This window comes from Vanellus vanellus (assembly GCF_965231255.1).
Source record: "Vanellus vanellus genome assembly, chromosome: 22".
NCBI classification, from domain to species: Eukaryota; Metazoa; Chordata; class Aves; order Charadriiformes; family Charadriidae; genus Vanellus; species Vanellus vanellus.
Genome location: NC_138927.1, coordinates 2,637,650 through 2,781,828, shown reverse-complemented (window position 1 = coordinate 2,781,828; position 144,179 = coordinate 2,637,650).

The following is a 144,179-nucleotide window of genomic DNA, read 5'->3' as shown; positions in this document are numbered from 1 at the left end:
TTCATCCAGGGGGTATTTTGCACCACTCCTTCCCTATTCTTCATGTTCCATAGAGCAACTGTGCGCGTCCGTTTGGGTCATCCTTTTATTCCAGTGAGAACGTCACAAGCTTATAGTTTGGGAATTAAGTTTCCTGATTCTGCTTCACTTCTTATCCTCAAAGACCTTCCATGCAAAAACCAGCACCCAGTTTGCAGTGATTCACCTTTTTGTGTGTTGATTGATTTCAGTTTTTTGGAGGAAAAGGGGAATTAAAAGGGTATGAGGGGGGTGACCTTCCCAAACTTGGCATAAATTCCTGATTGTTGACTCAACAGATTTTCAGCCATGAGCTTTCAGGACACCAAGTTGTCTCCCAGGGGCGACACTTTCGAAAGCTCTCGGTAATTCAACAGGAAATTTAATGATGGCATCAACCAGAGTCAAATAAAACCCATATTGCACACGGCTGAAAACGAACTCCAGACTGGAGCCAAGAACAAGGATGATGTGTAAAGAGGAGCAAGTTTCAGCAAATACTTTAAACCCATCTAGGTCAGTCTACTGACATGACAGGACAAAATTATTCACCTGGAGAAGGTGTTCCCGTCAAATAAATCATTAACTGAAAGAGCAGAATAATTTTTCCCACACCTGCCTCACAAGGAGAATTATTATATTATTCTTTGCCTGTTTTCTGTCAAATTGCACAATATGGCTAAGGGGAATTTTGTTCCCTTTGTTTACCAGCTGTGCTGAGTTCAAAACTGCTGCAGTTGAAAAGCTCAACCAGAAACTAGAAAATTGGGGTTATGTCCTTGCAAGTAAAATTTTCAAGTTCCCACTTTATTTCACCTCTCAATAGCTAAGATAGCCAATCTTCTCCATTTACAGGACTACAGACTTCTCCAAACGTCACCCAGCAGCACTGAAGGCCCAGTTCAGGGATCTAATATTCCAGCTGTCGGAGTTGTGCTTAAAGATGTCATTGCCATACTAAAGACTCTGGAATCAGAACTTAATTAGCTGTTTTGTTTGCCATGAATGAAGAAGAACAGATGATGGATTGTTTGGGGTGGTTTTCTCTCAAATTTCCATAAAAAAAAAAAAAAAAGGGCAGACAGAAAGATCTATTTATGACTACAAATTAAGTAGTGTTAACTCTGGAGACACATGGGAAAAGAGCAGAAAATAGCATCCATGATGCTATTTTTACTATCGTGGTTTCATTGAAATAAGCATGCTTTGGAAATATACTGAAAATTACTTTACCGAATGTCCCGACCAACTAGGACTAACTTGAAATATTCAACTCGGTAAGGGGGGAGGTTCTACTAAGACCCCAACTTTGAAAATATTTTAAAGAATAAGGTCCGGAGGCTTCAAAGACAGCACCTCTCTGCCGGGAGCCAGCCGCGCGCTTTCAGCCTGATGGGGATATCCTCCTGCGGTGTCCACAGGGAGCCCGGCTGTTAACCACAGCCCTTCCCTACGGCGTGACTTGGGGCACTTTCCATCCTTGCATGGGGAACCGGGAGTTCAGCAGCTGGCCTATAACACAGAGATATAACATCTTCCCGGAGAAATGAAAACCTCATCTTCATCACGTATTGTTTTTTTTGCTGTTTCAAGGAACTGTGCAGAAATGTGTGTGAAATAATAATGAATCAAATGCCCTATGGATTTAGACTTGCAGATGCTCAGGCACGTGAGGAACTTTCTCCCCGGGAGACAAGAAAATACAGAAATTGCTCAGGAGCCTAAATATTTGCAATTCTGGGTCTTCTTTCCTTGCCAACGGCACTGGCATCCCCAGCTCTTATACTTGCCTCCGCTCATCTGCTTTTGCTGTCGCCCTGAGGGCTGCATGGCCCTCTGCCTCCCCACGTCAGGGCTGTCACAGGTATCTGACATGCTGCGGCACAGAATTGCTTTGAGTAACCCGACGGGTCATTCTTTTTAGCTTGATGTCTCCCGAATAAGAGGATTATTTCATCTCTTCCCTGCTGCCTCCAGCAAGAGACTGAAACAGTGGAACTGTAAGACAGGCAGCAGCTTCCCAGCTCTCAGCATCCTGACTCCAGCGTGGGGGCCTTGCAGTATTACTGGTTTTCCTCTCTGCTTTGCTCTTGCACCAAGATATAATTTAGCTTATTAAGTTGTATCGTAGAATCACAGAATGGTTTGGGTTGGAAGGGACATTAAAGATCATCTTGTTCCACCCCCCTGCCCTGGGCAGGGACACCTCCCCCCAGCCCAGGTTGCTCCAAGCCCCGTCCAACCTGGCCTTGAACACCTCCAGGGATGGGGCAGCCACAGCTTCTCAGGGCACCCTGCACCAGGGGCTCACCGCCCGCACAGGGAAACATTTCTTCCTAATATCTAATCTAAATCTCCCCTCTTCCAGTTTGAAGCCATTCCCCCTCGTCCCATCACTCCATGCCCTTGTAAGAAGTCCCTCCCCAGCTCTGCTGGAGCCTCTTTAGGCACTGGAAGGGGCTCTAAGGTCTCCCCGGAGCCTTCTCTTCTCCAGGCTGAACCCCCCCGAACTCTCCCAGCCTGTCCTCCCAGCAGAGGGCCTCCCAGCATCTCCGGGGCATCCTCTGGCCCCGCTCCAACAGCTCTGTGTCTTTCCTATGTTGTGCACTCCAGAGCTGGACACAGCACTCCAGGTGGGGACTCCCCAGAGCGGAGCAGAGGGGCAGAATCCCCCCCTCGCCCTGCTGGCCACACTCCTTCTGATTGAGCCCAGGATGCGGTCGGCCTTCTGGGCTGCGATGGCGCATGGCCGGCTCATGGTGAGCTTCTGGTCCATCAGCACCCCCAGGGCCTTCCCCTCAGGGTTGCTCTCCATCCAGTCTCCGCCCAGCCTGTATCATGTCTTTGGCTCCCATCAACCTTGATTCAGCAGGATTGAGTTGGGAAGGCATGATGGAAGCAGGGACAAGGCAGGGATTGGATGGAGCCCATGGGCTTGGCCCCAGTGCGATTGGCACAGAGCTTCCTCAGGCTATTTGGGGTTTGGGAAAGTCGGTCAGCTGAGTTCCTGATAAAATCCCATCCCTACCGGCACAGCAATTCTGTTCTCTGGCAGGCAGGATTCGCTGCCTTCATCTGCTGAGCTGCTGCTCTTTGGGATGGCTGAGCAGGGAAGAGAAGGCAGCACGCAACAACCTCCTCGAGAAAAGCAGGGAAAGAAGGGAGGTCATTCAGATCCTTAGCCAGAGGCCGTCTGTGCTTGTAGGGCTTCTACCAAGGCACAAGCTAAGCTAAAAAGCACAGGAAGCCCTGCCACCTCGGGGGAACTGGAGACATGGTGGTAACACGGTGGAGAGGCACCAAACGGATAGCTGATAGCCAAACGTACTGTGCATCGTCAAGATTCAAGCAGATTACCAGCTTTAACAATTCTACTTTCTAACCTGAAACCCCAATGAAAGCATAATCATGAGATTTCTTCAATTCACAAAAATCTCATGATGTATAACAAGTAAGGAAAATACTGGAGCTGGAAAGTCAGGAAAGCCAGGAAAGCCAGCAGAGTCATGCTGCTAAACAGGGAGCTCAGTCAGTCATCTCAAATACCATGGTTGAAGAAGCACCCATAGGCAGAAAGACTGGGTTTGAAAGGAACTCTCCACTTTCTTTTTCCCCTGCATAATGGAATCAAGATGGGTTTTGTTATAATTATTATTATTTTTTTTCAGACAGGATGCAAATGGTTATAGAGCTCCTCCACAGTTGCCTGCAAAAATAATATATATGTATTTAACTGCCAGAACAAGCTATTCTTGAATATAAACTGATGCTTGGGGAGACTTTTCAGCTTATCCCAAGGGAAAATATGTCTAAACTAAATGCATTTCTCACATCCAGCATCATTACATCTTAATAGTATTTTGCATTTAAATCCATTCAAGGTGGCACCTAGGTCATCAGATCCCGTATTGACCTTGAAGAGGCAGAACGTGTCAATCCTGGCTCAGTAGGGTGCTTTCAGACGGCTGTCGGCTGCTTATTACAAATACAGTATGTATCACATTATGGCCCCTGGCATGAATAATGTGGAGCTACCAAAAATACAGTCGCCATGGTAACAGCTTCATGATGATCACAAGGCTGGATGGAAAAGACTGGCCTGGGAAGGGGTCAGCTCCATGTAGGTGGTGTTTTGGAGGGGAATGGAGCATGACGGATTGGCCAACCATCACACAAAATGCAATGTTGCTACAAGGTGATGACTGAACCTCACGGCTAAGGGCAGCTCTTCCCTACGGTTCGTGGTGCAGAACAAGCAACTGTGGCTATCCAGCAGTTCTGACAGTCAGACACTCCAGTTCCAACCCTTCCAGAAACACCTCTGGTTTCCTCCGTGCAACTCCTGCTCTTGGGCACTCTTGCATTGGCAGGGCTTGGCATCAGCACTGCGGGGTTCCAGCTAACTCTCCTGATGTCTCGGCATTTACAAAAGTTCACCAGTTGTTGTTTCTCCCATTTTTGTATTGCCCTCTCAACTTAGCGTAAATGACAGAGCATCGCACCGTTGGCCCATCTTTAGGCTTTTTCCAAGGACCAGCATCTTCCAGGTATCCATCTGGCATTGCCTGAAGTTCTCCCCAGTCCACTGTGGGATTCCTTTTGCAGCTAATTCATCCTTTGTGATTTCACCACAGAGGTTGTCTTCAAGGATATTTATGATCTGAAACTATTTCACACAATTCTTAGGAAAGGCAATTTTTCAGGCTGAAGGTTGTTAATGAACGGCTTACATTGATTGTATGCTATTTGTGACATGCCTTTGATTGCCTGAATCACTGGGCATTGTTTCTGGTCTTCAGCCGATGAGCTGAAACAATTATGCTCCTCCTGACAGGAATTAAAATAAACGTACAAGTCATTTGTGATAGAATTCTGAAACCACTTGAATTTCTACTTGGGTTTCTGAATTCCGCGTGCCTTTTTGTATTCTCAAGATAATTTCCTATCATCAATTGCAGCAAATCACATTGCACATTTAAGGCATTCCTGAATGATTTTGAAGAGTATTTGCTAGTTATGTTTCCTTTAGGGTTAAAGCCCCACATTGCCTCTGCTCCCATCAACCCATAATCACTCCAGTGCAGAATAGCAACAGGAATTGAGCAATAAACACTGCTTCAGAGAGCAGTTTATCTAAAGATGAGCCTCCATCAGTTTATATTAGGAGAAGCTAGCCAGAAGAGCACTGTGGCACTGTCTTTAAGGGGTAAAAATCCCATTTCATTTTGGCAACAATGCTTTTCTACCTTAAACAAGCTGTTTGGAGTCAGTTTCTCCAGCTTTTTCAAGGTTCTCGCCTATGACCTGTTTCCATTTGTGTACAATGCTGACCAAGAAAGGGTATTTGCAATCTATTTGAGCATTAGAAAGCTCCTGAAGCTGCTGTTGAACTACATCCACAAAAGGACCACTGCCATAGAGGACAGGGGTCTGCTGAGCTAAATGAAGTGCTTGTTTCCCATGTAGAATCCATCCCCTTTTCTGGAAGGAAACCTTCAATCACACTATCATTAGCTGGGTTTCTCTTTAATTTCTGGGTTATTTTAGGGAAGGTTGGGCTGTACAGAGTGGAAGACATGGAAGTTTACGATAACGAGAAGTTTAGGCTGGGATTTTCAGAAGAGCCTAAGGTTCTATCTCCGCTGCAGTCACAGAGCAGTAGCTGTGTAGTACAGAAATATTTGACATACTCAGAAATGTTTCATGTCTGTTGGAAGGGTAATTTAGTCCAGGCTGAGCTCTAGACTTGTGAAAATAAACTATTATCAGTAATGAACTTAAGATGTACTCATGCCTTTGGCTGTCTAGAGTGGGTAGAGATGTAGCTACACAGAACATTTCTATTTCCATGCCTTTCAGGTCTAGCATGTCCTTAAGAGAGCTTTGCACCTAGAGACTATTGTAAAGGCTCTGTTAATCCATTCTAGTGTCCACATATCTTAGCTACCTTTGAAATTCCCAATCTGCAAGTAACCATAACTAAGCAGCTAGAAGAATAGCTTTGGGGTTAATAAAGGTCCTGCATGTGGGTCAGGGCAATCCCAAGCACAACGCCAGGCTGGGCGGGGGATGGCTGGAGAGCAGCCCTGAGGAGAAGGACCAGGGGGTGCTGATTGATGAGAAGCTCACCATGAGCCGGCCATGCGCCATCGCAGCCCAGAAGGCCAACCGCATCCCGGGCCGCATCAGAAGGAGTGTGGCCAGCAGGGCGAGGGGGGGATTCTGCCCCTCTGCTCCACTCTGGGGAGACCCCACCTGGAGTACTGAATCCAGCTCTGGAGTGCACAAAATAGGAAAGACATGGATCTGTTGGAGTGGGGCCAGAGGAGGCCCCGGAGATGCTGGGAGGGCTGGAGCCCCTCTGCTGGGAGGACAGACTGGGAGAGTTGGGGGGGTTCAGCCTGGAGAAGAGAATGCTCCGGGGAGACTTCAGAGCCCCTTCCAGTGCCTAAAGGGCTCCAGCAGAGCTGGGGAGGGACTTTTTACAAGGGCATGGAGTGATGGGATGAGGGGGAATGGCTTCAAACTGGAAGAGGGGAGATTTAGATGAGACATCAGGAAGAAAGTTTTCACTCTGAGGGTGGTGAGCCCCTGGCGCAGGTTGCCCCGAGAAGCTGTGGCTGCCCCATCCCTGGAGGTGTTCAAGGCCAGGTTGGACAGGGCTTGGAGCAACCTGGGCTGGGGGGAGGTGTCCCTGGCCAGGGCAGGGGGGTGGAACTAGATGATCTTTAATGTCCCTTCCAACCTAAACCATTCTATGATTGGTCAATTCTATGAAAACACGCGGCCTGCTGGGTTGTGTGCCTTCCACCCAGTTTTTAATCGCGCGCTCAATCTCTCTGTCTTGCTTCTCATCTATTGGACAAGATAGCTTCAACTCCATTTTTACAGGTTTATTGCAGTGATTAATGCTTATGGAGGCAGAACATCGCTAGGATCATCTAGCTGGGCACCGCATAAACACATATTCTAAAGTCAAGCATTGTGGGATCACTATTGAAACTGAACGGAGAGAGATGTAAGGGGAGAGTGGGGTTTAGAATTGCACTTCTCACACCTACAACCTGCAGACGTGCCGGTGGGTAACGGTGAGATGAGGTGGGGCACACAGACATAGAGGAAGCAATGCCGGCACTTCAATCGTGCTGTTTGCACACAGGCAGCAGGAGAGACAGCTGCTGCGCTGGGAATTTTTTTTTGTTCTCATATAAAGGCTTTTATGTGTCCATTTCAACTTTATACCGGTGCCACAATTCTGGGTGGTATTTAGTGGAGCTGACTCAAACAACCTTCCTTGGAATTTAGCCAGCTCACTCCTGTTCCCGTTGCTCCCCAGAAGAGCTTCCCTTCACACCGCCGCTCCTGGCTGCCGGTAGGTGTCCTGGCCTTGCGTAAGCACACAGACTGCTTGCAGAGGAATCTGGAACTGTACTTCTTTGGGACCTATGTTGAAAAATGCAGTTCAACACTTGGGAAACCTCATTACTGACAAAGAAGGTAACAAATACAAGATGATCTACGAACAGCCCCAGGGCTGTTCAGCCTGGAGAAGAGAAGGCTGAGAGGGGATCTCATCAAAGCTCATCAATATCTACAGGGTGGGTGTCAAGAGGATGGGGCCAGACTCTCTTCAGCGGTGCCCAGTGACAGGACAAGGGGCAACGGGCACAAACTGGAACATGAGAAATTCCATCTCTACATGGGGAAGAACTTCTTTCCTTTGAAGGCAGAGCACTGGCACAGCTGCCCAGAAAGGTGGGGGAGTCTCCCCCTCTGGAGCCATTCCAAACCCGCCTGGACGCCATCCTGTGCAACCTGCTCTGGGTGACCCTGGTCTGGCGGGGGGTTGGACAAGATGAGCTCCGAAGGTCCCTTCCAACCCCTACCAGTCTGGGATTCTGTGTAATATTGAACATATTTAGGATGACATTAGGCTTTTCCTGTTATCAATGAAATTGTAACTGGATTAGAAAGGAAACTCACGTTGCGGTCTATAATGTCTTCAAGTGAAAGAGAGTCTACAACCTAAACCTACAGTGCTTGACACAGATACCTTTTTTCGAACACATGAATCCCCCTCCCGGTACCTCAGTTCCTGGTACTGCACCGTGGCCACCAGCTCAGCCCTGTTCTGAAGGCCTGTGCTATATTGTCTCAGAGGTGTCACCCACCCAGACAAGAACCCCCCAGCCGTGCCAGTAAAGGATGTCCTAATACAAGCTGCCAGGCAGTGTTTGCGTGCGCTTAACCAAGCAAAGTAATAGTGCCTCTTTGTACCACATTCAGGTAAGTCTATTTTCCTTGAAACAACTCTACCGCTGCCCTCCCATGGCTGTGAGTGACGAGCCCACGGAAGCCCAGATCCATCACTCCAAGCATTAGTCCCAGCATGGCTGGGTAGGACGATTCATCACTGGGAGTTCAACATTCTGGAGTAAGCATCCCTCGGCTTTTAGCGGTTGTCATTCTTTCATTACTCACTGCAAATGGGAGAACAACAAATGAACGGCTCTCTTCCTCTTCTTGCAGCGTTTCAGTCGACGGGCAGAGATAGCCAAGGCAATACATTGCGGCATACACTGCTTAACTTAGAGGTCTCCGTGCTGTAGCTCCTTATAACTTATTCATGATTCATTACTCTTTCTGGCTTGAAAATTGAGAGAAGGCCATTAAGTAACTGGAATGCATATTTATTCAAGGCTAAACAGATGTTGTGGAAACGAAGCTGCAGATAACAAGTCAGCAAGAGATGCCAGATTTTTAAAGGCAAAACAGCAAATAGCACAGAGAGAGACTTCAGCGCCAACTGAGGAGCTCCTAAGCATGTAAAAAGTCTCCCAGCCTTGCCAGCATAGCAAAGGCGACCGGGCCAGACGGATTTCCAGCACTACCCTCTGCATCAGGAGCCAAACCGACCGCAATGGGCCTCGCATTACACGCTTGCTTGTGCGCCAAGAGCTAGGGAGGCGGAGGGCTGATCCTGCACGGCTGTGAACTGGTGCCACTCAGCAGAAGCTATCATAATTTATACCCGGCTGAGGATTCAACTCTTCATGTTTTGTTAAATTCAAATCTTTCCATCCACCATTTCTGATGAACATTACGAGACTTTCTATTTTTTTTTCATTTCTCAAATGTCAAGTAGATCTTTTACAGCAGCTCTTAAGAAGATAAAGGGGATTAAAGGATCATTTTATCCTATTTAAAGTTAGCTCTGAGACGATAGGAGTAAACAGGCACATTTTAGAGGATGTTAATCTCTCCTCTTTCTTATCCCCCCTTCTCCTTTTCTTTTTCTTCTTCGCTAGCAAAATTTCACTTTACTAGCAAAATATTCACTTTTGTGGGTGAAATGACTGCACGAAGGCAAATTCTGCTGCCCTTTCTGCTCCCTTCAAAAAGCAAACACAAAATATCACTCTTGATTGCAATATTAAACTTAAGTTTAAATTGGGCTGTCAGTCATTGGATTAGATTTTAGGGTAAAAAATGGAGGGAATCAGAGGGAAACAAAAAGTTCTTTGGCAAATGGAGGAAGCCTGTCCCTGCCACTGGCACCCAGAAAGGAAGGAAACGGCTTGTTAGCAGCAGAATAACGGAAATAACATTGTTTAAAAAAAACCTGAGTAGCAGAAATGAGAGCTTTGGACTATCTGGGGGGATTTCAAAATAAGCTGTCAGGAGACTGAGAGACAGAGAGAGACTTGTTAACCTCTAATAGGGATGGTTAGCTCACACTTACTACTCACAAACTAAACCCCTGCTGTTAGCATTTTTAACCTGAGCTGAATTATTGGTACTAAAAGGTACCAGATGGGCATCTCATTGCCCCCAGTGAGCCTTAGAGCAGGGTTGGGAAAGGAAACCGCATACTCCCCATAGACAGACATGTCAAACCGGGCCCTCAAAACGATTTTTCGGGCAGGATCAAAAGGCACCTGTGACCCTGTCTGAGTCCCTGCACTCCCCACTGCCGGTTACTGCCTGTCAGCTGCTGGATGGTGCCTCCGGCCTGGAAACTGCACCAAGCGGAAGAGCGTGTGCCTCCGGACAAAGCCAATTTGTATCCTGTTTGCTCTACATCGCAACAGCCCTGGAATGGTCTTGGGGGTGAACGTGGCAGTGGAGGGTGGTGGCAGAGCTGCCGCACTCCTCTGAGTGCCTGCAGAGAACAAGAGCAGAGCTGCCCCGGGCTGAGATCAGGGGGAGCAGCACAGGACAGAGGGACAGGGTGCTCCTCCGCCTGGCTTTGATCCTGTACAGTTCACAAAGGCGTGCTTAATTTTCACAGAGGAACCAGTGCCTTTGATACCGAATCTTGTCAACTTTTCTAAATTCAGGATCAGGGTACTGAGGTGCTCCAGAGGCAGCCAAGGACACAGCCTGCCTGCAAGCTCAGCCTTCACTGGACCAGCAAGGGCTCCTGGCTGGCAGGAGTGACACCTCTCAGATCAGACCACCAGTTTGGTCATTCTTGGTCCAGAATGTATCTGATCTAGCAGGTAACTGCTGATTTGCAGAAGAGCTCAAGCATCATCTAGCACAAAGAAAGTCTCCTTTTTTTGGCCATATTATAGACCCCCAATGAATCCAGGACACATCAGGAATCAGACAGCTAAAGACCCGCCTAAGCCTCATGTGCAAATGGCAAAAATATGCGAAGTTTCTTGAGGTGTCTTTCCAAGCCACAGCTTGCCAGGACTCCTAGAACAGAAGCCCGTGGTTTGCTGCACATCTGGACCACCCTGTGAAATCCCCGCCAGCACCAGCGGAGATGCTGGTGATGCCTATCACTCATGAGGAGGGCGCTGGGTAGGGAGGAACAGAGAGGTGAGATGACAGCAAGCGAGTCTCGTTTGGGTCTCAGCGGACTCTGGATAATCAGGTCTATTATTCTCCTTGATAAGAATAAAGAAACGTTTGCAGTGCAGGGGAATTTCTCCTGCACTGAATTATGTGCTTTAATTGCTGGTTCTGTGAACACCACCCTAAGGTTTGATGAGCCAGTGCCATTCACTCCTTCTCACACATCATCCCCGGGAAGCCAAACCCAGTGTGAGCTGTATCATACAGATGCAGTTTGCAGAAGGAGGTGTCATTACAAGGCAGAAGGAGGGAGATGACTTCCAGAGCATTGCCAGTAGCTCTGCTGTGAAGCTGCCTACAACATCATTTTAACAAACGGAGCATCCGATGGCTGGAGGCGGAGTCAGACCCACTAGCGATGCGACCGTTCCTTCGTGTTCTGACACAGATGAAAATACCTTCCCATCCCACGTGCTGGGGGAGTCATCAAGTCCCAAGCCGACCTCTCTCTCTGAGGCTGCTCACACTGCCTTGTAACATCCCTTCTTACATCTCTACAAGAACAGGAGGCACTTCATCGGTACAGGACATACTAGTTTCTCTTCTCTTTTGAATGAGACCTCACGGACAGGTCCCAGGCACCACTATCCTGCCCGCTCCACCTGCAGTCCTTCCTCCCGCTGCCTCTCCGCTCTGAGCCTGGATGCTGTAGGTTCCCACCTCCTCGACCACAGTGCCTCTGGCACATAGCATCACGGAGCCACCCAAGAGAGGCAGGAGATGGGGGGCTGCCAGACCTTTCAGGGAGAGTGCAGCAGGAGTTCAGTTATGGTGTGTTTCATTTTGGGGCGTTCAGTGAGGGCAGATCTGACTGCAGCATGGTCAGCACCAGCTCTTGTTGGGGCAGCTCTTGGCTGGCATCAGGTATTGCTGTTCCCAAACCAGGAGAGTGCAGCTTGAGCAGATGTGGTTGCACTCTCTCCCAGAGAGTTTAAGATTTGTTCATTCTTTGTTTATTTCCCTTAATCTAAAATAAAAGTCATGGAGACTGAAAGTGCATGTTTTACTCTTTGTCTGAGAAACATAACAAAGAAAAACAATTGCCAAGGAAGGCAGTACATTTCACTTCCAAGCTTTCAAGGGATTATTACCAATGACGGGAGAGAAAAAATAACAGCTTTTGAAACTTGGGGAAAAATACTTTGACAGCATCCCCATTAAACAGCTTCCCTCGTCTTTAAGCTGCAGTAATTACATTCACTTAATACCAGACAGTAAAATATTTACAAACAACACAAGGAATTAACTGAAGTTTCCAGCCATGGTATAGCTATACCTCCGGCTCTGCCTCTGGTGGAGCCTCTTGGAAGGGGGATGAGGCACTGGAGTTTGGCTGGGATATCCTGCCCTCAAGGTCCATGCACTAAAGGCAAAAACCTATTACCACTGCCATCTAAAGAGCAGTTACTCCTGTGATGGACCAACCAGGGCAGATCATCAGCTGGGGGTTAGGTAGAGAGGTACCTACACTGTGAGCCTGCCACCTCTCAGCAACGGCCAAGCCTTCATCCTCATGCAGTGCAAGACCTCCCTGCCCACCATCTCCTTCCCCACCACAGCTGAGCTCCTGCTCTGCTCCTCTGCAGGGCTCCAGGCGGTATCTTCTTGAGCTTTAAGGCAGGTGGGCTGAGTCTCTCGTGAGCAGCGCTTCCTCTCTGCCAGGGCTGGGCAAAATGGGGTCTCTCTCTACAGTCTTTCTAGTTATTTTTCCCCCTCTTTGCTCCGTTCCTTTTTCTCCTTGCTGTATCGCTCCTGTCAATCTCCCAGGCAGTGAGGGAACACTTTGTGGCAAGCTCCACTAGACTGAAGCCCCACCAGTCCCCAAGTAGCTCAAATCACACAAATCCACGAGAATCCAATGCTCAAGAGACCCGATTCTCCTGTGTCAGAGGAAGATTAATCAAATCCACCTTTAGTAATTGGTTCATTCAAAAGTAACGGTCTAGATTGCTGCCAGCTGCAGGGCCATTAATACTGATCATCATCTGGATGAAAAAGACCCTCAACTAATATGAAAATATCCTTTTTTTTTTTTTTTTTTCGAACGAGGGAGTCCAAACTTTGATACCCATAAATATTGCACAGGACATTCTGGAAAAACGATTGACAAAGGAAACGGTAACCTGGCTTATCAGGGACTGTCACAAGCCAAGCTCCAACACAGCCTTTCTTGGAGAAAAGCTGCAGAGACGGAAAGCGAATGAGTACACAGTAGCACATCGATCCCACAGCCTGGAGCCTGGCAGATAAAGACTTTAGGAAAAGGTTCCAAAAAAATAATTTGGACATATATTATCTCAGACAATACAACAGTGCACACAGCCACAGCTTTTCACTAGACCCCAGCCGGTGGTTTCAGAGGGGGGTTCATGGCCCGAGCGGCACCACTGCACACCACAGATACGTGGCTAGGGAAGAAATAAAACATTGTACAGAATGGAGAAGAATCAGCCTGTGGCTATAGTGTGTTTGCTTCAAGTATGTGACACAAACTGGTTCTCCCCCTTTTCTTCTGCACCGTGTTGCTGGTCCCCTGTTTCTCGATACACAAGCTCTCCTCTGGCTCCTCTGCAAAAAGGAACAAGTTGGGATTTTTCAGAAAAAAAACCTGGGCATGGACTAGAGGATAAGTCATGTCAGTGCCCACGTGCTACACACCACGTGCACAGGAGCCAGGCTGCACCACTCAGGCCCACAGGACCCTCTCGGCGCTGTGCTGGGTAGCAGCATCACAGCAGGCAGCACTGGTCCCTCCCCTGGAGACTTCGTCCAAGTCACCAGACGCCGAACTCTGAATGAGCATGTCCACAGAGGTGGCTAATATGGTTTAACTGACCCACTTGAGAAGTTAATTTGGACTAATTTTCCTGAATTTATTTTGGTGCATGCCTGCTACAGCTCAGCTCTGAGGACATAGATCCCTTTTTCCAGGCAAGCACAGTATTTCCCCCACCTACACGGCCAAAGGCTTTTCAGAAAAATTGGCTCAAATGAGGTTTTACCGCCTGTCTGAGACGGGGGAGGTGGGGGCGTTGTTGGCCACCCCTGCTGCACAGAGGGAGAGGCAGACAGACGGACAAAGCAGCGACGGAGGGATTGAGGAAAGGGTATTGGAGCTATTGGACAGATTTTCCTGTTCCCGCAGCTGCCGGCTGCCTCCCCCCTCTCTGGGGTGACCAGCTACTCCCCTTGCAGCGCCCTGGCGGGGGGCACCAAGGCCGGGGGTCCTCCACAGCCCCTCACAGCCCGCTGTCCTGACGGCCTCGCCGCCTGCTCCCGCACCACACCCGGCCTGGCCCTCACAAGTCTATTTGTGAAGGAACAGGTAAGGATGATCATGAGGAACTGAAACGCACACATAGGAAGGGCCGTGGAAGTACCACCCTGAGAAGCCGCGTGCATTCAAAAATGCGTTACAGCCGCGACTCAGACTGGCTGGGAGAGGAGCGTCACTGCGCTGCGTGCTCTCAGCTGTGGATGAAGGCAAGACCCTGCCCCAAAGACTTGCAACTGAAATAGTAAAGACTGGAAAATGAGGCTCAGAGCCGTCGTTGAACCGTCTACCTGTCGCCTCACCGCCGTGGGGTTGTTCAAATCCAGCTCTAATCAAAACAGCTCCGTAGACTGTGTGTCTCAGCCATGGTCCAGAGACGTAAGCAAATGCTCAAATGCTCTGATGAACCGGAGCTTAAACTGAACAAAGCTAAATTGAATAAAGCCCATTTGAACTCTGAATGAGCATGTCCGCATAGGTGGCTAATATGGTTTAACCGACCCACTTGAGAAGTTAATTTGGATTAATTTTCCTGAAAACTCTCAAGTAGGGGAGCCCTGCATCACCAGTGGCCCGGAGAGTGTTAGGAGAATGACCTCTCCATTAACCTGCTGTCACTAGTTTCCTTCGCAGCAGTTGTGCACTACTTCTTTTTTAGCAGTTTACCATTATGTTGGACAATATAACACCACAAGCATTAAATTACTCTGCCACTTGCCAGAGAACTTGAGCCATGTAGATGGATTTTAAATCACCACACTGGGCTAAAGAGGTCTTCTGCAACAAGTACCTTACCCATAATTGGAAATTTCTTTAATACCTTATTGATTGATTTCTTTATTACCCATTGACGAAGTTTAACACAGTAAACAGAATCGATTCCAGAGGCCAAGGGCTGGGGCCGGCCGCTTTGTGCCTGCTGAGAGTAGGTTGGATTCCCAAATTGAATTATAGTTATTGTTCTGCTTGTAGCATTTTTTATGTCTCATCATGACAGATGGCTCTCTAAATGATAGCAGATTTGTATTTCATTAGGACACTTAGTCAAAAGATCAATACCACTTCCATGCACCTTTCTGAGAATACATATACAGACCATACAGGCTGCTGGGGGCTTAATGCGATTTAGACAGCATTAGCTACAAAGCAGACATATGTTTTATTTGTAATAATGCCTCATTGATTCCAAAAAAAGCAATCCTGGAAACCCAAGCGCTCTTATTGTCACACTTCATCTTTTTCTCTGCCTGTCGGAGAATGGCATTTTTTGGGTGCTGTGAAGGAAGGTGGGCACGGCAAGGAGGCAACAGGCGTGCTCTGCAGAGCCTGGGCATGGCTCTGTCTCCAATCTCCATTGCCCTCTTGTGGTCCCTGAGCAATAGCTCATCTGAAAAGAGACCTCTACAGACCCGGAACATTCTTTCTTTCTAAATTACAGCCCAACACACGAAAGGAGGCTGTTTCTGTCTTAGAAGAAGGCAAAATAGTTAAAAAAGGCTTTCTTTTGTTTAACACCTTCCTACTACCTCTCATTGTTCTGTCCTTCCACCCACCCCATCTTCATCAGCATCATTGATTCAATCCAGGAGTTACTTTAGAGTTACAGCCTGTATTGATTGATTTTGGTTGTAATGAGTCTTTTCAACGTAAGCAGCGGTGCATAAAAAATTGGTTTTAAACCTCCCCCTTCTGGTGCATTGATTTAGTGTGATTAAAAGTGGATATACGGTTTTAGCTATTCGTTGCTTGGTGCACAGATATCGCCACAGAAAACATTTGAAATGAGGTTGCCAAAAATACTGATAGCACTTTAAGGTATAATGAGCAAAGGGTACATGCCATCCTCCAGGTTAATGAAGTTGGCAGTGAGAGGAAGACTCCTTCATCTCTGGGGAGGGAGGAGAGGAACACCAAGGAGTTCCCACCCCAGCTCTGCCGGAGACACGCTCTCCAGGACACGAAGAACACATTTCTCTTCAGGCGGAATGTGTACCAAGTCCATCCTGTGGCTGTGGCCTGGCTGCCATTCAAGACACCTTCAGACCAAGGAAAGAACACAAAATCACCAGCTGCCAGGACAGCCGCCAGGATGGAGGCGACAGCCCCTGCGCGCAAGCAGCAGACAGGCTCAGCACCACGTGCAGCAGAGAGCTGAAGCCGACCCTCCCTTAGCCCCAGCTGATCCTTTGATCGTTTGGAGACACTGGGAAGAAGTCTCTCTTCGAGGCTTTCGCTACACGTAATGCCTTACCCACGTAGAATCAATCCAATAGGAAAGAGAGAGGGATTTGAGCCCCGGTGTCCCACTGACTGAGCGAGCCGCAGTGCAGCCAGGTTCATGCTGCTGTGCCTGGTGCTGTGATACCAAGGTGAAAAGGCTGCAGGGGAAAGAAATCCAACAACTGCTGGATGTGAGGCTGCAGGGGTGTTCCTGGGAGGGTTAATGCAGCAACCTTCACCCCCAGGCTTCACCCCAAACATCCTGATAGTTCTTTCTACGGTACTCTGTCCAGCTCCCCCCGATTCCGCCCCTGGAGCAGAATCTAACCCCTCTCCCTCTGTCGGCTCGGAGGAGGTCTCACTTACACGACTCGCATTCCAAACCCAGCACAGATCCCTAGCTGCCAATACCCCATAGCATCAATGGAGCATCCTGCCTGCTCTCACACCCGCCAGCAGCGGGAGAAGCACTTTCTAATCAGGACTTTGGTTTCCACCTCCACACCTCACCCAGGTACATCCCAGAGTACTCCTATAGCGTGGACACGCTGCTGCTGAGGTGAGTCTTGCTGGGGGGGGGGATGGCCACAGGCACTGCCCCATGCACTCCCATCACCCAGCGCCACTAGCACCAACCTGAGCCCTCCACCAATGTCACATCACTGACTTCTTTGCTGTCACTTCTGATTTATGTCAGGACCACTGAGATCAGTCCCAGGCCTTCCCTGCTCTGTGCAGGTTCAGTTCCAGGAGCCTTTGACACTTTGAGAGAGAGAGGGGAAAAAAATCTCCTAGTCTTATAAAACACGTTTTATGTTGAGCAGTGCTTACAGCTTCATGAATTGCAAAACCATTTTAAAATCTTGGTATTACAGGAAAATCCGTTCTGGTTCACTGCCTCTGTCACTAAAACTCATCGCATGCACCTTGCCAAACCAATTAAAGCCCACCGTTAAGACTGGGATCCTGAATCATAATTTCTGGGCCAGTCCCCACTCCTCTAAACAAATATTTCATCTTCCCCTACAATTGAAGGAGCATGGAAGGAGAGTCAGAAGCAGAGGGAGCATGTTTATCAGAGAAAAGCCAGAAGAAACCCAAGAAGTATATTCTTTGTAATATAATATCTCTTCAGTTTCATTTCCTCTCTTTTGTGTATGGAGTGGCAGGAATAGCAGCATCAAAAGCCTTGAGGGCAGAGAACTTTTGACCCATCCCTGACTTGTCATCATAAAGTCTCCTGGCCCCAAAGTCCCCATTATAGTTCGGACTTTGAAGAGCAATAAAGAATGTCAGGCTGACAAATATATGTTATCAGAAGAGATTTCTTCTTCAGTTTACAAGATGATTCCACAGTTTTATTGCACCTCTCTGGAGGTCCCAGACTATGCGCTGTTATTTTTCTGCTCCCACCCTGAGAGATGAACAAACAGATCATATTAGGTTTGTGCCCACAGTAGCTGTCACTCCAGGATTAAAAATTTTAATGGATAAATCTTAAAAGGTCAATGACTGCCAAATCAAAGCAGATAGCAAGGAAGGAAGGAAAATATAGATGGCAACATTGACTCAGGCTAATAGGGTTACATACTTTTTGGACATCAAACTCCAAATTCTGCCACAAACTGACTTCAAGGTGTGGAGCTGTGTAATGATTGCTCCAAACACCACTCTGAACTGTGACAAATTAACATCTCCACCAGCAAAAGGACATATATATTTGCTATAATCGCTCCACATTTCAGATGCTTCTAGAAATCTGGAATTTTGCAGAAAAATCCTTACTATACTTCATGGTGAGAATTATCACATCATTATCACTCTTTCTTGTTTCTCAGTTGCTCTTGAAGTCCCCAAACAATAAGCAGGAAAACCCAATGCAGACTAACTTTCAGCGCCTGCCTCAAAGAACTGGTGATTAAATAGAAAATTAAAGGCAAGGGTTTGGCTAAGAAAACTTCTCTTTTCCAGTACGCCCTGGATTTCCCTTTCTTGGTACCCTAACGTTAGGCTGACACAAATGAAGGGATCACTTCGTTGACTGTCCATCTTACCTCCAACGCTGCAGGGAGGGGAGAGGGGAGAGGCAGCGAGAGGCAGCTACGGGCAGTGGTTATAGCCCTGGGAACGTGCTGCTGCCCAAGGAGAAATCCTGGCTGCATGGAAAGTAATAGCAGAATTCTCATTCCTGTCGTTGGGACTAGGATTCCTTCCGTAGCCTTCCTCCTCTCCTTTCTCTTCCATAAAACAGGCACTTGAAAAGGGATGCATTAACATGTGAGGAGGAGTGAGATTTAAGCTCTGTCCTGCTGAGTGGCGCCATTAGCTGAAACAGGGCTGCCCTGACATAATTCCCTGCTCTACTCAAATGTATGGGAAAGTGGCCTTAAAATGTATATAAAATGGCCGGAAAATGCTCACTGCTTGTCCTTATTAGGCCGCTTTCAGCTCTCACCATATCAGGAGCTATCTTTACAGACCCTGCAAACGGTGTGGCTTTGACTAACAAGAACACGGCGTACCCATGCTGGTGCCCAGACCCAACGGCGTCTGCCCGTGCCAGGCTGGAAACACAGCCTCAGCTGGACTGCGGGCAATGTCTGCCTACATCCTTATTAGGTAAATCATCAGCTTAGCCCAGCTAGGCATCTGGGTCGTAAGGCCTTTCTTCTTCCCGTGCTTTTTCTGCAGTGTCACTATCCCCGTTAAACAGCTGCTACACTCCATTCCAGATGTGCGTAAGCGGTGGGTGAACGTGTCTCTGTGCAGAGAGGGGCCATAGAACCATAGAATTGCTGAGGTTGGAAGGGGCCTTTAAGATCGTCAAGTCCAACCCTTACCCTAACCTGACAAAACCACTTCTAAACTGTGTACCTAAGTACCACCTCTATCCTTTTTTTAACTATCTCCAGAGATGGCGAATCCACCCCCTCCCTGGGCAGCCTCTTCCAATGTTTAATAACCCTTTCAGTGAAGAAATGTTTCCTGATATCTAATCTAAACCTCCCCTGGCATAACTTGAACCCATTTCCTCTCGTCCTTGTCACTGGGGAGTAGAGGTCAGCCCCCACCTCTCTACAACCTCCTTTCAGGAGAGCGAGAAGGTCTCCCCTCAGCCTCCTCTTCTCCAGGCTGAACACCCCCAGGTCCCTCAGTCGTTCCTCATAAGACTTGTCCTCCAGACCCCTCACCGGCTTCATTGCCAGAGCAGGCACTGGCCCTTCGCGTGCTCTGCTGGCACTTTTCTGAATGCAATTGCAATATAGTAATTACTTTGTCAAAAGGACATCTACAGGCTTTGTACCAGAACATCCACACTTTTGCTCCACCACCTGTGCCTATCTACGTTTGTGAACGCATTTGCATTTTATATGTTATATATTTATATGATGAACTATGTTTCTTAAGTATACCTTTAATGTATTATACTTCATAAGTATAGTATGTACTATAAAAATAGGTCTTGTAGAGATTTAAAAAAAGCATTTCCAGGGATAGTAAAGTAGCTAATAGCTCTGCTTCTACTACCTGAAGAACCCCACGAAAGAAGAGGTTTCAGGAAAACGCATATTGGCACTAACTTGAAGGAAAGGGCTGGATTATGGGATCTGTTCGCCACACGAGCGCAGAGTCCATCGCCGTGCGCTCTGGAGGTACAATTAGGTGAGTTAAATACAATAACAATGATATGCTGCATACTTTCCATTGCAATAAAAATGATAATGATTCTGCTGAAAAATATCATTACTTCACACTCATTTAATTCTGGAAATCTAAATTCACAAAGGCAACAAGAAGCCCTTTAATCTCCTGGTAGATAAATAGCCCAATTTTATTTCTACTATTATTTTTTATCCTTTTCCAAGACATTTTATAAGACTTCAGAACATGAGAGCACAGTTTAATTAACATTATCGCGTTAAAAAGCACAGCCAAAATTTTCATGGAGTTTTAATTGAAATATAATAGTGTCTCAACTTTTTTCTTTTTCTTTTTTTTTTTTTTTTTTGCATCAAGCATAATGATGAAAAACACGGCCTACACCGATTGCTGGATTGTATGCGGTATATTAGCAAAGAGGCCTTATCAAAAGTAGCCATTTGGATAGCTTAGGACGATCTTTCCTTGCAGAGATGCTCCCGGTTGCTTTGTGAGCAGAAAGGCACACTCTCTATTTCCTTTGTTCCCACCTCCAAAATGATTGCTTTGTCTCCACAGGTGACGCCAATTACATGCAAACATTTTTTGGATGGAGGTTTGTGCACCTGCTTCTCAGCCGCGCAGAGGATAATAAGGCAGCTTTAGACTCAAATAATATCTTCCATCAGAGGAGCTCTGAGCTCTTTGAAAACGTTGCATTCTGTCACAGTATCACAGTATCACAGTATGCTAGGGATTGGAAGGGACCTCAAAAGATCATCTAGTCCAATCCCCCTGTCGGAGCAGGAACACCTAGACGAGGTTGCACAGGAAGGCGTCCAGGCGAGTTTTGAATGTCTCCAGAGAAGGAGACTCCACAACCTCCCTGGGCAGCCTGTTCCAGTGCTCTGTCACCCTCACTGAGAAGAAGTTTCTTCTCAAATTTAAGTGGAACCTCTTGTGTTCCAGCTTGAATCCATTACCCCTTGTCCTATCATTGGTTGCTACTGAGAAGAGCCTGGCTCCATCCTCATGACATTCCCCCTTTATATATTTATAAACGCTAATAAGATCACCCCTCAGTCTCCTCTTCTCCAAACTAAGGAGACCCAGCTCCCTCAGTCAGATGCTCCACTCCCTTAATCATCTTAGTTGCCCTACGCTGGACTCTCTCCAGCAGCTCTCTGTCCTTCTTGAACTGAGGGGCCCAGAACTGCTCCCTCAGCAGCAACAGGAATCAAACCCGGGACCTCGGACAAAAAAAAAATGCAAGTATTCCCCTCTGGTCACAGCTGTAGCAACATTCTCGGCATCTCATTACAACTGAGCCAACACAGAAGGTCACCAGTAACACACAGAGGGTTGCCAGTCCCCAGGGATTTATCGTGCCCGTGAAGGTGGGTCGGAGGTTGCTTTGCCCACAGAAACTGGTGAGGACAAAGCACCATCACTCGGCAGCTCAGTGGCACAGTCACTGGACCCAGATGTTCCCTTGGCTGTGCCAGACCAGGAAATAATAGCTGACATTTTCCTTTGCAAAGCCTTCTAAAGGAGCAGGTGGGCTGCCTGGGAGTCTGGGACATCCCTAGCTTCTCCGGGTGAAGAGGAGCTGCGTGTCCATCACCCTCAAGGCAGTAAAAACGTGAGCTGCCCCTTTGGGTTTTCGCTCGGTCCCAACCTGAGACCTGGAGACCTCATCCAAGGACGGCAAAGCCCTGTGTTCAGGGCAAACGTGCCGTTAGTGAAAGTAGAAACCCTGTGTAGAAACCCAGGATGAGGGTTTCACAGGGCAACCTGGTCTAGTGGGAGGTGTCCCTGCCCAGGGCAGGGGGTTGGAACTCGATGATCTTCAAGGTCCCTTCCAACCTAAACCATTCTATGGTTCTGTGATTAGTGATAGCTAGCTTTGGGAAACTGTTTTGTCCTCGTTGCTAAAGTGACAGGATACAGGACAGCCCATGTGTACCCGAGCCAGCCCTGCACACCAACCGCCTTCTTTCTCATCTCCAGCATCCGACGGGCGGCTGCAGCTTTCCTCCACGCCCCGTCATAACTACTGCTGCTTTTGACAGAATCGGAGCTCGGACTCGCTCGGAAAAGCCTGCTCCGGGCGACTGAGGAGCTGCCGGGCTGACGCAGACAGTCGCGGGGGATGTTCTCTCTCTCGTTAGCCAGCAGGCCAGATGTGACAACTCCAGTCGTTTCCTCCAGGCTTTGACTCCCCCATCTCTGCACCACACGCCTACGTGTTCTGTTCCATGAAGGCATTACTTTTTTTTAAAGAGTTTATTTTCCAGCTGATGACTGGTAACTTTAGTTCACTATTTACTCAGGGAAGCAAAGGCCAAAACCGAGTGTTTCACTCGGTCACTAGCCGCAAAATTCTTGCATTCACTTTCGCTGAGGCTGTCTACATTATTTTGAAGTTGCAGCAGGAAGCCCACTGGTCAGACCATTTCCGCTGCAAGGTACTGTCATCACAACATGCTGTGCTGCTGTAGCCAACTTCTCCTAGAGAATTATACTGGTTTTGAGGATGGGTTCTGACGGGAAGTTTTCTGGAGCTTGCCATTTCTCACCAAAGAGGGAGAAAGTGCTAGAAAGAGAGAGAGATATGGCATAAAGAAAAATTTGCAAAATTGTGTGTCAAGAAAATCTTCTGGATTTGTTCCTCACTGCAAAGAAAAGAACATGTGAAACCTCAAAAGGTCTTTGTGAAACAAAAGTAAGGTTAATTTCTTTTGTCTGGGCAGGAGCGCTAGAACCTGAAGCAGCCAATCTGAGTCCACTGAAGGCAGTTTCCAGTTGGATGTTTTAGTCCATTCTTACCCAAGACACAGCTTTCTTTTTCCAGCCATCTACCGCAGAAATCATACAGCAAGTAAAATTGTCTATAGTGCATGAATACATCGGCTTACGTGCATCGATCTGAATAAATAAACTACCTTCCCAGGAGCACCATGACTTTGATTAGGATCTAATTAGAAGACTTTTGTACTATGTGTGAATATATATTACAAGTCCATATTCTTCTGTGTTTCTGAGTGGCCATATTCCTAGAAAACTGAGGACTCTCAAGAAGCAGGTTGGGGGAGGCCTACGCTGCTCTCTAGATCTGTAAAAGCAGGTAGCGGGACCTTAACTAAATGTCTGGTTGGCAAAGGGATATTACGTGCTGCCTTCCTGAGTACGGACAAAACATGTTTAATGAATTGCTTGGGAACATTTTCCACCGTACATTAGGAATGATACCCAAATAACTACGGTTATGAATTTATATTCTTTCTCAAAGCTCTCAGGTTCTTGGCAAACACAACAAAGGACAGATCTGAAGACCAAACTTCAATTCTCCTTTTTGTTTCCCCCATCCTAAATCAATAGATATATAAAAGTTAGAGATGAAAACAAATCATGATCATGCTGCAGCTTTCAGGGGAAAATACCATCTACAAGAAAACAAATCAATAAAACTTCGTATTCTTGGACATGGTCTTCTGTTCTGGTCAATAAATGCACTGTGTAATGCAGTATATCACTGCAGCCTGCAGCACTTTGCCAAGGACTGAGCACGTACTTTTGGGGTGGAGGGATGAAATGGTAACTCCAGTTGTTAAGCAACTGTATTTCTCAAATGTAATGTGTTTTTTTGTTTTTGACTTGAGAATGATTTGCCCTGCCCACAGGTGGGGGCAGACAGAACTGAATGACGGCACAATCTTCTGGTGCTTTCTTTGTATAGGTTGCGCCTCTAAAATAGAAAGTACTTCTTTAGTATTTCCTGCATTGTGTCAATCGGGAAGGTCCATTGATTTTAACAGGCAAACTGACAAAAAAAGCAAGTTTGAAGGAAGAAATGTAGGCAGATAGATTAGATTAGATTAGACTGAATCATCTCTTTAATGTTCAAACAGGGCTGCCTCGGCAGAGAAAAGCAAATTTTTATAAATACCCAGCAAAACCTCACCTCGGAATTTAGATCAAGAACCGAAGAGGCTGCTTTATTCTCTGCAAGAAGGAGGCAGAACCTAATTACGCTGGTTAGAATTCAGGCACGACTCAGATGGAATTTTCTCAATGAATAATAATAGGAAATAATACAGGAGGGGCTGCAGAAAGTGGAAGTGGTTTAAGAAGTTGCTGTGCAGTGATGTTGGAAATGCAGAGGCCAGTACATTGCTCAGTTTTCAAATTTATGTTAAAAGAAGCAATGCTTTGCACCTCACCCCCGTCTTTTTACAAGGTTCACTCGTAGTGCTGTGTACAGACAGAGCAGCGGAAGGACTGACGGCGGGGCCAGAGAAGGATGCTGGGCCTCTGTTTCATTAAAGAACGGACAGCTCAGGTCATTCATTAAACCAAAACCAATATGCTGCACTCTGAGAGTATGGACGGTGGCAGGCAATCAAGTCAGCACAGTTTAATGAGCAATGGGTTAAATCAATGGATTTCACTTTGGAGCTGCAAGGGCCAGAGTACAAACGCAGTCGCTCACTGTGCTCTGCCGGAGGAGCGGCAGCTCATCAAGCTACAGTAACTGAATTGGATTTCATCAACTACTGCTATTGCCAACATGACCACCGTTCGCGGGCACCTGGAGCACGAGCACAGAGCTGCTGAGCAAATGAATAGCCACAAGCTGCCACAGCTTGTAATGGCAAGAAGGTGGTGCTGCAAATGCCGCATCTCCTTGTTGGAGGCCTCTCCTAAAACTGCTGCCCTCATGAAATCTGTCATGACTTCTCCCAATAAAGATCTTAATTTTGTTGGATGGGCCCCCTCCGAACAGCACAAAGTAACCATCTGTCACAACAAAGCGTCATAAGGCAAATGAATCCTTCTTGGCTGCCACAAACAACACGCAGAGCTTTCCGGTCTATTGATTTTCTTTCTGTCTTTCCAAGTAGAATATTAATACACGTCTCTGAAGGGTGAAGTCAGAGATTATCTCGGAGTTAATAAAGGAAGGTGTCTCGCTTTGACACAATATATCCAGCTGCCGTTGCAAACTGTATTGTTCCGGAGCGTGGGTTAACCTGAACAATAAGCAATTCCATGGGAGAGGCTGAATGACAGGAGATTAATCCCCCACCCCAAGTTGCTCTACCATTGTTGTGGCGGCGGATTGCTTTACAGACCCGAGCCAGCCGGGCACCTCAATGCTACGCCACAGAGGGTGGTGAGAAGAACCCTTAAGCTGCCAGCTCAGCTGGTATCGATGCCAGGTCGACGCGATGCTAAGACCGGCCATGGCCCCAAACCCCTGCAGTCGGGGTGTTTCAGGCCCGAGCAGGGCGCCGGCGCATCACAGAACTGGTGAGCGGCGCATCCCCGCAGAGCCTGCACTGCCTGGACGCGGTGGGCGCCACGCTGAGAGAACGGGCTGGGTACAGAATTACTGGGGTGGGCTCAGTGTCCTGCGTGTTTCGCATGCGTCCCCGTATTTACGGCCACACGTTTCACGTTTCAGTGCCCCACCTGGAAATGGGCAATGACACACGCTCCCGCTCTTGGCTCTCCTGTCTGAAGCCTGTCTCCAGGACAGGCGCTGCCTCTCGCTGTGGCTCATGTCAATCCCACCCCATCCCTCCCTCTGGAGATCCCTCCCTTCTCTTCCCACTGAGCACGGTGAGCGCGACTTAGGCAACGACTAAGCTTTTAGCTTAGGTAAGAGCGAAGCTGATACAAGACAGCTCAGGACCTTTATGCATATGAAGTTCATGACTCCAAAGGGCTTTCACTGACATAAATACAAATAAAAGCCAACTCTTCCCACTTGTCAGCTGCACTAAGTATTTTGACCCATTCCGCCTGCAAACCATCTGCCAGTGAAGTATTCTCCCTCTTTGGGGCACGATATAAATCCTATTGTTTTGTGTCGTTTCCCGGCCAGACAGCCTGAAGAGGCAGAAGAGAGAGCAAGGAGCGCGGGACGCCTGGGCAAACTCGACCCAGTGCACAATGATTTCAGTCTTTTTTTTTCATTGATTTCTCACACGACCTCAGGTAAACAGCTTGGGTTTTCCCCATCTCTGCAAACCTTTCTTTACCAGGCTGTGCCTCAAGTCCCACAGTTAGTGCCCAGCAAGCGCTCACTGCTTGAGCGCATCCGAGATCCTCAAATAAAGCGCGCGGGAGAAACACAGCCCTTCGTCACTGCTACTGTCCCCTCGGCCATATTGATTACGCTCACTGCATGTTTCCAGAGTTGTTAATAATTATTATGATCTGCAAATTTGCAGCTGATCACTCAACTGGTCAAATAACATTAGTCAGATAAATGCTTTAGATTTATTTTGCAGCATATTTTCAAATGATTATTTGATTAATATTTTACCCTTATGTTTTCAAAGCTTAATTTTTTTCAAATTAATGAGAACTGACGTGAATCACATCACACTGTGCTGTAACCACAGTGACAGATGTGTTTGTTGAAGGCCCAGCACTTTCATGTGTCTTTAAAAATTCAGGAGCCCACACGGCAACAGTTGAATCGGCTCCTGGGACAGTCACTGCTGAAAGGCCAGGCTGGATATCCGAATCCACCGACGAAAGATAAGGAATATCAGCTTCCAAGGACTAACCCAGACTAACCCAAGGCACAGCAGCATCTAAGTATCATTTACCCTTTATTAATTGGGAAGCAAAAGTAGGCAGCTGGCAACCTCCTTCCAGTGCTGCCTTCAAGTGAGTACGGACTGTGCACTGGCGGTAATTAAATCATTACTCACCCACCCTTTTAGCAGGTGTAGCGCTCCTTGGGTGGATTTTCATTCTCCTTGAAAAACTCTGGTAGAAAATTACAAGTGAAGTCCAACCAAAGCATTCAGAAAATAATCAGAATTAATCTCCTCTCATTTCAGATGTCTAACAGGGACACGTCTGTGGATGTCTAGCTACTCCAGGCTTCCTCTGAAGTCAGTGGTATCTTCAAAAGGAAATTACTTTGACCCGGCTGAGGTGCCTGTCCGACTATGGGAACAACTCCCCACTGCAGGAGCCTATTTCTTCCCACTGACTCTACAACAAGTTTGCAGTGATTAGCTCATATGTACACACCTAAAGCAGACAAATCTCCCCCTCAAAAGGACACATTTTTATATATAGGCAGATAAATTGTCCACCTTACAGTACAGGAAGACATAATGCGTTAGCTGATGGGAGACATGGCAAAAAGGGAATGTGACAGTTGCTAAGTTCTTAGATAAACCCACCGTGCACATACCTACTGCTCTGAGGCTTTCCAGTGTCTTCACTTCCCTCCTATAAAGTCCCCAGAACACTATAAACTGTAATTGTCCTTCTCCCTGGAGTTGAGCTGCAACTGTTAAGCCCTCCACGCCTACAATAAACGCTCGGTGTGTGCATGAGGGGTGGGAAAAGCGTGCACGAGGTACAGGAGGGAGGATGCAGCTGGTTGCTCCGAGCAGACTGTTAATGCTGATCTTGGTGGTGGATGCGCCCTGAGCGGCCAGGAATGACTTTGAACGCTGAAGCAGCATGTCCCATTGAAGGGCTACAGTGATTTATGTGCTGAAGAGCAGAGGAGATGAGATGGATCACCATGCAATAAATCAATTTGGAGCTTTTCATCATACCATCGGCAGCGAGAGCACAGCTCTGGTGATTTGTAGCAATATTAGCCTGCCGTGATTCATCTGCACCACCTGGCCCTTCCCCTGCCCTCCAAACGCCGGAGCAAAGCATGGGCAGCGTTCGACTGCTGGCACCGGGACACCCAAGACTCTCCCCTCGCTTTGTTTTCCTCGGGTTCTGCTTCCTCACTCCACCTCTCCCACGTACACTTCATTGCCAAGCATGAGGATCACGAACGACCAAATCAAATTCCCTTTGAGGAACTCCACGAGGTGTCCCTCTGCCCATTTCTCCGGCCTGTCGCGGTCCCTCTGAACTGCAACACAACCTTCTGGTGCATCAACCGCTCCTCCCAGTTTCCTATCATTTGTATTCAGATACCCAAACGCTGTTAAAGAGCTGCCCATACACTTTAAGAAGGTAATAAGTGTGAGAAGAAATGAGTTAATTTGAATAAAAATCACTCAACAGTAATTTCAGAACTGGGAATACAGTCTAGACCACTGACGAATGTCCTATCATCTAGGCTGTACTGCTTGCCTTGGCCAAAAATGAATGTGGAGTTATACCAAGGCTATTATTAGCACCCCCATTACTACACTACAGCCAGACGCTGCAGCAGCATGGTCACGAGCGGCTGTGCTTGGCACTGCATGTGCACAGACCAGAGAAACAACCTTTACGCCAGGGAGCTCGTACCTACACCTGCGAGGACACGGCGGGGAGCGGAGCCAGCAAATTACTGTCTCTAATACTTGAGGGAGGAGGGATTAAGAGCAAAATACAGGCTCTGCTGCCCCCTAAAACCAAGGACGATGCCCCCACCCTACGCGTGCAGCCACGTATCTACCGAGGCAGCTCTCGGTTTTGCTCAGACTGTGCTCTGTGTGTGGATGGACCGCGTGGAAGAGTCTTTCCTGACATATACTCGTGTGTAAGAGCACACTCCCACCAGCAAACATTTCCTACTGCTGAAAGGAAGCAATGCTTGCGGCGGTGCAAAAGCTCCCATGGAAAGCTGTGGTTTCAGTGAAAGGCATATATTAAAGCATGGTTTAATTTTTCTGTTATCGGAAGATAGAATTTCTAATTAAACATTTCAGTCCTCTCAGAGTAATGCTAGACACAAGATATCTATTTTCAGTATAATTTTGAAATTATGAGCTGAAATTACTATTTCCATTTTGAATTTATTGTTTAAATTTGGTTTCATTTTTTTAACTAAATAAAATTTGAAAAATCAAATTACATGGCTTATGAAAATAATGATGTAAATTAGATCTCACGAAGCTTCTCCTCCAGTTAGTTTCTCTCTTGTTTTATGGGAAAAAAAAAAAAACAAAAAACAAAAACCCACAAAATGACATTTTAAGTCTCAACTAAATGAAAATTGGCACTTTGTTTTGAAATATTGATTGAAATATTTCCTCCAAGCCCTGAATTACAGTGTTTTTCATTGCTCACTCTCAAAGGAGACTAAGCAGCACTAAACCATGTACATGCGCAAGAAAACAAAGTACAATAACGTCGAATTGCTGAAGCTGCAGAGCACTTCCACAAGGCTGACAGAAATCCTGCCTATGAACTCCCCCATCCCAGACTTTCCCCACTGGACCACAACTCTCCAGTACAGTGTACTTAAAAACACATCATGTAGCGTATCGGATTTTATGAACCTGTTACAGAGTCCTTCCACGTCTCCTTTCTGCCCGTTCTGCAGGCTGCAGCAGCAGCAGCATTCACACCTCTTGTTTTTTCCCATGTTCAGCCGCTTTATTGTCTGGTGTAAAGTACAGCAGAAGAGCATTGTAAAGCACGACGGTAAGCGGCAGGCCGCTGTTTTATACCGTGTTTGCAGGAGAGACAGAGCTTTTTTCGTATAGAAAAATAAATCCTCTTTAGACAGCCAGTAGTAACTTGGGTGAGTCTTTCTTATGAATATTGCAAGGATGAACACCCAAGGATTTCTAGCTTAAAAGTGGGCTCTCTAGGCACACTAACTGCTTTCTAATCCACCTCCAGACGGCCTGTCCATAGGCAACTAACTGACATAGCAAACGGAGCACAAGAACAAATAGATTTGCTTTCCTGGGAGTTTTGTGGTTGGTCAGAGTCTTGGTGGGTACGACAGCCAGAGGGCCCGGCCGGTGGCGAGCGTATTTGCAGATCCTTCCTTCCACCTGGAGAAGAGGCGGCCAGCGCTCTTTGCTCTGACACTAAATTAACCGCTTGACCTCGTCTTTCTGGGGCTGGGCGTCTTGCACATGCCGAGTTAATGAAAAAAAGAAGAGGATGAGGGAGGGGGGATTGTGAAATTCCATAAACTGTCGTGAAAAATAAAAGTTCCAACATTTGCACAATTTCACAAATATTTTCCATTTCATTTCTCTGCTTTTTAATTGCTAATTGTTTTCTTTTTCACTTTTTTCCCATTAAAAATGGACAGAAAGTGATAGAGAGAGGCTGCAGAGGAGTGAAAACAGAAAGCAAAATAAAACCTTGACCTTTATTCCCCCTCTGCCCTAGCTTTTGGTTGCCATGATATTTTTTTTTAAAGAAAAGGTAATTTTATACTAAAAAAAAAAGTCAGGAAAAAAGCATTGTGTCAAACTTCAAAGCAAATTTATAACACTGTGTTACTTTGGAAAACAATTTGAATACCAGTGGGCTCACTCAGCTTCAAGTACCTCCATGTACACTGGCAGCACAAGGGCTGGGATCAAATAATTGAGGCTGTTCACAAAAAGAAATAATGCCATCAGCTGTATCCCACCCAGAATTTTTGGTCTAATTACTTCCCTGGGGTGCCCTTACAGACAATACTTTCCCATTTGCAACTCTCTTTGACCCTCTTTGATTTCCTGTTTGCTCAGTTCAATTTTACTCTCTAACCACTTCTGAGTTCACAGTAAGTTGTGGTTACTCATAAAATGTCACTCGAGCAATCTTGGGTGGAAAGGTTAATGCAAATAAGGCTCTCACTGTTCCTATACGCTCTCTCCTTCACCAGCAGACAGAGATTTCCTCTCCCTCTGGAGCACTTCTCTGCAAAATAATTACCTCATGCAGATGAAACATGCTGAGACCGAGTTATTCCTCAGTTTCATCAGTGGCTGACAGGGGAATCACTGATGCTCGGGTGTTTCCTGCCACGATCTGAACTGACAGGAGCTCCCCGCTGCTCCCCAGCGACACTGCTGGACGCAGCGCACACGCTCGGTGTCCCACGGTCGTATACTCTGAATGGGTGCTGACGGCGCGTGGGATGGACTCCCAGCACACGGGTTTGCGCAGCCTTGCTTTTTGCTGTTCACACCAGTGCAAGCGGGAAGGTGCTCTCATTTGGGCAGGTTCGGTCCCCATTTTGCATCTGGTGTGGCGGCCCTGAAAGCCTTGCAGCTCAGAGCTCGGAGGAGCAGAGCTCGGGAGCGCAAAGCTCGTGGTGGTTTCTCCACTGTCACAGCTCTGCCACCCTCCGCGCACGGGGCAGCTTTCTGCCTCACCACCCACCTTCCAGCTCTGCCGCTGGAACAGCCTGCCGGACTGGAGGACGCTCGTGAATTTACTTTTCTGAGTTCAGATATTCTGAGTTTGAGGCACATCATCGCAAAGTATATGAGAGGGGTGTGAGTGAATGTGAGAGGCTGTTCTTTTCCTTTCCTGACATCCTACAGAGTTTCTCCCTGCTGCCCAGAGCTCCTCCCATATGCTGGGATTTTGTAGAAAGCGGCTCCCTAGACATTTGGTAAGAGGTACAGAGATTGTGCAGACTGATACTAAGACAGACAAAGGGTGGATGAGGGTGTTTCCGTAGGGCAGGCTGGAAAGGGAGTGCTGGCCAAAGGGCTGCACAATCCCCTCCCAGGCTCCAGAACGTGCCACTCTCCCACTGCGCACCCCGGGGCTGTCCCCGCGGGCACTGCTGCCCCGCCGCTGGCACAGCATCTCTCCTGGGCTGCTGGGCCATCCCTCTCCAAGGGAGGCCCTAAAGCTCACCCAGGACTTCGTTCATATCACAAACTCAAGTGAAATCCCACCTGGGACATCCAAATTCCTTCAGAGGTCACACACTCCTTCCTCCCTGCTGGAGCAATTTTTTTCCCTTCCGTCTTCTTTCTTTCCCTGTTGGCTTTAAGTAAAAGCCATCTGGGGCAATAAAGCCGTTGTGCTCTTCGCAGCTCTAGCATTGGCACCCAGTCTGCAAAGCACAGGAAAAACATTCAACACATCCAGATGCCCGAACTCCGTTACTAATAGGACGCATTCTGCTTTTTCTCCAGTCTTACTCACTGGAAGGAGGCAAGCCTGGATGGAGGAAATCTGCTGTTTATTCAGGAAATAATAATAATCTACATTATCTCTAAACCAAGGCTTTCTCCCTAAAGGATTCTAAAGTACCTAGCTAACTACATAGCATATACTTCGTTTATCTGCCTGGTACAGGACCATCATGGCACACTAACGTGTTCACATACCCAAAGTACGGTAGTTTTGCACTTGAAAATGCCAACAAAACCCCTGCATATAAATCTGTGAACTAAATATATAAATTTTCAGTCATGCAAAAGCACATTCCGTAATTCCTATATAAAAAGCAGTGCATTGTAACAGTTTTATTATAATGGTAACTTGAGGATGCTTCTTGTTTATGGGATGCAATAACCATATCATAGAGAAAATAAATTCTAAAAGGCAGTGTTGGAATATTCAGCACCGAAGTTTATTAGCTGAGGATAGAGTTATTACCATGTCAGCTGGAAACACCCCCAGCTTGCAGTTGTTATTACGATGATGCTTTTAATTAAATATTAAAATACCAAAGGAAAAATATTCAGGAAAACCTTTCAAAACAGAAGCGTAGAAAGGTGCCTTAAGAAAGTCAGTATTTTGGTCCTTCCTTTTCTTTTGCCACCAACTATCCCTATTTCACCCATGCTGTAAGTGAATCGCATTCCACACATCCTCCTCTCCTTCCTTCTTTGTTTCCTTCCTTCCAAGGAACAAATCCAGGTCTGGAAGGTAACAGTCCCTCTCAGCGGACTGCGTTGCTCCTCAGAAACCGAAACGGGTGTGAGACTGTCTCCCAGCACAAACGTCCACCTAACACTGACAGCAATTCTGTCTGAAGTAGCTAATAACTTGCTGACTGTAAAACTATGTGTTAGAGAGACATTGGGATTGTTATTAGAAAGAGATATTTCCCTTTGATTTGCATACAAATCTCTCCCTCTCAATCTCCATAAACATGAGAGTTTATAAGATATAGCACAGAGTCACATTTATTTATCAGCAGTGGAAATGGGGCAGCATACAGCCGTACACCACACTAACAGTTCTCAGAATATCAGCTATATATCTACCGAGGCTGCAAGACAGAAACATTTCAGCCCAGCAGTTAAATATGAAACTGCAAAAGGGCCCTGAACTAATTTAAGCGCTCAGCTCAGAATGCGGTGGAGTAATACGGCTTTTCAGCGTGGGGTCATTCCGTGGTGTCTGGCAAGCGCGGCCTCTGGGGTGTTCCAGGCTGGGCTCACTATGAGCTGGAGCCATGGAGAAAATATTCAGTCATTTATTTTTATTGCAGAATAATGCTGCCGTTCTGCTTTGACTCGGGCCAGCCTGGCTGCACGACGCACACACTCTCAGGAGATATTTTCCCCTCGGCTCATTCCCCAGGTTCTTGCTTTGACTTTCACAATAATCTCATCCTGGTTTTTACTAAGCTGCCTCAGAATTTGTCGGCTGCGTTCCAGTTCAGAAATTTTACAGGAAAAGGAGACTGTTACAGACATTTTGTTCAAGCCCTGTTTCATACGATCGAGAGAGCGCTTTCTCCAACAAGCCAAATAACTCACATAGGAGTGAAACCATCCAACCCCCACAGCTAAAAATGAAAGCTGTAACTTCGGATTTTTTAACCCCTTTATAACCAACCATTGCTGGTTCCATTCCCTACTCTAAATTGGACATGCTGAATTTGCTTTGCCTTTTATACTGTCTTTCCCCATAATAATGGCATTCAGAAATTCTGGATCTCATTCTCATATTCTGAGTTTTAGAGGTGGTACATTGTAGTTTGAAGAGTCACGCTAATACAACGTAATAAAACACAACATGATTAAGTCTGACAGCAAACACTGTTGGAGATGAGACTGGGAAATGTGGTTTGATTGCTCTGAATTATTATACTCTCATTGCAGTATTATTTTATGAAAATGAAGGAGCATTGCTCTTACTGAAACAAAGTGCTTTGATAATGCTTCATCCAAACCTTCCATATGCCCATTTTCCTATGATACATCATTTCCCTATCACTGAATGCGAAGACCTCAGCAGGATGCAGCCTCCGTGCTGATGCGCAAAAAGACAGCCGGTCGCTTACCAAGTCAGCCCTGCTACTTCCCTCAAAGCCCAGAGATTGCTCAGAAGCCTCCCCCTCAGCTAGTTATCAGGGCCGCCTACTTCTACCTCCGAAAGATCAAAGCCCGAATTGCGCCTGCAAGGGCACAATGTGTGGAGAAAAGGAAGAGCTCCTTCCGCTTTGAGGCCTGCCAGTCAGGGAGATTTATCTTCCACCTGATACGTCCCCATCAGTCTGTCATCTCAGATCGATTCACGGCTTCATCAAACATCACAGCTCATCATTAAGCAAGGCTATAAAATCAGGTAGATGAATGGCACTGAGGCCATAGTCTGCCAGGCAATGCTGCTCCAGTTTTCTCGAAATGCCTTGGCTTCCTTTCTCCCTTTTCCTTGCTTAACCATTTCTGAAAGATGTTCGCATGGCTCTTAAGCAGTGATGGCTGTGAGCTAAGGACCCTCTGTTCCCTACGGGAATATTAGCAAGAAACTAATTTCATTAGGTAGATATCCAGGTACAACGTGGTTGCTTTGAAAGACTGAGTCTGAAAGTTTAAGAAATTGCCTGTGTTTCCTCTAGGGAGTGAGTGATTTCAGCCTGTAAAAATGTGGACAGTTTGATTTCCTTACCCTTTCCCATCTCTCCTCTCCCCCAGTGAAAAGCTGTGGGAACGGCATACCTGTGTGCCTGTTGAGGCCTTTCACGCTATCCCTCCCTCCGCGGCTGCCGACACAGCGAGCCACGCCAGAGACGACAGAGGTTGGTCAGTCCTGGGGCCAGCCGGAAACCCCTACAGTAAGTCATGCTGGGCAGTTCCACAGGATCATAGAATCACAGAATCGTCTCGGTTGGAAGGGACCTTTAAGATCATTGAGTCCAACCATCAACCCACCACTGCCAAACCCACCACTAAACCATGTCCCTCAGCACCAAGCCTACACGCCTTTTAAATACCTCCAGGGATGGTGATTCCATATGAAGTTAAACTTTTTTGCCACGATTTTCCTACATGAGCAATAAGGCTGATAGTATTTTATGTCCCAGTGAAGAAGTGAGGATTAATTAATATTTGTAACATGTCTGAAGACAGAATAGGTTCAGATATTGTGGCTACCTGGGCACAAGATCAACTTGCATTTTTCTTTATTCTCTTTACTATCCAACTCCAAAACTTGGTCTTAAGAGTAATGTAACACACAACTCAACACACAAGGCAAATCTAAACAAGCCGGAGAATTCTGAGGATATCCCATGAACCTGAAGTAACTGAAAGGAGTTGCCAGAAATTATTTATGATGGTTATACTTTGATTCCTTTCACACATTTTTTTAATGCAGGCCTACAATGAGTGGGGAAAAAACCATCACGAACTGGAAAGTTCTGCTATGCCCCTCTCTGCATACCCCTGAAAGAGCCCACAGAGAAATTCTCTTTGAAGCCCAAGGTCAGCATGCCCTGCTGACTCTGCCAGGCTGGTTTCCTCGGGTTTCAAGGCTTTTTAGCAAAAACAGAAAAAAAAGCCTGAGGTTTTGCTCCTTCCACGAGCAGTTTCTTGCTCAGGCTAACCCTGTGAGGTTGAAAAGTGTGATCATGAAATCTCAGAAGGTTTTTAATCCCCAAGTGGTCAAGTTAATGAAAAGGGGCTGAAGGCAGAGAATGGGATGGAACAGAATGATCCCCAGGCTCCAGTGGCTGAGGGACCAGAGCAAAACAGTGCCACATAAAGTAGGTACAGTACATACAAATAACACATTTGCTATGTTAAAACTACACATTTAAGCATACCCATTGCTCCAGCAAGTATAGACTTGGCTTCATCAAAATGTAGAAGCAATAAGTAAACTAGAAGTTTCTGCACCACTTGAACAATCCTTAGCTTCATTGCCTACTCACACAATGGAAATAATTTCATTTAGGTGACAGTTTTTTGGGAGGACAAGAGGGGTTTGCAGGCAAAGTAAGGATGATTCAGAAATTTTGAGGTCTTGAGAAATCAGTCCTACGTTAGCATTGAACAGCAGCAAGGAAAGGAATTTGTACAAGGAGGATGACAGGTCACTGACTTTCGCTTCAAAGATTTCAGAAGCAGCAACAACAACGACGATAAAAAATAGCCTGAGGTTCTCATCTTTCTGAAACAGAGAATTCAGTTCTGGCTCATGCCGAGCTGAGATTTCATTTTGTCATACAACTGTGATTTAATAAAACATTGGCTTGAGCACAGATCTAGGACTTACTTGACCGATTAGCAGAGAGTTTTGGTTGTAAGCACAAAGTGCCGAGCAGGACAGCGGAGCGCCACTGTCCCTTTTCCGCATTACCTGGGCTGTGCGTGGCTAGTCACCAATGTAGCAGCAGGAATTGGGCTTGTAGCTCAACACTCCTGGCTGTCTTCTTCACCTGCCTCTACCCCACCCTTCCCTCCACCTTCAGAATCAGCAACGGGAGCAAGAGACTAATACCAATGTTTCTCTTGGCTTGGAAACGCAGGAAAGAGCAGCCCTGCTCCCCAAGGCATCTGCTGAGCTAAGCCTCACACCCAGTGCAGACAAGTAGCCACAAGTACATGAAACTGGGAGCTGACATAAAGCGTGTCATCTCCTGGGTGGGAAAATATATCTGTTCTTATTTCTAAGTCAGTGGATCTAATAAAGTTGTTGCTGTTATTTATCTTGTAAACATCTTGAATCTACCACTGTCAGCTCCCATTATTTTCTTACAAGTCTCCTGATAATGATATATATCATCATTCCTCAGTTCCTCATTTCTCTCTGTACATGGAAGCCTCAGCTTTCCTTTATAACTGAGAAGCTTCTCACAGCCCACCCAGATCGGAGAAAAAATTTACACAGGTGACCAGACACCAGAAGGAGAAGGTGAAGAAGAAAAATGTTGAACTACCACTGAAAAATCAAATAAAAGAAAAATTAAACTCATGATTTGTTAAAGCCAATTCTAGGATTTTCAAGTCATGAATTTTGGATGCATTCAGCTGGCAGAGCTGCACATCCAGCTTATTACATCTCTTCCCAGCAAGGGGTGGGGAGGCCACTGCAGCACTGGGCTGAAGGTTGTTTCTCTCACACTACTGCCCAAAGTTGGGTCCCCCTACTGCTGCGTGCTGTCAGGGGGCTGAACCAGCAGTCCAAAATAACACCATTAGCAGAGAGGGCCGATTCACAGCTCGTGAGTGCTGTTTTCTCAGTGCTTTTGAACATTACATCCTGCTGATGAACAAACTCTCTTGAGTTTTAAACACCATTTTGCTCAAGTTAGAGGGCTTTTTGTGCAGAGCGGTCCAAAACTAGAGCTACGAATTAAGCTTTAAAACCAGCAGTGAATGCAACAGCGATGCCAACTATCCTAATCCCCAAGGATATCGTTTGAAGAACACCATCCAGAGCAGTGGCAGAAGGTCTGAATAATCAGAGGCAACCGCTCCTCTACCATTTAATCACCTAAAATTATCTTGCAGAGAACCATAGTCAAGCACCAGAAAGTTTCTCTACTAATTCTTGAACAAGCCAGGGTGAAAGACAGCAGAAAGGAATTTATCACCCTGTGAGCCAAGAAGTATGTTAGGAATGAATGGCAGGCTGTCCAGAGCTCAACCAGTCGTCTCCAGCAAAGAGGAAGAAACAGAGCAAGAAGCTTTTGTTAATCTATATATTAGCTACTGAGCCACATGCTTCAGCCAACGTGGCACTGGCACTTGGCTGGCCATCAAATAAATTCAACTTTTAGAAAGGATTTTTTTCCTGATGGATATGTTCCTGAGAAGGGATAGCCATAAAAGAGAAAAATAGACTGGCTATGCCCTGGTAGCAACAACCTGTGAAGTCATTATATCAGCTCCCCCTTGTGAATTAGGATTCTCTGTCTGTGCAATGCACTTTCTGAGTAATTTATCAGTGTGTAGATTTATGGACTCCACAAAAGCTGTCTTGGTCATTGTTTTCTCCTCCAGTTTACTAGAAATACCCCTATTTAGATTTTGTCAAGATTACTGCTCCTCTGTGTCATTGGTAGGTGGGAAGAGTGGTCTGGCCTCCCAGCAGTGCAATTGAATACTGATTGCAAGAGGATGAAATCCAAACAGACAGTGGCTTTTAGAGAGTCTTGCTGCTTGCCTTGTCTTAAAGGTGCCCCGAAGAACCCATTCCCACCACTGTTCTAATTTCCAAGATGGGGAAGTTCTTGTAGGCTACACACCTCCTCACAATGTTCACCCTCAGATTGCCCGGTATTTCCACAGCACCTGTTCTAAATGCCTGAAACGGTTTAAGGTTGGAGTGTAGTCACCATGAACCACAAACTTCACAATCGATGCATTCCTGGATGAACAGCAGTTCCTTCTGAAACACACGGTCATTTCAATTTTACATCTGGACCGAGAGTCTCTGGGGTCTTTTGAATTCCTTAGAAGAGCGGGTAACACAAGCCTGACAAAGCCAGACCGTCTGCACCAGGCTCTCCACTGGCACACATCCACAGGCTGGCTCTGCTCTGATTTACATCAGCAGAGTCTGCCCTGATGTTCGCTCCCAAATTGGTTTTATCTTTATTTGACCAGCTCTATTGACAACACCGGTTCCAGCAAGGACGTAAATGGTGTGAATCAGGATAGAAGCAATGGGGAACATAAGGGTGATGAAAAACAATGTTTATGAATCAGAAGTGCAGAAAAACAACAGGGAAAGGAACATTATTTTTGAAACTCCGGCGAGAATGTACTATAGAAAGCCGTTTTTTTCCCTGAATATAGAAGGGAAGGAGCTGATATAACTGGAAATAATCCAGCTCCCCCTGACAGCATGAATAAAAATCCCATATGTACAATGTGTGCTTTCTACAGATGGCAGCATGTGGAAAGATCAGAGAGTTAATGAACAAAAATATCACCGTAAAATAACCTGATGCTGTGTGTACTTCCCAGCTCCGTGTACCTCTCAGCTCTTTTTTGCTCACGTGCGCTTGTTTTCGCTCCTGAACTCTAGTGCGGGCCACAGCATGAGGTTAGTGTACCTCTTACAGGTTTCATGTTCCCTCTGTGGGCGTATACTCTCTCTCAAGTTTAGGTTCAGCTCTGCTCTGAAGTTCAGGCTGCACATCATCATAAGACAGACTCCCAGGTATGTATGAATTGGCTTAGCACAAGCTCCAAAGCCATCTGACGCAGGAGGAGGAGAACGTGGCCAGTATCTTCCCAGGAACACAAGCTGTCATTGCTGTGACTGGAGTGGTTTTATTCTGGATGAAGCCCACAGCCCCTTCCACCAACAGATACCCTGAACAGTTCAGCTGCGAATAGCCTGACCTAACAGAGCTGGCTAAAATGAAGGCGTTTATAACTGAGCTAGTGTCCCTAGCTTCTCCCTGTAGTCAGTGGAGGGACATGGACATATCCAGCAGGACATTCGCCTCATCCTATGACGGGTATCTAAGGCAGGTTGGCTGAATTACCCCCGGAGATACCTGTTTCTCCCCACTGGCAGCAATGCAGCGGTGCCCAGCTCAGAATCAGGCTACCAGCTCTTTGTCATCTAAAATTTCATTAGAAAAATCTCATCCTTTGAGTCCAAGTTGCAGTTAATAGCTGGCAAGGGGGAGGGTAAATTACTAAAGAGGCTGACTAAGCCTGTTCTTTACTCTCATCGCCGACAAAGCTCTGTTGGCTCCTTTCAGCATCTCATCACCGGCTTCCCTGGGATTAAGGCAGGCTCGGCTTTGTGCCGGAGAAATGGTCCCTTCACTGAACAGGAATTGGTTGGATGTGAGAGACATGGTCAAACAGAGGGGCTGGGGGGAAATTATTAGATCAAAAGAAAAGCTGGCAAAAAATTCACAGCAAAGGCTGAATTTGAACTAAATCTCCTTTATGGAGATTGGAACCATCTTGATTTGTGCAGCCAAGGAGCAGACCTTTACGGCAGGCATGGGTCCTACTGCTGAATTTCCCTTTCTGTGCTATTTTTCTGTCAGAAGACGGGGATACAACTCAGCCCGTTCTTGCAGTCTTTCCTAGGAGTCTACTACCACTCCGTTTCATGATCCTACATATTAACTCATGAATCTACAGGGCTGTTGAAATAGTGCCTGAGCTACTCTTTTCCCTCAGTTCATGAACAGCAGTCCAAGAGAATTGCAGAGTCAACAGTTTTATGCTACTGACAGGTATTTGCTTTGGCTTGCCAATTTTATCTGTAAGGCTATAAAGCTGGCACTAGAAATGGATCACGCTGCTTGTAGGGCTCTCTTGCTGGCAACTAACAGGTGGAGTACCTGGAAATAAAATGGTGCAATTCATTAAAAGGTAGAGGTGCTCTGGCATGGCTTAGGGCATAAAAAGGATCAAAGACAGTTTGTTTCCAGGAGGCAAAAAGAGGCCCCTTGCGATTCCCAGGTCCAGATTGCACTGCTGGGTTTTCCTCCAAGCCTCGGCGTACCACAGCTTGCGTGTCCCGGGGGACAGGGGGAAGCCGGGACCCACGGCAGCCAGTGGCTCCTGCCTGCGTGTTCTGAACCCGGCCTCTGCCCCAGCACATCTCCTTTGAAGTCTCACGTCACGTCCATTTGAAAGTTAAGCTCTCGGCCAGGTGGCAATTGCCTTTTTTTTAACCTCCTCCAGTCATGCCTACCCAGCATCTGCATGAACTCAGCTGGGAAGGCTTGTGTAGGCAGCTGAAATGAATTTCTTTCTTTGCAATTCCAAGAGCATGCTTCATCTCAAAGTTAATAATGACTGCATTTTGAATAAATGCTGAAGGTATATTAGGTACAAAATTAAAGTTTAGCAGCTCTGCAGAAAAGACATTTACATTCAGCAGTGGTAAAACTGGACAAATATATTTTAAAAATTAATTGTACCATAACTGAATAAGTTAATTAATAACCATGCTTAGCATTCTGCTTTTAATACATATGTGGTTATGGAGCATTTTTTACAAAAAACTTTAATAACAATCTTTGTCTGCCTGAACAGTTGTGATGAGTGACAAATAGCTCAGGTTGCAACTAAAACATGGACAAATCCTATAGTCCTCAAGCAACTGGTTTTTTTTCATAGGTTGCGGCAAAAAGATTAGTTACACAAACGAGATGATCATGGTATAATTATCAGTAGGGTTAACAAGACTGGTTACAGATAAAGGATCATGCTCCACCCTTTAAAATCTCAGAAAATGCACTCTCTGCTATTAGCTTGCATTCCAGTATTATACAACTGTCTTATGAAATTTTAATCAACCCTTATTGGAGATGAATAATTTAATGGCAGACAGTAACAGACGGTCATGCAGCCTATGGCCCTCAAAAGAAAAGAGGGATGTCAGACCATGACAGTCTTCAGCTGATGTAAATCAGCATCACTCAATCAACTCCCATGTGTCTGCACCAATTTACTGTGGCTGCCAGACGCGTCTGCATGTGCAAGGAAGATACTGCTCTAGGAGCAAGAGCACTGGCAATTTGCGTTTTACCAATGAGATGATCTGACCATTAATTACTTGGGAATCAGCAGATGGGTTTTTTTTTTTGACCCAAAACACAGTGGAGATCAGACATAGCTACTGCTTACACATCAGCAAAGATTTCCCTTTTTCGGGGAATTGCCTGAAAGGTATGTGATTAGCAGCCTATGAAAAGGGGCAGCTTGACCAGCACAGAAAAAGCCTCTCCGTCTCCTACAGCTTTTCCCCCAGCTGAGTTCCCAATCCCAGCTCTTAGCTTGAGCGAGACCCTGGTGTGAATCAGCAGAGATCTTCTCAGGGGACATCTCTGACTTGTACCAATGATGCAAGATGGATTTCAAAAAATGATTCCCAATTTACCCCAGCCTAAACAAGAGGTGACTCAGCGCTACACATGTTTGTCTGTTTTCTGAAAAGCTGTTTGAGTCAACGTTTCCACCAGGCTGGATTTTCATTTTGCCATAGAAATTGTTGTGCAGAAAGCCAGCCCACGGCTCCACACCACAGAGTCCTATTGAAGCCCTCATGATTTGAACACCATTCACTCTTCACCTCTAGATTTGCAGAAAAAGAGGGATAACATGGGAAAGAAGAGCAGTTGCTATTCACTCTATGGAGTAGCTGTTCCTAATTTATCACTCTCTCATTTCACAATTCAAATTCTCTGGGTATGAAGCAGAAGCCATATGGTTAAAGCTGAGCAAAATATGGGATTTCTATTCTGTGGCAAATCCCCATGTTTCAATACTTTGTTTTCATCCCAAACTGTGATGGAAAGCGAATGTTTGTTATTGAACTTAAACTCCAGAAGCTTTTCAATGAGACATTTTTAAATGAAGAGAAACAGGTTGACATATTTCAAGCTGAAAGATTTCACTGCTTTTTGTTGAACTGATCTAAAACATTTCCTTTTCAGTGATCTCAGTGGTAGACTGGAGACTGGTAGACTTTTCCCCTTTGTGGTGTACTGCCACATCACAGCTGAAGATTTGCCACTATTTCTCGATGAATCCTGCAGAAAATATAGCATGTATCAGAACTGACTGAACAAGGAAATATTTCATGGTCATTTTCCAACAGAACTCTCATTTAAAGGAGCAAAGTTGAAATTTTCCCTATTTTAATGAAACAGTTGCACATTCATGAAGCAATCATACACCAAGAGACAAATGAACTCCTTCCCATCACTGCTGCTCTTATCAGGTGATGTACTTAGTACTTTACAAAATAAAACTCCAGCACATTGACCCTAAACCCCAGGTCTCTGTTCTGCATGGAACGTATTTGCAATTCAGTGGTTAATGTGAACCAAGGACCTTCAGAAAGAAACGTGTGCATTGTTATAGAGGGTCAGATTTCTTCAAACAGGAGCAATGCAAGAAATCCAAAGTTAGTTAGCCTTACAAAACGTGGGAATCTGGGCTCAATCCTGCTAAACTACTGATCTAATGGGGCTGGAAAAGGCCCCTCTTCAAACTGGGAATCTTCCCAGTCACCAGCTTTTACAGAGAGAACTGACCAAGTTGCAAAGGAGTTAAGCCCAAAAATCTAAAACATGCTCAGTTAGAGGGGAGCTGTAGCTTGTAAGAACAGGTCCTGTGCCCAGGTGACTTTCCCAAGGTCAGAACAGTAGTCAGTATCGGAGGATCCCCTCGTGCCCTCCTTTAATCAAAGTCATTAATTTAAAGTATGAATTCTAACACCCCTTTAATCCTTCTTAACAATAAGAAGCACTATTAAATCCTTAATGTGCCTACTTTAATTATAACCTATCAAACATGGAATCAATTCTAAGCGGTAAACACGAAAAGCAGTATTCTGAAAGTGGATGAGATCACGCCTTTTAAAATGCAAATTGAGACTGAAGCATTAAACCTATAATAAAGCTCAATTAATCTTTCCCCCTAAAACACACACAAAATATTTAATCTCAGTCTAATCTCAGAGGCTGATTGAGTCAGAGCCAAAGGCGGCAGCTTTGGTCACATGTAAACAGGCGGGAGTTGGAACGTCGTATCCTTGGAGTCACACAAATCTAGGGAGCTGGGTGGGCATGTGGGGAGGTACAGGAGCAGACCCATTAAAGTTTAGAATGAAGGTGATTATTTTTGGAGGATTATGTAAATTATAAATTTCCCATTACCTCACAAACCTTTCAAAATTGCCTACCTGAAGACACAACCACAGGGACCTTCGCAGTTACCTAAGTAAGGGTGCAAGAGCAAACCCTGTCTAGGGCTGGGAGAGTGGCATCCTTGGCCTTAACCGATTTACAGCTCTTTTCTGCTTGCCAGTGCTGAGAAGGAGCACAGGAAGCAGAGCTGTAAATTAGAGGGGTAAATTACAGTAGAAACCCGAGAGGTTTCTGTATAGTGTCATGGTCCAGCAAACCGCAAAGGATGCTGCTGCAATGTCTCGTGCCTTTCTCATCTCTGTCTCAGTGCAGGACCAGAGCAGTCAAGGTGGTTTCTGCGATGCACTGGCCAAGCCTGTGGTCAGCCCCTCTCCTCCTCCTGGAGTACCGGTCTGCTACAAGGCAACAACGCAACCTGTTACTCCTCTTAGTCCAGGGAGGAAAAGCACTGGCAGGTCGCTGTGTTAACAATCTGCTCGTGTTTGCTACAGCTTTTTCTGCAGGCGGTTCCCAAGAGCTACAAGAAACGGGGAGGAATCATGTATTCCACTTCTTAGCAAGTTTGTCTTCTGCTACCAAACAGCGTAATAAGTGCCAGTTCTGCGAGTGTTAAAAAACAGGCATTTGAGGATAATGAAGATATTTTGTTTTATGAAAGAGGAATGTTCCAAGCTGGTTACATATTTTTAAAGGAATATTTATGTTGTAAAACAAAGATACTTCTAAACAAAACATCACTTGAAATACAAATAAAAATGTTTTGTTTTGACACTCTGGGAACAGGATATTGATGTATTATTGAAACAGCCCTAGTGTTTCTTTTCCCCTCCTGAAATATGAATTCAGCATGCTGTTGTGAAACATTTTGCTTTTAAAAAACTGGCTGGGTTCTGTTGAAAAAATGTTCAATTGGAAGATTATAGAGCAGGTCTCCATCTGAACAAAGTGGGTGTGGAGGGTTATTAAATCAACACAGAAGGGGTTTGATATTGCTTAGGTGCATGTGTTGACACTAGATGCACTGTAGTGGAGAGATATCCCTTTTATTCTCAGTGTTATTTAGCTCTGATAATGGGTTCAGTCCTGCGGAGAATATAAATGTAGCTGCACAGCTGGACAAATAATGACAGTATTTGTCTTCATGTCATTTTTGATGAAAAATATTGGCAAAAAGCCCAATGAAATTTATTTGTAATGAATTACTGGATAATTCAACAAATGAAGTCAGAACAGCTAGAAAACACATGGAGGACACCTCTCTACCACCTTGCAAGCTTTCGTTAGCAGCAGAGAACACCAGGGGTATGATGTTACCACGTCAGCTGGACAAAACTGGATGACTCCCAGCCACTCATCTTGCGTTTATGTAAACAACTGCCAAAGGCACTGGTTTGTAGGAATCCTGGAACAGTAAGGTGCTAAATTCTACCTTAGATCCCAATCTTTACAGAATTTTTTTTTTAAATAATAATAAAAGAAAAATCTGTGGAAAAATAACGTCAACTGATTTATTCACTTTTTAAATGGAATGGAAATGGGGATGAGCAGGCAAAGATGAAAGAGATCTTCACAGACTGCAAATTTAGAGAAGTCACGATTGAAATGAAAACACAATTTAATTAAGTCCAATCCAGATGAAGAAAACTTTGCACTGAGAGTTAGATTAGAAAGATAATACTGCATAGAGTTAATCTCAGCTATTGTCTGGAAGGGAAAGCCATGTGCTCAGAGACAAAGGAAGGGGCACAATAGAAAGTTGAGTTTCTGGTGATTCTCTCATGGTTTTTACTGTTGTACAGCCTTGCCAAAAAATCAATTCTTTGCACAGCCACTCTACTAACACATGGTGTTAATACGAGGCAGGAGACAGGCAGGGTACTGGCGAGGCTTGACGCTGCCAGGTCCTTAGGCTGGAGTGAGCAGCCCTACTCCAGGGAGCCGATTTGGTACTGATGAAGATCTGTCCTTGAGTTCCCATATCCAGATGAACTGTCACTGATTTTCTCAGACCCAGTCTGTAAAGGATTGAGTCTCCCTTTTCTTCTACTACAGGAATAATCTCTTGCAAAATGAATTAGGTCATATAAAGTAGAACTGTCTTATGAAGAATCAGCTGCTTATCTATGCAGGTTTCACCTGGAATAGGACTTAAAGTACTTCTTTTGGAGCAGAACTGCTACCTTATTGTGACTAATGTGTTTTCAGCATGGTTGAGATAAAATAGAACAAAATTTAGGCTTCAGTGTGACCAGTTTAAGACATGGTGCTGGATAATGCAGTTTATCTAAAAAGTGTTACATCAGTCTGCCTTGCAATAATTATATTATTTCAGCAAATCCCAGAAATGCATTCCTGAGTCAAGATCCTTTCATGCTCACAACTGTAAAAATCACAGAAAACATCAACTATTAGAACGCTTTAAACCCTGCTACGGACAAATTGCTAATGGGAGGGAACCATCTATACAATGGGAATGTACATTCCTTTCCTAACAAAAACTGTCCCCTGGTTTGATTTCGCTTGTATTTGACGGAGAAGTCTAAATTGCCTGAAATGCTCCAGAAAGGCATGTGATTGGTGAAAACTATTTTACTATTATTATTGTGACAGCTTATTATCTTTGCAAATATAATTACCTGGGGAGAAGACATGCGAGATGCAATATGCCTATCTTGCTCGCATGAGAGAGAGTGATGAAAATAGAATTAAGTTGTGTCACCTCCAGTGTGTCATTTTTCCAAAAGCAAGCCTGAACAGATTGATTTCTAGGTCTCCTTCAGCGTAACTTAATCAACTCTGAGTAGATTTAGCTGGGCATATGGATGATCATGTGTCTGGCACCCGCTTCCTCCCCTAATATGGTTACAGGAATTTCAATCAGCACCACCAGTGGCTCCCACCGTACAATCGCTTGGAACGTAAAAGGCTTAATGCATTTTGAGCAGTAATTCATCCTGTCTGGCGCCTCGGATCGTGTGAGAACATGGGCCATGTTTCCAGCGGGTGCCTGAGAACCTCTGCGTCCATTTCGGTTGTCTCTGAATTTCCTTTAGAGGAAATGCTCCAAATTCATTCAAGAGGAAAGTCCTCAGATGGGCCTTCAAAAAGGTCATTTTGAGTCTGGGTTCTAGAAGATGAGTGAGAGAGGTTGCCTGAAGGATGAAGATGTGTTCAATTCCCTAACTTCCCACTTCAAGAAGCAACAGGGAATGGAGAAAAATGGGGCTTGATTCATTTCCCTAAATTTGGGCATCCAATTCTGGTTGAGATGCCTTTGGCTATCCTGGACACTGCAAGGACCTGGCAGATCTTACTGCAGAGTCTGTAAGAGACCAGAGACCATTGGGACCCACAGCTTGAGGCCAGCAGGATTTGCCAGAGTGTGTCAAATCGGAGAAACTCCCGTTTAGACAGCTGAATTAAGACCACAGAAACAACATAAATGGGAGCTAACTCCTTCCAGACAACTGTTGAAGGAGGAGCAGAAGTAAAGACAAGCGTGGACATAGGGTGGGGGATGGCCATCCTTAGACATATTGCTGGAGAAAGAACAGAATTTATAGAAAACAGGTCTTAAAAGACAGAATAGATACCGAGAAACTAGTACTGCAGTATGTCTTTGAGAATTAAATCACAGCTTTTCCTTGCCTGTTGGTGGTCTGTAAACAAGAGCATGGTGAGGATGGAACCTTTGCTTCAGTCCCTCATGCTCCTAGCTCTGGTGGTCCATGGGTCGGTCATACTAACCACGGGAATGACCCCGAGCAGCCGGCTAGTGAGCATGCTGGCAGACAGGCTATGGGGCTTGCAAACTTTGCACATGGCCACAATGAAGCAACTGAGGGAGTGATTAGGTCTGTCTGCAATTATAATGACTTCATTTAGCCCTGAAGCTTTTAAAAGTCTTTTGGATTTTTTCATGATTAACTGAAGGCACTTTGCAGCTCTGCACTTGCAAAAATGGCGACATAATGAGATAATCAGAAGCTGAAATACTAGTTGTGCTTATTGATTTTTTTTAACAAGTAGTGCCTCTGTTTCCAAAAATATGGGAAAAATATTGATTTTTTTTTATGGCTGTTACATTTTTTGTATTTTTTTCTTGCAGTTATTACTTAGAATCCTATTGACATTTTTCATTTGCTCATAACTAAGTTTTCATTAAATGTAAAAATTTCAGTGATTATTTCAGTGTCTTCATACAATTGTCAATGAAAATGTTCACAAACATTTTGAAAGAAGTGAAAAAATGTCCCCACTTCAAAAGATGCCAAATAGAAAGAACTTGAAAACTATTTGTTCAATTATTTGCTGTCTCTCTTTTGGAAAAAAACACCCAACTTCTGAGTAATGCTGGAGTCAGCAAATGGGTTTTAAAAAACATCTTCCGAATTTCCCAGATTTATTAGTTTATCACTACAATGGATAGGAATATGGAAATGAGTGAGAAATACATTATGCAAAGCAATAAGTGACACGCAGCAGAACAGAAAGGCAACGTTTATGTTGTTGAGCAGTTGGGTATAATTTACTGCCTGCAGAATATAAATGGAGAAATGACTATTTTAGGGCAAGACTCAACACTCCAGTCTGTCTGCCAGTTGCCACCAGTTGTGTGGCTGCAGCAGGGAAATGGAGGTGCAGGTGATATCCCGGGATAACGCCCCTCTGACCTCACCCTACCTGCACAAATCTGCGCATAGACTCCGACGTGTGTCGTGGACATGAGGCTGCAGTTGGGAGATGAAGGTGTGCTCTCCTCCACAGGAGAGCAGGCGGTGGTACCACAGCACACAGCCCTACCAGCAGCACTCTTTCTCTCTCTAGCTCTTCCATTCTTGCTATTTTCCAGTCTCTCTCTGAAGACTCAATTGATTTGGGCATTTCCTGGTGTCCATTTCTGGGGTCATACATCCATTACACCCTATAAATGCAATTCGCAACATCTGTTACTGTCCCAACCTTTGGAACCCTCAGAGAGAGAAAATACCGGTTACTGGGAAGTGCACGGGTTGTTTGCGGTGTAGGATATATCTAAATAGAATTACCTACAAAGACCTATGGGACACTTTATATATATAATGGCTAAGCAATCAATTTCAGCTTAAGCTGTAATGGCTACATCTGACACCATCACCAAGAAATATTCTGACCACCTTTTTCTACAGAATTACACTTTCTATTTGCAGAAGTGATGTCATTCTCAGCTTTTTCCAGATCTTTGGACTGAAAACTGAAAATGAGACAGAACTGCTTCATGTTGGTTACATGAAATACAAAAAGAAATGAAATAGGAAAGCAAACCACCAATGTCTATCTGGAGACAAGCATTAAACCCCACCACGTCGTTTCCTATACTGTTAATTAAAATATGAACTCCAGTCCAAACCTGAGGACTAGCATATCCCTTCTGGTAAATTCTCATTACACACTTTTGAAAGGGAAAGCGTATTACTTTCAGAAGCACCAAAGGGTGTTGATGGATGCACTATCAGCTTCGGACGTGTCCACAACCCTGTTCCCTTCTCACAGCAGTCAGTGCAACGAAAGGCTTGTGCCCCCCCAGGCGAGGTCAGTGTCTGTGCTGGTCTCACCTCTCACTGCAGGTGGGACAAGGTGCACAGGAGGTACCTGTACACGCTCCTTTCCATCACCTTGAGGAGAGAGATGGGACCTGTAATCTACTGAAGAGCTGAGAAGTGCCAAGCAGCTGTGAATATTAAGCTTTTCCACTGCTGCAGGCTGTGTGCCAGTGTCCTGCAGCAGAAGCAGGCACGCCTGGCTATCGGAAGCCCATCAGCCTTCTGAAAGCGGTGCTGGGCTGGGTCTCTGCTGGCAGCATGGCTGGATTAGCTTGTTAGTGTTTGGGAATTTTATTCATGCCTTCCGGCATGAGCCAAATCACAGAACAGAGCATGGTGCAAAAAGCCCTGAGTCAGCCTCAACATCTTCAGTGTCTAATTCCTTGTCAGCTCCAGTCTCTAAAGGCAGAATTGCAAAACCAGACCTAGGCAGTAGGTTGAATTTCACACTGACATTCATTAACAATATCTCGATGACACTTAGATCTTGGAGAGTTAATAAATGCTGGTAAACATCCTTCTCCCCAGCTCAGAGGTACCACCCTGAGGACTAACCCAAGGTCATGTATCACAAAATTAAGAGAGAACAAACAAAAACCACTCCTCAAGTCTGCCAGACTAATGCCTTCTCCACTGGACCATCTGCAGCAGATGTGCCAAAATAGATTGTTTTAAATGGCCTAAATATGTCCAACTCCTGAAGTGCTGAATGCCCTTAGCAGTGTTTCCTTGCTGCCTAAAGGCATCTGTCAGGAATGCTATTAATAACATTAGCAGATAATGGGCTTACAGCTTTTTAAAATCTCCCCCTGTGCCCTCCGTTTATTTATTGTGCATGTGAGTAAAGCCGAGGCAGCCATTCCTCGTTTCTGGGAGATCTGTTCTGATTTCCCTGACATGCAATTTCCCTGCACAGCAGTCCCTGTGGTGTGCCCATATCCCGTGGTTTTTCCTTGGAGCAGAGCTATTCACTGGATTTGCATTGCAATCATACACAGAATCTTTGTATGTGCCTATATCCATCCCTGCGATAACGTGCTGGGCTGGTTTGCAAACTCCTCCACTTGTGTGTGAGTCTAAGGGGTCTTGTGTTGAGAGGTTTCATTAATAATCCCAGATGCCTCGAAACCCCACTTTTTTATTACAGCAGTAAAGCTCTTCAGAACTACAGCTGACCGTGGAGTCCCAAGTACGCAATGCATTCACGTTCCATTTGGTGCATCCTGGAATTTGACATTTAGATTCCAGTTGCAGCTGTTAAAATTTCATTAGCAGATGTCTCGTGGTGCACCAGCAGTTGCCATTCGAGAGCACTGGAGCTCTTCAGTTCATTACAGCTACCTCAGAGAAGGCTTGGCTCTGACTGATCTCATCACCGCTCCTCAGTTATGTGCTATATATTTACACAGAATAAGGCAGCTGGGTACCAAACACCCAAAGCGTGCGCATTAGTTTATGGGGGGAGAACACCTCAAAACTCCAAGTGGTAAATACCATTTATACCCAACTGGGCAGCATCAATGGATGACATGCTGTACTGACTCCATCTTAGTAAGGGTTAATGCTTTTTGTTCCCTGCTAGGACTCTCTGGGCCATTGAGATGGTTGACTTCAGGAGCAGACAACTGTAAACCTGATGATTTGTCCCCTCCACGCATCTCAGACACCGAAGAGTGATCTTCACTGTACGGGAGGCGCTGCCACCAAGTTCAGGAGGATCTCAGTTCTCTAACTGGTTGCTTTAAAATCTTCATGCAACCAGCTGCCATCATTGCCTGATGTGTGTGCCCTGGAGAGGAGTCCCCTTCACGTTTGGATGAGGAACTCCTCCTGCAGTGGGCACAAAGGTCTCACAGACTGCAAGTCTTGCAGTCTGGTCCACGCAAGGACATTTCTGCAGTGTCAAAAGGAAGATGGAGCACAATACCAGAGGGCTCACATCGATTGCACCTATCGTGTCTTTCTGATATAAGAGACTTGGCCATGAGAGCGGCTGGAGTGCGCAGTCTTTGGCACATGCTTCTCTGGAGCCTTTTAAAAATCCAGTGATAAGGTTTGTTACATGCAGGGCTAAAAGCCAAGCCAACACTGCAGTTTGCAGCATTGTTTTTAAACACAGCAGCAGTTTGCAAATGTATTTGCAGATTTTCTGCAGTACTGAAAAAGAACAAAACAAGCACTCAAACCAAAAACAAAGCTGGAAAAAAAAACCCTCTAAACAAACAAGGAAAGCTTTAATTTTTATAGCAGCATGTTTAATTAGTTTCATTTATCTGTGAATTTAGTTTGCTTGTTCTCGGCATAATAAACACTGCAAGTTATTGTTAATTCAAGATGTACCGCCTGTTCGCAATGATGCTTGGATAGGCTTACTGCCGTCTATCCTTCCTGTTTTCTGCCTGTATAGCAAAACCTGTGTAACGTGCTGTGATTCTGCCATCCTGAAAACTCAGCAAGGAAACGGTTTATACCTTCCACTCTGGGTCACAAAGAGCTTTGCAGTTCTTCTCTGGATAGAGAATAATTTTTTAAAAAATAATAATTTTAAATAATAATTTTTTAAAAAAGAGAAATTTGAAAAAGGGTCAGAAATGGCAAGAAACGCAGCACGTGCAGGGACTGCAAGAGAAGGCAGCTCGGTGGGAGCTTTATGAGCTGAACTGGTCCGGGGCAGAGCATGAATGGATCAGCAGCTGCCACATACCTGCAGGGTGTCACATACCTGCCGGGTGTCGGTATTTGCAGGGTGCCACAAACCCGCAGGGTGCTGCATACCAGGCAGCAGCAGTGCACCGGGCAGGCAGCAGCAGGCGAGTTCCCTCTGGGAGCACACGGACACTGGGCTCAGGGGGGTTTGTTAGCCCTCAGGTTTGGGGAAGGGCTTTGCCACTGCTGCTGCCCTGGCTGGCGAGGCAAGGCAGATCTTTGCCCAGCCCTGAGTCATTAACTGGACTAACTTTCACTCTCTATTTGCTCTAAGGAGAGTTGTTCCACTGATTCAACCTGACAGTACTCAATAGCTCCATTGCAAAGGATAAAAGATTGTCCTTAGTAGGAAAGAGAGAGGAAGAGACAGAAACTACAGTCTTTAATCAGAAACCTGAATTAACATTCCCAGAAGGGAATCCATGTGGACGGTGGCTTTTATTCACAAACCCATTCCTTCCTTCAGGCTTTCTTTATTTACAAGGAGAAGCTGAAGCATGGAGAAAGGCGGTATTTTGAGAGTATCTTGGCAGAAGGTATGTACATAGCTGTGCTGGAAAGTCCAAATAATGAGAATTAATTTAAACCCCAAGCACAATTCAGCGAATACAACTGTTCTCCCACAAAACAAAGAAGAAATCTCATCAACATCTGTGGAAGGTGGCCCTGCTGAGTTCCAAGTGAACCCTCTTCTCAGGACTTTTGCAAATAGAGGGATTATTTCCCTTTTATTATATTAAAAGGCGGGTGGAAGGGTGAACAATTGAGAAACTTCATTATATATTGAAAAAGGGAATGATTCCAAGAAAAATGTATTTTTCCATATGGATAAAGCAGAGCTATTTGAGACTCATACTGTGTTCTTCTTCCACTGCAACTTGCAAAAGCTTTTCATTCCGCTTGTATTTCATGTTTCAAGTGGATTATTTCCCTTCAGTTGATAAGAGTGTAATTCAGTTAGGCCTTGGAGATAGTTATTTCATTTCTCAAAAGGATATTTTGCATGGAAGGATCAATTTATTTTTTTTTCTTTTTTTAAAAACATCACCTAGAGCCTGTGGAAATTAGATATATTAGCAAGTACTAAATGGCTAATCACATAGAGAGCGAGGGGCAAATTAAACCATGGTGGGATGAAAGCAATACTTTGCCTAACTACGAAGAGTTGTGTAACTCAATGTGTAATAAAGTCATGTTCTGCCACTTTAGGCAGCTCCACTGGGTCCCTCTATCAGCTCAGCAGCTCAGGTGAATGTCTTTCTGCAACCAAGGAAACACTTCAGCAAAGTGGCAGCAGAGACAGCAAGAAACCTCCTGCTCTTCCCTCCTGCCAGCACCTCTGGCTGCTGGACTGGCTGCTCTCGGCCTTCTGGCAACAGGAGGTACCTCCAGTGGGAGGAACATGTGTGCACTCACCCAGAGACTGAGGCCAACAGGGCTCCTGTCACCCAGGTGGCTATTCCATGGATAAGGAGCTGGAGCGTGAAGGCCCACTTCTCTTGGTTTAGCTCCCTAGAAAGGTGGAGTGAAATGCTGGCATCAGATGGCACCTCAACACCAGTCAAAGAGTATCAGGGTGTGGGTCTGGACCACTGAAACTGCAGTCATATCGTCCCACTGCAATTTCGCTCTCCTGCAACCTGGCATAGTTAAGGATCACCCAATGTCAGGCCCCTTTCCCTAACAGCAGTTTAGATACAGCCACCAGTTTGGAGACTCACCAGTTTAACCTCATGGACATTGCAGTTGGGATCAAGGCCACAGAACAGCCCCTGGCCCTTTCTGGGTAATCAGCATAGAATATGACATCTATGTGGTGATATATGGAGATATATATGTGTAACAACTGCCCTGTGCTAGGAGACAGTGCTCAAATTTGGCACGCTGGTTGGCATAAACCAGTTACATTGCCACTGCCCCTAGAGATGGGTCAGTCTGAGCGCCACCATCTGCTCCAAACTCTCACAGCCGTTGTGGTCAGCCCACTCCACGTATGGTCCAGGGGGAAAAACACTACGGAAGAGGTCAGGCTTGGGTTCTGGCATGCTGGTCAGAGATTCATCTCATAAAATCAACAGCAATTTGTCCTTGACTCCAGGCCAGGTTTTCACAGCTCTGTGGCTTGCTTATAGCTCCCGCTGCCTGAATGACACCGAAGCAAAAAGAGGGAAAGTGCCGAGGGGTGTAGGAGAGACAGCAGGCGTGAAGCTGAGCTGAGCTGTGCATGTATGGCACCACCACTATCCAATTACCCAGATTTTTATGAAACACAAGCCAGACGCTTGAAGCTTGTTCAGACAAGTGGCTCTGTCGATTTGCTTCTGTGGGGACTTAGAAGAGCAAAGCATATTAATGACTCCTTCCCTTTACAGGAGCTCTGCTGAGGCAGAGGACTGATCAGAGACAACCACTTGGAAGAAGCAGAGTGCCTTGTGGCTACTTGCTTATTTTTAGACCTTGAAAACATCGTGTCAGAGCCCACTTCGCTGTTAATTTATAGGGTCATACCCTCTGACATGAAGGGAAAGTGAAGATTGTCATTCACACCTTTCAGGGGAAGGATCACAGCCAGTCTGTCTCCCTATTAAAATGTTATATATCCTTTTACCAACTCACAGCTTTGCATTTTTCCTACATGAAGCTTGTTAATGCATTGTTTCAAGCATATTTTCTAAAAGCCTTCAACTAAATAACTCTAAGGACAATACCTCATTAGTATGAGATTGTTGCTGTCATTCTCTCCAACCCCTCCTGGCTACTTCTATCTTGATTTGGGTGAATTACACAAGACTTCTCTAAGCTGCATTCAAATCAGATCTTCGGTTAAGAAAGGCACTCAGTGTTAGGGAGGGAAGATGGGCCGGGGGAGCTGTGGCCGGGAATATCAATGTGTTACATCAGCTCCTGAGAAGGTAAGGCTAATTGTGTGTGTACCGACTAACCCAGAGCTCGTATTCTGGCTCTTTTCCCTCCTCTGAAACTGTCTTCCTAACATCATCCAGCAAGTAGTTCAGGACTGCAGCCAAGGATATACGCGATGTCCCTGACCTCTGGAAAACACAAGTGAATTTGTCTTCACTCCTCAAACTCTTAAAAAATGTGACTGGCTATGTCTGTAAGGTGCTTAGCTCCCATAGGTGGGAGCAAATCCATGTGAAGACAGATTGCCCCAGCTGTACAGAAGCAGGGAAAAAAACAGTCATCAGTAAGCCTTTTAAATGGTAAACCTGAGATGTTTTCAGTGAGATCCCAGTCTCTCTACTGGGTGGTTTACAGATTTAGTCCCATTCTGAGCACCTTAACCAAACAACGTGGGAAACTGTGGGTTGAAGGAGGATGGAGCCAGGCTCTTTTCATTGGTTCCCAGTGACAGGACGAGGGGCAATGGGCACAAGTTAGAACACAGGAAGTTCCGTTCAAATACACGGAAACAGTTCTTTACGGTGAGGGTGACAGAGCACTGGCACAGGCTGCCCAGGGAGGTTGTGGAGTCCCCTTCCCTGGAGATTTTCAAGACCCGCCTGGATGCATTCCTGAGTAATGTGCTCTGGGCAATCCTGCTTTAGCAGGAGAGTTGGACTAGATGATCTCTAGAGGTCCCTTCCAACTCTGATAATTCTGTGATTCTGTGATTCTGTGAACTGAGAGACAGACAAACTCTTTGAAAAGCAAGTGTCACGGGCAGGAACCGTGCTGCACTTTTCTGCTCTCTACTGCCAACATCTTGAGGACAGGACGCCCCACACCACACTGCCACGCTCCAGATAGTACAGGCGCTGCAGAACTACTCTGGCTGAGCTTTGGATTTCTCTCCTGTATTTCCTTGCATAAAGGCAGCTTAAATGCAGCCTGTGCATTTTCTGCATGATTGCAGGACCACGCTTCTAGAGCAGGTGGTAACAGCATTTGCGCTTGGATGTTTGAATGCATGGCTGGGAGGGGGTTGGGCTTGGAAGTATTATGCAAGGATATGTGTTAGTGAGAAACATCCTTTTCAATGAACGCTTATACACTTCAGGAAGGGCGAAACAAGCGAAACTGCTTTTACAAATGACAAGCTGACTCTCCCCTGCCACACAAAAGAGATGGGGCAAATTTGTGTAGCTACCAGCCTCTGGAGGAAGCTAACCTAGCACGCAAAGTACCTGTGCTGCCTAAATACTCTCTCAGCTAAGAGTTGCATAGCATCTGACATGCCATGCGAAATAACTGTATCCAAAGAAAGCACAGTTCAGAGTCTTGCTCTCCCCTTCCTCACCTCTCACAGCGTGTGGGCGTGTGGGTGTGTGGGTGTTATGAAGGGTACCAAACCACCACCTGAGCTCCTGCAGGTTCCATTGTGTGTTTCCCATAATGGCATTCATTAGTCTATTTGACATAAATACTGTTTTCAGGTTAATATGTTTAACTTAATGAGGCATTTATTTTCAACCTGAAAACTCTTTAAGAAGGCATGTTTTCTTCCAGTGAGTTGAACTGACGAGGGGATTAATAACAGGCTTGAACAAGCACGCTAAGAAAATAAATCTAACAAACTCCTCTGCGCAGGTTATGAAGTATGCTTGGATTGATCCAAGTAAAAGCAATCATTTCTGACAGTATGGAGAAAAATAAAACACATTCTCCTTGCCTGCACATCTCACTTATTTCTGTCAGTGGCTACCTTCTTCCTCTAACGCTTCTGTCTCAACCTCATGAAATGTCTGGCCTAAGTAAAACTAGCAACACTACAAGATTTCTCAGAAGTCAGAGGGATTCAGATGACATATTGAATGGATCCTGTGTACACAGACCTGTGTATTAGCAACAGAAGGTTTTTCTTCAATGCTTCCCCAACCCAAGAAAGTGGCATATCACTAATGTACAAAACATACCCCTGAATTTCTTCCCATCACAAGAGAGGGCTTTGCACTGTGTTCCCTTCCCTTCCTGGCTAGATGCATCTGCCCCGATCTAGGCACTAAACCAGAGGTGTCAAACTCTGTACTAGCTCCCTTTGATTTTCATTATAGGCAACAGGTGGAAAAGGGTGTTCCCTTAAGATTAATTCTTAACATTATAAAGAGATTAGATTATAAAATCTGAGGTATTAATAGGGCATATTTAAGGTGTCCCATTCCAGCTCCATTTGCAGCAATCCTCTATCTGGGCCAAAGGAATACCCCAGAAAATTAACAGGTAGGTGCTGCTACTGTGATTCCTCCATCCTCTCCTGGTTGCACGTTTTCCTCAATGTATCTCATAACCCAGCAAAAAAGCACATTCTGTGCAGAGCAGGCCTTAATGGATAGAGGCATGCCTGTCACAAGACAGAGGAAGGCTGGGATGGCATGAAACCACCAGAAGAACCTATCTGGTCATAAATCTGCTCCCCACTTGATTCTGGAAGGAGGGTCACCAGTAGCAGGTCCAAGGCTGAATTAATAGTCCTGACATACAACAAATACCTGCACTAGCTGGCCATTTATTGACTGTCACCAGCTGATACAAAGATGTTTCTGACGTCTTACAACCCCATGGCTCAGCCTTGCTTCTGGATGTTCCAGACTCTGGTATCTGCACTGCACTCATGGTGAGTACACACCTTACTCCTACAGTGCTCAGGTTGTAAATCTGAGCAATTTTCAGTGTACAGCAGATGTTGCAGGTGGTCTAAATTTCCATTGATATCATAAAGTTATTTCAGTAGTTGGTCTGGAATATTACATGTTGTTCCGGGATCCCTGTAGAGGGATAGTGAGTGGCTCTGGGCTTCACTAGGTATTTATAGCTCCTGCTTGGGAAGACAGACACCCCCCCCATGAAAAGCATCTATTGTCTCTCATTTCCCATTAAAGGGCCTGGGATACGTTTAGATGTAGCTGTCTCACTAGTCAGTAGACAAAGTTGGACCCAAAATGGGATTCATCTCAGTCAAAGAGGCACATCTCAAACAGGGGAATCCTATCTTGGGTCTTTGTGCTCTACTAAAATAGTTAACTCAGACGTAGACATTAGGATTTATTTCAATGCCAGAGCTACAGGCATTGACCACCAAGACCTACCTCTGCTACTGTAATAATGCAATGATGGGTAAATGCCCTGTATTAGCTTTCTGTACTAACTGATATCTCAGACTCAGAGAGACATAATTGTGTACTTGATTCACTCTCCATTTCTCGACCAAACAACACTATGAAGCTATAGGAGTTCACCCTCACTGCAGAAGCAATGTAACAGTTATCATTTTTATATCAATACTTACAAGGATTTCTGTTTACTCTGCTCAATACCTTCTCATTCCTAGTAAGCTATGACTTATTATTTTCAATTAATTTCAGGTATTTTCTGTAATGCCATAGCCCAAATAACAAAATTAACTCCTCATGCCTGTAAGGAGTTTCCTTTAGTACATAAACAGGGAACAGAAAAACAAATGTATGGATGAAGTTGAGACAGTTAAAATAAGACTGAACTGTCTGACTAGTACACCTCCTGCTGTTTCTTTTAGGAAGTCCAGATGTTTGCATAAGTCCTGCCAAGAATTTTTAAGAAGGGACCAAACGCAAAAGAGATCACAGAGGACTGGCTGCAAATGAAGAGGATTTTTGTGGACAGTACTGAGAAGAGGGCAAGGATAACATAAGGTGCAACAAAACTGTCCCTTAGGATATCTCACAATGATATTTTTTTTGTTTCCAGTTCATTGCGTTGTTAAGCGTGTGAATTTTCTTCCCTTAAATGTCAGCTTATTTGGAGAGAAACAAGCAAAGTGAGGCTGCTTTAGGTTGCAAAACTAACCTGCAGTATGGATCCAAAGGCTTCTCTAAGGTGAACAGCATCAATATTAATAGAGTTATGTGACAAAGATACAGAAACTATTTTTCTTAAATCGACTCCCATGTAATTTGTGAAATACAAAAATCATTGCAGTTAATCTTCCATGGATAAATGCCATCTTTATTTTCTTACTGAAACAATGATTCCTCTGTCCTTTGAGAATGGTCGCACGGAGGGGTCATAAGCCAGACACACCTCCCACTGCACTGCACGTATCCGCACTTTTCAACACACAAGCTGACACAACCGTGTGTGCATCAAGATCAATGCCCTGCCTGTAGACATGCCATCAACTTGTTTTGTGGCATCCTGACTCCCATTGAATTTCTCTGTACTTCTACTTTTCTGTAATTAAAATAAGGAATAAGACCACTGACCTTTGCTGAGTACATTGAGATTCACTAGTTATGATGCAATAAGTGTGTTTTGACATTGTTTTTTTTCCAGTAGTTCTTGGAGAATGAAATCTCTGACATAGCAGAGTTTTACCACCAAGTTCCTGAATTCAGGAATGCTCTCACAGAATTCAGTATTAACCACAGATCAGCCCCTTTACTGAAGCGGGCCTGACTCCTGGCTCAGAAACAGGCTGAATAATGGATGGGGAATCATATGTGAAACTTGACATGAAACTTTGCTCAAAACTAAAGCCTGATGGAGATCTTGGCATGAAAAATAGGCTTTAATTTGTGAATTATCTGCTCTGATAACACACCCTTTCCTACAATTCAAGAATGCCTTTCTCACTGATCTTTGTTCCAATTAATTTAGCACTGAAGCTTGCCATTAGCATTAGAATGTCGCAAACCAACACAACATTGTAAAGAAAAGGATGTCCTACCCATAAATACTTGCACCGCTTCCCAGGTCACCAATGAAATCCCCATCCATTTTGAAATCATTTAGCAACTTTTACAGAACGCAGCTAAGCAACCTGGTTTCATGGTTTCTTTGGAGATATATATCTCTCCCAGGGAGGAAGGAAACTTCCTCTGGCCAGGCAGAATAGGAACACATGCAATCTCTCTGACTCTGCAAGGTATATTAATTGACTTGAGGATAGGAAAGAGGAAGAACTGTGATCCCCTCTGCTGGCGGATCCTATGGAAGGAGAGGTTTGACTACGGTGGGCAGCTAAGGAGGCTTAGCCAGTGGCAAAACTTTAAAAGCTTAATAGGTAAGCTGTAGCTTTCACCAGAAAAAATCCCATTGCAATGTGCTGCTTACATGCCAGTCTGGGCTGGGATTTTCAACCCTAAATATTCTCAGTTCTCATTAACTTTTAGTTATTGATTCTTGTCTGCTCTATGCATCCTCAAACCTCAGTCTACATAGCTATAACTTTCCAGAGGATACTGAGATTGAGGGAAGTGCTCCATTTTAACCTTTCTGGAGACTTTTGTGTAAGAGGTAAAAAAATAAACAAGAAAAAAGCACATAGGAAAGGATTACTAGTATTTCAATATGTATAAAATCAGATACATAATAAACCTTCCTTGCTTCCCTGTACTTTCAAATTCTCCACCTTGTGTCAGGTCTACACAGTTAATCTCTGCAACCAAACTGCATTGTCTTCAAGTCTCACCTTTGGTTATACCAGTAAGGCTTTGGCCTGACCTCCCTTACCTGTTCCCAAGACTTGCAGACTTCTAGGCTTTCCTCTAAAATACATTCAAATCATTAGGAACCACCCATCTGGGCTTGGCCTCTGGCATTCACTAAGCTCCCACGCTTCGCCTCAGTAAAAGTCTTGTCTTTTGTACCTTGCAGTCCAAATTCCAGTAAATAAGCTCCCTGCAATTGCTAGAGACTCTTCTATCAGCATTACCTGCCTGTTGCTAATTAGATTTATGCAGGTTTGTTTCTGCTCAGTGATCCTTAAATATCAAGTTCCGTATCTCTTGGTCCCAAGGCACCTAAGTGGGAACCTGTTAGTCAACAGAATACAATCTGGTGAGTTTGAACGCATTTCAAATACTGCAACACAGCCAGGAATCCATCTGTCAAGTGAGCATCTTTGGCTTACAATTCAAACTGTTTTTTCCACAGAATATGAGAAATTTAAAACATGCTTCTGCTTTTTTAGAGCAAGGACAGAATAAAGTCTTCCCTGATCACCTGATATATCGCTGGAGTTGTTACAGTACCAAGCATGAATCAATACCAAAGAACTACATGAACATTGTTTTGGACAGTTCGTGGATTGATAGGATTTGCATTAGAGAGACGAGAAGCAGTTTAGGAAGGAGGAGTGGAAATTCTGGTACCAAAAAAAGAAGCCCAAGAAGCCTTTTAGTCTTTCTTGGATGCTTTCCAGCTGAAAATCTCAAAGTGTTTCATCATTTATAGACAAAGGATATGTCTACCCTCTAGTCACAGAGCCTAACAAATCGATAGTAGTCTAGCTGTCTGTACAGAACTCAGCGGGGGCTAATTTACCATCCTCAGGATCAGAACAGCCTCAGGAGTGGGTGCATATCTTAAATTTAACACCCAACAGACTAAGGAAGGAGAGCACACGACTCCCCCTTTACCATGTCTCCTTGTGTGAGACTGGTTGAAGTGCCCAGTCCAGGTGCCAGGGTGCATCAGAGTTGCAAACCAGCAGTGACTACACTGAAACACCGCCAGGTCAGAAGTGAGCTGTGACACTTCTCAGCACTCCCCATCAGCTACCAAATGCTTCTTCAGACAGAGAAATGCAGGTTAAAGATTATGTTGTGAGTTACAAATGCTCTTTGATTCACACAAATGTGAGGGAACTGATAGCTGATCGAGATTCTTAGAGTAGCCCCAATTCTTCAATATATATAGAGAGAGAGGATCAAAAAAAACCTACCTATGGCGCATTTTTTGTAGAAAATGGAGTTGCATCTATATTAATCAGCATGCACACACATTTTGGTACATTTTGGTAAATTTACAAAAGATTATAAGAAGGGAAGTATTAATTCAGCAATGGATACTAATACAGAAAAAGAAGGAGCTCCTATTTGCTGCCTCAATTGGAGACAAAAATGCAATTCTTTTCAATGATATTATACTGGATTACACACTGAACCATATTAACATATTCCCCGGTGTTTTGTGATCTTATAATGAAACTCCTATTACAAATCATCCATGAAAGAGATACTATTGTGGGGGAAAAAAAATCCCTTAGAAAGACTTCAGACTGAGAAAGCAATACCAAATCAGCTAATTTAAATTGTCACAGTTTCACCGACAACTTTTCATGGGGGTCACCACAGAAAAAACAAGTGGGAGGCAGAACTTGGAAAAAACGTATACCTTCCCCTCATTAGCAACCATTTGTTTGGTGGATGCTCTGTGCCACAGCCTGGAAAAAGGGCTTTACCACTGCTTCCCTCTCCCTGCATCAGCATTACACCCTCCAAGACGTCTCCGTATGGAGCGATGATCCATCATCCTAGCTAGATCTGAAAAATTTAGACTATTAGAGATTCACCAAGGTCCTGCTGCTGGTGACAACTTCCTGCATTGCTGGAAAATATCACCCTGGCTCATGCAGAGACCTGCTTAATTGAACAGGCGATTACATTGGCTTGGGCCTGAGCTTGAAGTCTAATGGATATTGAGCCTAACTGTTGCTCTCCCCAGCTGATGAGGAGACTCTGATGGACCTCAAAGAGTTTTCCATCAAGTCATATTAAAATAAAAGGCAGCTACAACTAGCATGGAAAGAAACTCAGTTCAGCCAGTGCTGTTTTCCTTGAAATTTACTGTGATACCTTGAATTACGCCATTTAATTGAGGTTTAATAAAAATGTTATTATAGGTTAAACAAATACCAGCGGATCACTGAAGACAAGAATGTGCTGCACTGTTATAACTGTTCTGGAGAAGATAATTACCTATTACATTGTAAACCTCAAACATGGTTTTAATAATCATTGTTTAAATAACATACATTAACTGCCTTATTAAAAATTAACCTTTAAGAATCATAATTTACTACAGCAACAGTTGCACATTTGGAAACCCAGAAGGTAGGAGTGAAATAGTGGTGAAATTTGCAAGTTAATGTCTTTGATTCTTTTCACATCTCTGCCACAGCCTGTCTCTATGATCTGGGTAATTTGACTTTCTACATTACTCTAATGTTATTCTTTCCATTTTCGAATAAGCATCATCACTGCCATGAACAGAATGGATTGTATATGCTGTGATTCTGTTCCGAAACTTCAAAAGAGCAGACCAGTGTTTTCCGATGCAGAGGACAACTTGTGAACAGCGAGAAGAGGTTCAGGCATAGGGGAGGGACGGCTCTACACTTACTGCTCCCTACCTTGAGACAGGCAGACTGGAGAAGGACTCCATCCCATGAGAAGTTACAGCTGAGCCAAAGGATACTGACCTTTGCGGTCATTTGACGGTTCAGAGTGGTCTTTGAGAAGGCCGTTCTCCTCTCTGGAAGCTGGAGCCTACCCATTGAATGTTAACTGTGTCATGGCAAAATGTGCCCCAGACTCTCAACAGAAACTCAGCTGGGTTTCCTTCTTTCTTATTTTGCCCCCACTACACTGCGGGTATAATCCTCTGAGACAAGCACAGTACTACTGTATCCTGGTCCACTATAAAACAAGATACTTATGATCATTCTTGGAAAGAGCTAAGCCTCCCCCTGTAAATAGAAGGGCTGCCTTCCAGGGAGCTGTCTTGAGTCCCTCAATTTGCATTTTCTGAAAATTAGTATAGTTGACAAAGCACCTCCTTATCAAGAGCATTGCCCGAGGCATTGCATCCATCACATCCAAAGCCCTTGAGTTGATAAAAAAGCTCCAGCTTCACTGGGAGGAAGATCTGACCCTTTGATTTCTCCCGGAGGATACATGTTCAGCATGAGGTAAATGTGTCAGCGGAGCCACTGAACTATGAACATTCCTGCCTTGTAGGAGGCTGTCCCACCCCATGCAAATGTTCCCTGATTAGTTTTTAATGAGAAACAACTTTGCATCAAAACTAAAATTATATTGTCAGCAGTTAATTATCACTTGTCAAACAGAGCACATGCTGCATTGTGGATTTAATTCTTATGCAGTTTTGTAAAACTGCATTCCTTTGCGTTGGATGAGTGAACCTCTTTTTGTCAAGAGATGTATATTGTTTGAACTGCTCTCGCTGGATCCTGGTATTTAAATGAGCTTTTGATTTCCTGGAAGATGACAGGCTCAGTGTTTCTAAAGTGGCTTGTCTGGAGATCAGATAGCACAATAGTGAATATATCCTAATGATTGTTTACATTGTACTCTCATACTGCTAGAACACTTTTTATCCTCAGGTATTTCATAAATTATTTGTAGCTGTGGGTCTACTGTTGGATATATGGAAGTATTACTTGTATAGCTCTAAGAAATGTGTTTGATTAAACACAGTTTTGGTAGACCTGAGGTATCTTTTATTTCTTCCCTTTAAGGGAAAAGATCATCAGAACATTTCAGTATGTTGGTTCTTTTGCAAATTCATTTTGAACCCTTTGAAACGGAAACAGCTTGTGAATTTGGATGTTCCTTCTGACACTGATCACATTTTGCAAACAGCCCTTTTAGAAAAAGTGAATACGGAAGATTGCCAAAAGAATAATCGCTCTTCACCCGGACAGAGCTGACCATTTATATAGTCACAGGCTGAGTACCTCACTATCTCCCTGGTGATGCATTTGTTAGAATCCCCTGCAAAGGAAGATTGTCTCCCAGCTCCAGTTGACCATCTCAGCACAGGAGACTGCAGCTTATGAGAGATCAGTATACACTAAGGACGTTTCGCCATGACAGAGCCTAGAAGATCTGCACATTTTGCATGCTAATCTGCAAGTCTCTTGTCCATGAAGTTAGTGTTCACACACCCACTGTAATCCCAACAACATCTTTGATACTTCTTATCGAGAGGGTGATTTGCACTGTGATCTTTGCAGCATCTGACGATGTGCCTGCACAGCCAGGCCACCATGTGCGTCAGGCTGTGGCAGTAAAGGCAGTAATGGCAGAAGAAACAAATAAAATATTACACTGTTACATTACAGACTATGAAAATTGCCCTCATCCTGCCAGAGTGTACCCAATGAAGGACATTTTCTCTATCTTTTTGGCAGCCTTTATTTCTTGCTGGTCCACGGTTTCCTTTGTCCGATTAGGGCTGTAAATGCAGTCATTTAAATGAAGGATTTGTGCAGCTTGCATCTGCTAAGTATCTTCCCATTAACCAGATGACACTCCTGCTTTGCATAAGGCAGGAATTCCTTTATCTAGCATGATTAAAGGAAGCAGCACTTTCAAGATGCACCTATAAATTCTTGCATTCATTTAAGTCACAAACAGTGTTAGCACAATGGACAGATTGTTTCTAAGGCTAGGAAAATAAAACTGCCACATGATATTGATTTAAATGTCATCCAACCATCCGCACAGTTCAAAAACCAGAGTATATCTGTGTTAGCACAGCCATCGATAAATACAAGAATTAAGGAGACGGTGTGAAGGAGAGGAGAAAGAAGAGTTGACAACGTTAGAGACCTAAATCCATTATCTTTTGGCCAGGGGAATGGAAAATAGGCATGTAGTCCAGTCCGTTTTGATTTATGATGCTGCCCAAAACCATGCCTCTTTCACAGACTTGTTTGTTCCATCTTTATCTCCTCAATCAGAAGACCGAGTGTCAACGTACGGAGAATGAGCCCAGGCACGCACCTGGCACCAGCAGGCACAGGCAGGCTTATCTCTGCCCTGTACAGTGGGGAAGTGCTCACAAACACACACTGGTCAGCAACGTGCTCCTGCGTGTGGCAACAACGGTGAGGCCACACAATCAGAGCTAATGCTCTGAAGAAGCAGCTTGTAAGTTTTTGCCCGGCCAAACCGAGGAACAGAAAACGAAAAGGAGGAAGCAGTTCCCTGTGTTGTCAGCTCAGGCAGCATTTGGTGCTTTAATTGGGGCTGCAGCTCCAGGAGCCCTGGGATCACTGCTGGTGCTGCCTTTCTTTTGTGTTGCTGGGTTTCAAGCCTTCGTGGCTGCACAGGAGAATAAAACCTGCATACGACCTAGTGGCTCAAATGAAGAGATGAAATTCTGCTCTTGGAGAAGCATGCGGAGGGTTCAATTGCATTTCCTTTGCATACTTGATGCATGGATAAAACAAAACAGGTCCAAACAACCTATGTGCCAAGACAAGGCTACGGTGGGTCTCTGCTGAGACGGGCTCCTGGTTATATGTTTGCATTCATGACTTACGGAGAGGCTCAAGCAGCACCGCCCACATCAGGGCAGCTTTCTGCCCCGAGTCCAGGCTGCTTTCTGTTCGTAAGCAACTCATTTAAGATACACTTCCTGTGTGAGAGAACTTTCCACCCAGACTAAGACTGTCTACATTTATGCAAGGACAAAGTGGGAAGAAAAATATAAAAGAAACAACAGAGCAACATGAGAATTAAAAGCACTGAACTCCAGGCAGTATTCTCCTATTTTATAATTCCATATCAATGCCACCACCTCCAATTTTCTGTATTGTGCTGTAATTTCCCTTAATGCAGAACTAGGTTCTAATCATTTTGCATAATTTGAAATATTGTTTCTTTGGGTGAATGCAAAAGGTTCAGCAGGGTATTTTTGATTTTGAGGGTTTTTTTTCTCTTTCCCCAGACTGTTTTTATGAAAATTATGCCTCTACAGTAGCATCCTTTACTTAAACAAAAAAAGGAGGGGAGGAGCATTACAGGATCAGCCACGATGCTTATTACAGAGGGATAATGTAAGCGGAGCCATTTAGCCAATTTACTTTTTAACTAAGGGTTACACTAAATAGTTTCATCGTGATGCACAGGGAAATGTTTGCTGTACCAGTCCCATACCTCCTCACCTGCTCTCCAGCAGATGTTGGTGCTGAGGCTTTTTCCAGTCACTTATCCCAGCTAAAGTAAAGCCCTCTAAGAACAGCCACCCATCATGACAAGTGAAATGTTCTATTTGAAAAACAGTGGAGTGCCATAATTAAAAATATTGCCATTGCATTGACTCTGAGAAGTCAGCCATGCCCTACAATGCAGTCCTAATATTAAAGATGCTCTCCCCACACACAGATGGAAATTTCACAAAATTGCCTTTGAGAGGACACGTGCATGGTGGATTTCACCCCCAAGGAACTCATGATAACAAAAAATGTGTGATGCTTTGCACTCACACTATCACCTTTCATCAGAGGATCTCAAACTACTTTGCAAATGCTAACAGAGTATTGTGTCTTCAGGAAGTTTTCAATATATCAATTCCAGCCAATTTTTTAGTGAAGTCTTTAACGCCGCCATGATTTTTTTCCCCCAGGATGTCACTTCTTGCTCCAAGAAGGTCAAGGAAGGGTGAAACAGACTCCTGCAGATTGTTCAAGAACTTTCCAGACACTAGGAAAGAAACTTTACACTACGGTCTTGCACTGCCTCTAATGCAGACAGGACAGAAGGCAGTTGGTAAAATCACAACCAAGGACAGGACTTATACAATCTGCTGCTCTAAAAACAGCTTTTACCAACTGCCCAGGGATATGCTGCGGCTGCACACTCTGCTCCGAAACCCTAAATTGCTCGTTTCCCAAAGCAGAAGGAAGCACCTCCACAGAACTGATGGTTTCTCAGAGCTGCTATACACAGCCCTAGAGGTGCAAGCCGCATGGTTTGTATCGTAGATCATGACTCACCATCGCAAAGTGTGGGAGCTGGGGAAGAGCACTCACCCCATGGAACTGCAGGCACCCCAACTATACTTGATTTTCCATTCAGCCAGCCATGAGAGAAGGGGTTGCTTTTACCTGCACTGAGGTTTCACTTGTTCAGCAGAGGGCATCTCTCCCTCTATGCCCATCACACAGAGGGACCCCCGAGAACTTACAGCTGAATGCCTAATACTGTCCCTCCCTTATGTTTTTGCATTAGGAGTATTTTTTCCTCATTTGACAACTTTGGGAACAGCCACATAAATAATGCAGTCCTAGAAAATCAGATCTCTCATCTTTTGGGGAATGATTTCTTCCCTACACTTCTGCAAGATTTTTTTTTTTTTTAGTGTAAACAAAATGCTTAGAAAGGATAAAAATCCCACAGGACTGAACCAAACCAGGGCACCAACCATCGCTGTTTTCATTTTGGCTGAGGATAAACTGCAACCTCATTTCTTATCTTGAAAGTTGCAGTAATCCACCTTGGAAGCCAAACCTTCAACTGGTGTAAGACATTCAAATCAAAGGCACTCTGTGGATTTACACCAGCTGAAGTTCTGCTTTGCTGAAACCCACAACAGACATTAGGTAATTGCATTGAGAAGTGAATCAAAGAAATATTTTTTTTTTTTTTGCTGACAACTTTAAAATCATGCTTTTCATGTGTGAAATGAAAGATTTGTATAATTGCTCATCCTTTGAACTCCAGTTTATTAAAACTGTGACATGCACATTAAAATGAGATTATATATAAAGGGAGGGGAAACACATAGTAAGTAATTGCCATATAATGCAGTGACTTGGGAACAGAAACAGCATACGTTTGTTGTCAGTGCTAATGAATCGGCCATCCAGAGTTGTGATAAAGTTTCTCTAAGGGGCAAAGGCAAAGAAAAAAATACAAGTTCTTTAGTGTTTGATTCCTGTATCATCCCCCTGACGACATTATCTCTGCAAGTGAAGCCAGAGCCCAGACCTCACTCCACATTTTTGTGGCTGTTTAGTCCAGTTGGTCCGTAGTTCAGAGACCAGCCACGTTACAGGCTTCTGCACAGAACAGAAAGCAGGAGGAAACCAATCTATGAAGCTTCAATGTCACTGGCACAAATTCAGGAGAATATGCGACTTTCCAGGGTAGCCTTCAGACTTCCTATGGGATAGCATAACCCCTCTGCTACCATTTATATTCACCTCTAGTTTTGGAAAAAAACAGTTCGGGAAAAGGGAATGCCTGCAACCTGCCTCTGTCACTTGGACCAATTCAGAGAGAAGTTACATGAGACCAGGTCATTCCTGGTCACTACACCACGGACTCTGGAAGTAACCCTCACTGCTGAAAATCCCCGAAGCACTGACTGCTGGGGGTGGTACCAGGGCAGGCTCATTTCCCTGTGTGTTCTGTTCTGTATGCACTCCCCCATGCCTCCACCACTGGCTGGCAGCCAGAGGCAGAATACCAACTAGAGAGACCTTTGATCTGACCCAATATTTTGATTTTTTTCCCATCTGAGAAGCTAAAAAACACTATAATTTATAGCTTCCTGCAGCCTTCCATGGCTGTGATAACTGTACGAGTTTAAATCTATTACATTCATTTTGAATCCAGCTCCAGAATACTGAGGAGCAATATTTGTTCATGCCGTGTCTTTACTGTCCTAGCACCAGGAACTTCTAAGTCAAAAATCCTCTCAAAACCAATGCAAAAATTAGCTTTAAAGTAGTTGAGAGCACCTTCTGAGAGATGCAAATGTTGTTTATGTGCTAAAGGGACTAATAGAACATATAAATTGCATCAGCTGTATCCCAAAGACAGGCCAGAAGAAAAAGAGATTGAAGAGACTGACAAGCCACCCCTTCCTTCAACTCACCCACCCCCAGGGAGACCCTTTCTTCTACCCAAATATAACCAGTGAAATCCACTTGCTGAGGCACCAAAGTGGCTCTCTTCAAACACAGGCAGACAGCTGCTGTCCAGACAGCCACACTGGGTACAGGAGATGTCCCCACCAGTATGTCTCTGCCACTCTTTTCCCTAGCCTCCCGGTGAAACTCTGCTCGCAACTGTTCTCAAAGCTGCCCGAGTCAAAACAAGGCATGTCAGCATGGCATTCCAGCTGTGAAGCCCACGTACAAATGGGGTGCAGCTGCTTGCAGGAGTCTCTGCCAGCAGATGGGTGGGAGCTCAGGAGCTGGAGGGCGGTGAAGGGCAAGGACCACTGGTCCAGGCACAGCAGGACCTGGAAGGAGCTCTCTGCCCTCCTGCCTGCAGCCTCAGGGTCTTACCACCACACAGTGAGGAGGGATTCACTCCCCCTGACTAAATGACAGGTTTCTAGGCTCCCTTTAGAGACAATGGAGGGAGACTACTTCTTTTACAGGCTGAATCATCTTGTTTCTCAAAGGAGACCACACTTCATTTTCCCTATTGCTTTCAGAATATCCCCAAGCAGAGCCACTGCTAGTGGTGATGGCAATACCCCTTAGAGTCTTCGTACCTTCACTGCAGGCCCTCAAGCTTGGGTTCTCGCACATAATCCCAACCGCATGTCACCCGGCCACACAGCTGCTTACAGACTAGCTGTGATTAGAACTAAAAAGACGAAAGGAAAACTTGGTGTAAGAGAAAGGAAAACTGGCAGGGTTATTTGAGATTTGTCCTCTTTGCTGAAGAAACTGTCAGTGTTAAGAACGTTTTTTACAATGCCTGTGAAGTATCAGATGGGAACGGTGGTGACTGCTGTTCAGGATAGAGTCGTTCAAACAGATTCAGGCCATTTCTCCCGTCATCCTAATTATTGCTGTAATAGAATGGGATGCAGAGAGAAAAAGGAAAAAAATAAAAGTGGCTAAACTGACAAACCCTTTCTTTCAGTTCTAAGTCCCTCAAAATCCTAGCTCTCTGGATTTACATGGTTTATTAACAGCGTGTCCCACAAAGTGGAACAAAAGTATTAACCGTTCAGGATAAATCCTCATGCCAAGCTGGCTGTGATGAAGTCCCTGTGTTACCTCTGAGCATCAGCATGGTGACAGGACACCCAGCACACTTCGGCAGAAGCTGGGGAGAAAAAACATCTCCAAGAGACAGCAGTTTTCAGCCATTCAGCATGGGGTATGTATTCTTTGTCCACTGGGACATCTCTATCTCCTTGCCTGATGCATAGACTGAAAGAGGCAGAGAGAAGCTACAGGGCTGTTTCTGGGGTCACAGAATCCCAGACTGGTCAGGGTTGGAAGGGACCTCTGGAGCTCCCCCAGTGCCACCCCCTGCCAGAGCAGGGGCACCTCCAGCAGTGGCACAGGCGGGTTTGGAATGGCTCCAGAGGGGGAGACTCCCCCCCTCTCTGGGCAGCTGTGCCAGTGCTCTGCCGCCCTCACAGGAAAGAAGTTCCTCCTCAGGTTTAGGTGGAACTTCCTATGGTCACGTTTGTGCCCGTTCCCTCCTGTCCTATCACTGGCCACCACTGAAAAAAGACTGTTCCCACCTACCTGGCACCCTCCCTTTAAGGATTTATAAGCATTGATAAGATCCCCCCTCAGTGTTCTTTTCTCTAGACTGAAGACCCAAGTGCCTCAGCCTTTCCTCATAAGGATGGCTCTGCAGAGACAAGGCAAAGTGCTAATGATGGCGGGGGCGGGTGGGTACTAATGTAGATTAAATGCTCTTTATCCCCACTTTTCCCAGGCCTTACTAACTTCCATGCACCATGGTCCCATGACACTGGAGTATAATGAACCCCCTGTTGGATTTAACCCCAAATGAATTGTGCTAGTTCCCCTAAGAAGGGGAGGGTGAGATGTGAATCTCAGATGTCTTACACGCAAGGCCATGCCTGAGCACGTGGCTCAGCCTGTCTCTGCTCCCAGAGCACTGTGCCATGTCCTACCAGCACCACATCGAACACAGCAGGGCCCCAGCCTCATGTGGGCCCTCAAGGCCCTCTCAGAACATAAATAACAAAGATCGTGTTGCTATAGAAGTGTAAAATAGTCACAAAGATATGATTATCCCATAAAAAGGAAGGGAGATTCAATGAAGTGCTGTTTCACAGCCTATGAGCTTGTCCTTTCCAATTCCTTCAGATACAGTAACCCAATCATGTGGGGCACACAGCAATATTGCAAAGGCCCAAAGGTGCAAAGTTAATGCTTTCCTAAGTAGAGACAGAATAGATAAGAGGGGGTGGAGTGGGTGAGGGGAATGTCCGTGAGTGTAAATGCAAGACTGAGTCCAAAAGGTTCCCAGAACAATAATCCTCCCAAGAGACACAAAACATTTTGCACAAAGATGAGAGCCGGCTGAGAGATGCAAAGTTCAAACATTGAAGCAGATGGCAAATTAACTGAATTAGGCTCTTTCCTCAACAAAGTGTGTGTCCACATACACGTGTATGTGTATTTTGTGGGTGTCTCCCACATCTCCTGTGACACAGATCTTGCTGAGTACATTGTCTTGCCAGCAGAACCCAGCCAAAATCATTTGGTGCCCGTGGAACGTTTCCCATGTAATTACAGGGTCTTTGCTGTTGATTAGTTTTCTTCAAGCAAAAGGTAGCAGCCCTGGCGTGATGGTGAGTGCGCAGAGCTGTTGATCTGGCTCCCCCACCTCATGAGCAGCAGCATCTGCCACCTGAGATGGGCCTAACTGGGCCTACAGCCTCAAACGTCCTCCAACTCCCAGAAAACTCATCCCAAGTGAGTGGCTGTTTTCAAACAGATGACCCTCGCTTTACATCTGCATGCTGAAGTATCATTAAGGAAATTGGTCACAGACCCCAGAATTCAACCTTTGGCTAATCTCAAATTGGCCTTCGTTACCAGGCAAGCTGTCCCTGTAGGGCCAGAATCCCATGCAATGACATGGTGCACAGAAATCCTGAGAAGGAAAAGGCAGTCTTTGCCAAAGTACCACTTTATTTAGCCCTTCTGCTATCAAAGCCTCAGTTGTACTTGTGTTTAGTTTTTAATTTGTATGCTGACTTTACTGCACACTTTGCTCCATGTGTGTATTGGCAAAGCTCCTGCAATGCAGTTATTAAACTCTGATACATGTGTAGGTGTATAATTGCAGAGAGGAATTTTTTTTAATAAGGTATTTTGATCCATCTACAAATATAGAACGTAATTATCTGCAATTACCACATGCTTATCTAAATAACTGTATATTGTTCCCCCTCCCGCTGAAGAACATGAGCTTCCTATTCATGGCACAGCTACAGTGATGCTAAGTTCACAACTGTGCACTCCACACCACCAATTACGGAGAGAATGTTTATGCATCCTATAAGTGGCAAAGCTAACACACGCGCGCGCACACACACAGAGCTTAAGAAATTATTACATCTGGAGCTTGGAGACTTTCAAACCATTGTATGAGTCTGAAGATTAACAAAATTGTATCAAACTTGCAGACTGTCAAGGGCAGAGTTCTTGTCATGGGTTATTTAGTTCAGAGGCCGAAACCTGATACTTAAGGAAACAGCTTAGTTTTCATATGTTATGTTGCAAACTTGCAGGGTAACTCAGAGGACCATGCAGCTTATCAAACATCAATTATGGATAACAGAAATATCTGATTGGATTTTTTCCCCCAGATCAGATCTACTATAGATCAACTTCCATTTTCAAATTCCTTCGGTTTAACCTCACCCTGTTTTCACTGCCATTACGCCTGAATGATGAGCTTTTAAAAGTAGAATACTTTCCTTACCATGAGTAGTCTAAAGACAACAGATATCCAGTCCTTGATATCTTTCCACTACTAGGAACGTGAGGGCAGAAGGGATGACAATACCAGTCAATAACGAGAGCCACTGATGAATTTCCAGCTGATGTTAACACAGATGATCTCTGGGGTCACTGAAGGCTGACCTATTGCATTCTCATAGTGTAAATGCATGTCTGTGGCATGCTAGAGCCCAGCTTAAGGAACTAAGACCTAAGTTTATGCTCACATCTGACAGTGCTCTCTGTTTCCTAGGATTCATTCACCCTTCTGAACTCCATTACCTGTCCAGCCCCATTTATCAGAAGTCTGTGTTTACTGTTCTTCTAGAGTACAGGAAGGTAAGGCAGTTCCAGCCCAGCTCTGACAAGGTCGCGGTGTCAGACTGAAATCTGACAATCACTTTAAGCTGATCTAATTCTGCACCAAAAGCAAAAGCAACTTTTTTTTTTTCCTTTTCTTGTTTTTCAGCTGGCCTGCTCCCTGACTTACAGCCCTGGAGGGCTGATGTTTAGTTAGTTCTCCACAGCAGAAAACCTGGGAGCCCCAGACCTAGTAAGGGCAGCCAAGACTCACCACTTCTGGGGAATTCAGATCAACTTAAATCACTTGCTAAATCCCAACCTGCCTTTCAGCAGTTGAGAATTCAGAGAGAGCGCACTGATTTAAGGGAAGCTCCTCTATGAGACACTAGCATTTGGTCTCTGCTGCTTGAAACAATACGAGGACATTGTCATGCAATGAGGGGAGGGGGGGGGAACCTACTTCTGTTAGCACCCAAAGCCTCCCACAAGTACATATTGGCTACTTATCACCCAAGGTCACACAGAAGGTCAGGGTACCATCACTCTCTGCTTCAGAGCATCTCATTGCTTCTTCACTAGTTTAGTCATGTAGCACAATGGAAAGCGTTCCTGGGTTCCCATCCTTGTTTTGCAATTCGAGCCACAGCTCACAGTTTCCCAATAAGAAGTTACTGCTTCATTCAAGTACCAATCGATCAAAGATACAAAACCAAAGCCTTTGTGTGTATTAGTGTCTTATGAAAGAGCCCTGATCTTTATTTTTATCCTCTCAAAATGAATACAGTTCAGAAACCAATACAGGCATACATGTGAGCATATTTGCTGCACCCTGTATATTTACCCTTCAGCAATCAATGTCATTTACTAATCATATCCCACCACACTAAACAATACACTTGTTTCAACTGTCTTATAAAGTGGCATTTCACAAACAGAAAATCGTGAAAGGGAAGGGAGAAGAAGAATACCCCAAAATATGTCCTAAACTTTTTAAAATCTATTCCTGAGTGGCTTCACAATGTGGTGTCATTTCTACATTTATCCGGCAAGTTCATGAACTGCTCCCTTCACTATGGATTCTGATTCCCATTGGGGTGAAATATTGACAGTCTGGTGCATTTGAATTGCAACGCTATCTGGAGTTGGATTCAAAAGTGATTATTTGAAATATAATTGACCATGACACCCATATGACAACCAGGTATAAGTACTGAATGACTGGAGGCGGACTCTGTAGGAAGCCCATCATTGCATTTGCATTCATAGGAAAAGAAAGATCATTTTGTCCTCGCAACCATTTACTGTTTCTTTGTTATCTTTCTAAACGTTGCCCCTTTCAAATAATGTATATTCCTTCACCAGTCTTATATATGTATACATTTTACAGTTCATTCTTATTGCTGCTGTTATTTGACAGAGATTTTCTTCTTCTTTAACCCTTTTGCCCTGAACATGGACAATAAAAAAAAAAGGCTTTGTAATTTTCCATGTGTTTTTTTATACAAATTGTTCTGAGAAGCAAAGTCGTTGTTATTATGCCTGAATTTTCTTGCTTTTTTTTTTTTAAGAAAAAATCTGTAACAATAGCAGTGAGGATGGAGAGGGGGTGAAATTACATTTCTCTGCAAAGTGGCTTTGGAATTTTAACATGATGATTTTCCAGGAGAAAAGCTTAAGGGATCAGATCAAATGAATTTTGCCATCAGAGTAAGAGATCTGTCTTCAGGTGGGGAAAATATATTTTAATTTGACAGCAGGCTTCAAGGGGCTTTGACAGAATTCATTTTGCTGGCAGATATGATCTAGGTATTAGACAAAAATACATTTCGTCATAAGAACACTGTTAGCTATTTGACATAATGCGTTTTGGACACAGTCGGGATTTGGTGGAAGTGACAGTCATTTTCTTGCCAATGAAGCACTGGATTATTGTTTCTTGTTAGAAAGACCCCAGTCTCCCTCTCAAACATGGGAAGCAGTAACAGGATAGTCCTTTCAAATAGGGATGAATGTTAGAAATCACCCTCCCTTTGACTGTGCACACCATCTTCGTTACTCCATGCTGCAGGACTCTGGCCTCGGGGTAGTTTCGAGGGAGATGTGTAGAGAAGGGGTCTCAGCCTTATCTTAACCCCCTGCTTAAAATGATGGACACTCTCTCTCACATGCCACTTCTGCCCTGGGTGACAGGGGACACATCGCTTCACTCTCTTTGCTCAGGTCAAGGACACAGATACTAACACAGCAGGGATGCTCACTCCCAAGCTACTTGTTTTATCCAGTGCCCATTCTATGCAAAGTGCAAAGACAATCCTGGAGAAGAGAGATGAAAACGTAGGACTCCCTATCTCTGGACCCCCCAGGGGTACAGCACCTCACAGTTCCCCTGGTCTCTCTCGATCCCTCCAGGAATCATTGCAAATCAGTGGTGAACATTCAGCAGAGCGAAGAGCACTTCGGTTTGCAGTAAACTCTCGCCTCATGCTTCGTGCAGGTACCACACGAGCAAGGGTTTGAACCACATCAGACCAAGGCGGGAACTGAGTGTTTACCTATGACAACTGAAGCAATCATTGTAACTGCTCAGCTACACATAAAGGAGAGAGCAGCTCAGTTTCTGACTCGGGTTTTCCAGAGGGAACAGCCTGGGCAGCTAGTGTTGGGTAAGGGCTTGGCCCTTGGCAGCCCAGGTGGAATGAGGTGTCTGCTTCCAATAAGCTGCTCCCTGCTTTGTATGGAAATTTCCACTCACTCAGTTAAGTCAGTTCCAGACTGATTTCTGCCTGCACTCCATTTCTGTACCGAATGGCTACCTCCTGCTAAAATATGTGCTGAATCATTAGGGAGGAGATGGAGGGGTCAACGCTCTGGTGCTTTCAACAACTGTTGGCTATTTCAGAAACCTGAGATGAAAATTCCCCTTTCAGCTGGATCCATCCCTCAGTATAGCTGTCACTATACCTCCCTACGCACTTGGCTGATGTTTTCTTTGTTATTTTTCTCATTTTTTCATTTTTTTCCCATCTCTTATTTTTATTTTCTTTTTTCCTCTCTTTTTGTGCTTTAAAGAGCTCATTGAGTTAATTCTGTACTTCTGCTTCGATTTCATTTGGAAAGGGAATGATAGAAGCGTGGGTTCATTCACTGAATCTTTTTAATAAACTTCTCTTTGGTTAGAGGAATGTGAGTGATAAATCACAGCCTCCATTGTTGTGGGTTCTGACAGTACTGTGGAAATATTTTTAAACAAAGAAACCAAAAAATTACATATTTATCTAATGAATGAATCACCCTTTGTGCATAAACAGACTAGGCAGGTCTTCACCATGGCAATGGGAGAATATTTACAGTATCTAGGCCAGAGAATAGCAATCTAATCAGTGAATCCTTACATACAGGATTCTCAAAGCAGGAATGAGAGAATAGCAAATATTTCACATGAAAACTCAATAGCATCACTGTGAGTTCATGATCTTCCATGCAGTCAGACTAGGCCAGTTTTTGACAAAGCAAGATCTCTGGCATACTGATACATCCAGGCTAAAACTTCCAGTTCAAGGTTTCACCATATATGATCCTGAGTACTAATGAAGTCTTGTGAAAAGCCCTTGGCAGTAAATCAATGTCAGAACTGAGGGACACCTCACTGGTAAAGAAAGTAATGCAGAAACCCAACGGGCAACGGGCACCAAGCTTAGGATACAGCCCATGTAGCCTGAGCCCTCAGACTGGGCATGAGCAGTGGCCGATGACACTCATTGGAGCCAAACCCAATGCCACACGCACCGCAGCGGGGCCATCAATGAAGCTGTGCAGATGTACACCAATGGGGACACCCAGGCCTGGAGGAACATCTGAAAATGAAGAACTTGCAGAAATGCTGGAAGTTCAAGTTTGCTTCTGAGTGACGCTGAATCCTTTCATCTCCTTGCCAAGCTGGGTTTTCAGACAGGGTAAATTCAGAATTGCTCTATCCCTGATGCCAATGCAAATTTACATCAGCTCAATCTGGTTTATGAGCAGCATGTGTTCGTGTCAGAAGAGGAGGAATTCAGCGTTATTGAGGAACGGGTCCTTGAAGAAGGCAAAAGTCAAGAGGACCTCCATTGGCTGGTGTGATTGCAACTGCCTAATAAAGAGGGCAGCAGCCACAGACAGAAAGAGAAAAACTAATGCAAATTTCATTTCCTTGCTTGTCAGTAGCAAAGTAGAAAGAGAAAGGAGGTTGGCAAGGACTGAAGGAGGCTTAAGAGCAAAGGGTGAGGCACCAGCCCCCTTGTCTTTGGAAGATTAGCTTGGCAGTTGGGCATCTGTTCAGCCTCGATGAAAGCGAGAGCTCAAGATCAATGTGTGTCCCATTATGCTGCCGAATTTCAATGCAGAAAATGCGTGAAATATGAAGTGAAAGTTCAAGCAACTGAGTAAGCCTTTTGAATGTATGTTGGGCAATAATTAGCTAATTAACAGTCTTTTGCTTGGCTGCAGTGGAATTCATAATCAATTTCATATGGAATGTGCCGTAATGAACCCTTAATGGGATACTAAACACCCACCATCACTTGTTAGGCACAGATGAGTATGCATGTGAAAGTCAATGTGCTTTAAGCAGCACGGAGCAGATTTTCAGGCGGCATAAACTGGCAAGGCTCTATACGCACCACCTGACCATGGTGGTGGTGGAAGGAGGAAGGAGAAGGGCTCCTTAGCTGACTTTCAGCAGCATGACCTTGAGGCCAGCAGGACCTGTCTCCCCTGTGACCAGTGGACTCCACCAGCCCAGGTCAAGTTTAGTGAGAAAGGACTGTCCTGTCCTGGCCTCATTCCAGGTGAGAGCAAGTGGCTGTGACTTCAAAGTGAGGGTATCCATCTCCTTGAGCCCTGAGATGGACAATTCTGCTCAGATCACACAGATGTCAGCAGAAAGCTAGGAGCCTACAGAAGGAGTTGATACAGGGTTGAAAGGATGTGAAACTTCCTATCTACACTAAGTACCTCTTAATTCACGCAGGGATTCATTCTGTGAGGACTGAATTTGCCTTGATGGAGATTTTGCAGCAACAGCAGGTGTGACACACAGCTAAGAGGATATTTAAGGTTTTTCTTGCTATTTTTTTATAATATTTAATGTGCTTTTCCTACCCACCCCTCACCCAATTCAATGTTTCTCTCAAGTTATGCCAACACAAATGTTTATGGGACTGCAGTGCAAACAATCATTGTAACAATCTGGTTGAAATTCAAAATGAAAGTTCTGAAGGAACAAGAACACTTTTTTTCTTTCTTTTTTTTAACTTGCGCTATTTCAGCACTCCGGTTCATAGGCAATCCTCTAGATAATTCCATTGGCACAAGTGAGCAAGGCTGAGGCCTGGGAGTGACAACCTTTACCCAGTAATGACAGTTCTCCAAGGTGTTGTGCTGCTGAAGAAATTGTCAGCCTACAGTACCCTTCGACGACACCTATCGATGTGTTTATCTCTGTGCATTACGTTGATTGTAAGCACCGATTAGTGTTTCCTTATAAATCGAAAAGACATGAATCAAAATAGAACACCACACTGTAATATTAATGAATAGCAAATTGATCTACCTATCTTTCCACCTCACGTTCATCATTGCTATGGCACCTAGCACCAATGGCAAAGTCATCGGTTATTTCTGTTGCTTCCCATCAGCCCCTGGCTTTATAAGCAATGCCTTTGGGAACATTGCTACTGCTGCAGCCATCTGATTAATTAAAAAGAAAAAACAAAAGACAGTAACTTAATTCAGAGGCACAACAGCTTTAGCAATAGAGTCCTATTATTTGTCTATTTTTTTAATTTAGTTCTTACAGCAACCCTTCATTTTCATATTAATGTGGCAGGATAACTTTCCTGTGCTAGCATGCCACTGGGACCACCATAATTAATGTATCTAATGTGAAAGTTTAAGGTTCATTAGGTTTGGAATTTAGGCAGGTTTTTAATCAAGCATGTTATAGCAAATCATTAAAAGCTAACACAATTTGTAAAATACCGCAGTGCTGTTTAGCTGTAAGTTCGCTTCGGGCAGAGTAGGTGGGTCTGAGAAACACTTTGCACCTTTGAGACCTTCTGTCAAATCAACCAGGACAGCGGCAGACAACACAAACTGATCTTCTCCTTTGGCAGGGAATAGAAGAAGCTGGGAAGCGGTCGATTTACCTAATAATAGTGGCAATTAAGAGGACAGCTGAGTTAAAGTCAATTGTGGTAATGGTGATATCCTCTCCCTGCCATTAACATGTCACTCATCTGAGGAGAAGCAGGTCCTACGCAGAGTCTGGCCCGTCACATGCTGTTAATTATTGCACACTGGTGTACTCAAGATCCATGTCAGCTCAGGTCCACGCCAGAAGAGGTGCCGTGCATTCACAAACAACATCCTTGCACCAAGGAGTTTGCAATCTAAACAGGCCAGAGAGGCTGAGTAGGGATTGCTGTCCCCACTTACACACTGGGAATGAAGCACAAAGCAATTTCAATGAGTGGTCAAACACCATGTGATGCCCTTAGGAAGGTCAGGGTGTTACTAAGCTGAACATTTTGGATCATTTTTCAAATATAAATGCCTGAAATTCCACAGAAAACTGCTTTAGGAACAGCTGGTCTAGGTAAGTATGGCACCAAGCGATAACTCTGAAGGAAGACTGTGACAGGACACAAACCCATGGCTCTTAAAGTGTCAGGTCATGCCAGGACAGTAGTAATACCAAAGACACAAACTGAGGTCTGCAACTGGGAGGAATTGTGTTTCCCTGAAAAATTCATAGGCATGTGTGAAACCTTTAGTAGAGTGCTGATAACCCTGATAAAAAAGACTTCCGTATACCTCCCAATTCCAATTATCTCCTCCTTTTGTTCTCTGCATTGTTTTATTTAAGCTTTCTTTAAGCTTATAAGTTTTTTTCCTTCTTCTTTTCTTGTCCTTCTTTTTCTTTTCTCTTTTCTTTAAATAAGAAAGCGCTTGGCAAGCAGGATTTCCCAAGCTTCAGCAGTTTCAATTGCATTCCAAGCAATAATCTTAAGAACACAACGTGACTGAGACAGCTCAGCTGGGCAATAGCAAGAACAAAAGAAATGTTAGAAAGTGAGTGTCAATCAATTGCAGGCATCATTAATTAACTTTAAGTTACCTGTGCCTATCCATTCTCCCAGCAAAGGCTCCAGCCCTCAGACACTTCTCTATCTCCACGCTGGGATCTAAAATGCTTGGAAAGAGGACAGGTACCCTGACTATCAAAAAGGGTGCCAGGAGAAGTGGTGGAGTAGATTAATTAATGTCCTCTGAATTTTAAAGGTGAGAGAAGGGCAAAGCCCTAGAGCTAACATGGAGACTGTCCTTCTGAGGGCTTTACGCTGCTAAAGCGCTCGCCACTGAAAAGGCAGGGAAACTAGTGAGAATCAGCCTCTTGTGCACCTCTTCTCCCATCTTCCCAGGCTCAACGCTGCTCCAGGTACTACGATTTCAGTGTACGTGCCTACATGGGAGGTGTTCTGCAACTTTCACAAACCCGCCTGTAAGGACTTACCTGACGACCTCTGGTGCCTGATTTTTGTCCTGCATTCTCGTAACTGTTTCCAATTCTGTGCTTTGATTCCTTAGGCAGTCTTTGCTGGCAGATGTTAAATTTCACTCAGATAGGTTTTGCAACATTTGATCTTCATTTTATCAAGTTGCTTTTTTCCTCTCTGTCTCCTGCACATATTGTCATCCATCTGCTGAAACCTGGTTCATTTGGATTAGAGTGCAAGTTATACTCTAAATCTGATCGCATCGGTCCTTTTTGCCACTAGAATTTCTGGGACAATTAAACAGGCACAACAGATAACCTCTTCTTGCGCCAGACACTTTGAGCTTTAACGCTTAACATCAGCACTTGGTTTTATAAGCAAGGTAATTATAATGGGTGGGTAATGCTTAACACCAGCATTTGTTTTTCTATAAGCAGGATAATTTTAATGGGGTGTGTCTTCATTCTCCACCTGCAGCATTTTATCTTTCAAGAGAAGAGTAAAAAAAAGGATATTAAAAAGAAACTTTTCTGCAAGCTCTACCTATAAGGAAAAGTCTTTTTTCCTTGTTGCTCCCTCTACTTCTAAATCTAGACCTTCCCAGTTCCTCTTAGTGGCTCTGACAACCTCCTGGATATGCCTTTTTAATTGTGTTTCTTTCTCGTCCAACTCTGAACCAAACACATTTGGCCTTGGTTTTGTTAGAAGTAGATGAGATTTACAAAGGGAGCTGACCGCCCAGATGCCACTGATTTAAGTATCTTATTTTATTAGTCCTCTGAAGACCATAGTCCTGTCACACGTTTCTTTAATGCCCCAAAAAGTTACAAAATGGGTTGAATCCGCATTTTCAAAGTAAGTACATGCAAACAAACTACACTCTGCTTCTGGACTTCACCACTGCTCAACAGAAAGATGCTAACGGGCTGTGTGCACATGGCTCTAATCCCTTATGACCACAAAGTGAAGCCATAAAGATGGTTTATATGACTCCATTTTACTCTGTGTTTGCAAGGAACTAGGAATACGCTACCAGCTATTGGATATCAGGTAGAGAGGTAACTTCTAACTGATGTAACTTTTAAAGTCATGTTTACTCAGTCTCTGTGATTATGCCATGGCCTTAGGAGCATTAAAAACCAACTTTACTCATTTTTGGAGCTTAATACTTCTGACAATGGAATCATGTCCAATTACATAATAAAAGTACATACTTTTGCCCAAAAGTTCGCAGCCCAACTCATTTTCACAGCTTCTTTTTTATTTTTCCCTAATTTAGATCATCATCAAATCTCAGCTTTATACACAGTGCTATCACAAATGTCAATAGAGATTCCCTCCTCAGTAGGAAATTATACAACACACAGCTCCTTGTCCCCAGAGCATACACAAAACCTTGTTAAAAAAGAGAATTATAGGCAGTGATTTACAGCGTACTTTCACCATTTTTGACACTGTGTTGAGCATCTGCTCTTTGATGTGTACTTCAGTACCAAGGAAATTTAACTTTAATAGTCTCTGTAGCATTTCCAAGGACTTTTGCATTACGAAACAGGGGAGAATTCTGTAAACTTTGACAATCTTCTTTTGATCAGTTTCATTGCTTCAATATTTCTAAAAGACAGTAGATTTCTGGAAGGAAAAGATCTGATTCACTATGGGGCATAGGTCAGACAGTAGGAATTTTGTCATTTGTCCTGCCACAATGGTTGTTCCATCTCTAAATGAACAATATCAACCTAACTACTAATGAAACACTTTCCTATAATACTGTGCATACTTAACACTGGAACTCTTCAGAGTTAGCCCAGAAAGGAAGATGAGAACACATGAAGCTGGGAGCAGGGAAGAGAAAGACTTACGAATCTGAAGGTTATTTTTCTGCTCTCCTGTGGGACAAGACTAAAAGCCAGAATTAGAAAGAATAAAGCCCTAAAGAAACACCTTTAAAAACATCTGACCCGAAGCAGCTACTTATTTTGTGGAGCTGTTTGCTTCTTGCTGACACACTGGTCAGGAATTTGGCTGGAGCTCACCATGGTTTGTGTGATCTAATATAACAGATAACAGTAAGTGGCACAGAAAGGGTGTCCCAGGAGCAAGGGGCAACACAGAAGAGCATCTAATGATCTAATCTATTTAGCTTCTTAGCCTGGCACAAATGTGCCTTCCTTGAGTGACTTTCTACTGTTCATTATCTATTATCTTCTTCCCAGAGGGAGAGCTGCTTACAACAAAGTACTTACAAAGGCACTGGGCCTGAAAGATGTGTTGTGCTGCTGTGTCTGACTACCAGAATAGAGGCTGAAGACATCTTCCCCACAGCTAGGCCAAGGTCCTCAAAGGGGTCTGGCCCTGAAGACAGATGGTGGTGTTACAGCAAACCTGAGCTCCTGTATGAACTCATTTCTCCCAGCAGTCCAGCCCAAACCGCAGGGTAATCTGTGAAAAGCAACCAGGTAAAGCTCACCTCTCTGACCTATCAAGATACCATGACTTCCACAAAACAAATACCAAAGCAAAGGCACACAAAAGAACCGCCTTGCTGAACACATGACAAGTTAGAGAGCTTCTGGCTCCAGCCCCAAATCTTTAATGGCAAAGATAGGTCCCCTGTGGGAATGCAGAGAGGGTAGAAACTGCTCACAAATGTTAAGACTGGAACTGGATTCAGTGTCCCTGTCATCTCATGACAAGATTTCCCATCTTGGACACTGCACATATTACACCCAATTTTCAAGGTCTAGTTTTGAATCCGACTCTAGTTTTGAATCTGAAACTCCAGATTTTGAACTGGGAAGAAAGATCATGGCTCTTTTCTCTCCGCATTGCCACATTTCACCACAAAACTCCGTATTTCACTCCCTTTAGAATCTTTTAGCTAGCTTCCCTACTTAAACAAATATAGACTGAGCATTATTCTCCTGTAGGGGTTATGAAATGCTTTATAAAATATGAATTGTCATGTACAATAGCATATGTCTTATGCAATTCAAATGCTTTTCACCCTCCTGGGCATAATTACTGGGAAGAATGAGAAAAGGTTCCTTGAAACCATGAAACAGTTTACATCCCAAGTCCCTCCCGGTGCAAATGAAAGCAATTTTATTACTGTTTCAGTTCTCATAAACACAGAACAAATCAGACATCAATCAGCAAAAGCTTAGTTCATCTATGAGATGATTCCAGAGTGACACTACCTTGGTAACGAGCCCCTGTGTGGGAGAAAGCAACTCAAGTTGGCTATCAAACTCCTGGCATAGGAACAGGCACACTAAACACCTCACAAACCTGCCTCCAGTCTCCTGTCCCTCTTTCGCTCCTGAGTGGCACTGATTTGCAAAGTGAGATGCGCTCATCTGAGTTCATTCCTCTGGACTATTTTAGATCACCATGGGGTTGCAAGCACAAAATCTGACAAGCAAAACCTGCAGTCTAGGCATGATCCTAAGTGGAGAAATAATCCAGTGGTTTCATACTAATCCTGCCAGTTCTGAATTGATGAAGACTGAGCCTAAGGCCCTTCCAGGACAAGTTCATAGCTTCGGGAGAGTTACAGCAAGGACAGATGTCCTTTCATGTGAAATCAGAGGCAGTATGTGATTTGATCAAGGGGTGGCAGTTCTGAGTGGTGGTTTGACGGTCAAAGTAGCAATCTGACACCAAAATAGAAAAACCCTGCCAAAAGGCATTTGTTGTTCTTTTTTTTTTTTTTTTTTTTTTTTTTTAATAAGCCTGGCCATTTCACTGCTCAGAGTCACCAAGGACGGGAACAAGTGGAAGGACCAAGGAAGGTGAGGGAGGGCAAAATCTGAAGCTGCTTTCAAAGACTGCATCAGTAACACACAGCCTGAGGTTCCTAAAACCTGGGTTAATGTGGGCTGGGCCGGGCTCGGATCTGGTCTCACCCTCTTTTGGTCTTTTGTATCATCCTACACTTTTATCACCATATACTACATCTGCTATGATGTACCCCTGCTGTGATGCCTTTGGATTACAAAGGTGTATGGTCTCCTCTCTTCAAGGTTTTGATACATTCTGCAGTATGTGAAAAAAGCAGAGGGAGGACACCCCAAGGTATCACCACTGCATTTCCAAAAGAAAATGTGTATGTCATCATTCAAAATAATTGTCTTTTCATATTCCCACCCACATTTTTTTGTCTGTTTAATTCCTCTTATACCTATATTTTATTGAATAGTCTGAACTTATTAGATTTTGATCCTACCTAGTAAGAAACAAACACATCCAGAAGTATTGAAAACTACTGTTATACAGCGACTGTCATCCATTTGTCATCACGAGTTAAGTGTACTGAGAATGAGAGCTGAACTCTGTAAATGGCCCACCACTTTCTCTTGCCATATCTCAATCCAGACATGGAGAGCTTGAGGGTACAAACGAGGTGATCACTAACTTCTCAACTGTCCTGGCACCCATGAAAGCAGTTAAATGCACACATGGAGCTAGCAGTCGATGGTATGAAGTGAGAAGCCCAGAGGAAGGAATAATTATTTATGAAAAGTCCTGCATTTGTCATGACCTTCGTCTCGTCTCCATTTTACCTTCAGCAACACTGTCATTGATAAACCATCTTTCCAAGATGCTCCCACTAGCCTTTTAATTTGCTCAGTGTCAGCAGTAAATTTGAGCTCTTCAGTTCTCTCTAAAATACCTGATTCTGTCAATCCAAAGGGCTGAGGAGGTTTGTTGAACAAGCTGTCCTGAGTATCAATGGTTTATTTCTTGCTTCCTTCAGTAATACTCCCTCCTCCCTTTTTTGAAAATCTCTTTAGTCATTTAAAACTCAGAACCATTTTTCTCTTCTTATCAGGTTATTCACATTAACCTCTTTAGTGAAGCAGGTCGTAACTTATCAAAGCTTTATATCTCCTCTCTATGAAGCCGTGCTTGTATTTACAACCAGTGAGTCAAAAATGACAGCTTAAAATGCTGTTCTTCTTAGCTGACTAACCAGTCTGGAGAACCTGACAGCCATGATGATTTGCTGGAGGCTGTGGTGGAATTCAGGCTGAGGTATCCCAATTTGACAGGGAGGATGGCACATCCAGAGGAGATGTACCAGTGCACCTGCATGGGAAAACACACAGGGACTAAGGGAACCAGCTCATGAGGAAATAGATGTAAGCGGGAAGTGACCCAACACAGTTTTCCTCATGGTATCACAGACCATTTGTTACAGAGTCTGTGGTTTAGGGTAGGACTAAGAAACAGAAGTCCCAGAAACTTTCACTGGGAATTATTCCTCTATGTTTTCTGTTTAGAAGTTTTGGGTAAAATTTTACTTAAGCTACAAGATTTTTGACAAATAGAAGCTTCCAGTGAGGGGAGTTACAGCTACAACTGTTTCAGATCATTTTCATAACAAGTTGTTATACCTGAGGGGCCAGTCCTAGCTATTGTGGGAAAGGAAAAACTACAGGTTTCTAGTAACCAAAGAAACCCAGACAATGAGTAGTGAAGATCAGTTCTCAGCTTAAGATGCATGGGAAAAAAGGATTGTTGCTGCCTAATAGCAAACACACAGTACAGCAAGCGATCTGCTCCCCATGAGTGTGCCATCAGCTGAAGGACAAGAGGTCTAGTCTCATCATCTCATGTGTGCACGCATGAATTATATAGTAATTGCTGCCTGCTGTCTGCAGCACTTAAGATTCATTGCCCCCAGAGTACCAATGCCCAGATTACAGTTCCCACTTACTCACAGCGCCTCCTTTTCTCCATGCAGAGCTCCATGCTTTGCTATGCAAACTGAGCCCACAGCTAGGACATGTCAGGTGTCAGAATGCATTTGGATGGGGTTGTCTCCACCTGACAACTCATAATTGAGTTTGGCCATTTGGGTTTATTTCAGCTCTACTTGGCAGTTTTGATCCTCTTTTAAGTGTCCTCAGGTCCAATGGTCCGATGTAAATTTAAATGAAAAAGATTTACATTATCTAAGTCCTAGAGATCAATCTATTTCTCTCCATGGTGATTTGTGGCTCTTCTATAGATATACCTGCCTGACAAAGACTGTGGGGTTAACTACATATTTTTACAAGATTACATACTTCTTTTGGTGGAGTGGTCTTGACCATCCTCTGGTTCACAACACAAATCACTCTTTTCAGCTCTTTGTCAATTTTTAGCTTGATGTATAAAGAGTTTTGATAGCCCCTGCAAACTTGCCATTACAGTAGGCTGCTCATGAATCTATTCAATGACTCTGTGCATCTAGTGAATTTTGCTGACATTTTTCCCCCCTCTTGCTTTAGATGATTGGCACTGCAGCGATATATTTTGGAAATGCACACAAGTGAGGCTGATTTTCAGGCTTGGCTGGAAAATCTACATTCTGAAAGTTGGGGGTTTTTGTTAAATTTTACTTTATTTTTTTAATATCTCATAACTAACATGGAAAATTTCTTCGGAAGAACTTTGACCTGGAAGACAGATTAAATAAGAATAGACACCTACTGAACACTGCAAGAATAGCCTCCATAGGTGAGTTATTGGATGAAGAATAAGAAAAGGGCAGATTAATTCTGGGCTCTGAAATCAGTGAAACTAGCCCCTTGAAGACTAAATTATTAAAGGTCCTTTAGCATATAAGGATATTAAATTATTTTACAAAATCTTGTCCTACATCTGAATGCATTATACGGCCAGCCTTTTACAAAACTGTTTGAGTGGAAAAAGAAATGTGACCTTTGTCTGAGATTCTCTGTGTTCAGCAGCTCAGCTGGAACAGAAGCCCTAACCAGGCTGCCTGATGCCCAGAAATCCTCTACAAAGCACCACTGTTCATACGCAGATCAACTGTGTGCTGGATGCCTGATGCATCCTGGACACGTTCGATTCACTGAGCTGAGCGTGTCTGACTGCCTTCACGATTTTCCACCTGAAATGTGGGAGCATTGCTTTGATCATTTAATATATGAGCACACAGACGATCTATCAGGGGTGAAAGTGCACAGGTATTTCTAGAATAGTATATGTAGAGAAGAAATATCCTATCTGCATTTGCATCCAAAATAGACATCTTCTTCCATTAATACTGTTGCTTCAATTGTCCCACTTTTACCCCTTCTTTCCTGAGGGGTAAGCAAGTGTACACGGGCAGGAGGCCTCCAGCTCACCTCACGTTAGCTGTCTGAATGCTGAGATGTGTAGTTTAGGTGGGCTGTGTGGGCTCCTTCTGTCATCAGCAGAGAGATCAGCCTTTCCAGGAGGGTAATTCATTCCCACCTAACATGTGCATCACTCCAGAATCACAGAATCACAGAATCCTTCTTTCTATTAACTACAAATGGTGCTGTGATTACTCACCTGGACAACACATCGAACATTTAAAGAGCTAAAGTTTGGTAAGAAATGTCCTACTCTGGCTCTGGACTAATGAATATTGTCATCCCATGATGCTGCTCACTGCATGCCATCTTAGCACATATTATATTCACATTTCCTCATTGCTGTAAGAGAGAAAATAATTCTTCTTCCCCCTCTATATTTTTTCACACCCTGTGAGTGTAATCTCGAGATTGCTAGAATTGAGGTGGTTTAGTAGTTATTCTGGCTGCACATGATCCACGTCTGGCACATGATACTATCATCTGAGTTGAACTTCATAGGAAACAGTAATATAAACAAGGTTTACTATAATGACAAAATGATACATGGAAGAATAAAGCATGACATTGTTCTAATGTCTCCCAGCCAGGCAGATCTTACCTACAATGATTGGTTTTAGTGCAGTGATTAAATATGGAAGGGGATTGTTTCACTTCTCTCTTTCCTATCTTAATTCTCTTCTTTGCCCAGTATTAGGTCAGCTGTCTGGATCTATTTCTCATAAGCCGGTATCTTCTCATAAGAAAGTAGTCCCTAGAACACCTCTTCTTAAGAACAACAGCTTCTTAAGAACAAGAAAGCATAATGTCCACCCTAAGACCTTTGCTATACCTTGTAGCCACATTGGGTATGGGCCTGTGTCACACTCATGCTGAACAGTACTGCCATCTGGGATCAGGGCCAATACCATCAATTTTGCTCCAGGGGAGAGCGGAGTTGGGTAAGAGCAAACTGAACTTGACAAACTGTCTTCTTAATTAATTTACATCCAATTAGGATTAATTAATTGCTGACTAAAGTATCAACCCATATAATTATGTATCAAAATAAATAATTTTATGCACTAAATGAGGCGGCTGGTTACAAAGTGGTGAGACACCACTATTCCATGTAGCCTTGCTTCCCACAGAGCCTGGGCTGTGCTGCTGAGGTAAGTCAAAGCAGGGAAATCCCTCCAGCTGCAGATGGACTATTTTCACTTACCCAGCACAGCCCTAGTACAGCTCACATGTATCCAACACATGTCTGTCCATCCATCTGCCTTTTCTCCAAAGAGGGAATGTTCCAAAGGGCAGGACCAAATCTTTCCCCTTGAGCCAGTGAATCATCAAACCACACAGACCGCCGCTGAGGCAGGAGTACCCTGATTGACCCACAGTGCTCCTCCCAGCACCCATATACTCCTCTCCTTATCAATTCAAGTTGTTCTGTAGATGTTGGGGTTGACACGTAAACACATGCAGGTCAAGTGGGACTGCCCTGATCCACCTGCTGATGGCTGACCGGGACACAGACCCAAGTATTCTGATACCCTATCTAATGCTCTACCCAGTACTCTTTATTGCCACTGCCAGCATTAAGTGAATACCTAGTATCTCATGAGCTTGTCGGGTTGGGATTGCAAGATTGGAGGGGATCAGAGAATACTGAAGTGACCATCAGATCTTGTGACAACTACCTGATCCAAGCCAAACCTGATTCTGGTATCACTGACTTTACTCTTTGCTCTTTTGAGATGTGTGGAGGTTTTTTTCCTACTGCAGTCAAAGGCAGATTTTATGTGTAAAGTATTCACACAGATAGCCAGACGAGTTAATCCTTTTTTCTTTCCTTTTTTTTTTTATGTGGCAACAAACATGTAACTAAAATTTAACATGCCAGGAACATATGGTGGACAGAAGGTCTGTCTCAGACAGCTAGCTGAGGTCAATGTGGTATCAGTCTAAGGCAGAGGTATAAGGAGAATGCAATGCAATGTAGGCATGTACACAAACAGGACAACAGAAATAACAGGAAAAAAAAGCCTCCTTTTAGGAGGAGGAAAGTAGGAAAGAAAATATCATCTTAGGATGGTTTCCCCGTCTAGCTTTACCCCTTTGCTCTCCAGTTCACTGGTAGATACACATTGTTCAACTGAGCAAATTCAGTGTGACACTCACAGAGAAGTCGTTCATGAAAAATTGGGAGATTTTTGTCAGGGCATATAAATGAATCAGCCAAAGTGACACTGCGTAGGAGACAGAACCATCTGAAGAAGAACAAAATAACCTATTTCTTACAAGGTCTAGATTTCACCTTAAATTCAAATGCCAATTGGAAGTGGCACTGAGGGTAATGGACTTTGTGAGATGTTAAATGAAAAAGCACAGGCAGGATAAATAATCTGAAAGTGCCTGTGTTGTCAACACAGCAACAGTAAAAGCCAAGAGCTGTGAGATGCAGCACGATAGGACTGGGTGCAGAGCGGTTAAGGAGTTCTTTTGAATGTCCCAAAAATGTGAGTTTGAGTCATACTTCAAGTGGCTGCTAAAAGACGACACCAGCTGAACATTTTACACTGTTGGAAAGCTAAAACTGATCAGGTTTGACATAGCCAGTAACCTCTGTGGCTGCTGGCCAAACAGCCAAGTTGCCTTAATACTGCTAGGTGGGAGGGGTGGTATCTGATTTTGGGTGAAACTGTGAGATTAACTCTTCTATGGGGCACAGCTCTCACACCTCTGAGAGGAGCTGGAGGCAGAACAAGGTCGTGGTTTATTCCCACAGCACCCATTTCTTGTGCCTGCCCTTTTTTTGCAAGGATGGGTCCCAGTTAGCTGGACAAAGTGAGACTGAACCTCTCCAACCTTGGAGTCCCTTCAGCTCTGTGGGCTTACAGTGATGGAAACATAAGACGCCCTTTGCAAACTGCAGATAGATCATACCATGCGTGATGATATCCTGGGAGCCAGGAGACCGGATTTTGGTACTGTCTCTAACCCACATCTACCGAGTCTTCCCACCCAGCCACCCCACTTCCCAGTTGCAAATGTGATGCAAACAACTTCTGTCTGTTGCGTGCTCTGAGAGCTGTAGAAGGAACTGTTACCTTTAGAGGGACAGGACGAGTGCAAGGCTGTGCTCTGCTCCTCCTAAACTCAACAGACAGCTCCAACCCTGCCCATACATTTTGCTCAGCAGTGAGTTTCTCGATACAGGAATCATGTCTAGTTTGAATGCCTATCCTCATTCTCTCTGTGAAAAGAAAGAACCTGGTTCTTTCCATGAAAGGGGAAAAATATAGCTTGAAAATATATTTATTTTTAAGTGTTCTGAAGAGCTCTGTTGTAGATATGAGGAATTTGCGTAGGCCCAGCTCTCCTGATGATGCTCAGTGACCATCTAATCTCCCTGCTATCATCTCAATACCTCCCTAATACTTGTTTAAACAGATCTAAAATTACTCGTAGCTCTCATAAAGAAGAGCTGTCATCCCTGTTCCACCTGGGTAAATAAGCACTTCAAGTAGAGGAGAAAGGAGCGCAGTCAGATCCCCCGTAGCTCCACCTGAATTAACCACAGGTAGCGTCTAAGTACATTTTTTATTATGCTTCAGCTGCAGCTCCACCTCTGTTTAACTTCATTTCCTTCCTTCATTGCCTGGGTGCCTTATGTTTTGTCTGCATTCACTCAGGCAGCATCCCTGCTTGGTCTGTGCAATTTAGCTTCAGAAAGTCTCCAGAGTGCCTGCTGTGAGGTGGTCCTCGGTATTTCATTTTCTTCCTCTTTTGTAGTTTGAGTATCGCTGCTGAACACTGCATCGTGTAGTCCATGTCTCTCCAGGCCAGAATTCCAAAGCTATCGAGACACCTAGAAGGAGCAGAGCAAGCACTGGGCTTCCCAGAAGCACGGGCAAAGCTGAATGCTGCCACCCCAAGGCTGAACACATTCCTGGTCCCAAAGAGACAATGCTTTCCTCCATCAAGGAGGAAAAAAGGTGAAGGGATGCAAAAGCGTCTCTCAACCCTCATGTCATTGACAGGACAAGCCTACAAAAACCTTCCTTTCAAGACCCAGAGGGCAGGGCAGAGGCAAGTCCAGCCTGAGGCCTGGCTTGCTGGCAGCAGGGCTGTGCCCCGTGCTACAGGTCTGAAGAGCCCATGCAGCCTCAGCATGCTGGCCCTGTCAGAGGAGAGGTTTGAGGGAGTTATTCCTGCGCTGCTTTTTTTACTTCCTTTCTTCATACGGCTGTCAAGCGCCAGGCCTAAGGTGGGAATTAAGTGTCCAACCTGCTTACATGCTCTGGAAAATCTGGGCCTTTACTTCCTGTCTTGGGCCCCTCATTTTCTGCCTGTATGAAAAACAGTCCTCAAATATCTTTTTTATTTTATTTTCTTCTAGAGCAATACCACTCCTTTTCCTCATTTCATTCTTTTCCATAGCTTTGAAGCATTAGGGACTGTTACGAGGGCATCCCATCTTCGGAATTCATCTGTCCTCCTGGACTGAGACCTCTCGAGAGGCTCCAACCTGGCAGGTTGGAGAGGGTGGGCCAGATCACCCACAGGAGTAAATTGGTGGAGCTCTGTAACTTCAGTAGACTTGCAGTCATCAACATCGGCCAGGGGATCTGACCAACATTTGTAAAGCTGAATGCAAACGCAGATGCTGAATAGTTCTGTCTTTGCCTCGGCAGCACTCTTAGTAGCTCCTGACATCCAGAGCTCAGCTGAGAGTGGTCCCTCGAGCCAACAGGAAGGTTTAAATCCATAATCTCCTGTATTAAAGCCTCTACTGTAGAAACATTTGTCCTCTAACAGTATCATCAGCTACTTATGAGACAGAGAAGAGCAAAAGCTTTTTCACCTACTTGTTACTTTTTTAACATTAGTAGGAGGTATTCATCTTACCCTGGCTTTCTGTCAGGTATGAAATGAGAATGTGCATAGTATCTTTTTCTTGAGGTAAATTACCTATATCCTTCAATAAAAACATCTAGAAAGGACCCTCTGAATCAGTCCCTGGTAATCACAGGAACAGGAATCTAAAAATTCCACTTCAACTTAACTCCACAACATACATTGCCTTGAATTAAGATTAAATTCTTTCATATCCCAAGGCCAAGAGCTATTTAAGCTATAGCATGCCACAGGAGGACAGCAGGGAAGACTGTCTGCATCTGTTTTGCTGACTACCTATAGAAGAAAATTTATGTCACCCCGCAAAAGCATTGGGCTGTGTCTCTTTGCAGGTATGAATTTTACTACTCCATATGTAGGTTTGTATCCACTGAAATCATTCCTTGCTCAAGCAATGAGAAGACTCAATGCAAAGGCCGCACTTTTTCCTCTGCATGCTGTCAGGCATCGATTCAGAAGGGGAAGAAATTGGCTATGAGTATAAAACTCATGATACTGGCTTCTACCAAGGCTAAGTCCTTGCTACAGGGGAATGGCATAAATACACAAACAAGGCTAACATTTTCCTCTGGCTACGTATGTGGGCTGCATGTTATTCCCAGAGCTGGAGAGGTAACATTTTCACTGCGGATCAAATCAATGCTACAAACCAGATCAGCTCCAAGTTGAGTGGATATTAAGGAAAGGAGGTTTATCTCCCTTCTCAACCTAGAAATTCATCCATGTCCTAGGAAAGAAAGAGGAATCTGCTTGAAATGCACCAGAAATCCTTCTTAACAAGTCAACTGATGCCAGGCTCACGACTGAACAACACTAAGTCACCTCAGTGGAAAACTTTTCCAAAACTTACCACAGACAGATGCTGCTGTTGATCTAGAGAAACTGTTCCTGACCTCCCATTAGTTAACTCTATCCCAACTGAAACCATGACAGCAGGCTACAAATCTGTTTTCCAGAATTTCACAATATTTACTGAGGCACCTTTGCTTCTGCTTTATAAAGAAAAATGTTTCTTGTCCTCTGGGCAGCAAAGAAAACCTGTCAAACGTAAATAGCTGCAGTAGTTGTCCAAAGAACTCCTGATTCCTATTTTCAGCTCACTGTGTGACTTTGGGCAAATCACGATGTCTCTGCATGGTACCAGTTTAGCAAAACACGAAAGCATGTGCTTATGTCCTGTGGAGCTTTAGCGCTTAGCTGAATCAGAGCCAGTCTGCTCCAGTTTCCCCTCTCATAACATGAGGACAATGATGCCACCTCTCTGTATAAAGAATCCTCAGGATTTACAGATTAACTTTTCCCCAAGGAGAAAACATTCATGTTAGTCTGGCTCCAGCTGTGATTACTTCAAAGGTAAAGGTATAGCTCCAGAAATATTTCTGCATGTCATTGCAGCCTGATTGTGGTCCCAGTTCAGTGAAATAGATCAGAAGAGACACATTCAAAACTGACAGAGCAGTAACAGGCCCTAAAATGTTGAGAACCAGGATTGGTCCCATTAGTGCAAATCAGAGCTACTTTAGCAGCATACCCAGCTCTTCTCACAGAGAGGAGCATAATAAAGTTAGTATTCATAGAATTGAATGGGCACCACCAAGCTGCTTGAAACCCTGGCACATAGAGCTGCATTCAGGATTTGGGCTTCAACCAGGCACGGCAGAGCACAGACCACTGCCAGGACTAAACCCAGGTCTTGAGAAGGCATCATCAGGCAAAACAGAGCCATGCAGTCTCTGGAAGAGTACACTCTTCTTTGCCCATGATTTGGGCTAAAGTGTGGAATGGATGCCTTCCACATCACCCTACTAACCAAACACCCCTGGGTGTCTTTTTTGATTTCTTCCTTGTTTGTCAAAATAAACCTCCAAAACAAACCGTGGAGTTTGTTTCTTCAGCCACATAGAGTTAACTTCAGCCTTGTTCTGCATTAAATAATGCAGCATATGGAGATACAATTCCAGGCCATCTGGATTATCATTAGCCATCAGGTGTTGTGCTCATTACACCTGTTATAAAGAAAAAGGATAATTAAGGGGGGGGCGATTATATTCCACTCACAGCATTGCTGCATTTTATCAATACCTTCCTGTCCCTTTTGGCTATATGACCAAAGCACTTTTTTGCAATATGCAAAATAAAAACTATTTGCATGAGGCGGAAGTAAAGATGAGTGAACCTTCTTAGCCTGAGCAGATGTTTTTCATTAGAAAATAATTTGTCAAAAGGTAGAGAGACTCATACTACTAATTTTCAGAACAGCTTCTTTCACTTTGGAGGGTAACTAGACTCAATTTAATTGCAAATGGACTGCATGGTCCCCAGAATAAGAAAAGGAAAAGCAATGAGAACTTGTGCCACTTTCTTAATCAAAATCTTTCCCAAAATAAAGAACTTGCATTCTATTTTCCCTGGGACAATTGTTGATTCCCGATTTGACCTCATATCTACTGGATATTGACCTTCTGAGATTTAACATTTAAGGGTACTAGACAGAAACTACAGAAAGAACTTTACTGCATCCAGGTTGTAAGTCCATGAGCTGTTAATCCTAGAGAAGAGACAATACCTTTTAAGGAAAAGTGGAAACTACACTGGGTAGAGACAGGACAAGCTTCCACAAGGAGAGATACAGCTTCCGATCCTGCTTCTCATCTGCTGGGTGAGGTGGGACCAGGCTGGTCCTCTGCATCAGTTTACCCTCTGGTGTAATTAGATTGTGAGTTGTTCAGAGGCAATTATGATCTCTTCCAGGGAGCATCTGACACAATAAAACACCATCCTCTGTTAGGTTCTCTTAGCAATGGCAAAATACAAGCAAACATAAATCAAATGCCAATTAAAAGAGCCAACCCAAATAAACAAGCACCCCTACTTGATGTCAAGGAACTAGGTGTTGATGGAAAAGATTAAGAGTAAGGCAACTGCTGGACAGTCCCAGTCTGTGCTCCTTGTGCACGTGGAGGTTTCTTATTTCCTGAAACCAAAGACTGTGTGACCTGCATACATAACAAGCCATTAAAGAAAAATTGTCCACACTAATTCTTGGCTTGAGCTGTCAAAGGCTCAGTGTGTAGACTTCAAACTGTAAGGGATGATTCTTCCTTCTTCATTCCTAAAATCATCTCCACCAAAGGAGCAACACTGGGTTGGTTCTAAATTAACAAATCATACTCCCTGAGAGCCTCGGGGGAATCTCTGCCTGCACTAGGAGTGAATAGCAAATCTCCCTCTGAATTCCAGGAGTCAGGATTTCACTTCAGAACATTTTTACAATGCAAAATAAAGCACACCACTTGTGCCAGCAGAAACATGTAGCATACCATCCCTGGTATGGTTACAGTCCTATCTTGTGCGCGTGGTTCATCCATAGTTATTCCCATGGAAAATGCGCATAATCCATCCTGCTATTGGGCATTTCTGCTGTGGGATGAGCTTGTTCACCCTTACACTGGTCTAGTTATAGCAGTACAGAAATAAAAGTATACTTTTAATATCTAGTCATTATTGCTTAGCTTAAAAAAAAAAGTCATTACCCTTATCATCATTGTGCAGATTAGGAAACTGAGGTACATTGCCTGTGTCCCTGTTACAAGCAACTTTTCTTTCGCATATGATGCAACTTGGTGCTGAAACAGAATAAAGCATGTGTCATTTGTCCAAGTCGTTTTGCATGGCTGCACTTGGAACTGTCAAAATTGCAAGGTAACAAAAAATAGATCTCTAATTTAAATGGCACTGGTTTGTTCAAAGAGATGTTCTTCTAATAACAATAGGTGGATATATTTGGGAGATCCTTGCTGACCAAGGTAATCCAAAATTTTTAAAGGCAAAAAAACACTGCTTGAACTTTCAGAGAATAATTCCAATTCTCAATGAAACTTTACATCAAAACATATTGCATTGGTTGTTTTCAAAGGCTTTATTTTCTCGTTTCAGAGGTTTCTTCTGTTTTCTTATATTACTTTCTGAAGATAGAGATACAGTTCAGGACTGGATATTTACTCTAAAGGTGCAGGTTCTATTTCAACAGTACTTTACTTGAAAGTGGAAATGTGTGTTAAAGAAAATAGGCCTGAATTTTGTAAAGCAAACAGGAAACATAATCATGGAAAATAGTGAAAAATGAAGCTTTATGCATTTGCTGAATCTCCCCAAATCTGTAATGATGCCCTGCAAACTGGTGTTTGGCTGCTTAATGAACCCACAGAGACTTTGCACGTATGTAAAAATGGGGCAGAAATCTCAAGAGAAAATGATTCCTTATTGACATTTCGGTTTCTCAGTCTGGCTTGATGCAAGAAGACTTGCATAAAGATGAGAAATGACAAGGGAAAAAAAAAATCTGAACATTTCCCACCACTGCTAAAGTTCCATTTAAATCTGTACCCAGATCTAAATTTCAAACTTCCTAAAAATCTGAGGTATTCAAATAATCTCATTATATATTTAATTTTTCTGCCATGTGTAATAAAAACAACCAAAGCCCTGCTTATAATGTCTAGGGGCCTTCTTGGAAATGAACACAAAGCACCAAGATCTCATAAAGAGTTTTAGTCTCATCCCAGCTCTGGGAATATGAAATAACTCCTCTTATCCCATCTTAGCAGACAGCTCTTTCCCTCGTCATGAAGACTCCTGAGCCTAATTAGGGAAATAAACAAAAGAGCTTTTATCATGAGAAGAGGCAGGCTGCTACCAGGATTGATACCTGGTCCTACCCTGAGCTCAGCCAGCCCTCCCCATGCTGTCAGTCAGTGTGGCCTGATACCAGGCAGAGGTCATGTTAAGTCCCTACCACAGCTGGACCACAGGCTGCTATGCTATGCTGGGTGGTCCTTCTTGCTATTGCTGGGGCAATGCAGATGCTTGCCCTATTTGCATGTCTATAAACCAGGGATTTTCTGTAATATATACATACATAATATAAAAACAAATTCACATTATATACATGCTTACACACAAAAGGTAGAACCTAGTAGGTCCTAGACATAGACAATCTTTTTCTCCAAATCACTTTTGCACCTGTAGCTTCCTTGTTCCTAAATTTCCTTCCCCTGCTTCCTATTTGTTTCCTATTCCTGTGACTGCTTTTCTGTCCTAATTCTGCATAACCAGTTATTTCCGTCCCAATAGCTGCATTTCTCTGATTTTTCTGGGGGTTACTGAAGGTTATAGATTACCTGTTGACTAATTTGCAAGAAACACAGTTTTAAAGAAGTGAGGGCTGTTTGAGTTCAAGCTACCAAGTTCTTATCTCCTTTACCCCTACCAGCTCTATGATTTGCAGATTGCTGCACATGTATCATGCAGCATAAAACTTTAGAAAATTTGGCTTTTTTATCAGAATCAATAGTCAAGCAAACAAACCCTACTGAAATCAATGGATATTGGCAACTGAGTTCCTCAGGCTTCTTTGAGATGAACGTCCCTGCCTAGGAGTGAGGAAGCTGCAAGTAAGGCAACCTGACCAACAGCAGGATATGAAGAGCTGGTTCTACAACTAATGCCCTACACCTCCATGTTCCAGCCACCAAGAAAAATCACTGTTCACAGATGTTATTTCTGCACATCCACATTTCTTTCAAACTCTTGCAATACTTTTCTCAGCCCCTTTTGATCTGCTTACCCTGGCGCTGAAATCTACACTGGTTGCCAGTGACATTTCCTATTGATTTTTAAAAAGCTTCTGCTTGCCTACACTATAGTGCCGTAATACTCTAGGCTCTGGAACTTCTTTATCATTTACTTTTTTTTTATGTTCCCAGGCTGTTCTTGAGGCTCATCCTTCTAATTTATAAGTTTGTCCTACCAAAAAATAAAATAAAATAAACTTGGAAACATTTGTAACTGGAACTGTCAGTATTTATGCCTCACAGTTGGCAGAATCTCCTTCCGATTGCTATTCAATGGTTTGAATCTCTTCAGAGATGTGTAACAGAATTTCAATTTTAATCAGGTTGGAACTGCAAAGCATCCTAGGACATCACTGGCCAAATGCCCCTAGAGAAGTATTTATGTTGTTGTAACACCATAATCATCCATCAAACACTAGATGTTAATAATAGCATTTAATTTGAAAATGGAGCTTTGCTTTTATGTTATTTCTATGTGCTTTATGCAAGCAGGAAAGGCTAATTATCTCCATTTAAGAGAGGCAGAAACAGAGGGGACATGGCAGCACAGAAATTTGAGCCTCATTCTGTTCTTTGTGCACTGTCTGGTGGAAGTGAACCGTATCTACATCTTCAGCCAGACAGAAGAGACATCAAATGCCACCTAATACTTGTGAAGTCTAGCCCCAGCTCTGCCACTGCACGCTTCAGCAAGCCACACCACATCAGCATTTCTTGATTCAAGTGGGCAGCAGCGCAAGGGAGTGGGCACAAACACCACCTTTTTGGTAGGGGAGTAAACGTTGCACCTACTGTGTTCATGTTAACTCCAATACTAGTCATTAAGCACAATCCTTAAGGCATATTTCATTTAATTGTTCTCCCTCTTTGGCTTTTCTACATGGACACAGTCAACATGAGCTCAGACTTCCCTGTTGTCTCCAAAACTGGGTTTTTATGGTAAGATCCTGCTCCCCCTCCTGTTTAGCAGGGGCTAAAGAGTCCCTTGACTGTTTTCTGTAGTGCTGTAGCATCCCGACACTTCAAACAAAATACAATGAAAGGGCAAGAAAATGTTGTGGTGCTAGCACCAGGGTACCAAAAGCCCAGGTCAGGCACTTGTTGACACAGAAAATTCCCCTCCCATGTTAGAAAGCATGACCTGAGTTAGGCTATGCTCTGATATCGTATTTACAGCTCTTGCTGCCAGCAGCCACCCCTGCTGCCTGCCCTGCCTTCACCACGCTGTCCCTTCAGCCTTTCTCTATGCCCTCCTGCAAACTCTCTGCTGTACAGAGAAGCCATTCTGCTCTGGACCTACAGCAGTAGCAAAAGCTGTGTACAGAAACACAGCAAATCTCTGCACTCCAGGGACAAGGAAAGGAGTCATCTATCAAACTCTTAACTCCTTGAGCAGGCTTGGAAAAAATAATAGCATAAAACCTCTAAATTCACTTGGACACCTTTGCTACAGTCGAAAAGCGACCCTTAGTGCCATCTCATGACTGAACAGACCCACCGGAGCCCTGCAGGGGTCTCAGCTAACAGCCTGCTTCTGGCAAAGGAAAAGAATGGAATGAAACAGGCAGATGAAGAGAGATGAAGCTTCCCATTGCATTAAAATTCTTAGTGAAGTTGGGAAGTATGTTGTATTTCACATGGAAAGTGATGGATCTTGCAGTAAACTGCCAGTGGAGGCTGACGTCTTCAGCCCCAGGGTGGGTCTTTGCCTGGAAGTAAAGCCTTCATGTTCATTAAAAGGGCAAGTAGGGGCTCTGACTTCACATGTCTAGAAGTTAGATGTCTAAGACTGATCTACTCACTCTTTGCCCCTTTTCGAGCCAGGGGAGAGAAAAGTGAGTCATCTCTTCCCAAAACACACTGCTAAGCCAGGTCCAGTGAATCACCCTTGAGGACCTCCTTTCTCTCCACTGAATATAAAAAGGATCCAGAAAGAGTGGTTTGTGTTTTTTATTTATCTTTTAGATACCAAAGCAAAGATGCATTGCACCTTAAAACTGACTGCTCTCTTCTAGCCTTTAAAGTCTGCATACCAGTGGGCACATCTATGCTATCAAACTGGTTCCCTTTGTGTTTTGCTCCTGGGCTCCAGTCTTCCATGCTAAGCAGATGTTCAGTCCCTCAGACCCAGCACAGAATGGACCAACTCATTACACTGGTGAGGGAAGCAGGACACTGAACTCAGGACTGGGGCTGGCACAGTTACACCAGTCTGGGTGCAAGCTTTCTCTTTCACATGGATAGCAAAGCTGCTGTAGTGTGAAAGAGTGAGGCTATATTTTCAGAACAAGACGATGCTTCCTCCAGACTTACTTCTAAATGCCAACACCCTTTTAGCGGACAAGAGAGCAGAATCTCACTGAAGGTGCGACAGGCTGCTGGGCTGTCAGCTCCTTTCCACTCTCCAACTTGCTTTGCTCTCCACCCTGCTGGGAATCTTGCCTTTAATTGCATCAGTACTGACATGAAGCCATGATTTACCCTTTGAATTCATTCATGAGGGGTCCCAAAATTCATGGTTTAAAAGGGAAATCGCTAACAATTCGTGTAATACAAAAAATTAATAATGCAAGAGAAGTGCAGGAAAAAAGTGATCCATTATTTAGTATTGGCTTTATTTCTATACACAACATGTTCACAACATGCTGAATCACTCAGACCTGTAGAAAACAGAAAAACATGAACCAGAAAAAGTTACTATAGGCCCAGTCCAACTCCTAGCCAGTACAGTGCCCTGGGATCTCAGTGAGCCCTAAAACTGGGAACAGAAATTAAAGTAATAGGGTGACAAAAATAAAAGCCTGCGAGCTAAATTCTGTTCTCATTCAACCAATTGTAACCTTGAACGAGCACTGCTGATTCCAGTTTGTGTGTTAGATTTAGTGACCAAGTGCACAGACACTACTCCAGAAAGGCATTTGTGAAATAATCCCTGCAGGTATCCCAAACGAAGCACTGGGAACCGCCAACGCCACTGCATCACCTCTCCTACCCACCCCTGCATCTGCTCAGCTCTGCAGCAGCTCAGGTGCTTCTGGAGGACAATAATTAAAACCAAAAACAAATAACACCCCAACAGTGTTAGGAAAAGAAAGGATGTTTAAAACCTGCAGAAAACGTTGTGATTTCATAAACTAATCCATGCCAGAAGTGGGGTGGATTCAGAACTCATGAAAGTTTATGTGAAAAAAGAATATACTTGTCTCTCTGGACTAAGATGAGTGCATGGCAAAGAGGGAGAGGAATGGAAGCGGTGATCAATATCAACACACAGAAAATCCACAACGACAGACTCAGTACTTGCTTAGTCCCATTCCTGCCCAAATGCTAAAATCACACTCTGACCCACCGTCTCTCTTCTCCAAGGACAAGAAAGAAGCATTTAGGGTCCACCTTTCCCAGGCTACAATATAACAGTAAAGTGCTTTGAAATAACAAACTGAAATAGCAATTTATTAAACAATCTAGGCTTAAGACTATTTGTACAGACTGGACCCAGACCCAAGAAATCCTTCCAGTGCAGCTGTTTCCAAATTCACAGGTCCCCATGGAAAACACTGATTTTAACTGACACAATGCAAAAGAGGGCAAAATTCGCTGCCCAAGAAGACAGCAAAACCCACAGGTCCTCTCTACCATTCTTTGAGGACGTTTCCTTCAAGCACTGATGCTTCCTCTCCAACTCCAAACCCTCCTAAATGGCTTTTGCTTCAATAGTGAGGAGAAAGGGATTAGCTGTCATCTGGAGGAACGGATGCACCCAAGGTTTTGTGCAGTTGCAGCAGCAGACGACAGCAAAGCTGGATTAAAAATTCTTGGCATTTTTTATTTCAGCTTCTTTTTAGACTGAGAGATATAAATAAAAAGTAGCATCTCAACAAAAGAGAGCTGCTAAGACTGCTACTTGACTGAGCAGTGTGAATTGGCTCCTGAGAAAATCTGTTCTAAGACAGTTACACTATTACAATAAGTATTACAATTAATGAGGCCGTGTCAGCTAGAAGAACCTGACAGGGAGATATCTAATGACAGATCCCTGCTTTCTAAAACCATTTGTATGCATATATTTGGGAAAAGTGCAAAGGCAGTCTGTGCATACATGCATGCGTAGAGTCAGCTGTGTATATTTGCGAATGTTTTAATGTACCCCCATGTAGTTGGAGTCAGTTTAAAATGGGAGTGATGTGTGTTGTTAAGTCTGTCCTCCTGTCCTAGGACAGCACAAGCTCTGCACACCATTCCTACCAGGTATTTGTTTAACCTGCAGACCACTCACTAACTCCTCCTCCTTATTCCAGGGCTTTTATCACCTCTTCCACAAAAGTTTGCTGTATGTTTCACTTGGATCTTGCTTGTTGCCGACTGTTGTCCTGGTTCCAGCAAGGATGGGGTTAATTTCCCCAAGGAGCCGGCAGGGGAGGCAGGTATTCCATACCACGTGACCCATGCCCAGCTATAAGAGGAGCTAGCCGGGTGGGGGGAAGCAGTCGCCACTCGGGGGAGGGCTGTAGCGGTGCGGGCCCGGTCGGTGCGCTGCGCGGTGGTACTGTAATCGCGTCCTTATACTCCTTTATCGGTGTTATTGTTTTTCTTTCTTATTCCCTTTGGCTGTTCTGTTAAATTACACTATTTCAACCCACGCGTTTTGCCTTTTTCTGCCGATTTTTCTCACGGCTGTGGGAGTCGAGCGAGCAGCTGCGAGGTTCTTTGTTGCTGGCTGAGGCCAAACCACGACACTGTGCATGTGATTTCTTACCCACATCAGACGTGAAGAAGGCATCACTCCACTTCCTGCACCCACCTTTCGTGTGTTAAGGCTATTATCACTTAGTTTTCTCTTCTCTTCTCTAAGCTACACAACCCAATTATTTCTCTCTCTCCTGTCAACCACAGTTTGCCAGACCTCTTGATCATTTTATCAGTCTCCTCTGCAGTTCCTCAGTTAATTGGTCTCCACCACTCTTAAAGTTCAGTGTCCCAAACTGGACACAATACCCATCTGGAGCCTCCCAGTGCTTAGTGGAGCAGAAGGCTGACTCCACAGGTCTTGCAAGCTGCACTCCAGTTTATACTGCTAGTAGAAGCCTTCAAAGAGTGGCAGTTGTGTTTGGCCTATGTTAGTACCTACCAACCAGCTGCAAACCCAGCTCCAGGTGAATCTTAGTTTGAATTACCCAGAATTTGCACTGGATAAGAATTTCTGATAAGATTTTGTGGAGAGTTCACATAAACTGCAGCTGCACTGCACTGGACACTGTCAAACATATCTTGGGAAACTTCTTTTTCCCCAAAGTCGAAATCTGGTGCTCCAAACACCGTATCTCTGGGGTGAGATGTGAATTTTGGGATTCCTCCACTTTTGGAGTATTGCTCTACTGCAGTAACTTACCCAACCTCTACACATGCTGAGACAACCACTTCCCTTCTCCAGGGGAAAAAAAAAAAAAAAAAAAAAAGCACAAATCTGGATAGAAGCATCTAAGAGACTTGGCCCATGGAATGACTATTGGATCACATTGCACCAAGCAAGTATTTAATTAGAGGAAAAAAAAAAAAAAAAGACATGAGCTTGCCTAAGGTCATTCAACAAATGGCACTGCAGCCCAGCTCTCTAGTCACTGCATTGCCCATACAAACAGTCAGTTTATCATCTGAAAAAGAACAGGAACCATTTCAGTTACTTCAAACTCAGTCACTAAAATGTAGAATTGTTTCCAGAGGAAATGTCCTTAAGGTGTTTTGATCACTTCAGAGCAGTAGTGGAAAGGCTATGGGAGTGGATGAGCTGAGTTAATGAACAGGGTTTTCCCATCTTCACTTGTCTCTGACCCCGAGCTCATGAAAATAGAGGACATTTAAACACTGAAACTTAGAGCCCTACTTTGTTCAAATAATGATTCTGCTTAGCATTCAAGCCCTTGCTAAGGGACAGTGTTTATTTTATTCTAGAGTTTAATTGAATCCCCAGAAGGCTGTCCCTAGGCAAACTCATTTGAGAGCAAGACTCTAAAAATAGTAAGTATTGGGACACATTTGGGACAAGCGTTAAGAAAAGGTGACTTTTCAGAGCTATAAACCCTTCCCTCACACCCATCCCAAGCATAAAGTTCTGCCAACTCTCCATGAATCAGTGCTCCTGCAAAGTCAGGACTCCTTGCTTGCCTCTATTCACACTTTCAACAGAGAAGCACAGTCAGATTTTGACCCAGCTTCCACTAGTTTCATTGTTAATACTACCAAACTTGGGAGAATCAGTTCCGATTTGTATCACCAGAAAAGCAGAATTCAGTCTCCCACAGTGCTGGTTATTATTATGATTATTCCCCTGGGTTAACGTAGCCAGCATGTGCTGTCTGGCTGGAGATGTTGTGCTTTGGGGGAGATGGAAATCCCAGGCCAGCTATGATTCACCAGAAGCCCATGGGATTTTCTTCCCAAATTGGCTTCCAGTAGAAGATTCCTGGTCAAATCCTAAATGGGCTCATTAAACGTGGTCCATGCAGAGACCTCCTAGCACAGGTTGAAAATTGTTCAGGCCCCTGTGTGAACACTCTTGTTCAAGACTGAAGCAGTTCATTCAACCCACACCCCATTACTCAAGCCTGAAAATATGCATATCCATACTCTTCAATTTACAAAAGACAAATTGGGCTTTCACTTATTTGGCTGACCTGCCATGACTGCCCTGGAGGTCATCCTACAGAGGGGACCCCCGAACCAACAGTGATTTCAGCTGGGACTTGTGAGTCGGTCAGGATTGTCTACTACATTAACCCCCAAGGACGCCAACCCACATCAGATGCGTTAGGAGCTCCAGACCCCACCATGATGGAGAGCTCAGTCAAGGGATTTCAGGCTCTTCCGGCAACGATCCCACAGTTAATTCCTGCCACGTCCTGGACCTGGCAGCATCCACCTGGGCTTTTCCTTGCCAAGTGCCAGTCATTGCTATTGTAACTAACTAGCTAATGGCCTGGCAGCATGCCATAAGCAGACCCGAGGTTAATGAAGACTTCCATCAAACACCCTTTGCATGGGTGAAGGTGACAGGGAGATTTAACACACCGTATTTGTTTGGAAGAGGCTGGTGATAATTAAAAATTAAATGCAGTTTCTCCATTATGCATTCATTATTGACAGTTCTATATTAACTGGGGATTTCAATTAATAGTTCTTCTTCGCTAGTCCAGCTTTTCTAGCAGCTAAACTTATCACCAGAGCTAATTGCTAACGCCCCTTTTATCCTCCATCTCCATGTACTTTTAATCTGTAGCAGAAATCCAAGCATTTCCAGGGACGCTCTTACTTAGACTTTGCAGAAAAGCAGCAGAATGCTTCAAAGAAAACGTTCTTGCCTCTGCCCCAGTCCTGCTTTTTGTTCCCTAACAGAACAGAACTAACAGAAATCTCAAGGTTTTTCTTTCCTGTACAGCCACAGGACAAAATGCTGACATGATTCTTTCATGGAACCTCATGTACACGCTAACTCCATTCAACTCTCTCTTTTATTTGATATCTTAACACTGCTTTCAAGCTTTACTGATCAAGTTACTATTGCTGTTAACATTATTTATAGCTGCAGCCTTATCATGAATCAGATGAAGCACCTGCTGACCCTGGTGTATTTCACAAATGCTTACTAGGTTGTTTATTAAAGTAAAAACCATAAAACTACTTAGGGAAACCTTGGAAATAAACATTTCCCTTTTTTTACTGCAGTTTGACTTAGATATTGCCTTCACATTTACTTTAGAAAATTCTGAGGGAAAAACACACAGTACTGAAAGAAATGTTTGAATCTGCATTAAATAAAAGTTTTGAGGGAGTAAAAATGTCTTCTTTCCTTTCACCAGAACTTACAGTAAACCCCAAATATCTATTTTTCATGCCACAAATGGCTTTGTCCCTAAGGTCATTCTGCTTGGATTGTCTGTGAAGACAGTTCATTTCCCACTCATAGGCACCCACTTGGGTGCCACAGGCCAGGAAAGACCCTCATGGTGAGACCCAAGCCCAGGTCAGTGAGGGTGTTAATGTGATACCTATTTGAGAGTAGATCACAGAGACTTTCTTCTTTGAACACTACAACAGGTTAAAGGTGTTTGGCCAAGCACCCTTGGACAGCAATTTCACCCAGCCCCATCAAGAAATCTCACCTACATAAAAACTGTCACCATGCGACAGTTCTCTTCTTACAAGAGCTTGCTTTATCAGCAGTTTCTCAGCCACCTTTGCTAAATGCTGTGTTCCCCAGTGGCAGGTAACAGAAGACCACAGAAATGGTGGTACTGCTTCAGACCAAGGGTTCGTCTCATTGAGCATCTTCTCTATAACTCTGCCCTTACAAAGGAAAGAGCAAGAGTGGGGCAAGCAGATATGATGCCTTCCCTACTAACCTCTCAGCCTCCAGACTTTTTCAGCTGACAGTATTTTCTCAGTCTCTAAATTTTCCCAGTTTCTAAATACCTGCTATGGTATTTTGCATTTATTAGCCCTCAGTGGGGCTCTCCAGGTAGCCCCATCACCATTCAAAACAATAAATAAATGAGAAAAGTGATTGCTGAATGCTGCTGCAATGAATTGACAGACTTGAGTAACTTCACACTCTTCTTAGTAAAGATGACATTTCTGATGCAAAGGAAACCCAATGAACATTGGCATCATGACTTCCCCTAATGGGAAGCAAACTGCAAGTCACCTCTATCACCCCCTCAAACTGGAAATGGCAGTTGTGCACTGGCACTGTCCTGGGACAGCTGAGCTGTGATTTGCAGTGAAAAGCATCCCAAACTAAAAAACCAGCACCGTGGAGACTCAGCGAAGGCCCCACACTAGGTAAAACTACAGCTCTGGAGGGCACCATGCCCTCTTCATTTTCTATGGCAGCAACTGGCAACTTTCCAAAACCTGCAAGCCGGCACGGCTCAGGTCTACTCTCCTCTCTATGCATGCATAACTCCCGCTAAATTATTACAATAATAATACAAAACATTTGTAAAGTGTCCTTCATGAAATGGTACCATTTCTTATTCAGGCATAATTAAACACAACCCTTTTCCATTCAGAGTTAACAGCAAAAGCAGATGGGTCTCTTCCCAGTATCAATTGGTATCAGACTGCACATTGACCTCAGGCATTGCACTGAGGAAGGAAAAGTAGAACCAGGGGTGCTGGGGACAAGTTTATGGAGTGCCTTTCTCTGCTGACCTGATTCTCCTGGAAAAAGGCTTTGGGGTCAGTTCTGCATCCAAGAAATATCATCCAAAATGGAGAAACATGGAGGACAGAGCCCATGACAGATACCACAGGGGAGAGGAGGGCTGAAAGACAGCAGAGAAGGGATGGAGGAAAAGACCATTGCAAGAAACATCCTTTTTTTCTTGAGCCAGGGATAGCCTTGCTGTGTGGTCACTATGGCACAAGCACAGACAGACCCAAACTAGCTTTAATCTACCTTTGGACTACCCTTACCCTTTAATCTAGTCTTCACAGGCCAACAGCAAGGGTCCTGCTTCATCATCTATTGTTCCTGATCCCAGTTCATTCCAGGGCCTCAGGTGGCTCAGAGAGGCTGCTATGGCCACATGACTATTTATACCATGAATAAAAGTGTGCTTAAGCACTACAAATGCTGCAGCCAAACCTCTGATTGCATACAGAAGTACAGCTCATCTGTTTGTTCAGGACCTGGCATGCAGGGGCTGTGCTTTTGGCCTGCTCTCCAGGGCAAAACAGAGGGGTTCACAGCCGGCACCTTGCCCCCAAAATGGCAAAGGCAGTGGGACAGGTGCCAGAACACTGAGAGGGCTCAGAAACATACACAGAAACACAGCGAGAGTCATAGGCCTGAGGTTTTGTGAGGTTTTTAACTCTTCCAGAGAGTGGGAGTCTTGGTTTCTGTCGCTGTTGACACAAAGAGTGGGAAGAAAGGCTATTTACACCTTTTACTTAAGGTCATATGTGACTTCAGTCCCCAGCACTGACGTTTCAGTGCTCACATTTCCTCTGCCCACAGAAGGTGACTCAGGGAGTGAATTCAAATATCTTGCTCAGTGTAAACAAACCAAGTGAGTTGGATTGCCACGGGATCCCAAATATCCCCCCAGAGCACACAGTAACACAGATGTTTCAGGAACAAGGATGAGAGGAGAGAGATGGGGCAGGATCTCATTCCCCAGCAGATTTCAAGGCTGAAAGGAACAGAGGCCCAGCCACCCCAAGCTGTAGACAATATGACAGACCAACTGCCTAGTAGGGACAGCATTTTTGCACTGAACACCAAGACCTTCATGTTTACTCCAACACAAAGCCTCAGTCTGGACTGACAGCTCTGTGCAAATGAAGTCTTATGGCCACAAACTCCAGCAAAAACCAGGGTATCAGGTGTGCAGGGGAACTGGCTCTGCGCAGAGCCCCCACTTCACACAGCGGGTGGTGATGACACTCTGTGTTACACACCCACTCCCCCTGACCACCTACCACCACACGGCACACATCCTCCTGTGTGCATTAGGTGCGCCTCCTCACAGAGAGGTTCTTCCAGAGAGGACAGATTCTACCAGACCTTCTCTCAGCGTCACCTCAGAAGACCAAGTTATTTCTCGTGCACTGAAGCAGGCCCTGCAGGGATGAATCACAGACTCACAGAACAGCTGAGGGTGGAAGGAAGCTCTGGAGACAACCTAGTCCAACCTCCCTGCTCAAAGCAGGATCAATTACAGCAGGTTTCTCGGGGCCCTGTCCAGTCAGCTTTTGAAAACCTGCAAGGATCCCTGCATGTACACCTGCACTACCTCCACAACCGACCTGTTTCACTGCTTGCCTATCCTTACCGTAAATAAAATTCTTCTCATGTTTAAACAAAGTTTCCTGTATTTCAGTTTGTGCACCACCACAGAGTCTGGGTCCTCCTTCTTTACTCCCTCCCATCAAACACCAAGCCCAGCACAACAGCTACAGCAAAAGTATACTGTGCCTACTCATTGAGTTCACCACCATGTAAACAGCAGTAGGATTTCCCCTGCGTGTTCCCATCACAGAGGGAGGAACTGAGGCACTGAGAAACTAAGTGACACTACCAAGGTCAAAGAGGACGTTGATGGCAAAGGCAGCAGTTCAAACCCAGAAGCCAGGTCTCAGCCCTTACCCCTTCACCAGCCTCCTCTGCCTGCCACAGCTTTTGTTTCAGGAACGAGATGCTACAGGTGGGAAGGAAAATATGAGTAATGCTATTCTGTTGCCCTCTCTGCAGGTAAGAAAACAGTGATACGCGTGCATGGGGGAGCACCAGTTGCCTCCTTGCAATTTATTTAGTGATGTCTTTGGAAGGCATTCTCCAGTCTTTGCTTCCGAACAGCTCCACAACTGCAGCAGTTTCAAATAAATTAGAAAAACCTTCAGAAAGGCAGTCCCAACAGAGTCATTGAGGATTTCCAGTTTCTCTCTTTTCCTTTTACACATCAAGCCTCCACTGGCCTCTTTGTATGTTCCTACCTGCTGCCCCTGCCCAGTGGCACCCTTCAGATGGGTGCCCACCCAAGGGAGGCCATGGCCTGAGTTTCCACGGCTGTTGGGAACCATCTAGTGGTCCCCAGCCAGACTGCAGCGGTGTCCCTCCTCAAGCAGAGGACTCGGCAGAAGTAACACCCGACCGGGTCAGACAATAACTGCACCCCGATGGCGTCTTTCCCCATTAGACTGGCATGAAATTGCAGATTATGGTGTTCGTTCTTGCAAAGGTACTGCTCTTCAAAGAAAGCTGAGATTTCTGCTATTTTCACTGCAATTAATATCCTCTGTCCCCATTCTTCCCCTGCCACAGAAGCACCTTGGCTTGGCTCAGTCGCCCCAGGGCAACTATCAGTTGCCACTTTATTGCAAGAGCACCTATGCCGTTCCTCTGGGTGAACACCCGCCAGCAAGGAGCGCTGACGGCTTTATTAATGCAAAACTACACAACACCTGCTTGATGCTTAGAGCCTTTCCCACCTTTTCACCACCTAGCTCACCATCGAGGTAGGTTTTGCTGCCCCTGATAACTTGTCTTAGATCTCATGCAAACACCATGTCATCCCCTCAGGGAGTGCAAATTACCATCGCGATACCAAAGTCAGTGGAGTCCTCGCGTCCAGCTGAGGAAATGACCTTCCCACGGTGATAGTTACTCGTTGGAAAAATAAAACAAACTCCCCTTTGCATGGTAACGGAGTGGCTGGGTTAACGAGGTGTCACTGCCACAACAGTCTCAACTGGAGGAATTTAATCTAATTTATTGCTAATTAGCACCAAATTCTGACGACTGATCCGCGTTGCGAAGAAGAGAACACACATAATTAAACGCTCAGGGGAGCACCTTTCCTCCCTCTCCCCGGGCTCAGCTTCACTCAGACTCTCCTCCCGCCTTCCCAGTCCCTCCTTCCCCCGCACCGAGCCTGACACCCGCCCCGGCCCTTCACGGGGCCTACAGCCGCCCAGGGGGCAGTTTGTGCCCCCTCCCGCCGCTCCGGGCACCTTACCGTGGTTCCTCAGCAGCTCCGCACCTCTCAGGGCTGTCCCTGCCCCAGCGCGTCCCTGCAGGCCGCGGTTCTTCGCGGTGGGGGGGGGGGGGGGGCGGGCGTGCTCCGGTGGGGGTGGGCGTGCTCCGGTGGGGGTCACTGCTGGTTGTAGGCTCTCGGGGGCGTCCCTCTCCCGGCGTGGGTCACCACAGGCTGCGGCGGGGTGTCCCCCACGGGTGTCCCTCTCCCGGCGTGGGTCACCACAGGCTGCGGCGGGGTGTCCCTGCCCCGGCGTGGGTCACCACAGGCTGCGGCGGGGTGCCCCTGCCCCGGCGTGGGTCACCACAGGCTGCGGCGGGGTGCCCCTGCCCCGGCGTGGGTCACCACAGGCTGCGGCGGGGTGCCCCTGCCCCGGCGTGGGTCACCACAGGCTGCGGCGGGGTGCCCCTGCCCCGGCGTGGGTCACCACAGGCTGCGGCGGGGTGTCCCCCACGGGTGTCCCTCTCCCGGCGTGGGTCACCACAGGCTGCGGCGGGGTGTCCCCCACGGGTGTCCCTCTCCCGGCGTGGGTCACCACAGGCTGCGGCGGGGTGTCCCCCACGGGTGTCCCTCTCCCGGCGTGGGTCACCACAGGCTGCGGCGGGGTGTCCCTGCCCCGGCGTGGGTCACCACAGGCTGCGGCGGGGTGCCCCTGCCCCGGCGTGGGTCACCACAGGCTGCGGCGGGGTGTCCCTACTCCGGCGTGGGTCACCACAGGCTGCTGTGGGGTGTCCTTGTCCCGGCGTGGCGCGGCTCCCGCCGCCGCCTCCTCAGCGCTGAGCCCCCTCGCGCCTCCGCGCGGCCGCGTCCCCTCAGGCGGCTCAGGGTCGGGCGGAACCGGTTCGCTCCGGCCCGGGGCGGTCGCGCGCCTCCTCAGAGTGAGATTCCCTCCTCAGCCCAGCGCCGGGGCCGTCGTGGGCGAGGGGCTGCCCGGGCCCGCCCGCCCCCTCGGCCCTGTCAGCTGAGGGGCTGCCCGGGAGGACGTTCAGCTGCCATTTCACCAACGCAAGCTGGAGGAAGCAGAGTGTCGCTTCTGAAGGCCTCTGGGCTTTTATTTTATTTTTTTGCTGTTCGTTCTGGTGCTAATGATCAACAGAAGGACTGGAAGGGTGAGCATTTTCCTTGACGGAGCCAATTAAAAGAAAGAGGTCAAATGGGCTTCATCTGGACCAGATAGTTTGAGATGTAGGGGAAGCGGGCACGCTCTTGTAATTCAGGCGCAAAACGCGGCATTGGGATGACAACCAATGTAAACACTGCAGGTAACTTGGGGGGGGACAGAAGATTACTGGCAGAAAAACTAAAATCTGAAGACATTAAAAGCGCTTAGGCAGTTTGGGTGCCTCTTATGTGGGGCCCGAATTGCAGAAAATGCTGTGCCATTTGCTCACAGAAAATGGTGCTGCCTTTGAGGTCGTGTCAAGATGTTGCTACTGCGGAAGGAAGATCTAATCCAGGTGGGCAGGGATCTCACGGGGTCGTCTGCTCCCACCTCCTGCTCCGAGACATCCGTTGAGACGGTGTGGCTCAGGGTTTTGTCTAGTTGGGTCTGGAAGTTGCCTCAATTCATATATTTTCATATAAACGTGTTCACAGCTGAAATTACCTTCAGGAAAACAAAGAAATTGGGCTGATTGGAAATTAGTTTTGCCCCTCCCTATTAAATTTCCTGGAACTTTTTTGAGGAGTGGATTATTCCAGGGGGATTAGTTTCCATATTTTGGAAGGGAAAGAGAAGAATTTTTCATGGGTCAGAATATCTATTTTCTGGCCAGTCCCAATTCTGGTAGAGGCTGATCAATGCGAAGGAGTGAACACCAGCGAAATGTTTTGAGGTGCTCTATACAGAGCCACCCAGTAAGCCACTTTCCCTAATTTAATATAGTTTGCCCCAATGTGCAATCAGTACTATCCACTAACCCAACAACTGAGCCTTGCCACTCGCACAGTGATGCAAAAAGCCCAAGCGCTGAATCTGCCCTGGGAAGCTGCAGGGCTCTGCTGCCACCCAGGGCTCTGCAGAGCTCCTAACACTCCCCGTTCTCCTCTGGGAAACTGCGAGACACACAGCAGAAATAAAAAAAAAAAAATGCTGCCCATTTCGGTTTGCTTTAATTGTTTTCTTTTGGCTGAGATGGCTTATGGCAATTCATCTCCCCAGCAGCGGGTGTGCCAGACTGCAGTATAAATATTCTGGATGAGTGATGAGCCGATGGAGGTGTGCTGGTCTGTGGGCAGGCGGTCCGTGGTGGCTACCCAGCTGCTCTCTGCTCTGGGTACTACCATACAAGCACAGGAATGTCTGGCATTCTTTCTCCCTGAGCATCTCTGTCAACACACATGGCTCAGGTCACCTCTGTCCTGTCCTGAGGAGCTGTGGATGAGCGGTCAAATCCAGATTCTGGATCAGAACAGCCAGATTCTAATCTCATATGCTATACTATTATTATAATTTTGATTACATGCTAAGATATGAAGGCCCAGCCATGATCAAAGATGTTTTGTGATGGATACTATCTGCATTTATACGCTGTGATATAATAGTCTGCACCTGGAAGACTTCAAAAGACAATGAGATCCAGTGTCATATCTTGAAAAAGGTGTTACTGCATGAAAGGCACCTTTGAGAATTGTGACTTAAAAAAAAAAAAAAATTAAGAAGAAACATTCCAGTCCCTGGGAGGGAAAATGGCTGCTTTTCAGTGATCTTTAGAGGAATCTTGTTTTGTGGGTCTCTGACCATTTTCATTTACAGGCCCCTGACCAGTGGATCTAAGCTTGGTGCCAGTAGGATGATGTTCCTAGTTATCTTCCTGAAAACCCCTTCAGAGCAGTCTGTGGATCGCTGGGCCTGCAGAGCTCAGTCTGGAGAGCAGCAGCTGAAAGACCAGTAAGCATTGAAAGTTGCCTTTTATAGTTCCTTTTCTGTCATTGCTTGGTACCTCTGTTGGGTGGTAAGATGTCTGCACTGAGAAGGACGCTTGCATACATGTGTATAGAGGGGTCTACACGCTGGGAACCCTGAGGGTTGCAGCAGGCAAATAGTAGGAAATGAGATAAAGACCAGGGCAATGTGAGACCTTTCACTGTAAAGAGAACCGTAGCCCCAATTCAAAGAGCTCAACAGGCATGTAGGAAAGAGGCATCCATTTGTGGTGGTCTGCATGGATCACTAGAAGGCTCCTGGCAAGGTTTCCTGTGAGATGCTTTTAGGGAAAATCAGCAGCTATGGGATAAGACACAATGTCACTGCATCAATAATTGGCTTAAAGATAGGAAACAGTACAGCAAAGGGCTTGGTTCCTGCAAAAGATAGAGCCCCAAGAGAAATATTTGCCTCCATGGTGTTTAGGAATCACTCTGAGCCAAGAGATCTTGGTGTTTCAGACTGGTCAGGACTGTGTAACATCAGACTGCTCAGAACATGACAATTGTGTCCAGGTAGCTCCAGCCAAAGCCTGTCAAATCAAGAACTTCCCCGAACCTATGTAACTTTTTCAAACTAGAGGGACTTCTTTGTGTGTCTAGAGTCACACTTTGAGACTCTGGAAAGCGCAGCAATGCAGAGAAGGAAAACATAGAAACAGACAGATTTGTCCCTGACTGCATGGACATTCCCAAACTCTTAAAAGCAATTGCTTTTAAATAAAGTCATGGATGAAACCATCAAACAATAATAGATTAAATTTGCAGAACCAATTTACTGGGAAGAAGTTGCACCTGTCCTCTTTTCAGGGAGCTGAGATTCTCCATACTGAATTAACACTTCAGAGGAATAAACATGGCAAGCCGTAAGCATTTATCTTAGCAGCTTCTCGGTAATCATGTACAAAATCCTATTTAAAGCGGTGTGGCCAGGAAAAAAGAGGTAGCACAAAAGACAATACAAAACTATAACACAGGGCACGGGATAAATCACCTGACCCGGACAATGTCAAAGAAATGTTCTCTGAAAAGAATATTCTTAACAGCCCAGGTGAGAAAGGAACTTCTTTCTTTGAATATAACTTTGGAGGAATTCTTTGCAGATAGTACAAAAGCAACCCTGCCTTCAACTGCAAAGCAGCCTGTAGGTCTTGCACACTGTATTTATAGCTTCTAACCCCATGGCTAGTACTCATCCTGCAGAGCAACTGTCTTAAAAAGTAATGGAGGAGTTTGGAAGGAGCTTTGTGTTGGATTCCCAACTGGTTCACAATGTTCTACATTTCTTCTCAAATCTTAAAGATCAGCAGTGGATGACCCCATTAGACTTAAACAGGAAATGACCCAAACTCTTCCCCCCACACTCAAACTGACCTGAAGCTCAATTTTTTGGAGGATTGAAGAGGTGCCAGGTCATCTTTTCCTGCTAATATTTCTTGTGCTTCCAAAGAGCAGCACTGAACCACAAGTCTGGAAAACACAATGCTTTCTTTTTTACCTTTCTGCTGCTGGCAAAGACCAACTCTGCAGCCACCTGCCAGTCTCCAAGAGAAAGGGAGGAAAGGTTGTCTTCTCCTAGGACTGCCCAGTGGAGATCCCCCTTTCTCAAATGGAGAAATGTCTCTAGGACTTGCAAGGAGGCACCACTTTTCCCCACCCTGCAGCTATGAGCAGATAGGGAGGTCATACCTTGGGGCAGGAGATGCAGAGAACTGTGTGAGCAAGCTCCTCTGCGCACAGGGCAACGGATTAATGGTCTGTCTGTAAAGAGGAGCCCCTTTTCCCTTTCCTTCTGCATCCAACAGCAAGATGTAGAAGACCAGCCAAGTGATGTGGCAGTGTTTCTGCTAGGCACAGTGCAAAAGATGCCGTCTCTTGGGAGGGACAGGACTGTCAATTGCTATTATTCCCACCCCTCTAAATCCACTGAGCTCAGATTGTTGAGAAATTCAGGTACAAACTCAGTTCAAATGAATACAGATTATCCACCCGCCATGACTGCATGGACGCATCAGTTCCTGGGCTAAATTCCTTAAGTGTCTATTAGTGGCTAATTAAATTAAATTTCCCATTGCATACTTGAAGTGGTAATGAGCCTGGGGTGACAGCAGCATGCAGCATTCAGAATTTGCAAGACAAGGAGGGGAGAAACAGTGTAAATATAGGAAAGAACAGCGGGGAGGGATTTCATTTGTTTGAACAGCAGAGCAGCACCTGTCCAGCATCCTCCAGCATGTGCTTTCCCATACCAGGTTGTTTGTCTAGCCATAAGGTTAGTATTTTGTGACTGTGACTCAACACACAGCATTGTGCTCTGGCTGGTAGATGCTGATGCTAATTCAGAGCAGCACTCTGCATGCTCGGAGCACCTTTCATCCCTGGGCATCTGACAATACTGTGCCAGCTACATCCACTTGCGTGAATCGCCTTGTCAATCACTGCTACACTAATAACAGCACCCAGCATTTCCAGCATGCTGCCTTCCTCCCAGCCAGCTACAATTCACTCAACAGGGGTTTGTTCGAATGTCATGCAGTAAAGAATGGGCTCAGAGGGGAAAGTCACAGATGAGTAAGCCAGGGGGAAATATTTCCATCAACATGGCCATCTTATTGAGAAAATAGGTTTCAAATATTTCTTCCTTGTTTCAATAAAAAGGCAAAAAAAACCCCAAACCCAACAACCAACTGTAAAACTTGGAGAGCAGTTTTTGAATAAAAAAGGCAACAATTAATCTTGAAAGTGCTTCTGCAATGTCCCAGAAGAGCTGCAGATCATGTGCCTTCTGACCCATTTCTTACATGTCCAGGAGGCCTCAGGATCTCCCAGAAAGCACCCTAGTTAGCAACGACTATGCACTCCTTGCCTGCTTGTTTTCAAAGTGAGGTGATGTGCATGAAAAGAACCGTCGCCAGAGCCAGCAGCAGGTCCTCTGCAGGATACCTGGAGCTCTGAGGGGGTAAAGCACACAAAAAGCCAAAATGCTTGCCCCTAGTTTTCAGGAGGCAAACTGGTGTACCCTTACGCTTCTAACACCAGTCAGCAGCAGTGGGTGGAACATTTCCAAAGAGCTTACAAACATGAGCTGTCCCTGTGTTGATGATGTCTGAGGCAAACTGGTGGTTCTGTTATAGCGAGGATTTGGAGTCCTAGGGAGGATTGGGCTGAAAAGCTTCCATGAAGGAAAACACAGTCCTGCTGAGCAGAGGTCCTGGGCAAGCAAGCAAATCTTACCAAAAAGGTCCTGCAAAGCTTGTTAGACTCACCCAGCCTCCAATGCCCTTGGCTGCCACAGCAAATTTTTCTATGAGATGGATTAAAACCACATGTCCCAGAACACGACCATCATACCAAAGCAAAGAGGCTTTTGACCAAAGAAGAAATGGAAAGTGTAAATGATATTTTGCCTCTTTGGGAACTTTTGTAAGTGTTTTTTTGGCTGGGTTTCATAAACACTTTTTTATCCAGGGCTACAAAGTTACAAGTAGCTGATGTGTTTGTGGCCATTCAGGCTGAAGGCTGCACCTCTGATTTTAATTGAATCCTGTGATCCCTAGCATGCCCTTGCAACACCAATAACAGAAACATCTGGCAGAACCAGCAGAAGTGCATCAGAGCCATGGTTCCAACAGCAATTAAAAAAAGGGGGGGAAAAAAGGGAGAAAGCCAATTACATGTAATTGGATTCAGTAAACTGAATTATCTCACTATTAAAGTGGTGCTTGTTTTTTAGATAGTGGGACATTCAAACTATCAAAAGCATTAATTGATTCATCCCTTTTTTCAAGTGCTTTCTCAACAGTGCCTCTATTCGAGAGCTGCAACCTTTTGTTCGCATGGGGAATCTGAATTATACAGACCATGTTTATATCTTGGTAGCTCTATTCATTCTGACTTTTTTGTCATGTTGGTGTTTTAACTCAAAAATGAGCTGAGACTCCTGCGAAACATAATGGAAGGTTTATTTCTTCTTTTGTGATGCCTTCACTGTTGCTGGAGGTGTAATTTAACAAGGGAGAAAGGGAGAGGAATGTTTTGAGTCTGATTCTTAGTCCTTCAGGTCTCAGACATGGGAGCTAGGTGGACGGGTAGGAAGCCAAACTGAACCAGAAGCCTTCTCAGTGCTGTTGTGCAGCTTGGCACATGCATGCTCTCTACAGCTCCAGGGTTGCACTAGGGCAAACTTTTTTTCCTATGCCCTCTACAGCCACCTTTCAAGAAAGGATATTGAATGCTCATAGACATAATCCAAATGATTTCTGGGCCACCGCTGACCCCAAGGGCTCCAAACAGTGCCATGAGGAGGCCCTTATGTCCATTGTCAGTTGCTAAGAGAGGGAGTTTCCATAGCCTGGGATGTCAAGGAATTGTTCTGTGCCAAAGTGGTACATTTGTCACTGTGCATGACTGAGGATGAAGCCCCCTACATCTTTCTTTCTGCCTTACTAAGTGGATACTGACTGCTGGAAAAGCCAGCCATGAGAATAAGTCAGATCCAATGAGTTATTTAGGCAAATTGAAAGCATTATGTCAATTTGATGGGCAGCGTTTCAGGCCAGAATGGTGCTATTGGCATTTTCTTCCTTCTGAATCAATAACTCCTAAAGGATTACAATTTAATTTTTAAAGGGTAATTCAATCAAGAATTTGAAAACAGAGGGCATTCTTAAAATTAAACTTTAATCAGATTTATTTATTTCTTAAAATTGTACTTGCAGAAAAAGAAGAGCAATTTCTGAACTATCCTTCACCTTGGACTTAAAGGGACATTTTTTTCTTATATCCCTAGTAAGAATCTGTCCCTTTGCTTACCTCAAGTTGCTCTTGCCTATGCCAGCTCTATTAGTCATGTTTCCATTAATGCCCTGAAGAGACATCTTTCAGAAACTCCACAGACTTGGCTGAGTTTTTCATTGGTGACTGCCACAACCATCAAATGATTTCTCCGAATCTGAGTCTCCCCACAGAAGTGGGACTGGCTGACAGAGAAAAGCCCATTTGTTATGTGACAGTACTTCCTCCTCTTTTCTATCTTCTATTGCCTCTTTGTCTCAAAGTTAAGAACCAGTCCTCCAAATAAATGCAATTTTAGGAGGGACCTGGGGTGGGGGATTAACAGTACCTTTTGTTCGCTGAATCAAAATTCAAAATCAGATGAGATGATGTGGATTTTTTGATACAGCTGCTGATCAGAGGCAGCTGAGCACCAAACCCTTCTACTGCTATAGAAATCCAAGACCTGATCACTTCAGCCCAGTCTTCAAAAAAATTGTTGGCTTCTTCTGGACAATGCAATACTTTGAAAACCACATAAGCAGCGCAAGATTCAGGCAAACACCTACGTGGATTATTGAAAGTTCTAAGCAGGTCTAAATATCTGTGTTTTAATTCCTCTCTCACAACTGTGCTGGGTACCTCAGTACAAAGTTTAGATTCTCAAAATCATTGCTCTACAGATGCCTAAGCCACGAAGCACCAGAGGTGTTCAGATAACAACATGCTCATGTATGCCATGCAGCACAGTGCAGTGCAGAGGCTTTGACCTCTCTGGTCTCTCCTGGCACAGAGCAGCACTGTTTGGATATAGCCCCGAAGGACATCTGTCTTCAAGCCCTACTTTGCCTGCTTTAGTACCATGAGAGCACAACTTCTAGGTGCAAGGCTCTTGGGGAGTTGTTTTGGATCTCAACATCTTTGCTATTGGCGCTACACTTCTGCTGGTAAAATCCTCATAGTTCCTAAATATCGGCAGCAGGGCTTGTGCAGCTTCACAGCTGCTAAGCAGGGTGACTCACGCTAACTACCACAGGAACCCAGGAAGCCGTCCTTCTCCTGTGTATCCCTCCTGTTGGACCTGTGCTACTTGCAGGCAATTCCAGCCAGCTCTGAAACAGATTAAAACAATGCATTGCATGCCAGAACTTCAGCCAGGTGCAGGAGCACATGGCACCTCTGAAAAAATATTTAGGAAAGAATGGCAGCCCTTGGGGAAGAGACACAAAAGGAGATGTGTGAAGAGGCGAGAGGACACACAGGATGGGACAGTGAAGAGATGAAGAGAAACATCAAGTGATGTGAGAGGAGAAAACGGAGAAACAGAGAGGATCTGTGCAAGGATACTATTGAAGATCCACCTGGAGATGCCCTTTCGGAGGCATTCCATATAAGAGGAGGTACCTCTAAGAGGAGGCAGACCCATATCAGAGCAGGTGTACTTCCAGAGCTGTCTTTGCTGTGCCTCATCAGTCGGACAGAGGAAACTGAGTTAGGCAGCATCTGAATGGGGAACTTCACTAGTGCTCAACTGTGGGATTTATGTCCTGAAAGTAGCAGAGAGCTTTTATTGGGTATTTAATCTGCATCTATAGGCATGTAACTATGAGTCAAATGCCAAGACTGTGAAGACATCTTATCTTATTGGTGACCTCTTCACTTCAGCAGAACTAAATGTGTGCTAGAGCACTCACTGGGGGTGAGAAGCAGTTGCACAGTGAACCATTAGCAATTGAATAGGGGCTGCTGTCTTGACAGATGATGAAGTCGGGGCTCAGGGGATGCTGATCTCATAGGAATGCATGACACAGAAATGGCAAAGAGCGCTCTTGTTCTGGGAAGTGAAGCTTCTTAGATGAACCTGATCAGCTCTCCAGGTTTTTCACTTATATGACATTTTCATTAAGTGTTTCTTCTAGTATTTTTCATAACTTGCTTCTCAGGCCCTAGTCCTGCTGCCCTTTGAAATTAAGAACCTCTGTCCATTCAGTGACAGTAAATCTGAAATAAAATCACTGGTGATCACAACAGCTTTCCATTTTGCAAGAGTCACAGTGACATTGTGAAAAGAAATGGGTGATAAAATGCTGCTGTATTATGCCCTCATCTCAGTACATCAAGATGTATTGTTTCAAAAACAATGATTCCTTCAGATTTCATTAGAAAAACCCATTAAGCGAACCCTCCACTAAATAATGTGTACCTGACACTTTTTGTCATGCAGCCACACGGCGATCAAGGACACTTTAGGTGGAGTAGTGCAATAGGGTGACACATGGCACAAAGGAACAATAATGAAGATAATTATGAAGATAAGGTCCCTTTGGGAGACCATAGTACTAAATGCCTCAGAAAATCTGAACTACCAAGAGGTTTTCCCAGAAGCACACTTTTCATGGAGAAGTACTCACACACCCCAGAACATCAAGGTTAAAAATGCTTCCTGCTTCATTATTGTAAGACAATGGTTTTCTTTTGAACTATTGTTTATGTGCCAGATGGGCCATTGATGCTTTGCTTGAAATAGAGGGAATTGTGTGATTATAAAATGCAATAAAACCCCCAAACACCTCTCTGACTGAAATGTGATCAGCAATAGTTTTGTTTAAGGTGACATCTAAAGCCTGAAAAACTTGCTGTAATTAACGATGGAGGAAATAAAACAAAATGACACTGTATATATACTTTTAGGATTTGATGCTCCTGCAATCTGAATTAAAACTGTAGAATAAGAAACAGATGGAACAGAGTTCTGCTAAACCAAGGAAAGAGAGTGGTCAAGCACTAGAGAGGATTTTGCCATACTGATAAAAGACTGAGGAAAATGTCATCATACCCATAGGGGTCAATAAGTGCCTTGGAGCAAAATCCAAGAAGAGAGGTAGAGGCTTTGGTGGAATATAGTCTGGGACAGCGATCCAGAAGATGTCCCAATACCTGCAAAACCCTGCATGCAGCAGAATGATATGGGTCCCCATACTCTATTCCTGAATATTTTCTCATTTCTCCACTGGTTTCAACACATTTTAATAGGAATGTTTTGGTTTTCTGCACCTCCTCATGTAAATATATCTAGAATGACTCTTCCCTAAACATAAAAAAAAAAAATATATATATATAAGGACGAGAGAAGGGGTGGAGAGAGATGGGTTTCTGTTTTTTCTAATTATCAATAAATGAAAATTTCAGATATTGTTCTCTTTTATGTACCTGGCATTTATTATCTGCTAAAAAAAATAAACTAGTTATATATTTTTAGTACATTTCTGTTTCTTTCTGTTTATCAGGGTGTGTTCTCAATTCCTTGCTACAGGCACTGTTTTGTCATAATCCTTTCAGAATAAGAAAACTAAAAAAACCCCAAGAATAACACAGTATGAATTCCAATGATCTCTCCTTTTCAATTAATGGCTCAAATAAGCATTTGATTTACATTCGTAGAGACACTTGCTGCAGGCTAATTAAAAATAACGTATTGTTGGCAGATCATTTATTGAGGGAAAACAAATTGACAAAAGATAAATTAAGTTGCTACGTAATTAACTACAAAAAAACACACAGCTGAAATTGTAAATTAATACATACATTTATCAATATCTCAACCAGGATTGAATAACGAAGTTTAAATGTCCCTGTAAGAAATATGTAACAAGATGTGGCTGAACTAATGTTTTAAGTGTTCTGTGACTCAAATTGGTGCAAGTAAGCCACAGCACTGCAAGATTTCATGTACTGAGACCTTGAATTTGTTAGTCCCAGATCTTCTCTGCTGGCCAGTACCAGATGTTTCAGGAGAGGATAAAAGAAACAGTGCAGGAGCAACCTTCCTCCTAGAAATTTACATCCTGAATCCCAATCGTTTTGATTCTGTATTCCTGATGAATAAGTCTATAGCGTTCTTTTAAAAAAGGTTTTAAGTCCAATCAGTGGCAATTCTTAGTAGTTTCATAATGTGGATAAATGCCCAGTCATTTCATTTCATAGCCATTTTCATGCTGTCCTCATCATTGTAATATCTGTGGGTAATATTGGTTTGTATGTGATTAAAAATTGCCAAAAGTTCTCTTTATCTGGTTGATAGCAATTAATTAAAATTATCAAAGATTTGACCAGGAAATCTGTCCAAGGGTGCTGTAAATTATGATGAATTTGGCATAAGAGACATCGGGTGGAACAATTCCACTATCTGGCATATTAATACAAAAATAATTAGTACAGGATTGCTCAAGCCTGGGGAAGGAGGAGCTGCTGTGCTGTGTGTCTATGGCACTTGAGATACATGGGGCTGAACTTAACTGGAAGTTTCTGTGTGAGGAAAAGAGGAGTGACATCAATCCCAAGAAACAGGCCAGGAAGGATTAGCAAAATGTAGCTAGACACAAACTGTCCAGCATCTTCTTCAGTGTGTTGAGACAAGGGTCTTTAAATAGGACTTATGCAGCTCTGACTCTAACCAAATGGGAGCAACTGGTCGAGAACAGGAAGGGGGAAGGCAATTTGGGTGAGAAAGTCCAAGGACTGTGGAAGTTCATGACTCTCTGTCAGGATAACAGAGTATACACACAGTGGACTTCACGATGGCAGGCATCAATACACCCTGATAACTGGCAGGTAGGAGCTCATAAGACACAAGTCTCAGGGGAAAAAAATAATCCAGAAAGCTGTCAGTTCTTTAAAGACATTAGGTTACAGGTACAAGTGCAAATTATTCCAAAATGAAGGAAGGATGTCAAAGACATCAGCCTGGCTACATGAGAAACTATTTGGTGTCCTCAAAAAAGAGGAATACAGAAGGTGAAGACTCCAACAGATGGATAAGGTTGAGCCTAGAACAACAGACAGCACAACCCATAGGTACAAAAGGCCAGATCTCTGTGAGATACAGCCACCAAGGGACAGAAAAGGTTGCCAGAAGCAGCCTGCCGGAAAAGAGGATGAGCAAAGAAAGAGTTAATCTGCCTTTCAGAAGGAAAAATAACTCCTTGACAGGTGTTGCCAGAAGACTAGTTTCTCTGTTTTTGTTTTTGTTTCCCCTGCAAGTTTTCAGTGTAAAGGTCAAATACAAGCCTGTATCTACAGCCAGCGGGGAGAGACATGGTCACTTCTACAGGATAAGCTCGACCAGGAACTCATTCTGAATGCTCTAAATCCCTTTCAGAAGCAATCTCTCCTTCCTTTGGCCCTCAGCAGAGGCTCACATGAGGCTCTCTGGTTTAATCGTAGCCTGTGGGAGCTCCGTATCCTATGACCACGCTGAATGTAATATCATAGTCAGAGCCTGTGAATCTCAGCACCTATTTCTCCTTTCTTCATCAAACAGCCCTGTGTAGTCCTTGTGGTTAATATCTGATGAAAGAAGCCATTGGTGCTTAATGCACAATCTGGGTTTTCATGGCTCAGAAAGAAGAAAATAATATTTAGGAGCTGGATTTCCAGATCTGCATAAGGATGGTATATTAGCATTGATATTTGGATAGGATAGTCTCCCACCTTGTCCGCTGAACAGAACACGAGCTTTGAATATCACATCAAACCTTTTCTGCTTCGTTGAGCTTCTCTTTTATGCTCTGTTGCTTTCCTTTGGCTTTTCAAGGTATGACCATTACTGAAACAGAATAATAACTAGTACCAGGGATCCCACTTCAATTGCGTGTTCACACAAAAGCCATTGCTTAGCTTTCGGCAATTGTGTATAATTTGGAAAAAAGAAAGAGGAAGAGAAAAATAATTTGTTATACTTCAGCAGGCAAATGAGAGGATCCAAATGAGAGTGGCTTCATAACAGCATGACAGCTAACTTGGTAACTACTTACGAAGCCAATTGGGAATGGACTCTCTCAGCAAGGTAGTGTTGTATGCTGACCTCAGTTGTTCAGATGGGAGAGCTTTATCACTGAACTCAGTGGGAATATAAATGATGTTCAATGGAAATACTGCCAGCAGAGCCCCTCTGGGTTAGGAGATCAGCTCTAGAATAATTTGGGTGGGAATTTGAAGAGTTCCATGGGAGTACAAAACTGATTTCTGCTTTCAACTGCAAATGAAAAGAAAACACAGTGAGTTAGTAAAAATGTTGCATATATAAGTGCAAGGAGGGAGAGTGTGAAAGAAGATAGAGTTCTCTGATATTCTGTCTAGCATTAAAAAATCATGCCAGTAGGTGACTTGTCAGCAAAGCATGGCTCTGTGTTGAGCCTCCCACAGCACCCATGTTGCAAAGTGCAGTTTTGATGATTTTTTGTCCCACCCGGGACAGAACACCCCTAAAGCCTGTCAACCCCATCACTGCTATCATATGTAATCTGCATCAGGAGAACATGGAATTTTCTCTATCTTAGTTTCTGAGTTTTCTCATGCATTTTTTCTGAAGATGAAATTATTTTTTTGTCAAAGCTTCCTTCTGCTTTTTATCTTTGGAGGTCTTGGTTCAGCTGTACGGGTTAACCAGAGTTTGGGTTATTGTAAGGATCTGGAGGAAGAAAAGGAGTTGAATTTTGCACAAAACACCCTAAGTCTAACTGATTTGTTTTAACTAGAAAAGACCTGATTCTGCTACCATCTTACATAATTTTCTCATCAGAGCAACTCCACCATCTTCAGTGGAATTGTCTGATTTACATCTCCATGTGAGAAGAAAATTAAGCCCCAGTGTGTCTGAGAGACAGAAGCTAGTGATGTTAACAAAGAGGGGGTTTTGTTTGCTGGTTTGTTGGTTGGTTGGTTTTCTCTATTTGTTCCTTCAGCCTCAGCCCTGTCTCTGTTTTTGGAAACTGGAAACAGTATGTTTGTGGCAGAAAAGTTTTGGTTTGTTGGAGGGGGAAAATGGATTTTACTGTTTCAAACAAGTTGTTCTACTATAAAAGAAAAATAAGTTTAGAGTAGTGAAAGAAAAGTATAATTATTTTCTTTTCAGGACTAAAAATATTTCAGAAAAATGTCTGTTTTGCTTGAAAATGCAATTCTTATCAAAGTAGAGAGATTCAACAGAGAATTGAAAATAGAGATTCGACTGAGTCCGTTTGCCCCTGATCCTAGTTGTGAAATGCTGACAGACTGGCTACCCTATGGGTTTGCTTCCATCTGTTACCACATTATTCAACTTCTGCGCCTCATAGTTCCTACTTGCTATACCAGTCTGAAGGTTTAGAAACACCAAAAATCAGGAAGCCCAAACTAGGTCTGGACATTGCTGCTTTAGTCTAAGTCTAATGGTGTGATATGTCACCGAGAATTTATATAATCTTTATTCCCTTTCTGTGACTCATTCCTTGGACTGAGTCATCCTCCTACTTAGGCTTTTTTCCTCTGTGGAAAACACAGCTTGTTTTTACCCGGAGCCTTACCTTCCATTTTATTTAGGGTCAGTCTTAGCCTCTTTTTATATTGGACCAAGAGCACAGAGCATCTGTTTTTGCAGCTGTCCTTATTCTAACACAGATGTGCAGTTGCTCTCCCTTGGGTACTGTTACAGCCATAAGAAAATGTCACTTATCCCCACTGCTGATGCCTTCAGGTCCTTTCCATTCGCTTGGTGCTTAGTCTCCTCGCCCTGCCAATATTCAGTCCATGCTATGTCACTCAAAGCCTATATCTGTCATCCAGAGGGACCCATTTCTGAGAGAGAGAACAGTGAATCCAGCCACAGCTTCATGAGATACTGTCCCCAGAACAGCAGAGCACTGAGCTCTTCTGTCCACGCTGGCAGGAGGTGACTGACAGATTGCCCAAGACAAAGTAGTCTTGAAGAGAACAATATTGTTGTGCTGGGATCAAGACCTGGACATTAATCAGAGCGGCCATTCCAAGGCCCAGGTGGACTCTTGGGACGTCAGAAAAAGGAAAGGATCAACTACTGTTCTGTTTATTAAATAGGGGACTGAATCTCAGGGACAATGAGCCCTCTGCCTGGACAACTGGACAACTTTATTCTAGACAGTTTTGTGATAATGGGGTCCCTTAGGTGGGTTGTATAGCTGCATGGTCACAACCCCATCACCAAATGCACCTGTGGTGCTAGCAGCAAGTTGCAGCCCTCATAGATCCACCCAATACATATGCAATTATAGTATGACAAAGCAGAGACTGATGATGTCACTCACAGCAGAGAAGAGGAGGCTTGAGTGCAATAAACAGAAAGTGAAGACATTATTAAGGTGGACAAACATATGTAGACACCCCATATTTTATCTAAGTCCTATGCTAGTGCCACCTGCTGCCACTGGGAATTAATCTATGTAATGAAGAAAGAACAGAAATGAACACACGGAGCCCTTACAATTTGCCTGTTCTGCTGCTCATAGCTTGCCTGTGGCATGACTAACTCACACAGGTGAGTAAGGTTGGAGCTACACAGGTATCAAATTTGCAGGGAGCCTGCCTCAGTGATTTTTTAGCTTGGACTTCGGACGTCACAATGTGATTGACAGTATACCAGTGAGCAGAGAAATACTTACAGTGACCCAACACTGATGGAAAGATCTATTGGCCTTGGTGGTGGTGATACTTCTTCCCTGCATCTGGAAAACTGTTCTCATAGACTTTTTTGGGGAGAAAATAAAAAGTGGCTATCAGCAAAGCATACGGTGTACAATAAAGATAGCATTTCATTAGCATGATGATTAGATTTGGTCTGAAATCCTGATGAAAGCAGATCTTGATAACAACTAGAAATGAAATTCCTGAAGCAGTTTTTGTAATGCAAGTATTTGAGGAGACCAAGTAGCTCCAGGCAGCAGAGGCATGGCTATGATGAATTTAATAAGCAGTGGGAACTTTGTTTATATCAGATATTGAAGGAACAGCTAAAAGCCAGGTTGCTATACCATATTGTGGTAGGACATATTTTATTTAATATTGAGTGCTATATCAGAAAAATTTTCTTCAGATCCTCCCTTTGCTCTCATTTTTAGTTTTTCTCTCATCTGTTCATCTCTCCTTGATGTTTGATACATTTTTCATCCTCTGTCTTCACTGGACTTCACCTTTCTACCTCTTTTCCAAAAATTTCCTACGTGGCCATGGTCTCAAGAACTTGAGGTTCTCACTGAGACTTTGGCGCATGGGTGTTTTAATGTCTTACTCAGACTCAATGAAATCCATCCCACAGCAAACCGTTAGGTTCAGTGGTATTCTGATAACGCATGTGCCTTGAACTAAATTTCTGTGATAGACCAAGTTTATCCTTTATCCCATCCTGAAGCCCCATGGAGTTTCAGAGGCTGGTTACATGAGTACGAAGAAGATAACAGTAAAGAAGACACATGGTGTTCAGGTCAGTTTCAGAACAACTCAAATGAGATTCAGCCATTTCCCCTCAAGGTTCCCAGGAAGGAAGATAAAAGATTTTTGTTTTTAGTATTGGTGTGTTATTAGAGTAAATTGTAATGGTCAATGGACTTAGCTGTGGCTCTATTAGGAAGCTGACAGAAATTGTGACCGTTTCTCTTAGTTTCAGGCACTTTTTTAAGGGAGCCCAAGCAGCCTGATAAGTACATTCCGCAAACACAGTGCTTTCAGCCCTGACAGCTGCTCTAAGTGTGTCTTATCCTGAGATTATGGAGTCCTTTTAAACCCTGAATTTGAAAAAGACATCTCAAACTAATGGCCAGTCTGGTCAATTTGTGGCAACAAGTCATTGAGAACTGACCACTCTGGAGAACTTTTGTTTTCCATCTGCCATGGCCAAAAACTTTGAGCAGCACAAAAAAAAAACCCTCTTCACGGTGAAGCAACCTAAAGCTATATCCACGTCACTCAAGAATCTGTAAGAAACATTCTATAAAATCTTTGCATGACAGTAAAATTTTCCGTGGATGGAAATCTACAGTAAAGGTTAATTCTAGGACGAATCCCTCTACTTATGTACCAAAGGGCTACTCTTCCTAGAAACTAGTGTTCATGTCAAGAAATCACTTCTCTAAATTGCAACTTGAAGTTACATTTGGCCCATTAATACATAGAGAGTTAAAGCTGACTATGATCATTCTTTTATTACATTCTCTGGCCTCTAATATCTTTTAGTACTTTCAGTACTCTACTTTGACTATAACTGTTCTGTTCCAGGGGCCAGCAATATAGCCCTGCTATTACATCTTGGCATCAACAAGAAAGGGACAGAAGACAACAGCTGCATGAAAATGTGCTTTTTGCAATATAGGAGGAAAGCTGGCATGATACGAGTCTTCTATAAGATTAAGAGTGGGCTTGAATCCAGATTTAATTTTGTCTAGCTACATGAGCATTACGGTTTCTGTCCCTGTTGCTAGCAGCTAGTATGAGTGTATCTTGGACATAATTCACAGGGAGGTTTGGAAGAGTCAAACTTGGAGCATCTGTTGATGGACTACTGCACTACTTGTGCTGAGTCCTGTGCAAGCTAAACAAGCTTGCTAAACAAGCAAGACTTTGACTTGCCTCAGCACTGACCTTGCTCAAGCTTTTTCCCTGCACATTTTTCCAAAACTTAGGCTGAGCCAATCTCTCAAAGCAGGCTTGTGGACTTGTAACATGAGCAATGGGTGACTTAATTTGGGTTTGAGTAGGCTGAACTTAAATAACATTGTTGATGGGTATAATCTTCCAATGACCTTCATCCAGCCCCACAGGCTTTTCTCTGCAGAAAATGGCTGCAAGATGGTTGGACTTGATGATCTTAAAGGTCCCTTCCAACCTCATAATTCTATGATTCTAAGAGCAGGCACTCTGCGCACACATGGCTGGTTTCCATGCAAGGGCACAATGGAGGCGCTAGGGCAGGAGATGCACAGGGCCTGACAGCCTTTCCTACTCCATCGGCAGGATCAGGCTACAGCAGTCAGTGCAGCTGTGCAGGGAGAAGGAAAGAGGTTCAGCACTGAGCTGCAGCCATAGAGGTCAGATCATTGCTGTAGGTACATCCTCTGGGATTAATTTAGGTAGGTGTAACAAGGCCAGCTCCAAAACCTGAAGCACTCAGGACTCATGACCTGAAACTTTCCCCACAGGGCAGGTGCCCCTGCTGTTGCTTAAAGAGAAGAAGAAAGAGAAAAGCGGAGATTTATTCTTCTTTTGAAAGAGATTATTTCAAATCCACCCCCAACACACAAAGCCTTTTATACTAAAGGCTATAAATAGCAATAATAGCCCAAAGAGGTAGGAGACCCAGGTCTGATTCTCTCTGCTTCCTGAAAAGATTAAAACTCACTGTCGCTTGCTCTTAAAAAACCAGCCTGGCCGTCAGAGATGTGGTGAATATGGAGGGGCTCTGTCTCTTTCTAATTCTGTATTTAGGCATCAACACTTCATCTACATGAGTCCTACTTTAGCTGCTTAACTCTTGGTTTTGATATGGTACTTGTCCTGCATCCTTTTTGTTTGAGGAGGTACCATGGTCCATTAAAGGGTCCGTCTGTTTGTATCTTTTCAGCCAAGGCCTTACTCCACCCCAAGTTTACATCTCATTTCCTGCTTTGACCTGTCAACACAACCATTAAGAAATGAAGGTCATTTGTATAGCACAGTCTTGTTTGCAACAGCATTTGGTTATAATTGCAAAACATCTGGGAGAGTACAGGAGAAATGACTGTGGTAGAAAATGAGCTTCAAAAGCTCTGAGCAGTTTACATGAGAAAGCCTTGTTTCCATTAGTAAAATATAGATTTGTTATGACATTGTAAGTCTTAGCTGAGATATGCACAATGTTTCCTTGGAATATCTGTCAGCTGTATCGCTGTTTAATATATCTATTAAATACTACATCTAGATGTAAGATCAAACAATAAAACTTGTTTATTTACCTTTGAAACCTTTGACAGAGTAAAGCATATCAGTCTCTAGATATATTTCCCCATTCAAATCTCCTAGATGTTTGAAATGGCAGCAATAAAAGAAAAAACTATAGATTTCCTTTCCGGGTCTGCATTTACTGTGGACAAAACAAAGACTATGAAAATGCATTTATTTATGTATCTATTGCTGCTACCTTTTGAATGCACCAAAAGTAAAAATCAAAGTGTTGCCCTGATGTGCTTGTACAATTGCCTAAAATATCCAAGAGGGACCAATAATCACAATCTTCACAGAGGTCTTCTCTGTAATCAATCTTCAGAAAAAACTCAGCATTTTGATTTTATTGGCATTTATGGTCATATTTATTGTCCCTCTGCTGGGACAACTAAGGGTTTCCTTGGCTGGCGCGTGCATGTACACACACATACCTTCCAGCATCTCTCAACTATCAATTCACAAAAATTGCTTTCAATTCTGAAACTATAACATTTCAAACAAGAGTAGGTGAAATAAAATAGAACATTAAAACAGCCTTGTGGGTTCAGACAAGTGCACAGCAACCAGGAAAGCCAAGAATAAGAATCTTTTTGCTTTCCCGCTTGATGAAGGTTACAGTCTCCTGGTGACTTGTTTTCTTAACTTTAATATCTTTTGATATTTTTCCAGTCCTGTTATAGCCAGAGCTTTAGACACATGAAATAGCTTGTGTATCAGGAGGAGCAAAGGGCAGCTCGACCTTGTCTCTTGTCACTTTTCCGTTTGCTCAGCAGGAGACAACACACTGTGTTAAACCGCTAAAGTTTATAACAAGATGAATCAAGGTGGAGGCTGGGAAAAGGGAGAGAGAGAAAAAGCAAGCATGTACTTTTTGTGATTCCCTTGAATCTCTCCAAATAACTGAAGAAACACATGAACAAGGGAATATTTTGTCATTTTTTTCCACAGCAAACGTAAAAGAGATTGTGATCTTCCCCAGGTAATGCTGTTAATACAGTGACTAGATGAACTAGGCTTACTTCTGATCTGAAGCACTGAAACAGGTTATATTAAGACCTGAAATTGTTTCTGATTTATTTTCCCTCCTCCTCTTGCTTGTTTGTGTAATTTTACAAGGTGACTGCTGAGAGAAAGTTCACAGTGCAGGCTAGAGCAGAGGCAAGGAAGGAGAGAGACAAGGCAAAGGGAAGGGAAAATGCTCCACGTGCAGACCTGTTCTAAGTAATAGCCTTCCCAGTGTGTCTCTCCAAGTCATTAGATAATTCAGGGTTTATACATGCAAAACGTGTACACATGCTCATGTAAATGAGCACATGGTAAACCGAAACTACCATGTATATGATAATTTTGTAAAAGGAGAGTGGCAGGGAATTTAGGTGCGATTCATGAGAGGAAAATACTGTTTCAATATTTTTTCCCGTGATCATCAGTATGTAGTTCACAGTATATCTATTTGAGTGTATATACATTATACATCCTTACAGATAATATCATTGCATAATCAATACCTGGGAATCATTTAGCAAAGTTTTTTGATAGTTTCCTTTTTGGAAGTCAATTTTATAATGAGAATAGCGATGAAGACAAAGTCGGTTTTGTAGTAAGACTGAATGGAGAGAAAGATAAACATGCTAAATCTATGTTATGAAGAGTTATGGATAAGTCCAGAGCAGTGATAATGATAAGCCAATCTAATATTCTGGACAAGATAATCAGAGAAATTCCCTGAATGAACATTCATTGTTCATCTAAAATTTTTCAGTGATGGAGAATTTCACATCAACTTGGGCAAGTTGTTCCAGTGCCTAATTAGTATCACTGCTGAAATAGTCCAGGCTGTTTCTAATGCCATTTATCTAGCACACGTCCATCTGCTAGACTAAAAGCCCTAGGACCAGTAGACTGACATTTTTGGTGACTAGCCAGCCTAGGAGCTCCTTGTGCTGTGCTAACGCCTACACCACTTTGTTGTGGCTTCTGTATCATGAACAGTTCATGTATGACTGTTAAGGAACTCCTGCACTACGGACCTCCAACAAAAATGTCCTGTCCAAAAGGCTCATCCTTTCTGTCCATGGAACCTCCTCAGTGGCTTTGGAACAGGCTCAAAATTTAGACCTGTGCTTGGGAAATGGTGTCCAGCTTTCTTTTGGACCACTTCACTGTCTAGGTCTTGAAGGTCTTCTGTGTTGTGGAGGACTTCAAATCCACAACCAAATTCTGTTTGTTTACTTTTAATATCCTTTCTAACCAGAAAGAATAAGGGAACTTTAAAAAGTCTATTTACTCAATGAAGTACAGGATCTGGATGTAAAATGCTACAAAACACTTGCAGTTTATTTTATTTTTCACAGGTATTGTATTTCAGATACTTCTTTGATATTTGCTCTCCATGAAGCAAACCGACAGACAAAACAGCAGTCAAGACTAGAATAGGATTGAACATGCTTCAGGTGCAACTCAGCCAGGCACGCTCAGCTATATGGATTTAATCATGTCTAATCCTTTGCATACTGGGAGAATAAAAGCCTTGTGCAGACAGTATTTTTTTGTGTCAACTTTGCAAATAGTGAATCAAATTGGCAAGTTCAACAAGTCACTTCCCTCTTTATTATTCATACATTGATACCCCTTTCAGTAGGTACTTTCTGAAGGGCTTGCAATTTCACCATTTGCAGGAACAAGAACTTATGTTATTACAGAGGTGGTTATAACTCGGGACAGGATGCTAATACCCTGCCTTTCCAAATGAAGGTGTCTTGTTCCTCACAGAAAGCCTCATCTGAGGCCATGGGCTGACCTTCAGCAGACGTGAATGAGTTTAAGCAGTAGCTCAAGTATAAGCCACCCAATGCCCTGTTGGGATGCCATTCTGCTTGTTGATATGGCAAATGTCACCACAAGGCAGTGAGGCCTATCAGTGAGTGTCATCACTGAGCTCTGAGGCTCTCCATACCTTCAGAAGTCTGGATTTGGATGGGGAAATAGGTTCAAATGCTAAGGAGAGAAGATCCAATTTTTAATGCCCATTTTCAACTTCCCAGGGAAGAATGGCTGAAATACGGAGGGCCTTGCTCAAATATCTGTGGGTGAATATGGAAAGTACTGCTTGAAAATACCTGCCAGCAGACATGGACATGTCAAAGCATGAAGGGAAGGAGCCCTACACTGCCTTCATACTCTTCATTAAATTGCCTTTGCTTTCCTGAGTGTCCCTCATGCAAACATCTTTCCCAAGGGGTAGAGAGGAGGAGAGCTAGGAATGGTCACTATAAAACCAGATGTCTAATTTACAGTCCTCAATGACTTTTGCTCTGTTTACAGTCAGTGGAGAGGGAGATATCAGAAAGTCATTCAGACCTTCAAACAGTGTCTGTTATTCTCCAATTATGGACTCTGTCAGTAATGACAACCACTGAGCTCCTGACTCAGCTGGTGGGTGCTGTTTAGGTGCTGTGGATTTCCCACCATCACAGACACCACGTTGGTGCTTCAGTCTTGAAGTCTGTTAAAACTGAGGACAGTATTATGACAGGGCTTGCTCTCAGGAGTGTTGTTAGACCACAGTCATTAGTGTCTGCAAATCGCTCTGAGAGGAGCCATTAGAAAACTGTAAAGTGCTATTACTAAATACCCACTTACATTTTAAAAGAGGAAAACCAAATGCACTTGCAATCTACAATTGCACATATTTTAGACAAAAGATGTAAACAATGAAAGGAAAGTATCCAAGAGAGAGCACCATACTGGCCAGTCCTTTGTAAAAAGTTGCAGAACAGTGGGAATGAGCTGGCTGCTAAATGCCTGGAAACATGAAGGTTGAGTACACGGATGACAAAAGTCATCACAGTTTCATGTTCTGCATGCCTAAATTATGTGGTGTTTCAGGGCAAGTGAGTACCTTTTCATAAAGGAGGAAGCTATTCTTAACAATAGTTTGCTTCAGCAGCTTTCCTGGAATCTCGTGAATTTGTAGAGCACAAACCAGAAAAAAAAAAAAAGCTCTAAAATAATTTTTTTTTTCATTGCAGAATGAAAAAAAAAAAGGCTACAAAAGTGTATCTATCTCTCTGTATTTTTTCCACATGAGGCCACTGATTTAATTAGTCGAGTCACCAGAGACTTTGAAAGAAGCTTTCTTCAAAACCCTTTTCCAGACTCTCAGGGATGGAAGTAAAAATAGATTTTAAATTGGTCTTAGGGAACTGCTGTTTACTTTAGAGGTAGATTAAAAAAAAATCTACTAATGAACACTAACGATGGCCTTGTTCCAAGTCTTTGTCAACTCAGACAGTTCCAATTACTCCATTTTCAATCTAGCAACACAGGGCAGCACAATCCTCGGGTCGTTCCACAACCACCGATGGAGGGACTGGACCAATTATCACAGTGTGGCCCACTGCTAGGACATAATCAAAAGTCCCTTCCTGATTCAAGCAGCAGTAGCAGAAAGGGAGATCACAGCGTTTTCTCTGGATGTCTGCAGAAGACAAGGGCTAGGCAGTCTTGGAGGTGCTGTGTACTGCTGTTTTGGGGAATTAAAGCAACTTTCTCCATTGGTGACAGCTCTGTTAGAATCATACAGTCACAGAATAGTTTGGGTTGGAAGGGACCTTTAAAGATCATCTAGTTCAACCCCCCTGCAATGAGCAGGGACAATGGGGGTAATGGTCTTCTAGATGACTGTAGGCATGTTGCTTTCTGTAGCCTATTTATTCTGTGGCATATTAGCTTGCATGCTGTACACAGAACCAGAGATAATACAGATGAGACGTTTGATTTCTTCTCATCTATTCTCAGGGCGTCCCAGGATTGCTGGCTGCATGGATAAATTTGCTTTAGGGACCATCTGCTCCTGAATCAGTTGGTGGTTGCATCTGATGACACACAAAAAAGTTTGTCTGAGCACATTTACTTATCCAAACCTGCTGTGTTGGCAAGGCACTCTGGCTGAGTGGGCTGAAGTGGTGGCAGCAGTGAAGAGGAGAAACCAAGCAGTCAGGCTTATGGCTGCTCCTGTGCCCCCCGGCCTTGCAGAGCAGCACTGGCATAACCTCTGAAATTGAAGTCCCCGCATCATTGCCTTTGCCACACAGCCATTCCCAAACACAGGCTGGGGCTCAGTATCACCTTTCCGTCGCAAATAAGGAGCTGCTGCCTCCTTTTGCAAGTCTTCGGTAATTTTATAATGAAAATCTTACCAGCCAGTCAAAAGAGGTGGTTATCTCATGGTATTCAGTGTTGGTGTGGCCTCACCTGTGTGCAGTGCTGGGGCCCACAATTTATAAAGCATGTGAAAGTCCTTGAATTTGTCCGGAGGAGGCCAACAGAGCTGGTGACAGGACTGGAAGGAATGTCCTGTGAGGAGTGGCTGAGGACCCTGGGTTTGTCTCCTTTGGTGTAAAGGAGGCTGAGGGGCGACCTCCTTGCTCTCTGCAGTATCAGGGGAGGTTAACACTGAACATTGGGAAGCGTTTCTTTACCACAAGGATGGTCAAGCCCTGGAACGGGCTTCCCAGAGAGGTGGTCCATGCCCCGTGCCTGTCAGTGTTGAAGAGGCATTTGGACCATGCCCTTCATAGGATGCTTTAACTCTTGGTCAACCCTGAAGTGTTGAGGCAGTTGGGCCAGACAATGGCTGTAGGACCATTCCAATGGAACTATTCCGTTCTGCTCTATTTGAGATGACAACCTCTCTGCAGAACGGTGTAAGTGAAGAGGGGTGAAGGGGGTTCTGGAGATGGCTGTTGCCTCTCTGTGCCTCTATGACTCCAGAGCAGAGGGTATGGGTGCAGAGCCAGCACCCAAGAGTGGCTCTGGCATGGGCAGGCAGGCTCTCAAGTGCTGGGGTGAGGACGGGGCTGGACACATTGCCTCATCGAGCCCTGGCTGGGAGCAGCAGCTGCCCTGAACTTTACAGGGTTTGCTCCTGATGGGATGGACCTGCCTGTCTTCCCTCTGTGTGCAGAGAGGTGTTGAAGCTGGAAGTTGCTAAGCCCATGGGGCCTGATAGACTTCACCCCAGAGTACTGAAGCAGCTGGTGGATGTTCTGGCAGGACGCCTCTTGATCATTTACCAAAGGTCTTAGGAGGTCCCTGGCCCCTGCTCTGAGCTGGGGGAGGAAGGGGCCTGGACTCCCCATGAGCTGTGAGGGAACGGTTTGGGTTGAGTGGCCCTGGGTGCTAGTGCAGGTCCTGGATTAGCCCCCGGATGGCCTTTTGCAGGGTTTTGCTGAGTACAGGGCTTGTGCCTGGGGCCGTTGGCTTCCCTGGGCTGGAGCCAAACCCTTCCTGTCCCTGAAGGCACCCCCCACCCCGGGTGTGGAGACAGTGACTGTGAGACTGTAGAGAAGAACCTGAAAAGATTTATTTTTGAGAACAACAAACAATGTACTGTTATTACTTATTCCTATACTATGTGTTTCTACCTCTACGATACCTACTTGCTACCTAAATTCTCCGCTATTTCTATTCCCACCCCCCTCGAGGTCCAACCCCGTTGTCGGCAGCGGCGGTATTTGGTCCGCAGGTGCAGGTTGGGCAGTGGCAGCAGGTTGGAGCCCAGCTGCGCGGTGGCCCTGGCATGGGAACGGCAGAAGGTGCCGCCAGCGTGCCCATGGCCAACCATGGGGTGCGGAATGGAGGCAGGCCAGCCCCAGAGACCCCCATAGCAGTGAAATGTGGCTGCCCAGATGGAAGCGTGGGGTGCCCCACGGCTGGTGTGAAGCGCCTGTTTGGGGCAGGAGGTGTGTCCTGGTGCGGTGAGTCCATGGATGGAGCAGGAGCCGCCTCGGGGCTGTGGCTGCAGTGCCGTTTTGGCGGGGCTGGACCTGCACTGCCCATCTGGGCAGTTGTGTCAGCCCGTGGCCCGGTCGGTGTGGAGCTGGTGGTTGCAGATGTCCAGGTGTTGTTCTCCTGCTCCTCTGCAGCTCCTGTCGCCGGTTGACCATCATGTCGTCTTTTCCTTGGGTGGCCGTCCTTCCCCTTGGGGCGCAGTGGGGATGCAGCTGGGGCTGTCTTTGTCTCGCCAGCACTGTGTGTAAACATCCGGAGGAGGTTGGGGTAATCTCTCTTAAAAAAGGGGCTGTAGTAGAAGAGCAGCTACAAAAGGCAAAGGAGAGGAGTTAGTTGCCATCATTTCAAGAAGGAGAAAAACAGAGATCCAAAAACTGAGCACGAGCATCGGCCAAGATAAATATGGGTCTTAAGAAGGACTCTCAGGGGCATTTCAAACCTCAAGTTTTGGCTGAATAAAATGTTAGGATAGGGTTTTGTTAAGTAATAACCACTCTCGTGTTTCCGGCAATAGGGAGCAGAGAAGTGTAGGGTTTTCAAAAGCCTAAAAACTGATGGGAAATCCCAAATGCCACGAGTTTTCAGGCGCCTCAGTGTGGAATGGCCATGTTGGGAATAGTGCTGATGCTGACGTGTATCTTGTCAGCGTTCAGCAGACGCCACAAGAAGATGGAAACTTTTGGTGCAGCCAGATATAGAGCAAGCACAACAAAAGCATGATACCATGGGACTATCCTTCCGCTTCACAGCTTCAAAGTAAGCAGAAATAACCCAAATCTGTTTTGTCAGCATTTCTGCTCCTCTGAACTCCTGCGTGGAGAATTCCTGAAAATGACCCGTGAGACACAATCGGGCCAGTTGCTACCATCCCCATCTCCTGCCTTGTAAAGGCTTATTTTATCTGAACGTGAACGTCTCCCCCAAAACGTCCCAAGGGTTCTTTGGTGTGCGGAGGAAGGGACGTACCTTGCCCAGAGCAGACCCTGTTGCTGCCAGTGCTTGCAGCTCCTTGATGGATGTAGAGATGAGAGAATCCCTCTCCATTTTGCAGAATCCATGGAGGTTCAGTTGGAGAAGGAAGCCTCTCATGGAGGTGGTGTCAAAGATCTTCAGGGGTCCGCTCCTCCCCAGCACTTCCTTTCTAAAGAGTTTTTCTGCGATCACGATGCAGTTTCCATCGTCTCCCCACCAGACTGACTGGAAGCGACGGCTGCCGACGATCTCCCAGAGCTTGTAGAGGAAGGTGCGGGCTGAAGACTGGCTGGTCTTTTCACAGATGTTGGTGAAACAAAATTGCATGATGGGGACCCAGGATTCATCAGGCAAACCTTGAAGGGCATTTTCTTCACCAGGAGGTGGGGTGGCAGCATCCCAGGCTGCTCCCTTATCGCCTCCTGGATGGTGGGGAGAAGTTGAAGCCGCCCACCGATCTGGCTCCTCTGGGTCAGAAACACAGGATGTCTCTGGCGAAGGCAGCTCCACTTTAATTTGCCTTTCCATAGCGTGGCTGCGACTTCCAGAGGTGGCCCTTTCCGTGACCAGCCAGGCTCGGTGCTGTTAGTCAGCAGGATGAAGGGCCATGGCTCCAGCTGCCTGGGAAGTTCTCCAATGTCACTGTGACACCTGTGTTGCATCACAGTGACATCACAGCATGGCGCCCATCTCCAGGAAAGAGGAGGTGGCAGACAGAATAAATTGTTAAATAGCCCTGTTTTCTTTTCATGGAGAAAAGAAACTTGGTTTTGAGCCAAGGAGTGAATGCAACTGCATTTGCATTTGGTGTGTCCTGTGAGGGCGGTGCTGCGTCCCGTTGCCCCGGGAGTTGGTGCCCAGGGAGGGATGGGGACGGCTGCAGCGTTGGGCACCAGAGTGCCCCAGACCTGTTGATGAGTGGGGCTAGTTTGCTGTGCTGCAAATGAACCCCCAAGCTGGGAGGAAGAATGTTTACATTTATGCAGAACCCCAAATAAATTAATATAATAGAAGAAGACAGAATTTTAAGTAAAGAAGTGGACCCCAAAAACCTGCATGAGATCCATACAGGATTTTAACTTAATTGATAAAAGTACTTGTGGGTAAGGAGAAAACAGTGAGAAGAAAACAGTAAGGAGAAATCAGTGTGGGCATACGAGCAGGTCAACCCTAGATCTTTGTGCAACAGCAATGCCCCCACAGATCTGAATTAGGATATACCCCTGTCACCTCATCCTGCTGCTCCTCAGCACAGGGACAATGCCTTGCTTACAGGTTGGCATCCTTGTACCAAGACATCTACCATCTAGAAAAGTTTAGGGGATATTTTTCTCTTCTGCTCCTAGTGAGAGAATACTTACCCATCTATTGCAAAAACATTCCCATAAAGTTGCTGGAGAACTGAAAAGTTTTTAATAAAACCATTAGCTGTATGCTACGGACCACAGTTACTCTTTGGGGGCCAGATAGAAATCTCAATTATAAGCTGGAATAATTTCCTGACACTCAAAGGGCTTACACTGGTGTACAACTAATACAAGCCAGAACTTCATCATAAAGCATCATAGCCACATTAACTTTCACAATTTACACTAGTCAGGGGTCGACTCTCAGCATTTTAGAGTTTGGCCAAGAGAGAAAGAAATGCAATTGAGTGGGGGCCCTGTTTTTGAAACCAATTTCTTACTAATAATTTTTTTCCCTTCATTTTAATGCACAGTCCTCTCTTGTGCCTATATCTAATTGAATGAAATATTACCACGCTGTGTAATATCATTGCTTAGCCCCCTGGGTCATGTAGAATGTGTATTATTGCATTTACCACAATATGGGCACAACCTACCTCACTGCATAGCCTGGAGGATGAATCCCAGAACACAGGATGATGACTGGGAGAGGACTACTCTTTAAAGCTTGTCTTTTAATATGACATATGAATTTTGAACTCAGCTGGTTTCTAATCCACTCCATGTGCAGAAGCAAAAGTGGAATGCTCAGGGACACTCCATCATGTACAATGCCCCTGGGACCAGCTTGCAATTGGGAATGAAGTGGGGACTATGATGGATGGTACCTGGGTGGGCAGGGTGGGAGAAGCTGGTGTAATATTCTCTATGAAGCAGGGTGATCAAAAAGCTGAAAGCTGGGTTCTAGAAAGGACCTGAAGGTTACTCTTCAAGCCTCTAATTATGGAGACCACTAACAATTTGCTTTCCCTCTAGGGAAAAGAGGGTAAGACCAAAACTGTCATGCTAATGGGTCCTTCCCTCAAAACCTAATTCTCTATTCATGATGCCAAATCTAAGTTGAAACTGTAGCCTGGCCTGAATGAAACAACTTGTTTTCTGGTGAAGTTCTATCTGAGTCAGGACTTTTGATCCTGAAGACAAAGATTTGTGAGTAAATGTACTTTATTTTAAGTTCAATTTTGAGATTAAAAATATAACCACAAAGTGAAAAGTAATTTCAAACTGCAGAGTGAAAATGTTCTATTAAAATAAAAGCAGCCTTAAAAGGGATATGTCAGTATTTTCAGAATTTTCTTGTAAGATAAGGTACTGATGATGTCAACACAATTCTGCATAATCTTCCGTCCTGATGAGACTGCATATGTGGACAGAGTTTGCCTGGGTGAAGTTTTGTCAGCTGTCTCTGTATAGTAGCCATCATATCGTCATTGAGCCCCTTGAAAATCCAGCCATTCATTTCGATGCAAAAATGTCAACTGTGCTGTTCTGAAATGCTGATGCTTAGAGGAGAAGGATGTTCCTGGTGCCTGGGACTGACAGGTGTATTTATCATGCCTTCATGGGCTCCTGTGGGTTTGTTCGGGGGCCATACTGACAGAAAACCTGATATAGGAAAGACCTTTTTTTACATGATTGCCCCACTCAAACTGTGCTCTCTTTTACCTTGTTTACATCTGGCTTTTGTAGTTCTTTTTAATGTGAAACACCTTTAATGCATTAAACAGTGTTGACATGCGAGTCTTGTCACTTTATGAGGTGGAAAACAGTCACTGTCACCAACAAGTGAATAATAACAGAGATGAAAAATTAGCCATGAAGAGCAGGGCCTATACATTACTGTGCTAATTATAAACATTGGCACAGTCATACATCAGAATTAATTTCTAATGGAAAATGGGCAATGCTCTGTTGCATTTACTACTGTGGTGAGGGATGTGCAAGTGGGTAAATCATCAGCTACTGCTTTTTTAAAACAGGTGAGTAAATAAACAGGTAAGTAGGAATTGCCTGCTGTGATGCGATCATCACCTTTCACTTTGGGCTGTGTCTGAAGCTAGAAACCCCTACAGAGGGGTTTCTGGGCAAAAAAATCCATTTGAAGTCATCCTTTATCTGTACTACTTTTGTTTCAAAGCACAGAAGTCTGTGCATCTGAAAATCCTTACTCCGAACAGGTTGACAGGCTGTAGATGGGGAAATGAGTGTGAGTTTCAGCTCTGCTCTTTCCATTTCCTGGCCAGGTTAAAAATAATTATTTATGAATCTGAACCAACTTTGACAAATGTTTTCAAGCAAAAGGCAGAGAGAGAGAGAGAAGAGGAGAAAATAATACATAAAAATTTTACAAGTCTACACTGGCAAAATGAATACTTTGCCTTGGCATGCTGAAATGATGTTTTACTTTGATATTGACCCAAATTTAATTTTTCAAAAGGTTTAAAGGGATACAGAAACCTCCAACCTGAACTGTTTCATTTCAGTTTAAACGCATTGTACTCTCTGATCTTCCAGATTGTTCTCAATGCTTCTCTCATTCCATCTAGAAGGTAAGCAACAAAACTAAAATTTTGGAAGTGCTTAAGATGAGTGAGGGCTTCCTCAGGGCTGACCAAAGACCCAAATGCTCAGTTATTCTCACCATTCTGCTAGGTGAGGCTGGGAGTCACTGCACTGAACTGTAGCCTTTTAAAAGTCAGGCACCTTGTTTAAATTACTTAAGCTATACCAATAGTGGGTAGAAAGAAGAAGGCATTTCCAGAGAATGACTGATCCATCTTCAGACCATGTGGAAGGCAGAATCACCTGTGTAAGTTCTCGTTTCTCCCCATGGACTACCAGGAAGGTTGTGATGACCAGCCAAGCACACACTGCCAGCTCTTAGCTGGCCGAACCATGGAGTGAGCAACTCACTGGTTCTGCCTCTCTTCCTGGCTGACACCTTAAGTAACAATTTAATCATTAATTTCTTACAGAGGTTTCTTCTTAGGACAGGAACAGGAGACGGCTAAAGGCCAGGATTTGTCTTCTATGGGAACATTGTGCCTACGTGGAATTACCAAGCTTATGTGCGCTAAGGGGTGAAGGGCTGAGTGCAGGGCCCAGTTATCTCAACTCAATCTCCTGGATCAGAAGAATGCTACAATAATAAAAATCATAAAAATCCTCTTAACCCTGAATTTGACATCATTAGTGATTTTCTAGTGAATGATAAAAGCAAAACAAAAGAAGAGAGAGAAAGGGCATTAATGTGAACTGGTGCAGGTTTCCCTTTAGCTACAGGTAATCAAACAGACAACCCCCTTAAAGGTAATTACTGGAGCCAGCTGGAAATGTTTACCTGAAAAAACATTCTGACTAAAACTCAAGGTTCTTACTCTATTTTTTGTCTGCAGAAAAAAGCGTCTTAGTTTTGATCAGACTTTGCCAGCATCAGCACAACTGCAGATCTCCAGAGCAGACCAAAAAGCAAAAAAAAAAAAAAAAAAGAGGTTTCATTTGGAACAACAGTGGTATCTGACTAACAGTTTTGGAAAACCTGCCTATTTCCCAGCACAGACAAGGCTGAAGTTGTGAAGATAGGCTCAGAGGGGACGGAGAACGGGCAAACCTGAGGACCCCCAATGAAAGCTGTTCCTTGGATGTGTGTGGCAAAGATCCATGCCTCAGCCCTGGCAGAAGGGTGCCTCACCGTAGGATGGTGATACATTTGCTATCAGATACATGCTCTTTCATCTCTGCATGTGATTTAAATTATTCACTATCCTGAGGTAAACCTGTTCCCAACATAGGAATGGATCCTTAAATCGGGGACTACCTGCAATAACAGACATCCTTCACTCAAACAGGGATTCGAGACACACAAGCGAGCAGTGGAGAAAAATCTAGAGGGAGTTACAGGTGAGAACTGCTGGTAGAGCTCGCCAGGCTATATTAAGTACTTCTGTCTGACAGTATAACTCAAGGTATCATCATGATTTTCAGATCAGAGCCTGTGGGGTGGGTTTCTACCTCTTCTGGTGTTAATAAAAACAATTCCATTGCACGTAGCTGTCAAATAATATCTGGAGATGTATCTTTTATAACAATTGGAAAAATATGACAGCTTGGATTCAGAAGGGGAAACATCTAATTGTCATTTGATGGAATTCTCGCATTCCCTGAACTTGCACCCATTGTGTAGACACTATGGGAAAACTGCTTGAAACCAACTGCCTTTGTCCTTGTTCCTGGAAACAGAAACGTAATGGGAGACATCAAGGGAAATTTGTTAAAACCATAAAGTTGCATCTAACCTTGCACTGTGGTCTACTCAGAGCCAAAGGTTGGACCAGAAATCTCCAGTGGTTCCTTTCAACCTAAATAATTCAGTGATTCCAAACAAAAATGTGTTGCTGTATTTTACTTAAATGCCATTGGGATGAAATAGTGTCCATCCACAGACCCAGGGCCTTCATCATTAAAGCAGCTGATCACCTCATAATCAGCAGCCCTTCTCTTTTATCATGTGTTTTTTTAATTCTACTTTGATGCTG